We start from the raw sequence: 144,179 nt of genomic DNA on the forward strand, positions 1-144,179 counted from the left end.
TGATAACGATAAGAGGATACCTGTCGAAACGTCGTGTTTTTAGAATAAAACTAGTGATTGTATCCCATAAAAATTGTGTTCTGTTATTGATAATATTAAGTTAGTATGTGGTTGTATTTTGTAGTATTGAGTTAGAATTGGGATATATTTGATCATATTTGGTAAGACTTTGTGCGGCCCGGTTGTGTGTCCCGTTTGCCAGGTTGTGCGGCCCGGTTGTGTAGCAAAAGGTTAAGGGGACTTACGGAGCTCCACCAGAAAATTTTGAAAAATAGATGGCGGAAATGCTGTCTGACAGTATTCAGTCGAGATAAATAGAGCTGACTAGATACCCTCCGTCGCCTGATCACTGGTTTATCCGACCAGAGAAGAAAGTATCAAACGAATGGACTTGCGAACCTCAACGAAGCCCCTTCATGAGCGCAAAGTATCGAGTCCTTACGGAGGGTATTGAGGACCTCCCCAAGAAAATTTTGAAAAATAGACTGCCAGCAATGCTGTCTGGCAGTACTCAGGCAGCAATTGTCGAGATAAATAGAGCTGATCAGATACCGTCTGTCGCCTGATTACTAGTTTATCCGACCCCAGAGAGGAAAGTGTCAAACGAACGGACTTGCGGACATCAACGAAGCCCCCGAGAATTTGAAAAATAGACTGCCGGAAATGCAGTCAGACAGTATTTCAGACATTGATCGTCGAGATAAATAGAGCTGACCAGATACTCTTCGTCGCCAGAGGTGGGGGGGGGGGGGCTGGTGTCAAACGAACGGAGTGAGTGAGTGTATCAAAGGGAATGAATATTCTCGCCGCGTTGAACATATATCCCAAAACTTCGAGGATCATAAAAAGCTCTTCTCAAGTGATTCACGTGTTATTGTTTATAGTATAGGCCACTGAGTGGGAATGTGGAATTTAATCATCGTAGAAGGTATTGATTACCGAAACATATCACAAATACTTTTTTTTTATTTGTCTTAAAATGAAATACGTATGTGATTAGCTATAATGACGCGGTTAATAATATTTTCCCTAATTGTTGGGCTATATATAGCCAAGAGTTTACTGGCGTTTAGAGAGAGAAGAGTGGCAGACGGCGAAACGGGAGGAAGGGAGACCGGGAGATCGGCGTATGGACTCACCCGCGTTCAGCCGCTGCCGTGACAGAGGGACGGAATGGTTATCTTAAATTATTCATTTACTGTTATTTTTTTGAATGGCATTTAGTAATTGGAACATAATCAAAAATACACTTTTATGGATAACAATTACTATGGTTTATTTCACTGCGACGTTTCAACAAGGTTTCACAAGTCGTTATCAAGCATATACTTATCAAGTCTATATGCTTGATAACGACTATTAACTTTTTTCCACCAACAAATTAAATTCTAAAACGTTTTTTTGATGTATTAGAAAAATAAATAAAGACGTTTGACGTATTTGTAGGTAAAAATTATTTCCTAGTTAGTGTAAATGGGTATTAAAATGACTAAAAGTCAGCATTCTGCCCGAAGCAGTAACGTCTTACGTAAACAGTGCACGCGCCATTCAGCCAATGATTGACGCCGCGTGCTGTGACGGCACGTGCTGAAGGCAGTCATCTTTTACAGGGATAGAAGACTTTCGTAATTCTCTGTGAAACAGATTGATACGGTCTATGGGTTAAATCTATTTGTTACGGCCAACTCAATTTTCATCAAGGTCGCTGAGATGTAAATAAGGTTAGGGCACGTGATTGTTTGTGAGATTGTAGGTTAGGATTAGGGTAAGCATTAGGGCTAGGATTAGGGTTGGGATTAGTGCTAGCCCTGTAATTAACATCTGGTTACCTTTGATCAATCTTGAAGTTGGCCTTGTCAATTACATCTAACCCTAGCTGGCTCAAATTACTCGGAGGATCGACTTACCCCCACCCCCTTCCCTATGCGCGTGCATGGTGCACTAAAAGCTGTAGCAGTGTCAGACGTTTTGTGTATAGTTTTGGAACCTGGCTTGATAAATACCGAGATTCTTCTCCACATCGAGATTCTAGTCAAGCATTCAGTGCCCTATCTCTAGACTACCACGGCCCACTAAATCTTCAAACGTGAAATTTAACGTCCTACTGTTCTGCTCCTACTCAGGCTTAATGAAGACAGGCATATACCATGCAGTGTGCTATGAGAGAAATTTTGCCTGGACAGCGGCGCTATGGCCTACTCTTATTTCGAATTCCAACTGTCAAGCTAACACTATACTCCAGTTTTTTCGTCCTCATCCCAACGACTATACTTTGTCCCTTGTCAGGACCTACATCACTGACAAGGGGACAACCACATCGGAAAATCCAGATGTACTTTCTCGTCAAATGTAGGGATTGAACACGAGTCCTCTAGGTTAGCGAGACGTTTTACCCACTGAGCCATCCATAAATCAAGACATAGGGACAACATGAAGTTCCTGTACAAGTTAACTCAGTGACAGACAGACCTTATGATGCAAAAGTCATGCGCTAACCATTCGGCCATCCCCCCACCCGAGACAGAACAAAAACAAACATATCTAAATTCAGTATTATTTTATATATTACATATATAAATTTACAATATTTACAATATAATGACTATCTCACACATGAATACAACTTGTTTAATTTAGCACTTCATCACAGTCTAAAACTAACATCTAAAATCACATACGATAGCATTATATGGGCCAGGAACAGATCCGTTACGTCATTAACGTCATCTTGAAATTATGACGTCATATTAAAAAACGAAGTCCGCCAATCCATACTCAAGTGTTCAAGGAACAAATATGTTAAGTTTCCTGTCGATTGAACTTGAATTGGTGTCAACCCCAAGTCGAATAACAAGATGATTGTTGCTTTGGGTCCAGTCCCTTGTCCATAAACCCTGAATACTAATAAGGCCTGTTATAACCTTGAGAAGCAAAACAAAACATTTTCTATTTTATTTTATTTTGGCAGGTGATAATGCGTAAGGTAACGGGGCATATGCCCACAGCAGCCAAGTCGTTGACAAGATTTCTTTTCGAAGTAATCGAGTGCAATAATGGTCAAAGTAATGATCTGAAATCATTGAATTAGGCTTCTCTTGTCGACTGAGGGTATAAATTGGAGGTCAATCGTGTGTTAAAGAAACATTATGGGAGATTAGATAAAGAGCTGACAGTTCTCACTATAATTATTAAAAAATAGATAATGTAACGGGAATATGAACCAAGATATTAGCATTTGAATTTTAGGCCTAGCCTCGATCATCATTACTAAAGTCGGTACGATTAGAAACATAGTCTTGATTATCCATTTTATGATTTAATCATCAATAAGCGTTGAGCAGCAAATCGGATTCAAATCCAGTGACAATCTGACACATAAGATGGTATCAAGAGTTGATTACGGTCTGTTCATGTTAATAAATATCTAATTAATAATTTAGATAACATTTCATGGCTTAAGAAAGACCTGCAATAGGCGGATTTAGGTCTTACATAATGCATCTTTAACATGAGCAATAGAGTGTGGACAGTGGATGGACAGTCAGAGTTGATGACAATATGCGACCACATTAAAATGTGAGAGTATAATAAATAGTATATACTACTTCCAGTATTCTCGTCACTGTAATCCGGGTATTATTTAATCTTGTGTATTAAGCACTAATTTCTTTCACATTCATGCCTAAAAAATGGTTTAAAATCACCCCAAATCATCTAATTTGTACTTGTGTCCAGATTAAAGCTGACTGATAATTGCTATAGGTTTGTTACTTTTCACAAACTGAAAACATTTTATCATAATTAATTATTCATACCAACCCTACCTAAGTGGTAAATGTAACCCTTTTATCCAATATACAACATTTCATGTAATAAATAAATAAAAATAACTAAAATTGCGTTTGAACAGATGGCAAATAAATGTTAAAATATACCGTGAAGAAAATAATATACAAATAATCACAACCAACTACTATAATATCTCGGCTGTATCAATTCAAACACACATATATGCTACTATGAAGCAGGAAATCTTACTGGTTGTACATGGAATATGTTCTTGCATAATGGTAATTCCTTAAATATCAATTTCCTGATGATAAACTGAATATGTTCTAGCATGTTGGATTTGTCCTCCAAATCCATTTGCTAATCTATCATTATGGAATTAGTGATTAAAAATGGACCATGGCCTAGCACGGTGGTTATTCAATGCATCATCATGCTGTATACCATAAATAATTTAACAACACATCGAGAAAATATTCATGATCTCACCTCAAACACTTGTTTTATAGTTTTATATTCTCTCTTTCTTGACAAGCATTTCACAGATTAGGTAACATCCATTTCCACTTTACAATCTGATTAAAATACAGATCTATATTTCGTTTCGTTTTTTATACTTTCGATGGCCTACACTACATGAAGATCTGACCGGTTGTAGGAAAAAGTCATGTCAGAGGTCGCATGAACGACTTTTGACCCTATGACGTCAGACACTGATAAATCAATCAGCGTTGACATTTCTAGTGGTTCGCCCACAGTTCCATGCATTGTCTGGCAAAAACATGCCGTAACAGACCGTTTCATTGGCTAAACCCTCATTAACCAGAATGCGGGTTATATAACAACTCTTCCAGATTCTAGTGTTGTGAAGACAAGTAAAAAAAAAATTGAACTATAAAAAACGAAACGAAATAGGATCTTTGTTTTAATCTGATGGGTCAACTTTAGTCCTTCAGGAACACATATTCAAATTTTGTGTCTTTGATTCTTATTTTATTGCGAGGAAAATAGTAATTCAAGAACAAAATGAACTTGATTGCTTACAAGCTCTTCGCTCAAAATGTTAAAATTTTGAAAATTTTAAACAAAACATTGTTTATTAGAGAACCAAAGAGCTGTTTATCAAGACTCCTCAGAACTAAAGATTAAATTTGTTTTGCCGTGGCTACATTATATATATAATATAAATATTTATTTATTTTGTTTCACCATACATCACAGAATTATTTATGCATTGTATCTCTGTATTTATAATATACAGAATTTGTTCAAATTGATCTAAAATATACATAAACTAACAAACAATAATTTAAAACAATATGTAACATTAATCCACTAATAAATCCTATATTCTATTTCAGATGTCATGGAAAGCAATAAGTACTAAAATGATTTTACATTCTTCTCAGCAATGACTTGACTAGTGTCTCACGCATAATGCAAAAGAAAAGATATGCACACTGTATCTACAACTAGCATATAGGGGGGCATATTCTTCTTAATTAGAATATTGGGCTGGGGGGATATGCACACTGTATCTACAACTAGTATATAGGGGAGCATATTCTTAATTAGAATATTGGGCTGGGAGGATATGCACACTCTATCTACAACTAGTATATAGGAGACCATTTTCTTAATTGATACATTGGGTATACAAGGGAGAGAATTCTCAATAATCTGCTAAAAACAATTAAATCGACCGTTTATTTTTTTAAAGCTGCTAATCAACATTTGTATTTTTCAGAAATTATCTCATTTTTTACTACACAATCAATGCTATAATGTACTCAGATGGATTATTTAATATTTAATTAAGAAAATTAAATCACAATATTAGCAGTAAATAATCTGCCGAATTGGATTTAACTGGATTGAATAGAGAAATGTAATGGGGTTTAACATCCTACTGTTCTGCTCTGACTGGGTAATGAAGACGGGCATACGCCATACAGTGTGGGAAATTTTGGCTGGGCAGTGGCACTATGGCCTACTCTTATATCAAGGGATTATTTACGTGCATGCCTATGTGTACATGGGACATTGTTGGGTTTTTTTTGTCCAATAAGAATGACTAGACAGCTATCCATGTCAGGCCCTCCGTCCTGCAACACTAATAAGGGGAAAACACCTTGGAAATACTGAAAAGAGACTCAACAAATGATTTTAGTGAAGATAAATGGTAATAATTGTTTTTACAGTCAATGCTAAATGTTGATTAATTTTCAATTTTATCTTTGTAATTACTAAATCAATATGATTAAAATACAGATCTATATTTCGTTTCATTTTTTATACTTTCGATGGCCTACACTATACAAGCGTCTTTTGACCCTATGATGTCAGACATTTAATTAACTAATCAGCTTTGATGTTTCTAGTAGGATACTAACAGTTCCGTACATTGCACACCAAGAACTTGCTGCAACAGACTGTTTCATTGGCTAATCGCTCACATCAACTAGAATGCGGGTAATATAACAACTCTTCCAGATCATAGTATAGTAAAGACCGGTAAAACGAAATTTGAACTATAAAACACGAAACGAAATAGGATCTGTGTTTTAATCAGATTGCAACTAAATGGAATTGCATCATTGTTCGATTATTATTCCTTTTACAGATTCCATTTTCTACAATACTTGTTTTTATGCCATTTTCCCACTGTCATGTGATGCGATAGGATTGTCCCAGATACGTTCGGATACGGTCAACACGATTGCTACAACTGACCTCAATATATGATAAGACCTGATATAATCACACAATTACTCCACGATGTCAGTCGTAGCACGAATCGTGATAGTGGGAACCTAGCATTGCATGGGATTCAAAATCCCTCAAATATTGAAAGACCCTTATTTAATCTGTTTAATAAATTCTAATATATTTAAATCCATTCCTTTACTATAATTATAATGAATTAATGACAATTAATGTTAATTAATGAAATATTTACAAATGTGAACAGGAATATATAATAATCTTTCTAAATTTCTATACATTGCAATCAGCACTGGTGCCAGATTATATTGTGCCCAGGGCATGGCCAACTACCCTGTTTGTAGCAAAATAGTTTTACAATAACAAGAAAATTAATTCAATTCAATGCATGTACAAAACTATATATGACAATTAATTTAATTGCTATTATTTCATTCTCCTAAAACAACAAATACATGTATAATGAAATAACACACACAGTCCAAACGTATATAATAGATTTAGATGAACTTTACCCTTCTGTTACTGGTCACTGTGGTCATCAGTTTACTGATCACTATTGTCTCCAGATTACTGATCACTATTGTTACCAGTTTACTGATCACTATGATCACCAGCTAACTGGTCACTATGGTCACCAGCTTACTGATCACTATGATCACCAGCTTATTGGTCACTATGGTCACCAGCTTACTGGTCACTATGGTCACCAGTTTACTGATCACTATGGATACCAGCTATTCTAATAATAGAATTAGATATGTGTCCAGTCCTTAATAATAAAAGGGTTAATTTTCAACAAAACATTAATTACAAGTTTTGACTTTGTTCCCACTGTAATATACTTTACATATAAAACTACTACTGCATGTAGATGAAATCTTCACTTATTATACATAATTTACAAGCATAGAAGGTCAGCATAATGATAATTAAAGGGTCATTATGGAAGATTAAATAAAGAGTTGACAGTTCTCGCTATAATAGTTAAAAAATAGATAACGTAAATAGAATATGCTGAAAATATATTAGCTTTTGAATTTTTGGCTAGCCTTGATTATCCGTTTTTACGTTTAATTATTTTTCATAGAATGTATTCGAATCCACTAAATATCGCTGACTAGTGATGCCATCAAGAGTTTATTATGGTCTGGATAAGCTAATTAATAATTTAGATAACATTTCTGGTCTAAAGAAAGACCTGTAATAGGCAGATTTAGCTCTTGCATAATGTAATAGAATGTTTAATAAAACCATTTCAATTTTCCTGCACTAATATTTTAATTTTGCTTGACCTATACGATGGCGACTGTATATATATATATATATATATATATATATATATATATATATATATATATATATATATTTATCAGCCTGAAATGATATCTGCACATATAGATAAACAAGACACCTACGTTTTACAGGGAGCCTGACTTCGTGCTACCTCAAGAAGGATGTATCTTTAACAATTTTTCACTATAACACCCTTTACCCTGTATCTTATACAACCATGTGTTCTATACATCAGATTATAATTTCCCTGTTTGATCTCTGCTACATGTAATAATACAGTTCCAAATAACATGATTGGTTCGTAATTCCCACAGGTTACAAAGAACATGCTGACCTAGTGAATAATGTATTACAATTCTTCCCCTACATTACAATGCAGATGAACCTCTAGAGTTCCGTGAACATTATAAGTGATCCCTAATGCACATAAAATCAATATGTATTCACAATAACCAACTGTGCTCATAATAACCAATTGTATTCACAATAACTAATTGTATTCACAATAAACAATTGCACTCACAATAACCAACTGTGCCCACAATAACCAATTGTATTCACAATAACTAATTGCACTCACAATAACCAATTGTGCCCACAATAACCAATTGCACTCACAATAACCAATTGTGCCCACAATAACCAATTGTATTCACAATAACTAATTGCACTCACAATAACCAATTGTGCCCACAATAACCAATTGTATTCACAATAACTAATTGCACTCACAATAACCAACTGTGCCCACAATAACCAATTGTATGCACAATAACCAATTGTATGCACAATAACCAATTGTATGCACAATAACAAATTTTGGTTAAAATGAAAAATGTAATAATTATGATAAAAGTATTTTGTTATAATTTCCTTGATAAGGCACCAGGTCGTGTTCAACAACTGTTATCCTTTAATTCTGTCTGTATCAACAACTGTTATCCTTTAATTCTGTTTGTATCAGAGTGTGTGTCTCATCATCGAACAGATTTCTTGCATAATTTATTTGTTGGCACACCTGAAAAATATCAATTTATATAACATTCATTAGTAGTAAAAGCTATTGTATTCTCTTCCAGCTACAGAAAATCCAGAATGAAGCAGCTTGAATTGTATCTCGCACCAAACCATCTGACCATATTGGCTAATCCCTCACATCATGCAGAAAGCGGGTTATATAACAACTCTTCCAGATCATAGTGTGGTAAAGACAAGTAAAACCAAATTTTGAACAGATTGCATGCATGGCGTATGTATGACCTCCTTCATTAGCTCTGTTGCTGGTGTTGAAAAGTACGATATTAAGACATTTCATTTTTAAAATTCCTTGAATAAGAATCCGTATGTCGATTGAGTGGTTCAATATATCCTAAAATCAATACATCGGTCATTTGGAGACAAACATTTAGTAAATTTTATTGGTATGGCTTGGTGTGCAATATGCGGTACGGGAAGTTGGCTTTTACAAATCTTCTTAGATTTACAACTGTCAAGGGTTCTCTTATGCACACATCAATGTCATTGTATTTGTTTATTACCAAATACATATATAGTATTTAAAAAATGAAATGAGGTTTAACGTCCTACTGTTCTGCTCCTAAACTGGGCTAATGAAAACTTTTAACTGCCAAAGGATCTTTTACGTGCACTCCAATGTGTACACGAGGCCTCGGTTTTTCATCCCATCCGAACGACTAGACAGCTGTCCTTGTCAGGCCCTCTGTCCTGCATCACTGACAAGGGGAAACCACGCCGGAAAATCGGGATGAACTTTCTCGGCCAATGCCGGGATCGAACACCCGACCTCCAGGCCAGCGAGCCAGCGTCTTACCCACTTAGCCATTGTGACCCCTATATAGTATATAGATTTGTACGAAACAATAGTTGACAATAAAGTAGTGATGGTGGAGATGTACAATTCTAAAGGATATCTCTATATGAGAGATTTCAGTGAAAATTTTTTAAACTTATTTAAAGATACATTATGTAAGATTTAGATAAAGAGCTAGCCATTCTTGCTATAACAGTTCAAAAATAGATAAAGTAAAATGAATAATTTGAAAATTTCATTCAAATTACTTTATTGCGAGCAAAGATATTAGCCTTTGAAGGTTTGACAAGACATGTGCAATAATTTCAACCACCGTACTGGTTGTTTGAAGCTAAGTCTCACTCCTCCATTTTTAGCTCAAATCAAAGTATGGCTGAACTGCTCTAATCTATTTAATATCAGAGAAAACCTGCAATAGGCAGATTTTGCTCTTGCATAATGTCTGTTTAACAAAATACAAGTGTACAGTAGTTCAATAAATTTAATCAATGATGTTTATCTCCCAATAATATGTATCTATATATTTTTCTCTTCAAGTTGTTTAGTTGTGGGCAGTGGCGGCGTATTTGTGATACGTTTCGGTAATCAATACCTTCTACGGTGAATAAATCCCACATCCCCACTCAGTCATAAACTTGCATGTTGTAGAGCATTTCCGACAGTCTATGTTTCAAAATTTTCTTGGCGAGGTCCCCAATGGACTCACTACTTTGGCGCTCACAAGGGGAATTCGTTGAGGGTCGCAAGTCCGTTCGTTTGACATTTTGTTCTCTAGTCGGATAAACTAGTGATCAGGCGACGAACGGTATCTGGGCAGATCAATTTATTTCGGCGATCGGTGCCTGACAGAATACTGTAAGACAGCATTTCCGGCAGTCTATTTTTCAAAATTTTCGGAGGGAGGACTCCCTACTTTGACGCTTGGGAGTGATTTGCAAGTCCATTCGTTTGACACTTTAATTCATCGATCAGTGCCTAAAATACTGCCAGACTGCATTTCCGGCAACCTGTTTTTCAACCCCCTACCCCTAGTTGAAGCTCGTGCCTTTGCCCCTTTAACTTTGGACTTTGCCCCTCCAATCACCGACGGCTGGCGCAGCCCCTGGTTGTGGGGGTGTGTGTGTGTCATTGATTTCAATTCCCCGCTTGTACATGACAAGGAGTATGGTTGCCTGTCAAGTGTATTTGTCGAGTGTCCCTCTCTCCCTTTTAAAGTGGTGTGGGATTTGCAGATGGACCTTAGATTTTGTGTCAGCCTCACAATAACCACCATGACAACTGATAGTACTTCTCAAAGCAAGAATAATGTAGTTGAGTACCACGGACACTCGATTAAATAAATATATGCATGCAAGAGTGCATGTCCTGCAACCCTTATTAAAGATACATTGTGGGAGATTAGATAAAGAGTTGGTAGTTCTCAATAATATAGTCAACAACTAGATAATGTAAAGGCAATTTGCTGAAAATTTCTGTCAAATTTATCCACTCCTAATCAAGTGTTTAGCGATTAAATTTTGGAGAGAGAGAGAGAGAGATGGGTTTTAACCTCCACTCGACACAAACTAGGTCATTTCGGGACTAACATATGGTTTAATTTTTATTTCAATAATTTGCTTGCGTGTAGGGGTCTTTAGCAGTGGAAGGAAACCGGAGGACCCGGAGAAAACCCACGAGGCTGGACAGGCTACCCTACTGTTTGTCACGTACAACCGGGGATTCAAAACCACGCCAGTTGACTCAATGACAGGCCTTATGATACAGCACGCAAGTGCTAACCATTCGGCCATCCAACCCCCCCGATTAAATTTTGGGCCTAGCCTCGGTCATCATTACTAAAGTCGGTACGATAAAAAACATAGTCTCGATTATCCATTTTTTGATTTAATCAGAAGCAGCAGACCGGGTTCTAATCCAGTCAATATCGCTGGCCAGCGATGCCATCGAAAGTTGATTATGGTCTGGATAATTTAATTAATGTCTAATTAATAATTTAGATAACATTTCATCCCTAAAGAAAGACCTAGTCCCGAGCTCACCAAGCATTCTCAGACTTAAGTTAAGAATTTACTCAAAACTGTTTGCCTTATTTTAACTAGAATATAACTCTTTATCAAACTTTTGTTGTTTTAATGTATCAAATACATCAATAAGAAACTATATGTAAAGTTTTGTGTTTCTGAATCAAAGAAATTTCTCATAAACTGATTGAAAGTAGAGTAAATTCTTAACTTAAGTCTGGGAATGCTTTGTGAACTCAGGGTCTGCAATTGGCAGATTTAGCTCTTGTATAATGTATGTTTAAAACTCTCATAAATCGCATTCACAATTTATCTAGTACCACAATCGGCCTCATCCACATAGTTATTTCATACCCCATCAGTGATAAAAATTATTCCAGAATCACTTTCTAGTGCTACAGATCAGAAACAAGATACCATGCTAAAAAACTGAATTGCATGAAAACAACTCTTCGCAATCAATTGAGAGATATTCATCAATACATAAAATACACAGAAATATCATTTTCCTAATTCACTTCTATTTACATTGTGCCCTAGAAAAACAAATCGTAATACAGCTAATATCATCTCGAGAGACAGTGACATTATACACATGATAAATAATTAATAGCGAGAGAAACCACACCAGTTGACGCAATGACAGACCTTATGATACAACACACACCGCAAACCATTCAGCCATCCAACACCCCAATTAATATAACACTATTACAGATTGTTATGTAAGATGAGAGAGGGAGAGAGAGAGAGAGAGAGAGAGAGAGAGAGAGAGAGAGAAATGGGGTTTAACGTCCACTCGACACAAACTAGGTCATTTCGGGACTAACATATGGTTTAATTGTATTTACATAATTCGCTTGCGCGTAGGGGTCTTTAGCAGTGGGAGGAAACCAGAGGACCCGGAGAAAACCCACGAGGTTGGACAGGCGACCCTATTCCTTGCCACGTACAACCGGGGATTCGAAACCACGGCAGTCAACTCAATGACAGACTTTATGATACAACGCCGCACGCTAACCATTCGGCCATCCAACCCCCCAGAAAGAGAGAGATGAGCTTTAATGTCCACTTGCCACAAACTAGGTCATTTTGGGACTAACACATGGTTTAATTCTATTTCAATAATTCCCTTGCACATAGGGATCCAGAGAAAACACACGAGGTTGGACAGGAGACCCTACTCCTTGTCACCTACAACCCGGAAATCGAAACCACACCAGTTTACTCAACGACAGACCTTATGACACAACGCGTACGCGTTAACCATTCGACCATCCAATTCCCCAATTAATATAAAACTATTAAAGATATATTATGTAACATTCGATACAGTTTTCGCTATAATAGTTAAAAAATAGATAATGTAGTGGGAGTATGCTGAAATTTTGAGTCAATTGCTCCACTATGAACCGAGATATTAGCCTTTGAATTTTATAGTTTAAAGATACATTATGTAAGATTAGATAAAGAGCTGACAGTTCTCGGTATAATAGTTATAAAATAGATAATGAAAAGGGAACATGTTGAAACTGTCAGTCAAATTACTTCACTCTAAGCCTAGATATTAGCAGGTTTATATTGTCATTACTACCATTGTTATGGTAGTGGATTAAAATATGTTTTGTGGTGGATATTGTATTGTGGATATTGTATTGTTATCCACCACAAAACATATTTTAATCCACTAAATATCACAGGCATCTGATAGCATTGCGAGTTGATTATGGTCTGGATAAGTTAATTAATGTCTAATTAATAATTTTGATAACATTTCAGGCCTAAAGAAAGACCTGCAAAAGGTAGATTTAGCTCTTGCATAATGTATATTTAATATAAATAATATATGTTAAATCTGAGATATAATTAACCATTCTTGACAAGCTAGTTTTTATCAGGAAACACAAACATATAAAAAGAGTTGGCCGTGGTGACTAATTCAGGGGGAAATAAATACAGGTCTTATGCCAGTTTATTCTGGTTATCCCGAAGCATATAGTGCTGCTGTAGCTAACTAGCATGACGGCGGGGGCATGGGGTGGCCGCCGAATGGTTAGCGTGTGCGCACTGTATCCTAAGGTTTGTCATTGAGTTAACTAGCGTGATTTTGATTCCCCGATTGTACAGGACAAAGAGTAGGGTAGCCTGTCAAACCTTGTGGGTTTTCTCCAGGTCCTCTGGTTTTCTCCCACTACTAAAGACCCCTACACGCAAACAAATTATTAAAATAAAATTGAACCATATGGTAGTCCCGAAATGACCCAGTTTGTGTCCAGTGGACATTAAACTCTCTCTCTCTCTCTCTCTCTCTCTCTCTCTCTCTTTTTCTCTCTTCTTTCTATGACCCTAGGGTACTCCTGTGATGAGACATTTCAGCAAAAAGGTATAAATAATTAATTCTACTTTTAACGAAAGGGATATAAATGTGTAACAGAATAGCTGTTAACCACTCGATTATAAAAAAAACTGGATCAAAGGTTCTAGTGATGACAGTTCGGAGTACATAATGAATATGTTTTATTTAAAGGGTGAACAGCTAGCTCTATTCTTTGGAACCTAACAAAGACGGAAATGGGTCTTGAAATGAAATGAATTGGGGTTTAACGTCCTACTGTTCTGCTCCGACTGGGCTAATGAAGACGTTTATACGCCATACCGTGTGCTATGTGATAAATTTTGCCAGGGCAGCGGCACTATGGCCTACTCTGATATCGAATTTCAACTATGAAGAGATATTTTATATGCACGTCAACGTATACACGGAACCTCGGTTTTTCATCCCATCCGAACGGCTAGACAACTGTCCTTGTCAGGTCCCCCGTCCTTCACCTCCAACCTCGTGGGTTTTCTCTGGGTCCTCAGGTTTCCTCCCACTGCTAAAGACCCCTACGTGTAAGCAAATTATTGAAATAAAATTAAAAGCATGTTAGTCCCGAAATGACCTTGTTTGTGTTGAGTGGATGTTAACCCCCATTTCTCTCTCTATCTCTCTCTGTGACAAGGAGTAGGGTCACCTGTCCGGTTTCCTCCCACTGCTAAAGACCCCTATGCCTAAGCGAATTATTGAAATAAAATTAAAACCATGTTAGTCCCAAAATGATCTAGTTTGTGTCAAGTGGATGTTAAACACCATTTCTCTTTCTCTCTCCATCCTGCACTACTGACAAGGGGAAACCACATCAGAAAATAAGAGGTTGAGATCCTTTAATGATAGTCAGTTAAACTTAAACCACATTTAGTTAATTCTCTTGGACTTATAACAATGTGATAGGTGGAGTTTAAATCCCACCCCTATGAAATCAACCAATCAATATCCTTGACTGCAGTATGCCCTGTGTGGAAGTAGAATTAAACCCTGGCACTAATAATAATATCTCCTTTCCCAGCTAGAGTTACAGAAACTGATATTGTCTGTTTCTTGATTCAACCAGCCAATCAAAATAAAAGGATTTGTCTTGATAATAAACGATGATTACAACTGGATGGCATTCACCTCTACCATGGTACAATAAACTCCACCCATCTGAAGTTCTATTAAATAAATGGGTGACTGTGGCACATATTGTGAAATTTTCTATATTTTGACATTTTGCTGTGAAAATATGAAGATTGTTCTTATCCTATTTCTGTCATCTCTACTTTCATTAGGTAAGAATATTTTGTTAGATAAATATCTTTTTTGTTCATAAATGAAATGAAATGGCATTTTAACATATACAGTAAACTGTGCATAAGTCGGATTCGTATAAGTCGAATCTTCGCTCAACTTGGATAGAAACGTTTGGAACCTTTGATCCTGGACGTTTTTCTTACTAAATTTCTGCGCCTAAGTCGAATTTCCTAAGTCAGATCTTTGCTCAACTCGGATCAAAATGTTTGTCTATTTGATCTAATTCCGTCTTTTTTCATTCGCCTAAGTCAGATCCAATCTGATTAAAACACAGATCCTATTTCGTTTCGTTTCGTTTTTTATAGTTCAAAATTTTGTTTTACTTGTCTTTACTACACTAGGATCTGGAAGAGTTGTTATCATTGACATGTTCTGAATAGTGTGAGGTATTAGCCAATGAAACAGTCTGTTACGGCAAGCTTTAGGCATGTTTTGCACGGAACTGTGGGTAATCCATTAGTAACATCAATGCTGATTGGTTAATCAAATTCTGACGTCATAGTCTCATTTGCCGCTCGTATGACCTCTGACGCGACCTATTGCTACAACCGGCCAGATCTTCATGTAGTGTAGGCCATCGAAAGTATAAAAAAACAAAACAAAATATAAATACTTTCTTCTAACATTTTGACGCGACACAATAATAGAATTTTCCAGGAAAATTCGAAACTCACTGTCTGCTGTACAAGACACCTTCTGGGAAAATTTGGGACATTTTTCAAAGATGGCAACAAAGCGCAAGTTATCTACTTGCACCAAAACGGAAGTTATCTACTCGCACATACGAACAAATGCTTGAAATGTGCCTTTGAATCAATTATTAACCGGCTCTTGCAGTTTATTTCTAATTGAGCTAAGATTGAATTTCGGTCTTCGGCTAACTCGGATCTTCAGTTAAATCGGATAAAATTGGTCAGTCCAGTCTGATTCGACTTATGCATAGTTTACTGTATAATGCTTAGCATTAACTAATGGAAAGGGGTTTTTAACACCCTTCTGTGGATTAAGACCAACTGCCCTAAGATTTTGTTGCCCCCAAATATTGTAAAGTTTCTTGGAAAATGAAATGAAATGAAATGGGGTTTAATGTCCTACTGTTTTGCTCCGAACTGGGCTAATGAAGACAGGTATACGCCATGCAGTGTGCTATGAGGGAAATTTTGCCTGGACAGGGGCACTACGACCCACCCTTATATCGAATTCCAATTGTCAAGGGATCTTTTACGTGCAAGCCAATGAGAACACAGGACCTCGGTTTTTCGTATCATCCGAATTACTAGACAGCTGTCCTTGTCAGGCCAAGTTTCTCGCAAACAGATGAATCTAATATATATGAGTATTGAGAATTATGTATTTAAAATTGATGCTCTGTTGTTATCTCTATGGCCATAAAATAATAACTTTTGTGACCCATGCTGGAAAAATGAGTCAGAATGCGTAAGTCTAATAATGAGCTGCAGACAAAACAAGCGAAAATATTGATATTTTCAAAAAAATGAGTCTGCAATATACTATCTATTTGCCCCAAAAGATCAAAATAGCAATAAAACATCTTAAAATACATTTATTTAAGAGTACCGTACTCTTAAATCTTTCATTTTTCATAAAACTCTCAGTGAAATTTGTTGTTTTTCAACGCATGCAGCTGGACAACCGGCCAATCTCCTTAATAATACATGGCATCGTGCTGAAGCTGTGAATCTCTGGTTTATAAATATTGCCACAGTATTACCGAAAATCTCATTTTCAATGAATGTAAATAAGTTTTAAAACCCATACAATACGTAAATATACTTGGCCCTGCGTTCAGGGCTCACACTGTCAGGTCATAATTTGCGATAAAAATATGAAAATTGCAAAAAATGTTTTGGGGTACTTCTGATTCTTTGTGAGAAGTGGAGGAAAAAAAATCTTAAAATTCTATTCTAAATTATAACACCGAAAGAAATATTTAACATAAAAATAACAAATATTATGGTGTGCGTGGTTGCTATGTGATTTTGTCTAAGAACATACATCTTCCAACATCTTTAACTTGATTTTTCTCAAAACTATCTTTTCTGAATTGGGCAATGGGCAACTTCAATTTTTGCCCAAACTGATTACAACACAGATCTATATTTCGCTTCATTTTTTTTATACTTTCGATAGCCTACACTACATGAAGATCTGACCGGTTGTAGTGATAGATTGCGTCAGAGGTCATATGAGCGGCTTTTGACCCTATGACATCAGAATTTGATTAACCAATCAGCATTGATGTTACTAGTGGATTACCCCCAGTTCCGTGCAAAATACGCCTAAAGCTCGCCGTAACAGACCCTTTCATTGGCTAATCCCTCACACCATTCAGAACATGTCAATGATAACAACTCTTCCAGATCCTAGTGTAGTAAAGACAAGTAAAATGAAATTTTGAACTATAAAAAACAAGATAGGTTGCCAGGCAACGAAACATACGCCCACAGCAGCTAAATCGTCCGGGCAGTCAACAAGAGTTGTCGCATATTTTTACTTTTTTCGGTAATGAAACATTTATAATACACTAAAATCTGATTAAGAGCAACAACTCAGAAAACCATTAGAATTTGTTTGGTTTTTATAAAGTTCTGCCCCATGCTAACGTTTTGTATACAAAACTTTTAATACTGTATCATGAATTTAGCTGTTCCAAGTCATAAAAATTCATTGAAAATCAATATACTTGTTCGTCTCAAGATCTTAAACTCTGTGTATCAATCTGCAGTCAATCGGATATTAACTTTGGCCTATAGAGCATCCACAAGATTTTTCAAAGGGATCAAGGGCCATAACTTTGGCAGTAATTATCAGAAATCTTTGAAAATCAATAGGATTCTTCGCCTCGTGACCTCAAACACTGTGTATAAATTTAAAGTCAATCAGATATTAACTTTAGCCTTTAGAGCATCCACAAGGTTTTTTGAAGTGATCAAGGGCCATAACTCTGGCAGTAATTATCGAAAATCACTGAAAATGAATAGACTTCTTCGTCTCATGACCTTAAACACTGTGTATAAATTTAAAGTCAATCGGATATTAATTTTCGCCTCTAGAGCGTCCACAAGATTTTTTGAAGTGGTCAAGGGCCATAACTCTGGCAGTAATTATCGGAAATTGCTGAAAATCAATAGGCTTCTTCGTCTCATGGCCTTAAACACTGTATATAAATTTAAAGTCAATCGGATATTAACTTTAGCCTCTAGAGCGTCCACAAGCAATTGTGGACGCCGGACGGACCGACGGACGGACGAACGGGGGCGACAACAATATACGACCACATTTCAATGTGGGCGTATAAAAACGAAATAGGATCTGTGTTTTAATCAGATTGATTTTTGCCAAATCCATGCCAACCATACATCATTTTGAAGGTATTGAGGTGTAGAATGTGAGAAGAGAGAGAGAGAGAGAGAGAGAGAGAGAGAGAGAGAGAGAGAGAGAGAGAGTTTAATGTCTGCTAAAAAAAAAACTAGGTCATTTCGGGACTAACATGGTTTAATTTTATCTCAATACTTCACTTACGAGTAGGGGTCTTTATAGCTGTGGGAGAAAACCGGAGGACTCAGAGAAAACCCACATGGTTGACTGACGACCCTACTCCTTGTCACATACAACCGGAGAATTGAAACCATGCTAGTTGACTCAATGACAGACCTTATAATTTAACAAGAACGCGTTAACCATTTGGCCATCCACCTCCAACCCCCAAAAATGAAATGGAGTTTAACGTCCTACTGTTCTGCTCCATCCTACTCTTATATCGGATTCTAACTGTCAAGGGATCTGTTACCTACACGCCAATGTGTACATGGGACTTCGGTTTTCATCCCATCCGAACAACTAGACAGCTGCCAAGGGATCTTTTACGTTACGTGCAAGCCAATGTCTATACTAGACAGCTGTCCTTGTCATGCCCTCCATTCTGCATCACTGACAAGGGAAAAACCAATGCAGGGATCAAACACCGACATCCAGGCTAGCGAGCCATCGTCTTACCCACTTAGCCACCGTGACCCCCCAGAACTGGGCCCTTATTCACGAAAACTTAAACTAAGATACAATCGAAATTTTAAGAAATACTGCAATTCGATTGGCTGACCAATATGCAAATTGGATATATGCAAATTGATTTTACTGGTCAGACAATCGAATTGCAGTATTTCTTAAAATTTCAATTGTATCTTAGTTTAAGTTTTCGTGAATAAGGGCCCAGCCCAAAAAAGCCCTACAATGATTGATGTATAAATGTGTAATTATATTGGCAGGATGTGAGGCAATATTTCATTATCACAGCCCTAATTTTTTTGAAGAATACTTTTCATACAACCCAGATAAAGGCTTCATCTTTCAACTCCGTGCATGTAAAGATGCATTTTATGGACTGTTTCGCAAAGACGACAAAGATGAAGAGCCTAATTTAATAATGATGGGAGCTATTGGACTGTTAACCAACAACAATAGTTACTACGTCTTCAGAAATAAAGCAAAGCGTACATTTAACGATTATAAGATGGTAAAAGAGTCCCCAATATCTTGCACAGACTTCCGGCCATTCTGGATTCAGACCACCAATACATCAATTTCCATTGGAAACGGACAAGTAATTGGTCAATCGGCAGTTCTAACATACAATTACACTATTGGAAGACCAAACAAGATTTCATTTTCAAACCCAATCTCCCAAATAAATTACCAAAGAGCAGAATGGGCGTTTGGTAAGTTTTTATTCACCTTAAAACAAGAAGAGAGAGTCCATTCGACACAAACTAGGTCATTTCAGGACTAACATATGGTTCAATTTTATTTCAATAATTTGCTTGCGCGTAGGGGTCTTTAGCAGTGGGAGGAAACCGGAGGACCCAGAGAAAACCCACGAAGTTGGACAGGCGACCCTACTCCTTGTCAAACAAGATGAGACACCAATCTGATTAAAATACAGATCTATATTTCGTTTCGTTTTTTATACTTTCGATGGCCTACACTACATGAAGATCTGACATGTTGTAGCGATAGGTCACGTCAGAGGTCATACGAGCGGCTTTTGACCCTATGACGTCAGACATTTGATTAACCAATTAGTATTATGTTACTAGTGGATTACCCACAGTTCTGCGCAAAACACGCCTAAAGCTCGCTGTAACAGACTGTTTCATTGGCTAATCCCTCACACCATTCAGAACACATCAATGATAACAACTCTTCTAGATCCTAGTGTTGTTAAGACAAGTAAAAAGAAATTTTGAACTATAAAAAATGAAACGAAATAAGATCTGTGTTTTAATTTGATTGGATGAGACACAGGACTTTAACTTCCAATGGACTGTTTTTGACATCACCATTATCATTACATGAGAGAGAGAGAGAGAGAGAGAGAGAGAGAGAGAGAGAGAGATGGGGTTTAACAACCACAAGACAAAAACTAGGTCATTTCAGGACTAACATATGGTTCAATTTTATTTCAATAATTTCAGTATTTTTAGTGGCAGACTCTCCTTCCCCACCAACTGCCTTCAAACGGACAAGTGTTAGTACTACCAGGTTCTGCTTCCCGCCCACTGACAAGGAACTTTCTTGGTCAATGCTAGGATTGAAAACACAGGACCTACTGAATACTGAACCTGGCATCTTGGCTCTAAAGAAAAGATTCTTAAAAAAAACAATTGAATCTTGTCGGCACAAGTGTGTCAAATATGAGCGTGACTTAGCAATTCCAAATGTCAGCGCCGTCCTGTTCATCCACTGTGGCCCCACATGTCGGTCTCAAAATGATCACACTGGCATCAAGACTAGATGCACTTTGGTCAAGAGGTAGGCACCCTCTGGCTCATCCACTGTGGCCCCACATGTCAGTCTCAAAATTACAACACCAACACTGACATCGAGACTAGGTACACTCTTGTCAAGAGGTCAGTGCCCTCCCACTCATCCACTGTGGCCCCATTGTTAATCTTAGTGAAAATATTAATACTACATCTAGTTCTATTATTTTTAGTTAATTTAGGAACAGTCACAACTACAAAATGGACAAAACAAATGGAGCCAACCGTTAGCAGCCAGAATGAAACCGTTAGCAGCCGGAATGAAACCGTGTCAGCTCGCTCCAAGATCAGATGTGCTGCTCTATGTACCGAAACAGTCTGGTGCCAGTATTTCAAGTACTCACGTGAAAACAAAACTTGTTTCAAGGCTTCGGTGCAGAATCACGAAAAAAATATTTATCTCATGCAAAAAGATGGATACACTAAAAAAAATGGAGGCTAATGCACATGCAGTTGATAGCATATGCAAAATTAGAAAGTTATAGGGTTGGGGTGAAAATAAAATGGATTGAATTGGAAGACCTTATGATGTGGAAAGTGGAAGGAGGTTGGGAGGTATCTAAAGGAAATATATGTATTTAATCAAATCAAGAGTATTTATGGTAATAAATAAACTTTTAATCAAGAGTATTTATGGTAATAAATTAACTTTTAATCAAGAGTATTTATGGTAATAAATAAACTTTTAATCAAGAGTAATGATGGTAATAAATGGTAATAAATTAACTTTTAATCGAGAGTATTTATGGTAATAAATAAACTTTTAATCAAGAGTAATCATGGTAATAAATGGTAATAAATTAACTTTTGATCAAGAGTATTTATGGTAATTAATGATCTTTCAATCAAGTGTATTGATGGTAATAAATTAATTTTTGATCAAGAGTATTTATGGTAATAAATTAACTTTTAATCAAGAGTATTTATATACTATTCAAAAAAAGTAGGGGATATTTGATTTTGGGGGCATAATACTAAAATATGCAAATGACTACGAAAAAAGTCACTATAGAACCTAACAGAAGAAACATTTCCAGTTACATGTGACGCCCAAACGCACCAATAGCTACCGCATGGAATGCAGGTGATGCTTGGGATCATCATGGGGGTCCAACCCAAGATTTGCACGACTCTGACTCTGAATGTTACAGTCATTGTGGCATTGAATTCAAGGGTGGAAACATCAGTTTAATTGTTTTAGTGACCAGAAAACAAATTTTGATATGCGTCGGCTTACCCAAAATGAAAGGTTACGTGCCCTTGGCATGCTACAGATCGGCACAACACAGGCGGTTGTGGCGCGGACGATGAATGTTTCTCAGTCTGTCATAAGCAGGCTATGGTCTAGATACCGTGATACACAATCTGTACAGGACAGACCACGCTCAGGTCGACCCAGGGCGACAACTCAAGCCCAGGATCGATTTATCCGTACCTTGGCCTTGAGAAATCGTGTCATCACAGCAAATCAGATCAGCGCTCGTCTTCAAACAGACACTGGTGTGAGAGTGAGTGGCCAGACGATTCGGAATCGACTACATAGGGGTCACCTTCGCGCCCGACGTCCTCGCGTGATCTCTTGTTTGAGAGATCATCACATTCAGGCAAGACGTCGTTGGTGTAGGGATCGTCAACACTGGGATAATCGACGCTGGAGCAATGTGATGTTTTCAGATGAGTCAAGGTTCACTGTTGATTTTTTGGACAGACGTAGGAGGGTGTGGCGTCGTCGAAACGAGCGCTTCCAAGACGTTAACGTCATCAGACATGATCGATTTGGGGGTGGTTCTGTTAAGGTGTGGGGAGGCATCACTGTTGCTGGAAGAACGGCTTTACATGTTGTTGCAGGGCGTGTTACAGGCCAGTACTACCGGGACAACATCTTGGCAGTCCATGTTGTGCCGTTCGCACGACGTCATGGCCGCCGTTTCATCTTCCAGGATGACAACGCAAGATGTCACAGGGCCAGGATCGTTACAGGTTACCTCCAACAACAGAACATCACCACATTACCTTGGCCAGCACTGAGTCCCGACCGCTCCCCCATCGAGCATGTCTGGGACATGCTTGGACAGAGGTTACGTCAACGTCAACAACGTCCTGCCAATGTCCAAGAACTTGCTGCTGCGTTGCAACAGGAATGGGACAATCTGGACCAAAATGACCTTAGACGTCTCATTAGGAGTATGCCACGTCGGATCAATGCTTGTTTGGCAAACAGAGGAGGATTTACCCGTTACTGACTTGGTTGTGATGCTGTGGTAACTTTGCTGTTTGACCCCGGGTATCATTTTACCCTTATAATGGTCAGTCTGTGCCTTACTTAGTCTAACGATCATTTGGAATAAATCGATGAATGTGAACTTCATTTCATTTTGTCATTTGTTTCTTCGTCAGTTTCATTAGGTGACTTTAATAACACTTAAAAATCAAATATCCCCTACTTTTTTTGAATAGTATATTTAAAAATTAACTTTTAATCAAAAGTATTTATGGTAATAAATAAAATTTTAATCAAGAGTATTTAACCCTTAACCGGTTGAGGTCATTTTGACGCCATGACTTCAAGTGGTCAGACTAAATAAAGGCTGACGTGAAATATTTTGTAAGCCTATTTCAGTTGACTACAGTCGTATAATTATAAGTCATAGAAACTTGACACAAATAAAAAAGTTGAAGGGGATAAGTTGATCTATAATTTGCAAGTCCTTTTCATCAGACATATCATCTTCAGAATCGGTGTCATCAATATAATCTGAGTCTGAATCATCCATAAATATTTCAACCACTTCTGGCGTCTTTAACCTTCCAGATATCGTTTTTCGTCAAAAAATGTTGAACAGAGACATGTTTTTCTCAACGCCCTTGACAAGACAAGTTCTTGTCTGACACGCATGCGTTGCCATATCAATTAAATACGAAATTAAACACTGAAATGCGGCTTATCAAAAAGGTTCTTGCTGTGGTCGACTTAGCTGTATAACGTTGTGGTGATTATAGTCGACAATGACTGGTTAAGGGTTAAGGTAATAAATCAAGTACATGTATCTCATACAACGCAAGGAAAGAACACGGGATCTCCTGGGAAGTGGGCTAGGGCAATACTCATCGAGCCCATGTGGCTCCCCCTGCTGCTTTGAAATTAAAATGATTGTAAATAGAGAAATGGGGTTTAACGACTTCTCAGCATAAGTTAGGTGATTTGGGACTGATATATGGTTCAATTTTATTTCAATAATTTGTTTGCGTGGACAGTCTTTAGCAGTGGAAGAAAACTGGAGGACCAGGAGAAAACCCACAAGGTCGGACAGGTGACCCTAAGTAGTAATATTGATGGTGAGATTTGTACAAAACAAAATATATGTATAATAATATTCTGGCCTTGACAAATAATTTTTAACAGATTCTTAGACAAGCATAACAGCATGTGAAACAACGGAAATCTGTGATATTATGATACATGAATAGAACTGTAGGTTAAAGATACATTATGGGAGATTCGGTAACAAGTAAGCAGTTCTCACTATTAATAGTTAAAAACTAGATAATGTAAAGGCAATTTGCTGAAAAGTTCATTCAAATTGATCCACTATGAACCGAGAACTAAGCGATTGAAATTTACGCCTAGCCTCGATCATCATTACTAAAGTCAGTTCGATAAACAGTATAGTCTCGATTATCCATTTAATCGTTAAATCGTGAAGGAAAGTTATAATCCCTGTTGGTATGCAAGGTATGAGGCATGTCCATTCCATATTTGGTTAATTCGTGACGTCAGTGGGCAATCACATAATTCATTTCAGAAGACTAGGCATAGAAAATGCCAGATCTATGTGGCATCATTTCAGGTACCCGGCAGATTCTTTAGGGGGAAGATGGATGGGAGTTGGATAGAGAGAATGACTCTATTGTAATCTATGCTTGTAACCTATGTATCCAGTGCTTGACATAAAAATGTAGAAACGAACTGTGGTATTGTTATTCCTGCAACCGTAAACTGAGAATAAATTCACAATGTTTAAAGTCCTAAGTAAAAAATTACAAATATAACCAGAGACAATACTAGACGATCGCAAGGATAATAAAATCTGTAGCCGAGAAGATAGCATACGTCAGGTGTTGGATGTGGGCAGTTTTTTGAGAGTGTATGCTTTCCACATCCAACCAGCGACACACATAGTACTACACGTACAAGTGGGAAATTGAAACCACGCCCCTTGACTCAAAGACAGACCTTGTGATTTCACACGCACAAGTTAAACTACTAGAACATCCACCAACCAGCTCCCCCAACCTAATTGTAAATATATTATTTACCTTTTTAGCAATGTTGATGCGTTCACATCTAATTTGGGGTCGTTTAACACTTGTATCACGACTCCGGCTGACATCAGCTTTCATCGTTAAAGTCAGGTAAATTTTCTCACTTAACCTCCTCGTCTGCGTCTCATTTCCTGTTGACTGTCCACTATCTGAAACAGGAAGACAAACAATGAAATTCTTAATTATAAGATAGGTTGCCAGGCAACGCAACATATGCCCACAGCAGGTAAGTCGTCCAAGCAATCTACATGGGATGATGCTTGGTTATTGTTTTGTAGATAATGGAAGAGAGAGAGAAATGAGGTTTAACGTCCACTAACATATGGTTGTTTTATTTCAATAATTCGCTTGCACATATAAGGGGTCTTTAGCATTGGGATGAAACTGAAGGACTCGGAGAAAACCCACGAGGTTGGACAAGCGACACTACTCCTTGTCATGTACAACCGGGGAATTGAAAGCACGCTAGATGACTCAATGACAGACCTTATGATACAGCGTGAACGCGATAACCATTCGGCCATCCACCCCCCCCCCCCCATTGTAGATAGAGGGAGCATTTACAGGACACAAAAACTGATCAAGCGAAACAACATATTAGATAATTGAGTAATTAGAATCTCCGTCTCATGCCCAAGTGTGACAGACAGACTGACAAACCCAAGGTGGAGGACAAGAAATATAACAAATGAAATGAAATGGGGTTTAATGTCCTACTGTTCTGCTCTAACTGGGCTAATGAAGACAAGCATAAGCCATATATCAAATTCCAACTCTCAAGGGATCTTTTATGTGCACACCAATGTATACATGGGACCTTGATTTTTTATCCCATTCGAATGTCTAAACATCTGTCCTTGTCGGGGCCTCCATCCTGCACCACTGACAAGGGGAAACCACGTCGGAAAATCGTGATGAACTTTCTCGGCCAATGCAGGGATCGAATATCAACCCTTCAGACTAGCGAGCGAGAAACTTACGCACTAAGCCACCGTGGCTCCCAAACCCAAGATGGAGAACAAGAAATATAACAATTATCTTATCTCACCATCAAACACAACTTTAAATTCAGCTTTTACAATATCCTTTAATTTAACAAACAACATTTCTTCTGACACTTTCGACTTCTGTTTTAATATTCTGAAGGAATGACTGGAAACCATGGCCATCAAATTATTCTCACCATATCCAAGATATTCTAGCGATATTATACTGAAACAAGACAAATATAAAAGGATGGAATGGTGAAACAAGTATTATTTACAAATTAAAATATTCCGATTATACATATGCCAATGATTATCATGCAGCACCAGTTATCCTGGTGTGTGTGAGAGAGAGGGAGAGAGGGTGAGAGAGAGAGAGAGAGAGAGAGAGACGAACTGCACTGGACACAAACTAGGTCATTACGAGACTAGAATATGGTTCAATTTTATTTCGGTAACTAGAATGACCAGGAGAAAGCTGCTTGTCACGTACAAACAGGGATTTGAAAATCAGAGTTGGACATTCCGCCACCCCAACTACACCCTAAAATTTTTAATAAGTGATAAATTTTAGAATGGTTGAGTAAGACAGAGAGAGAAAGAAATGGGGTTTAACGTCCACTCGACACAAACTACCGGAGAGGAGAACCTGAAGAAAACCTTTAAGGTTGGACAGGCGATCCTACTCCTTGTCAAGTACAACTGACTCAATGACAGACCTTATCCAACCCCTCGTATGGTTGAGTAAGCTACCTGTGTATGTAGATTACGAAATGACTCAAGTTCAATCTAAGTAGAAGTTGTAACATGTTTTATACTCACTATTCACTGTAATCGTTGTTATTCAACGAATAAAGCAGCCACTGAGCACGGGCCAAGGCACCACTGTACGACGATATCAGGCCCTGAGCTCCTGGATTAACTCTGGGGTCACGAACTCTGGGTGGATGAACACGAGATGAAACACGACTTGTATCACGAACAGCATTTGCCATTCCTGATGTAAAGTCTAGAACTCCTGCTACAGGCTTGGTTACCGTGCCAACCAGACCTTTTCCTGCTCCCTTGAAAAATCCCTGAAATAAATAAAGCAAACAATAAGTGTCAGAGATTCATGGAAATTTATTGTAAAACATATAAACAACCAAAAGACGCCTATGCATTTTCTATATATAACAAAATGCATTTTTCAAACACTCTTTCTTCTCCCGTCTGGAACCGAATACAGATATACCTAGAACCCTGGATCCTCAAGAATTTGAACATCATCAGCATTTGATTTAAAAATGGATAATCCAGACTTTGTTTATCATTGTTACAATGGCACATGATAATCAAGACTATACTGTGAACACTTCAAAGCCAGATAACTTCTCTCACAATAAAGTAATTTGAATGAAATTTTCAATACATTAATTTTTCATTATCTATTTGTGAACTATTATAGCAAGAACGTACAGTTATTTATCTAAATCTTACATAAGGTATCTTTAAGGAAACGGTAAAATATTGATATTTGTCAATTTAAATCAGTGGTTCTCAACCTTTTGATAGCAATGGCACACCTTGGAACATGACAAAATAGCGGTACACCTGGCTAAATATATATGAAAAATATTTGAATTATGCAAAACAAAAACATGGCAAGTCATAGACGGTATACAACTGTAGACACAGATCAATCATAGAAACATAGAATGACTGAAACTAAATAAAGAAAAACACAGCTATGAACTTATCAGTGGACACCAGTGAATACTCAATTGGGATCAAGTGGCTTTTTCGCATTTTCTTTGTGTGCCGTTTAAAATTTCGCGGCACACGTGGAAAGATCTCGTGGCACAGCTGGTTGAGAATCACTGTTTTAAATGGTCACATGATTTTAAAGGAGATGAATAAACATGGCTAACATACCCCTATTCCTTTTTCTTTAGCACCACTATAAGACTGGGTAACAATTCCTGTCAGACCTCCATAGATACCATAACCCAGTCCTTTAATACCAGCTAAAACATGGGAGCTGCCTTGTCCAGACTCCACTTGACGTAAATCTTCACGTGTTTTATTGTGTTTGTCATCCATCGATATGGTAGTTAAACCATCGGACAACGCTCCGGTCATCTGTAAAGTATAATATAAATACAGGTCTGAACGAAGGGGGAGAGAGAGAGAGAGAGAGAGAAATGGGGTTTAACGTCCACTCGACACAAGCTAGGTGATTTCGGGACTAACATATGGTTCAATTTTATTTCAATAATTTGCTTGCGCGTAGGGGTCTTTAACAGTGGGAGGAAACTGGAGGACCAAGAGAAAACCTACGAGGTTGGACAGGCGACCCTACTCCTTGTCACATACAACCAGGGAATCAAAACCAAACCCGTTGATGCAATGACAGACATTATGATACAACGCGCACTCGCTAACCATTCGGCCATCCAATTTTATTTCAATAATTCCCTGATACGTAATGGGAAGAAACCGGAGGACATGGAGAAAAGCCATGAGGTTGGACATGCGGGTCACATACAACAGGGCAAAAATGAAACCACGCCAGTTACTCAATGACAGACCTAATCATACAACTCCCACACGCTAACCATTCAGCCATCCCCCCTCCCCACTCTTTGCTGCGGTGTTTGAAACTCAGATGTTAGATATTACCAATCTGATTAAAATACAGATCTATGTTTCATTTCGTTTTTTTATAGTTGCAATGACCTCTACTACATGTAGATATGACCGGTTGCAGTAAAAGGTCGCGTCAGGGGTTGTACAAGCGGCTCTTGACCCTATGATGTCAGACATTTATTAATCAATCTGCATTGACGTTTCTAGTGGTTTACCCACAGTTCTGTGTACCACAGGCCAAGAATTCGCTGTAACAAACCTTTTCATTGGTTAATCTCTCAAATCATCGAGAACGCGGGTTATATAACAACTCTTCCAGATCCTAGTGTAGTAAAGACAAGTAAAACAAAATTTTTAAACTATAAAAAAACAAAACGAAATATTATCTGTGTTTTAATCAGATTGAGATATTATGTCACCTTTGCTGCAGTGTTGGAAACGCCATGTGTCACATTTTTAAAAAGTCCACCAACATTACCATCTTTAATCAACCCTGATAAACCTTCTGTAACATCATTTACAAAACCCAGGGGATTACCCAGGAAATCAACAGATCCTAAAATCTTGGCTGCTTGACTCTTTAATTCCTGAAATATCCAATCAGAAAATACCAGTAAATTAAACAGTTTGTCTCTATGGCTGTGCGTTAAGGGGGAGGGTATATATATATATATATATTTCATCTTCATCAGCCCAGATGGTTCAGAAAAGTAGGACATAAAACCAAATTTCATTTCATTTTGTACACTACAGCTTTGCATCTATTGCATGATATGCAATGACCTTTTGAATCAACAATTGCTACAACCTAGGGTTAGATCTTTTTTCCATTAAATGCAAGGAAAGGAAGGAAAATGAAATGAAATGAAATGGAGTTTAACGTCCTACTGTTCTGCTCCTAACCTAGGCTAATGAAGACGGGGGAAAGGAAGGAAATGCTATGGTTGAAAGGGAAGGCTGGGGAAGTAATGGAATACAATGCTAGGAAAGGAAAGAAATGCTAGGGAAGGAATGAAATGCTAGGGAAGGAATGAAATGGGTTTGAGCATTCTACTTTTCTTTAGAGGAGAAACGAAATGGGATTTAACTCCTACTGTTCTGCTTCGATTTGGATAATGATGACTGGCATACGCCATACAGTGTGCTATGGTAGAAATTTTGCCCAGACAGGGCACTATGGCCTACTCTTATATCGAATTCCAACTGCCAAGGAATCTTTTACGTGCACTCCTATGTATACACTAGAAAGCTGTCCTTGTCATGCCCTCCCTCCTGTACCACTGACAAAGGGAAACCATGCCGGAAAATCTTGATGAACTTTCGCGACCAATGCAAGGTTCAAACACGCGACCTCCAGGCTAGCAAGCCAGGGTTTACCAAAAATTAGCCAACTTGGCTACCCTTTAGAGGAGAACTTTGCGTCAACACGGTTTTCATTCAAGGTTACGCTTATGTTCACACCCACATATGTTCACACTCACATATTTATGAGTGGATCCGTCTTTTTTGCTCCATCTAAATTGTGCTTGAAATGTTTAGATTCATTTAGCCTAAAACACAATTCCGATACAGGACATTATTGTCAAGATTCCACTGAGCCCACCGCTTTGTACAGAACAAACAGCATACTGCCTTACCTCGGTATAATGGGTCATAATTTCATTCAGTAGAAAGCTGCTCGTCTCAAATGGGTGATTCATTAGAAACTGATCTGTAAGAAATTTTGTACATACATTAGATTAACATTGTACGGACGCAGGACTTCTTCTAGTCAGGTTAAAATAATATTCATGTCAATTATCTGTGTCAACTTTATGCCACTTAATTGTGTCAAATTTAGGCTGTATATCAAAGTCAATTCAATGGCACTTACCTAAGTAAACTTTATGTTGTTTACCTATTTTAACTATATGCTACATATCAAAGCCATTTTTATGGCATGTACATTAACTTTTGCCACATATAAAAACAACTTTATGGCATATATACTATTCAAAAAAAGTAGGGGATATTTGATTTTTAAGTGTTATTAAAGTCACCTAATGAAACTGACGAAGAAACAAATGACAAAATGAAATGAAGTTCACATTCATCGATTTATTCCAAATGATCGTTAGACTAAGTAAGGCACAGACTGACCATTATAAGGGTAAAATGATACCCGGGGTCAAACAGCAAAGTTACCACAGCATCACAACCAAGTCAGTAACGGGTAAATCCTCCTCTGTTTGCCAAACAAGCATTGATCCGACGTGGCATACTCCTAATGAGACGTCTAAGGTCATTTTGGTCCAGATTGTCCCATTCCTGTTGCAACGCAGCAGCAAGTTCTTGGACATTGGCAGGACGTTGTTGACGTTGACGTAACCTCTGTCCAAGCATGTCCCAGACATGCTCGATGGGGGAGAGGTCGGGACTCAGTGCTGGCCAAGGTAATGTGGTGATGTTCTGTTGTTGGAGGTAACCTGTAACGATCCTGGCCCTGTGACATCTTGCGTTGTCATCCTGGAAGATGAAACGGCGGCCATGACGTCGTGCGAACGGCACAACATGGACTGCCAAGATGTTGTCCCAGTAGTACTGGCCTGTAACACGCCCTGCAACAACATGTAAAGCCGTTCTTCCAGCAACAGTGATGCCTCCCCACACCATAACAGAACCACCCCCAAATCGATCATGTCTGATGACGTTAACGTCTTGGAAGCGCTCGTTTCGACGACGCCACACCCTCCTACGTCTGTCCAAAAAATCAACAGTGAACCTTGACTCATCTGAAAACATCACATTGCTCCAGCGTCGATTATCCCAGTGTTGACGATCCCTACACCAACGACGTCTTGCCTGAATGTGATGATCTCTCAAACAAGGGATCACGCGAGGACGTCGGGCGTGAAGGTGACCCCTATGCAGTCGATTCCGAATCGTCTGGCCACTCACTCTCACACCAGTGTCTGTTTGAAGACGAGCGCTGATCTGATTTGCTGTGATGACACGATTTCTCAAGGCCAAGGTACGGATAAATCGATCCTGGGCTTGAGTTGTCGCCCTTGGTCGACCTGAGCGTGGTCTGTCCTGTACAGATTGTGTATCACGGTATCTGGACCATAGCCTGTTTATGACAGACTGAGAAACATTCATCGTCCGCGCCACAACCGCCTGTGTTGTGCCGATCTGTAGCATGCCAAGGGCACGTAACCTTTCATTTTGGGTAAGCCGACGCATATCAAAATTTGTTTTCTGGTCACTAAAACAATACAACTGATGTTTCCACCCTGGAATTCAATGCCACAATGACTGTAACATTCAAAGTCAGAGTCGTGCAAATCTTGGGTTGGACCCCCATGATGATCCCAAGCATCACCTGCATTCCATGCGGTAGCTATTGGTGCGTTTGGGCGTCACATGTAACTGGAAATGTTTCTTCTGTTAGGTTCTATAGTGACTTTTTTCGTAGTCATTTGCATATTTTAGTATTATGCCCCCAAAATCAAATATCCCCTACTTTTTTTGAATAGTATATATCAACTTATGCTACATATCAAGTCAACTTTATGACACATACAAAGTCAACTTTGTGGCATATATGTCAACTTATAAATTTCAAAGTCAATGTAATGCTTTATACCAAATTCAATTATAAGCCAATATACCGCCTATGTCAACTACAGTGGACTCTGTCAATGCCAACACTGTTCGGATCGATACAATATGCTGGATTACACACCGTGGTGGAATACTCAATTGCCTCAATACCGAAGTGTTATTGTTGTACCGACGAACACTGCACCCTTGAATACACAGAACTTAAAATATGATAACCCTTTCTGTACATTCTGTACGATCACACATTATGAACACAATATTATAGTGATAGTGATTCTTCATCTCGCCAATTTATAATAATGTTGCTATATTTGACGGGAGAAACTCAAATCAAATACCAAGCGCTCTCTTACAAGAGATTATAAAATTATCAAGGTTATCAACAAAGACCGACACGTTTCATGCTCCCAGATAATTGACTGGTGATTGCTTGTAGTAACACTCACTGATTGAAGGCCGTATTATCCATTGTTAATTAAATGCAAATCGTGTTACGAATATTCAGTATCTGGACTACTCAAAACTTTTTTGGGTTGAAATAATAAGGAAATAAATTGGGACATGAAAATGATGACGGAGTTGACAGAAAGCCGTACTATTCACATGTAGGAAGTGACAGACTCCACTATATATACCACACCAAAAGACATCTTTTTCAAAAATTTTTGCCTTTTATCAATGTCACCTACCTAAATTAACCTTAGCCTCTTCAAAGGCTATTAAATGCAATGTCACTTACCTAAATCAACCTTAGCCTCTTCAAAGGCTATTAAATGCATAGAAAGACTGTTTTTAACGGCTAATAGATCCGGTGATAGTTTACTGGCTGTAACCATACTGAGGGTTACCCGCCCTGTCTTCAGTTTTAACATTCCAAAATAATATCTCTTAGCTTGAACTGTTGAACCCGCTGATATAACCCTGTAATAATAATAATAATAATAATATTTCATAGCTTGAACTGTTGAAACAGTTGATATAACCCCGTAATAGTAATTATAATACCTCATAGCTTTAACTATTGAGATAATCAGGCACTGAGCCACCCAAGGCACTGACAACATATGCTTATTTTATTTGGATTCCTTAGATAATAATCAAACAAGTTTCCATTTTAATATAAGATTAATGATTAAACGATAAACTTGTTGTTGTGTATAAGATAAACAATAAACTTGTTGTCTTTTATAAAATAAACAATAAACTTGTTATTGTGCATAAAATAAACGATAAACTTGTTGCTGTGTATAATTAAGATAAACAATAAATTTGTTGTTGTGTATGACAAGATAAATAATAAACTTGTTGTCTTTTATAAGATAAATGATAAACTTGTTGCTGTCTTTTATAAACTTGTTGTTGTGCATTATAAACGATAATTTTCATGTGTATTATAAGATAAACTTGTTGTGCATTATAAATGATAAACTTGTTATGGTGAATTATAAGATAAACTTGTTGTGCATTATAGACGATAATCTTGTTATTGTGTATTATAAAATAAATGATAAAAAGATAAACTTACTGTTGTGTATCGTCATCTACTTTGGCCATATCGTGATTCGTGTCAGATTTATAACCAAAAAATGGCATCAGTTTCCATAGTAACCTCTCTTCTACTTGAATGGTTAACCTCTTCGTTGTTATAATCAGGTGCTTTTATCAAAACAAAAAAAAATAGACATCACAACCACAGTAAATTAAAGATAGGTTGCTAGGCAACAACACATACACCCATAGCAGCTAAGCCGTCCAAACTGTTCACAATACAAAATCTTATAGACAGTATAATATCATTTCAAGTGGTCTAGCGCTTTAATGCATGTGCATGGTTTCGATTCCCTGCTTGAACGTGCCAAGGAGTAGGATTGCCTGTCCAACCTCATGGATTTTCTGTGGTTTTCTTCCACTATTAAAGATTTCTATGCGCAACCGAATTATTGAAATTTTATTAGAACAGATTTAAATAATGGTTATCAACTATGCTTTTATCGAACAGTCTAATTTTTCATGGAAAATTAATTATTTAACGAAGATTCCACCCAACATGTAAAGGTGGCACTTTTTTTTTTTTATGTCACCAGAGGATGATGTCGAATGTTGCCAAATATTCCAGATATATATCTTTAAAATGTTTTTCCATATTGAGCAGTTCTAGTCTGTAGTTGTATTATCAGAGAAAGAGAGATAGGGTTTTACTTCCTTTCAATACAAACTAGGTCATTTCCAGGGCTGCCGACAACCAGTATCGCAGCGCAATTTGCGATACATATTTTGTCCGTTGCTAATCAAAAATTAAAATCTAACGTTTTTGATTCGCAGTAACTGCGAATCAATAATATGACTGTCATTTTGGATATTGACACAAAGATTTATTCACATTTCTCAACACTTTCAACGCGTATAAAATATCAAATAAATTTTATAAACAAAACGGAATTCTCCGTGTGACATTTTCTTCTCGAACTACCCAGACTCAATTCATGATACTATATAATACAGGGACATAACTCTATGAATCGGGACTATTAAACCGGAAATAGGGAATCAAGTAGTACCACTCACGTTGCGAGACATGTCAATTTCGAGTAATTATATCAGTATTGAATTTGAAAAAAAATAAATTCAGTGTATCCCCCACGTATTGTAAATAAAATATAAAAAATAAATATGTGTAAACGTATTGTAAAGTGAGAAATCAAAGTAAGAATTCCCGTAAACTATAATTGTTTATATCGCGTGCGTCTAGTTAATCGAGATTATTCGTAAAATACCGCGTGCTTCCGATTGAACAAAAATAATAACACACGATAAAAAGCAGACGAAATTGTTTTCTAACGAAGAAATAAGAAGCCACTGCCAAGAATTGGCTTCAGACATAAGGCCTAACAAAAGTCTACATTCATTCAGAAATGTTCACAGCTAGCTGTAGAAGTGCTAACATTCTAAAAAAATCTTAAGAATGAAATCTAATCATTTGCTATCAATTAAAATTAAAATAATCTTGTTATTTAGGTGTTTTATGTTGATTTGAAACTGAAAAACTGCTAATCAATTTTTAAATTTGCTAATCAAATTTGGCAAAATTGGACTTTTTGATTAGCAGTGCTGCTAATCATCTGTGAAAAATTACCGACAGCCCTGGTCATTTCAGGTACAATTCTAATTAAATAACCAGAGATAGCCAGATATATTTAAATAACTTACCTTGTATATTTCAGCATTCCATTTACCACTGGGTAATTTATGAGCAGAGATATACAGGGCTGGAGTATTATCAGGCCCTTCTCGTTGCTGCGTCTGGGTAACAAATAAAACAACCGGCCTCTGTGCTCCAAACATCTGATTATCAACCTTATGAAGGAGAAACAACAAACAAGCAATAAATGGTTAGAGTTAAATGATAAGCCAGCTAAATTTTTCATCATAGGTCATGATATGTGAACAGGGCTAGCGCTAATCCCAACCCTAACCTTAACCCTGGACCTAGTCCTAATGCTTACTCTAACACTAACCTACAATCTTGCCAACAATCGTGTACCTGGGATGAATTGTGGTACAATACAGTCACATTTTTTTGGCCCATCTGCTAGACCAGACACTTCTGTTTGTCTGATCTCTGTCATGCACATTCTGACAAAGAGAAACCAAATTAAATTAAATAAAAAAAAATCAACTTGTTTCAAAGAAATATGTAAAGATAATATAAATATTTACCTGTACCCCGGCTACGTTTATTTCAAGAGTGGTTAATGCAGGTGTTTTTAAAACTTCTAGAAAGATATTATTTAACTTGATATATACCAGTTCTTCAGGTACGTCATTAATCAATGAAATACCTAATCCTCCCTTTAATGACATGGTTACCTGTAACAAATAAACATTGTTGATATATCAATATATGGAAAAATGAAATGACATGAAATGAAGTTTAACATTCTACTGTTCTGCTCCCACAGGGCTAGTGAAGATGGGCATATTATGCCATACAATGTGTTATGAGGGACATTTTGCCTGAACAGCTGCGTTAAAGCCTACTCTTATACGATAATGTGTACACATGACCTTTGTTTTCCGTACCATCCATACGACTATACATTGTCCCTTGCCAGGTTTTTCTTCCATGCGAAACAAACTAGGTCATTTCGGGACTAACACATGGTTCAATTTTATTTCACTAATTCGCTTGTGCGTAGGGGTCTTTTTCAATGGAGGGAAACTGGAGGACTCGGAGAAAACAACATACAACCGAGGAATCTGATTCATCGAAAAAGGAACCTCCCAGTTAGTTAGCCAGTACCTTAGTGGCTCCCCAAGGACACTCTACACTTTCAATCCACAAGCAGGAGAGAGAGAGAGGTTTAAGTTCACTTGATACAAACCTGGGCCCTTATTCACGAAAACTTAAACTAAGATACAATCGAAATTTTAAGAAATACTGCAATTCGATTGGCTGACCAGTAAAATCAATTTGCATATATCCAATGAAGTTGCAGTATTTCTTAAAATTTCGGTTGTAACTTAGTTTAAGTTTTCGTGAATAAGGGCCCTGGTTATTTGGATATTTTGAGACTAACATATAGTTCAATTTTATTTCAATCAATTGCTTGCGCGTAGGGGTATTTAGCAGTGGAAGAAAACCAAAGGACGAAGAGAAAACCCACAAGGTTGGACAGGTGACCCTACTTCTTGTCAATAACAGGCCTTATGATACAATGTGCTCCCACTAATCATTCGACAATCCCTATCCCCCCACCCCCTCCAACAGGTAGGATGTTGACAGGAATTCTATTTTTTTTATATATATATATTACCTCTAGATGTGATGCTGTATATTTTGTCTCTTCATCGTTAGGGTTTGAAGGTCGATCAGCCATGTCGTAAACTTCCCAATCATTCATGTCACAACTCACACTCTTTACAACAACTTCCTATAAAATATTTAAATATTCATCAATCAGACATCTTTATTTATACATGTAGCTCATAAAAACACACGCTGTTATAATTTCTAGATGAATTGAGAATTAAGCACAACTGATCCTAAAATAAGTCAAAATACACAAACTGATCAATTTCCACTCAATTTTGTTACTATCTCTTTATTTACAATACAATTCCTACAAATATTCTCCTTAAAGATACATTATGGGAGATTAGATAAAGAGTTCACAGTTCTCACTATAATAGTTAAAAACTAGATAATGTAAATTGCTCCATTCTGAACCGAGATATTAGCTTTTGAATTTCAGACTAGCCTCGATCATCATTACTAAAGTCGGTATGATAAAAAACAGTCTTGATTATCCATGTTTACATTTAATTATTCCAATCCACTAAATATCACAGGCCACTGTAAGCCTTGTCGATACTTACCGTATGCCGTCTGTCAGCTATTTGTAAAACTCTGATTGGTCCATCCATAATAACTTGAACAGATAAACAACCAGAACCTGGGCGTAATTTCTGACGTGAAACCAACATATGGGCTGGAACGGGACAAGGATAGGATGGGGAATCAGGTAATTTAGGTACAAAGTTTGGACTAGGACCCAACACTGCTATAGCACCTACAAAATGAAAATTTACAAATAAATAATTACAATACACAGTTAGGGCTGATCAATATAAATTAAGGGACTTGATGAATATTCGGAAATTGAGGAATAGAATAAAATGAAATGAAATGGGGTTTAAAGTCCTACTGTTCTGCTCCGAACTGGGCTAATGAAGATGGGCATACACCATACAGTGTGCTATGAGGGAAATGTTTTACGACATCAGCGCTATGTCCACTTATTTCATCTTTTAACAGTCAAGGGATCTTGTTTTTGTCCCATCCAAACAACTAGACACTTTTTATAGCCACACAAATTAAGCAAAATAACAATAATTAAAATTACCAAACAAACAATCTTTAATTTAATTTTTCAGAAAAATAAATCTAATCTGATATTGTTTGTTCCAAAACACACCAAATCAATACAGAATATGATAGAAAGTAAATTAATTGATAGGTAAATTTTCTCTGGATGCCAGATATTCTGAAACAAAAGATTTTATTGGCTGAACTAATCAGGACAACTTATCAAGTGACAAACTTACCATCTTTTAACAAGTTGACTCCACCAAGAACTTGTACACACATTGGACCAGCTTGTGACATTAATCGACCATCCTACAATTTAAATGATGAACGAATTAAGTTAATTTTGGGACTAACATATTATACATGTAGGTTAACTGTATTTCAATAATTGGCTTGCATGTAAGGGTCTTTAGCAGTGGGAGGAAACCGAAGCACTCGGAGAAAACCCTACTCCTTGTCAATTACAAGCGGGGGTTCGAAACCACTCGGTCATCCAACCCCCTCCTACAATAAAAAAAAAATACTGTTATAAACTTATCTATAGTTACAAAAGGCCATGTCAGGCCTTGTAGTTGCCCCCAGTGGAAAAAAATTGGCGCCCCTAATAGATGCCCATTTGTGAAAAAAATGGCACCCATTCCATTGGATGCAATACAAAACCAATCAGCAACATGCGTCAAATTCACCAGGTGTGATAATTTTCACATTGCAAACAAGTCACACTCTAACCGATCCCGAACTTTTTGTTTTTTTCTAATAAATTATTATAGGTAGGTTGAAGTCGGATTCCTTCCTTCAAATTTTTATAATGTTCATATCCAAATATCATAATATGCCAATATCGAAAATACAGCCTCAAAATTGAAAATTTCCATCATCATAGTTCCGCTTCTCAGGAGCAAACCCTATTTTCCAAACTTTTTCTGGAGGAGAGCACCCTAGACGCATCTCTGAAGGGATGCACGTCCACGGTGCTGTTCGCAGAGTACCATCAAGTGTAGGTACATCTACCTACATTGCCCGGCCCATCCCCCCCCCACTATTTTTGGGCTAGCTACGGGCCTGCATGTTACATTAAATACTTCATCTTACAAATTTGTTTATATCAATTGTCAGAGTCATCTATTTCATCATTCAGAGAATTCGATTTACTTCAAAACTGAGCATATACATTCCTAAAACCCTTGGCACTAAAAACCTGGTGTTATAACTGCTTAAAAATAATTTTAAAATAATTAAAATTCTCTCTCAAATATCATAAATCCATCCTAGACATAGTGATCATGCTATAGACTATGGGTGTGAAAAATTGATTCAGCGAAATGGAATCCCCATTTTTTTGTAAGGGAGGGATTGCAGATGGTGGGTAGGGAGTGGGAGGCTCTGTATAGATCACAAATGGACAGATCCGCAGACAAACCGAATACGCTGAATGAAACTGACGATCAGATATTAATAAAAACCAGTATATATCAAAGATAATTAAAACAATTCAAATTACATCTGTAAATTTCCATGTCTGTGTTGATTTTCTTCGTTCATCAGCTTTACGTAAAATGAGTGGAACGATCTCCGTGGGTTGAGGTGCAATATCTAATATATCTAACACAAGGCCACGTGGACGTGATTTAGCTGGTTCTGATGGTGGCATGGAACCATAATGTTCTAGCATCCCATCACTTGTCATACGCCACATCTGGGATCTTTTATCCTTCTCCTGTAAAGAAACAAACAATTCTTTTAGTCCTTTCTCTATTTAAAGATAGGTTGCCAGGTAACGATACATACGCCTACAGCCACTAAATCGTCCGAGTGGTCGACAAAGGAGGTCGCATATTTATTCTTTGTTGTAGGTGATGGGCGGTGGGTGGGGGCATTTAAATGACCATTTCATCCAATTCAGGTTATAATATTCATTGTTTGAGTCTGTAGAGTGTTCACAAGAAATTGTGGACGATGGGTGACCGCAATATATGACCATATTTCCATGCGGGCGTATAAAAATTGGAGGGTTTTTGAATGGTCTAACGTAAATGCTGAAGATTGTAAGGTCTTTCACTATGTTAAACCCCTTTACTGATAGTTATATTGATGCAATACATGTGGAATACGCCAATAAACTTTTTTTATAAGGGATGAATACAAAAGGTTGACACTGCAAATACATAAAAATAGAATAAATTGTTTAAAGGAGCTAAATCGGTAATATTTGGACCTAGAAATTGGCACAAATGGATCGCAACGCATATAACAATGTAATATGAATGTATATAAACTGATTTAAATTCAATCATTTCTGTTTTTACTGCAATTTCTAATCAGTTATGTTCGGCGAAATACACCAGAAATCTCAATTGAATGGCAAGCTCTAGCGTCTGGTTATTCCAGTCTACACCGATTGTATTTAATTGTGCATGCTCTCCAGATAAGAATATATCGTCACCGTTAGACATGACTTGTGGAATATGTCTAGCCCCGTTCTTTGAGTGCCTTGTTACAAATGGCGCTGAAATGCATTATCGTACACGATTCGTGTACCAATGGTAAAATGTTTATTTTGTCTTAAATATTGGATATCTGAAGACCATATTTTTCCGGTAAGATCACAACATCAGTGTTGATTTAAATTGACAAATAATTATCCTAAACTAAAGAAGAGTTGACTGACCTTGAGTTTAAATATAATATGATTTAACTCACCTTGCGTTTAAATATGATATGATTTTCAGTTGTACTGTCTAACACCAGTTCTCTATCACTTGAAACAGGTCTGTATTTATATAAATCAAATTATCCAGTTAGATAATATTCCATTACACATGGAATCATAAAAATGGCTATAGAGAAGAGCTTTCATTTCCAAATTTGGAAAGTTGGTTAATTTGTGACACCAAGTTTGTTAACTTTGGATTAGCAATGTATTTTTAAAAAAAAAAAAATAGTTAGTGATCATCCCACTTTTAAACCGATTTTACACATAAAATCTATGATTGATTTTTTTTTAAAATTTGAGAGAGAGATGAGGTTTAACGTCCACTCGAAACAAACTAGGTCATTTTAGGACTAACACACGGTGCAATTTTATTTCCATAATTCGCTCGCATGTAGGAGTCTTTCAGAGGTGGAAGGAAACCGGAGGACCCAGAGAAACCCATGATGTTGGACAAGCATCCTGCTCCTTGAAACCACACCAGTTGACTCAATGACAGACCTTATGATACAGTGCGCACAAGCTAACCATTCGGCCATCCCCCCCTCCCCCTTTACAATTTGAACTAGCAAAATATTCTTCTAAAGAAATGAAATGAAATGGGGTTTAACGTCCTACTGTTCTGTTCTGAAATGGGCTAATGAAGACGGGCATACACCATACAGTGTGCTATGAGGGAAATTTTGCCTGGACAGCGGCACTAAGACCTACTTTTATAACAAATTCCAACTGGCAAGGGATGTGTTACGTGCACGCCAATGTGTAACCCCAATGTGTACACTGGACCTTGGTTTTTTGTCCCATCCGATCTACTAATTCTTCTAAAGAAAATAACAGTTTTTAGCATTTTTGAAATATACATTTAACTGATTTCTATGTATAAAAATGCAATGCATCATACCTGTTAAATGTATGTGTAGCTGCCAGATAAATATAATTTTCATAGTTTAACTGGGTTCCCTCCCCTAGTTTATTTAAATTATAGGTGGCAGTCATACCACCTGGTATCTGTAGACTTAAAGATGGTTCTAGGATAGGTTCATCCCATGCATATAAAACTGAAATAAAATAATACATAAGTTATATTCAGGGATGTAACTAGCTCAGAGCAACAAGGGGGGTGGGAAGTGTTTTCAGGGGGTGCTGTAAAATTGACGGACAATGTATATCTATTGTTTTTATGGTCGACAATTTTTTCATGGGGGGGGGGGGGGAAACTTTTTGCAGGGCTTTGCCCCCCCTGTGTCCCCCCCCCCCCCCGAGTTACGGGCCTGGTTATATTATTGTTATTCTGTTTTCATTCATAGTGAAGCCTATATCACTGCAAGTTCGGGTCTGTATAGCACAGTGGTACAGGCTGCACTAAAATTCACCAAAAATAATGTCTATGTATCTGTGGGATTGGTCATACAGTACAGTGGATGTTTACATATCACCAGCCCCTTAAGTGTGGTTTAATGGTCTTGAGCTTAAGACATTGCGTTATATATTGAATCAACACGAGTGACCTTAATCCTGAGCTGTTGTTTCAATATATTACGCTATGTCTTAGGCACGAAACCATAAAACAACTTAAAATACAGATACTCGCACGTGCTTTGCAATGAAATACGCCACACGGATTCAAAATTTCAACTAGTATAAATAATGAACATTGCCCATACCACTATTTGAAATAATGTTACGTGAACATCAAAGGATAACGTCACATCTGTATTTTAATTGGAATTATTCATTACATTGGATATACGTTTGCATATGTACTATATATGCCTGTATAAATCTTGTCACCTGAGTTATATGTATGTAATATATACCTGTATAAATCTAGCTTGTTACCTGAGGTATATGTACTATATATACCTGTATAAATCTTGTTACCTGAGTTATATATATGTACTATATACCTGTGTAAATCTTGTCACCTGAGCTATATGTACTATACATGTATAAATCTAGCTAGTTACCTGAGGTATTTGGTCGTAGAAGTGTTTGTAGTCGATCATCTGTTATTTCTGTCTGATAAAATTTTACTGGGATCTAGACGAGATAAAAAACGAAATGAAATCTGGTTTAACGTCCTACTTTTCGACTCCTACTAGGCTAAGGAAGACGGTAACCAAGAAGAAAAACACTCGTTTTAGTAACATATTTAATATTTTGTAACAGTAGAACTAATTGCCTATTAAATCTATGTAGAAATCAGACACTGCCAATATTCAGTGCCTAGTTTAAGTGGCAAGTAGGCAGTGGGTAGATCGTGTCTATCCAGTCTTAAAGGTTACTAGAAAAGCTTCAAATTTTTTGAATAATTCAAGTAATTATGTCAAGATATCCTTTCTATAAGTATAACACGAACCCGAATGTCAATATTACCTACAGCGTTAGTAATTTCTGCCGTTCTCCGTGAGTAGTCGTAACTTTCCATCAATAAACAATCTATGACATCATTTTAGTCCTTCTGCTCATATTCTAGTCTATATGCAGGTAATATTGACATTCAGGTTCATGTCATACTTATGGATACAATATGTTGACACAATTACTTGCATTATTTAAAAAAAATTTGAAGCTTTCAGGTGACCTTTAAATGAGAATGAATAACCAGTCGTTTCTTACACAGGATGGAATACCTGTAATCATAACACACCAAAGAAAGATTATCCAGTCATCATAAAATACAATAAAAAGGATTGTCCAGTTGTTACTTCCAAAATAAAGATTGTCCAGTTGTTATTTCCAAGAGAAAAATTACTGAGCAAGATGATCCAGTCATTACTTACAGGAGAAAGATTATCCAGTCTAAAAGGAGGAGGCATAGTTTCAGCATCAGCGAGAACAATAAAGAAAGTTGGTCCTTGTAGAATTATCTCCACCTTCAATAATAAACATCGTCCTTCACTGTCCCTACAAAAACAGAAATAAAACCTCGACTTTATATAACATTGGCTTTATCGAAGAATGTTAAACTTTGATCGAATTGAAAGGAAGATTATTTTTTTACACAAATAATTTGATTATAGACAGACGGATAAATGTGTGGCGGTGGAAAAAATAAATAGTCAGTCTCAAAATAAGTACCTGTAAAATAAGTGCAGTCACTACATACAGTTGGTCTCAGAGACAGAAATGGGGTTTAACGTCCACTCGACACAAACTAGGTCATTTCGGGACTAACATATGGTTTAATTTTATTTCAATAATTCGCTTGTGCGTAGGGGTCTTTAGCAGTGGGAGGAAACCGGAGACCCGGAGAAAACCCACGAGATTGGACAGGCGACCCTACTCCTTGTCACGTACAACCAGGGATTCGAAACCACGCCAGTTGACTCAATGACAGGCCTTATGATACAGCACGCACGTGCTGACCATTAGGCCATCCACCCCCCCTCAGTCGGTCTCAAACTTACGCATCAATCAAACCTGAAAATAAGGCACCTGTCAGTGTTAAAGATAATGTCAGACACAGATTCAGGCTTTGTCGGGCACAAAACCACTGGTGCCTCTCATTTTGTCCGACACTGATTTATCTTTTTTTTTTTATATTTTTAATACATGGGACATCGATTTTATGTGTCATCCGAACGACTAGACAGCTGTCCTTGTCAAGCCCTACGTCCTGCACCACTGACAGGGAGAAACCACGCCAGAAAATCCTGATAACTTTCTCAGCCATTGCAGGGATCGACCACGTGATATCCAGGCTGGCGATCCAACATCTTACCCACCATTGCTCCATCAAAATCAGGAAACTTTGGATGATTTTAAATTATTTTTTACAAATTTTTAAACAAAGATTTGATATTAAAAGAATGTAAGAGAAATTGGTGGTAAATACACAAGGTTGAATGGTACCCAGGTTACAGTGCTATATGTACCTCATATTAACATGGAATGATTTACTCTTGTCTACACAGAATCCACCGGACCACTGACAGGTTGGTATATCCATGATCCGGATACATAATAACTGATCCAGATCCATCCTCGGCCAATGATACGGTAGTTTAGATTTAGGTAAGGTTGTCAAGAACGTATTTTCACTGTTCTGAAAAATACAAACAACAAAAGCATATTTATTGAGTGTTGAGTAAGGCTGGGAATCGATATGAAATTTCAATATCGATTATCGGCAAGAATTTGTCAGCGATTATCGATAATAATCGATTATCATTCTTCCGGAAAAACGGAACTTTACCGACCTGTTATTTGTGTTGATCGAGTTACAGTAGTGTTATTATCCTAGTCTATTACTGTGCCGATGTACGTAAAAAAATCAATTAATGTAAAATAATTAGTTGCTAAATGTAGGATTAACTTAAGTATTATTCTAAGTTTTGTTCTTGATTCATTTGAACCTTTTTTTATTCCAATATCTCCGATAAATACAAAGACAATACATGGTTTCTCTTTGCAAGTTACTGGCGATCACACAGTGTTACTAATAATAGAATAAAATATAATAGAAGGCGTCTATTGATTGGACAATAAAAAAATAAATACCGGCTTTCAAAGTATAATTTTTATGATTGGTTAATTTTGACGAAAACCAAAGTAGAATTCTTCCAAGAAATTACGAGAGATATAGATATTTTCCCGGGAAGTCAAAAACATGTTTTGTATGGGCTGTATCTGACATGAGTTAGTAATAAAAGCTGAGTTGATCATTAATAATACAATTAGTTTTATCGTGAAAGCAGACAATTTCACTACAAACCAATCAAGAGCAAAGAAGGGAGATAATTCTAATTTTACTATATCACGTGCGATCGTCATTGTTCACAAAGTGCGTGACCTATTTTAGTTTCAACTAGTAATAACAACAAAAACAACGAAAATATTAAAATAATGTATTTTATCTTAAAGTTTAGTTTTTTTACAATAATATATATTTAAAATGTGCCAGTTTGTAAGCAGAGGGGGAAAATAGTTGTTGTGTTGACGTTGTGTATTCGTTCATTCGTCTGCATGCCAGACTACGGCAAGTTCAGTCATGTGAAAGTGACCGTAACTTGCCGTCAGAAGGTAAATATACCGATAATCGATATTTGAATTTCAATATCGATTATCGTATCGCTAAATAACATCTACCGATTATCGATTATATCGATATTTTTGCACAGCCTTAGTGTTGAGTGTTTGTTAGTGTTGGATCAATCTGAATAAAACACAGATCCTATTTAGTTTCGTGTTTTATAGTTCAAAATTTTGTTTTATTACACTGGGATCTGGAAGAGTTGTTTATCACCTGCGTTCTAGATGATGTAAGGGATTAGGTAAAAGAAACAGTCTGTTAAGGCAACTTCTTGGCGTGCTGTACAGTGTACACAGAACTGTGGTTAAACCACTAGAAGTGTCAACGTTAATTGATTAATCATATGACCCCTGACACGACCTCCCACTACAACTTGTCACATCTTCATGTAGTAGAGGCCGTCAACGAAATTATATATAGATCTGTATTTTAATCAGATTGGTACTGGATCAATGTTTTGATGAGCCTGTAATTTAATCTGAATGAATCCAAGCCCGGAGGATTATCTAACTTTGATATTTGGGGTTTACTTTCTTAATCAGAAGTTAAATAATCAACTTGAGTAGAATTAAATCTTGAAAAATTCGATATAGCCCGAAATATCAGAATTAGTAAATTTTTAGTAAAGACCCAAGTCGACTTTTGTCGACAACTATAACGTTACCGTTAAGTACCCACAGTGACTTTTATCGATGAAACCGGTTAGCCAAATACAACGTTCCTAGCGTGATTTTTTGTAAAAACACCTATATTGACACCCATAATGTTACCGTTAAGTACCAACAGCGACTTTTATCGACAAAACCATTTAGCTGAATGCAATGTTCCTAGCGTAATAAAAGTTACATCCCTTATAAACCGATAACTTTCACTCGTTTGTTTACTTCCTGTTTGACATTTTGATAGTTAAAAGTCGTACTGATAATAAAAACAATGATATTGACTAGGCCTACACAAAAATATTCTCCTAATCACGGATTACCATTATGACATGTTTTTTATGATGTTATGACGGGAAACCACTGGGTCACTTAAACATACATTATGCAAGAGCTAAATCTGCCTTTTGTGAAGGATGATCAAACATAAAAATGGATAATCAAGACTTTAGTAATGATGATCGAGGTAAGGCCTAGAATTCAAAAGCTAATATCTCGGTTCAGAAAGGAGCAATCTAACTGAAATTTTCAGCATATTCTATTTACGATATCTATTGTTTAACTATTATAGGAAGAACTGTCAACGTTTTATCTAATCTCTCATAATTCCCCTTTAAAAGTTAAACCTTAAAAAGTTAGATATCTTCTGTGAAATGTAAGACTAGTCACTGTAATGATTTTGATGAAAACAGTATGAACGGAATTATAACACAACTTACTCCATTATTGATGAGATATTTCTGTGCGATAGCTAACTTGTGATGTGATTGGTTATCTATCTCATAACGTGGAGCTATCGTTATTATTTTCGTATCTGCAAATTTACCAATTCCCTTCGTAATCTGGTAACCAATGTTATAAACCCTAAAAAAAAAAAATTAATAATTTTCATATTAATGATCAAAAGATAAAATAATGTTCTGTCTCTGCCACAAGTTTTAACTTCCAACCGGACGACAAATCATTCATTTATTATTTCATATTCACTTCTTAAATCTTAAATACGATTTTAAAAACAAATAAGGTGGTCAAACAACTTTAGGTCTGTAATTTCTTTTAGATTTATGTATAAAGATGCTTCCTTAGTTATATTCCAGTAATTATTGGTTACGTTTTTGTAAAAACCATCTTCTCATATCCTAATTAGCAAATTTTCAGTGATATTTTTTTTAACATAGTAGGCCTAATACTGTGAGATATTAAATATTAAAACAAATATTCAAAAAATATAAAATATACTGTACAAAAAATAAAATATACAAAAATAATATATAAAAATTAAAATATACAAAAAATAAAATAAAACAGAAACAATAAATAAACAGGAAATAAACAAAATATGTACAAAACAAAAAAAAACTATTTATATGATTCAGAATTTTATAGTTTTTTCGGTTTTTGAATTTTATGAAAATCAGGACAACAGTGTGAATATATCGTACAATTGGTTTGATTTCTACCTGTTCAGATTACATGAGAATCGTGGTGGGACATATTTTTATCTGAATATCCGTCCATAATTTGGTTGAAGTATTTTCATTATTCACAAAAATTTGATAAACCGAAAAATCTGGCATCTCCTTTAGTCCATGCCAGGAATCAAACTTGGCATAGTCTAGTCAAGTCGCTGCGCTAGTGTCTTTACGAGTTGACTACCAGTATCATTGCAGGGACCTATCCTTAATTATGAATATTCAGGACAGGTTTCTTATGACTTGACTACGATGGTGCCATTAGTCCTCAAGAGTCTAGTGCCCCCATGACTTGACTACTGTGGCATTATCATTAATTATGTATATTCTAGCTAGTCAAATAGGACAGTGCCTCTAACTAACATGACCCTATCATCAATTATGTATACACTAGTTATGAAGAGGTCAGTGTCCTTCCGACTTGACTACCATATGATCCTATCAAAAATTATGGATATTCAACAAGACTACCACTGTGCCATCATTAATTATGAATATCCCACTTGACTATCATGGTGACATCATTAAATATTGATATTCCCAGATTTAAGTTTAACATAAGAAAAAGCATCCAGAATAGGAGATGAAACAAAAAATAAATTTAGAAGCGAAACAAAAAATGAGTGACAAGAATGTGCGAAAAAAATTCAATAACATAAATTCGTAAAAATTGAATTGAAATTTAACCATTTGTTGTTGATAGTACAGTAAAGCACATACTATAATCCCCAACTAAAATATTAGGCTGATTAAAACTATAATATTATATTATATTATATTCCCGAACTACAAATAATTTATTTTGTAAAAATAAAAGTTTCTAAGTTAGAGCTAGCATTACTTTTATTGTGAAGTACTTAAAGGAGCTAAATCTCTATTCTTTGGCACCTAGAAATGGACAGACACAAATGGGTCGCAACGCATGTATTAATGTAATATGAATGTATATAAACTGATTTACATTCAATCGTTTTTGATTTTACTGTAATTTCTAATCAGTTATGCGGGGTATGTTTAGCCTCGCTCATTACAAATGGCACTCAAAAGCATTCTGGGACGCTATTCATGTGCTTATTTTAAAATTTTCATTTTGTATTAAATATTGGATATCAGAAGCCCATCTTTTGACGGTAAGATAACAACATCAATGTTGATTTGAATTGACCAATAAGTTGTGTTTGCAATGTCGAAAACTGTGGATAATATTGAGTTAAAATTTGCCTCTTTTAAACAGATTCAACAAGAAACTCTGGTTGGTAGCTATAGTTTGATTGGTAGCTATTAGATTCAGAGAGAACTAAAAGAGAACTACACTATTTTTACAAGCAGTCTAGTAGCCCTATCAAGTAAACTATATAGAGGGAAACAGATTTTATTTCGCAGGTATTTTCTAGATATTATGATATTTTGAATGGTATTTTCTAGACTTTATGATATTTTGAATGGTATTTTCTAGACTTTATGATATTTTGAATGGTATTTTCTAGATTTTATTATATTTTTTAAGTTATTTTCTAGACTTTAAGATATTTTGAAGGTATTTTCTAGACTTTATGATATTCTGAATGGTATTTTCTAGACTTTATGATATTTTGAAGGTATTTTTTAGACTTTATGATATTTTGAATGGTATTTTCTAGACTTTATGATATTTTGAAGGTATCTTTTAGACTTTGTGATATTTTGAAGGTATTTTTTAGACTTTATGATATTTTTAATGGTAATTATATGGAGAAGTTGAATGACCCTTACAAGCAGTCAAGCAACCCTAGAGATTATACTAGAGGCAAACATGTTTATCTTCTCTTGGATAATAAGAGAAGACAAATTTTATTTTGATGGACTTTCCTAATCTTATATTTTGAACGATGTTATGTATATAAATTAAAAAAGATATATATATATTTACAAATGTCGACCAGTATTTCGAAGACTGTAAGAATTCTAAGACGATGGTAAAAGACTGAACAATTTGCTTTCACTTAACCCTGTGCATGTTATTCAAAAGAAGATTTCCAACAAAGCATAGCGACAATTTCTGAGAATGCATTCTTGTCTGGACATCACTTTATCTCCCCCCCCCCTCCACCTACAATCCCCATTGGATTACGATAAATTGTATTAGTGAAACTAGTTAAATGATAATTTGAATGTAATAGTTATTTATGTACAGAACCCATGAGAAGCCCATTTAATTACATTTTAGTTGCATGATGTCATGTTATATACTCCCATTATTGTTTTTACTTTTGAAAAGCGGGACCCAATCTGATTAAAATACAGACCTATATTTCGTTCTGTTTTTTACTTTCGATAGCCTACACTACATGAAAATCTGACAAGTTATAGCGATAGGTCACGTCAGAGGTCATACGAGCTCTTTTTGACCCTATGATGTCAGACATTTGATTAGCCAATCATTGTTAAGGTTTTAGTAGGTTACCCACAGTTCCGTACATCTCACGCCAAAAACTCGCCGTAACAGAACGTTTCATTGACTAATCCCTCACATCATCCAGAACGTGGGTTATATAACAACTCTTCCAGATCTTAGTGTAGTAAAGACAAGTAAAACGAAATTTTGAACTATAAAAAACAAAACGAAATAGTATCTGTGTTTTAATCAGATTGAGCTGGACCTATATTTTTATGTATAACCATGTTAAATACGCTTTTTATATAAGAATTATAATTAATTGATATTAATGGGGGACCTCGATCTGTTCATCCCAATCTACCAGTGCTGAACATTTTACTACAAGTTAGAAAGACTACGATAAATATACATTACCCATAATGCACAAATCCAAATACCCGACACCGAGAGATAATGCCAGAATGTCAATCAAAGGAACGACCCGCCCCCCGACCGCAACTTACTGTATCTCATTGGGTAATTGTAATAATAACTTTAGTCGCGCCTGTGTCTGTAGATCTACTAACCAATCAGGACGATTCGTGTGTCTCTGTACAACATGAAGCTGGCGTGTTCCGGATCCATTTTCTAACGATATTTTATTACACCTGAAGCAAAAAAAACCAATCCCAATTTAACATCTCGTAGATATTTTAGACATTTTGAGACTAACAAATATTATTTTATGTTCTATAAAATCCATGTGCAAATCAAGCAGATGAGTTCATATCTTTGACCACCTGAAAGTTTCACAGTCTGTCTATACACTGCGATCCTCTGACTGTTGTTGTCAAGGTATCTGAACGTAAATAAGTGAAGGAATTGGCTGTGCGTATTGTCTGCACTACAACATTGCTTTCTTCGTTTATCTCAAAGGATTCACACGACAACATGGATCTCGAAACCATGCCAGCTGACTCAATGACAGACTTTATTCTGCAACGCGCAGGCGCTAACTATTATTTAGCCACAAATTATGCAAGAACTAATTCTGCCTATTGCATGTGTTTCTTTCGGCCTTAAATGCTATCTAAATTATTAATTATAAATTAATCAACTTATCAAGCCCATAGTCAATTGGATTGGATCAGCCATATTTTGATTTAATTTAAAAAATGGAGAAGTGGGGCTTAGCTTCAAACAACAAGTACAGTGGTTACAATTAATGCACACATCTCGTCAAACCTTCAAAGGCTAATAACTTCATTCACAACAGAGTAATTTGAATGAAATATTCAATATTTTCAGTATCTATTTTGGAACTATTATGGCAAGAATGGCTAGCTCTTTTTCTAGCTATTATAGCATGAATGGCTAGCTCTTTATCTAAATCTTACATTTATTATTTAACCTTTATAAACATGTAAAGACAAGATCTTACCATTGAGGAAGGGCTTCCGCTCCATGATGTCTCTTCCCCAGTCGAATACAAACTCTTAGAGAATAAAAATATATATAAATGTTACATTAGAACATTGGAGATGAAGACAAAAACAGATGTGGAAAAAATGGAGAAAAATTTCACAAGATTTTGTTATCATTGGCAGTAAATAAAATAAATAAAAGGAAACATATTTCTGAATAAACGACTGGAACCAAAATGTTTGATTTCTATGACGATTTTCAATTGAACCTTCAGGAAAACAGAATTCTCTATATTCTATATATGAAATGAAATGAAATGAAATGAAATGGGGTTTAACGTCCTACTGTTCTGCTCCGAACTGGGCTAATAAAGACGGGCATACGCCATACAGTGTGCTATGAAGGGGAAATTTTGCCAGGACAGCGGCACTATGGCCTACTCTTATATCGAATTCCAACTGTCAAGGGATCGTTTACGTGCATGCCAACGTGTACACAGGACCTCGGTTTTTTTGTCTCATCTGAACGACTAGACGGCTGTCCTTCTCAGGCCCTCCAATCTCCACCACTGACAAGGCGAACCATATCGGAAAATCCCGATGAACTTTCTTGGCCAGTGCTGGGATCTAATACGCAACCTCCAGGCTAGCGAGCCAGCAACCTACTCACTTAGCCACTGTGGCTCCCAGTCTTAGTAAGAATGATTAAGATCTTAAAACCACCGACAACTTACAGATTGGGTTCATCCTTTTCATAGTAACTAAAGAGTAGCGGTGTTACACTTCTGGCTATCTCATGTTCTTCAAATTGTCCGGCAGCATCAGTTTTTGATCCTTCTTGTTTAAAGATGAGAGGTAGACCCGATTTATTCAATAACCAATACGGAGCAGATATTGATAACTACAAAAACAATCAATTTATTTATTGGTTATTGATTCTAAGAAACAGACACATTTATGACAATCAAATATTCATAAATATTGAATAAAGTACAAAATGTAGAATTATAATATGATATCATGAACAATCATCTTTTTAAGGATAACCCTCTATATGGCTATAGATCCGAGTGAGGGCGTTCAAGTCAGAGGTCATATGTCACCCGCTCCCACCAAACCAGGCGCTTGGCGCACAACTTCATTTTGAACTGTATGCCTTCTTGTTGCTATGAATGAGCCGAACTCAACTCCAGATGATATGACAAATTTAAAAAAAATCATATTTTTGGAAAGCTTAGGCTGTGGACTATTCAAATATGCTGCCAGCTCTATTTTTATAAAAATGACCAAGAGCCTGGTTTTGTGGGAGGGGGTCACATATAGGTTAACTTTGATTGGAATAGAGAATCAACAAATTCTGAATAAAGCCGGAATAAAGGACACTGGGATATGAATTCTTGCAAAATCTAACTTTAATTGCTTGGGTGTTTATTTTAGCTCTACCTTTTCATCCTAAGCTAAATGTATTTTTTTGTGATCTTTGTTCCTCTACCTTATATCTGAAAGGATTGCTGTCAAACTAACAAATCTTATGAAATATATAAAATATTATAACAACAATACCTTTAATTGTAATTAGATTTTTTTTTGTGAACGTAGAGGGGTGGTATAAGCCTAGCCATACTCCTAGCAGTGTTTCGTTTCATTATACCTAATCCCACTAATCACTGCTTTAACGAAAGCAAATTTCTGTTCTAAATTATGACTGGTCAATGGTCCGATTAACAACCAATAGCTAACTGTGTTACAAAAGCGTTACGCTTAAAACAGAGCTCCAAATTGGACCAAATATGTTTACATAACGTTACATCATGACTCACGCTTTTAATAATCCCAATTAACCAGTGCATAGCAGAATATTGCAGAAAAACTCATTGCATGACAAACGCGGTCATCAAATCGAAAACAATGTAAACAATACTGTTTGGAGACGAACATACTTTCACCGTTTTTAATACCTTAAATCACTGTCCAAAGTTTTAGGGAAGACCCAGATTAAACTAAGGGCTGTCATGTTGCTGTACTTGGGATAGATTTGATTGAACGGGAAGAATAGACACACTCCCTATCAAGTATCAGAAGCCAATCCAGCAATGGCCAGAGAGGGATTTCTTGGGCCATTGCTTCTGGAATATGAAGCCTAGCCTGTTCCCCAATCCTTTTCTTATTGAATAAAAATATAGCTTAAAAAAACAAACGACATTACCTTTACATTTCCACTTTTACCAGTAATAATTCGAACACCTAAATCTAGTCGTCGATTCTTCTTATCATAAATACGCAGACGCACAAAATAATTATATGTCTTCGGTGGGATCGTTAATTCTTGACATTTCTCAAAATTCTCTAAGTTGATCCCAATTTCAAAATCTTTCGTTACATCTGCCTGAAAATTCAAGAGTATAAGAAATAAATCTGACCGCTAAAACAATTCTCAAATTCCTTCCCATCACCTTCTAGAAATATTAGCTTTACAGAAAAAAAAAGCATTCATCTGTAAGCTCATTATTTCTTTCATGTTTTCATTGCTATGGTTACGTATACAATTTCAAGTGACAGAAGTTTCCAGTAATGGAAAGATTTAACCCTGAAGATCTGAGACTGTGAAAACTTGACTAACGTTAGTTTCAAATCCTAGTTGATAAAGACCCATTTATTTTGGATGGATTTGGTGCTCTACAAGTGTAGGCCTAAATTATAATTATTTATAGACTCATTGTCACTTTAACCCAACTCCTGGATATGCTAAAATATATCTATATTTTTTGTGACTGTCGTTTGTCTGTTTGTTCCTCACGGTTGGTGTTTGTGGTATAATGGTATCTGAGCCTGGCAGTGATACAAGCCTGGTTCTGGGCAACCCTAAATAACCATGATTTAAAACACGGCAACACTCCCTTAAAAGACTAGTAGAGGCTGGACATGCCAGAGATGGGGTTTAACGTCCATTTGACACAAGCAAGGTCATTTCGGGACTAAAGTACATATTTCAATAATTCGCTTGTAGAGGTCTTTAGCAGTGGGAGGAAACCGGTGGATCTGGAGAAAACCCACAAGATTGGACAGGCAACCCTACTTCTTGTCATGTAAAACCACAGAATCCAAACCACGCCAGTTGACTCAATGAAAGACCTTAACTTCCACTCGACACAAACTAGATCATTTTGGGACTAACCTATGGTTCAATCTTATTTCAATAATTCACATGCGCGTATGGGTCTTTAGAAGTGGGAGAAAATCGGTGGACCTGGAGAAAACCCAAGAGGTTGGACAGACGACCCTACTTCTTGTCATGTACCATCGGGGAGGGGATCACGTGGCTAAGTGGGTAAGACGCTGGCTCGCTAGCCTGGAGGTCGGGTGTTCGATCCCTGCATTGGCCGAGAAAGTTCATCCAGATATTCCGGCGTGGTTCCCCCTTGTCAGTGATGCAGGACGGAGGGCCTGACAAGGACAGCTGTCTAGTCCTTTGGATGAGACGAAAAACCGAGGACGCGTGTATACATTGGAATGCACGTAAAAGATCCCTTGGAATTCGATAGTGTCGCTGCCCGGGCAAAATTTCCCTCATAGCACACTGTATGGCGTATGCCCGTCTTCATTAGCCCAGCATAGGAGCAGAAAAGTAGGACGGTAAACCCCATTTCATTTCATTTCACCATCGGGGAATCGAAACCAGCTAGTTGACTCAATGAAAGACCTTAACTTCCACTTCCACTAGATTAATTTGGGACTAACATATGGTTTAAATATATTTCAATAATTCGCTTGCGTGTAGATGTCTTTCGCAGTGGGAGGAAACCGGAGGACCCGGAGAAAAGCCACGAGGTTGGACAAGCCAACACTGGCGGAGAGCGTAGTTCTTTATATAACTATAATGATTTATTTGTACTTACTGCATGTATATTTGCTTCTTTCCCTGCCTTTAAACTACCTGAGATATCTGTGTTTTTAACGTAATACATTAACTCGATAGGAATTAAACTTTTAATAATCAAGGGAGGTAATATATAGATGGCGTGTCCAGGTAACGTAGCAAATGTATCAATGTCCAGATCAAGTTCTGCTGCTACTTCTTCTTTTGTGGGATAATTCTCGCGTTGTACACAGACACAAAATCTGAAAACAAGATACAATAAACAAAAAAATTGAAAGTTATCATTTCATATCTGTAAGTCATGACTGGGTTTGCAGGAGAACTGGAACCCCCCATGACAACCAAACTAGACCATTTCAGAACTAACATATGGTTCAATTATTAGAGGTCTTTAGCATTGGGAGGAAACTGGAGGACCAGGAGAAAACCAGCAAACGAGCATGCGTTAAACCATTCCACCACCCAATCCCACCAGACAATCAAAGAGAAACTCAGACAATAATGACATACGAGACCCGAGACTCGGTAAAAGCTGTCTCAACCAGTCAAAAAACAAGTGCGACTTACTGCAAATAACTGTGGGGATTTAATATAATTTTGGCTTAACTCCTAATAAAGACTTGACTCACCTGTAAATACCTGATAAAGACTTGACTCACCTGTAAATACCTGCGCCTTGTATTGGATCACATTGTTTGATACCATTCGATACTTCACCCTTACATAATACATGCTCCCATTGGATTGGCTGATCACAGAAATTCAACGAAAGTTCTAATGGTCGGGCCCACAGCCGATCATAAACACGAGAGAGAGGTAAAGCTGTAGGAACGTTCGGTAAAATGTTTAAACATTCATATTGACCTGAAGAGAAAGAAAAATTAAATGAAATGAAATAGGGTTTAACGTATGCTATGAGGGAAATTTTGCCCGTGTGGCGGCACTATGGCCTATTCTTATATAGAATTCCAACTGCCAAGGGATCTTTTACGTGCACGCCAATGTATACACAAGACCTCAGCTTTTCGTCCCATCCGAACAACTAGACAGCTGTCCTTGTCAGGCCCTCCGTCTGGTATCACTGACATGGAGAAATCACGTCGGCAAATCCCGATGAAACTTTCTCTGCCAATGCAGGGATGAAACAAGTGACCTGTAGGCTAGCAAGCCATCGTCTTATCCACTTAGTCACTATGATATCAAAGAAAAGGAAAAACAATGAATAAATACAGTGAAATCAAAACTTCCTTGATTTTGAGACCCAGTGGATTAATTTTTGTCACCAATGTCATATACTCCATTACTAAACCAACTTATTCAAGAATAGAGAGAATAGAGAGAAAGTGAAAGTGAGAGAGTTTAACATTAACTCCGTTTGACACAAACTATGTCATTTCGGGAATTTACATAATATGTTGACGAGGTTAAGCAGGCGACCCTACTCCTTGTCGCATACAACCGGGGAATCAAAACCACGGCAGTTGAGACCTTATGATACAATGCGCAGACGCTAACCATTCGGCCATCCAACCCCCGTAGATCGCAAAGAAGATAAAGGCATACGTTTATTAACGACCTACCTGATTTGTCAATAAAAAACCTACCTGATTCGTCAGTGTTTTCTAGTTTAAGTTCAACAGGTGTATCAAGTTTATTGATGACCATCAGGGCTGAACTAATCGTGATTATTTTACCCGCTGATCGTTCCTGTTTAACACTAAACTTAATACGAGTAGGGAAACCATTCTTCTATAACAATAAAAAAAACCCAATACACTACATCATCTACATATCTAATTCTGTCATCAGAATCATGTAAGTTAGATAGTCTCAACAATCTGATTAAAACACAGATTCTATTGCGTTTTGTTTTTATAGTTCAAAATTTCGTTTTACTTGTCTTTACTACACTAGGATATCGAAGACTTGTTATCATTGATGTGTTCTGGATGATGTGAGGGATTAGCCAATGAAACGGTCTGTTATGGTGATTTTTTGGCGTGAGGTGCACGGAACTGTGGGTAGAAACATCAACACTGATTGATTAATTAAATGTCTGATGTCACAAGGTCAAAAGCCACTTATATGACCTCTGATGTCAGATATCCTCTCACAGTTTCATATAACAACTTTTGGTCTTCAAAGGAATTATTAGTGAGGAGAAATTTGCCTGTGTATCTGTTATCACTTCAGTCAGTTATATTGAACGATAACTCGTGTTCTCCTTTTGCTTTTGTCATTCCGTTTCTTGAAAGCTTCATTACTCATCTATCGTAGCAATGATCTCTGTATTAAAATTGTATTTGGAACGTATTTAACAAGTTCTATCACATATGTGATAATGACTGGCACCAATATTGTCCTTTAAAATTATATAAGGAACGTATTTAACAAGTTCTATCACATATGTGATAATGACTGGCACCAATATTGTCCTTTAAAATTATATAAGGAATGTGTTTAACCAGTTCTATCACATATGTGATAATGACTGACACCAATATTGTCCTTTAATAATTGTTATGTTTGTGATAGTATGATAAAAACTGACCTGTTGTGCTGTGAAGTTATCTGAGTCGACATGTCGAAAATATATACCAACTTTATCAACACAGACTGCAGAAGGTTTCTGCCAGCCGTCAACTTTCACCAACAACTGATTGTGGTACATCTCATGCGTTTTCTACAAGTAAAATATGAAACAACGTTTGAAGCGCAAATCATTCATTTTAAATAGACCTATTATAGGTTACTCATGGGTTTTCTACAAGTAAAATATGAAACAACACAAATTATCACTTTCAAGATAGCCGAGAAAGCATGGTTTTTCTTTGTTAATGGTGTCTGACGGAGGACCTGCCAAAGGTTCATGTAAATGATAGTTGCACATTTGGCTGAAATTTTCATGGTTGCACACCATGCAGAAAAGTTGGACATTAAACCTCATTTCATTTCACTTATACGTCCACTGAAGGCTCGCACACAAAGGATTTTTTTCAGCGATATCTGGTCTCTGTGAAGTAAATAATACAGCTCAAAAACTGTTCCTGTTCACTACAGACAAACAATCAACGTATACATTATTCTATATACTGACCTTATGTCGAACTTTCTCACGTCTGCTAAATTTAAATGGTACTTCATCATCAGGTTTAACTAGCGTCCATCTTGTAGTTGTTATAAAATGATCGTCTTTCGCTAGCTGTATATCTTCTTTCTGTCCACTAGAAATAAAATATACAGAGAAAACTTGGTTATTTAGTCACTATCATTTACAATCTATTAAATTTATTAATCATACATTATGCAAGTTCTAAATCTGCTTCCTTCGGGTCTTTCTTTAGGCTTGAAATGTTATCTCAATTATTAATTAGACATCTATTAACATGACAAGACCATAATCGACTCTTGTAGGTCATAGGATGCTCTTGATTTTAAATAGATGTAAAAACAATTGGCAGTTATTGATTTAATTAAATAATGGGTAAGCAAGGCTTAGTTTACTACTTTAAAAACAGTAGCAATGACAGCAGAGACTCGGCTATTCTCCATACAGCCCTAACTTAGCTCAGAATGAAGTAATTTGACTGAAATTTTCAACATATTCTCTTTTCATTATCTATTTTATAACTAATATAGTGAGAAATGTCAGCTCTTAATCTAATCTTACATAATGAAATTTTCAAAATATTCTTCTTTCATTATCTATTTTTTAATTATTACAGCGAGAACAGTCAGCTTTATGGAGAGGGGGTCTATAGGCGTCTGCCTGTTCTCCAATCCAGTTTCTGTGAATAAATATTGTTTAGAAAAAAAAAAACCTTTTTATGTATTTAAATCTTACATAATGCGCCTTTAATGATCTGCATTTGTTTTGTACTCACCTGGTGGGTGTGGTGGTGGCCGTGGTAAAATGTAGATTACATCCGGTCTTGTTGATTAATTTATACGGTATGAACGGAGATCTTCGTCGTTGTTGAGGCAGACACTGACCTTGACCTTCAGGGTCATTACTTGTACCTCCTTCACTTAAACTAGAAATAATAATAATAATAATAATAATAATAATAATAATTATAATAATAATTATAATAATAATAATAATAATAATTATAATAATAATTATAATAATAATAATAATAATTATAATAATAATAATAATAATAATAATTATAATAATAATAATAATAATTATAATAATAATAATAATAATTATAATAATAATAATAATAATAATAATTATAATAATAATTATAATAATAATAATAATAATAATGCGCTAGACTCCATCCATAAAATGCATGCTCAAAGCTCAACACAAATGAGTCTCACAAAAAAAAAAGTTATTACGCTTGATAAGATAGTTTGAATAAATAAGTATTTACTTGTGATTTAAAAACAGCGAAAGTTTCAGATGTGGTATATTGAGTATAATACCCTGATATAGATCTATACTGGGTATAATACCCTGAAATAAACATGTGTCATATAGAGTATAATACCCTGATATAAACATGTGGTATATTGAGTATAACCCGGATAAAAACATGTGTTATATAGAGTATAATACCCTGATATAGATCTATATTGAGTATAATACCCTGATATAAACACGTGTTATATATAGTATAATACCCTGATATAGACATGTGATATATAGAGTATAATACCCTGATATAGACATAAACATGTGTTATATTGAGTATAATACCCAGATATAAATATATACACGTATTATATTGAGTTTAATTACCTGATATTGTGTCTGGAGTAATCTTCTGTCCATGTGCCTTTTGTATCGTTGTACTGGTTGATTAACATGCTGGTTACATTAATATTCAATACATCCGGGGCTATAAACATTATATATAATATTCAATACATTCAGGGATATAAACATTACATACAATTCAATACATCTAGGGCTATATATATAATTGATATTCAAAAAATTCGGAGCTATTAACATTCATAACATCCAATGCTATAACTGATATTCATAGATTATAACCATTATATACAGTACAGTCAGGGCTAAAAACATTACATACATATATATTGCCAGGGCTATAAAAATTGTAAATTATATATATATAATAAATATGTGTAACCTGTATACCAGTATCTCCAGCTACTGACAGTGGGAAATCATGCTAACAAATCCTGATGAACATTCTAGAGTTACCAGAAATCTCCTGGTTAGTGAGTCAGTACCCTTATTAGTCACAGGACCGTTATGGATCCCCACATCAACCTTGATCTCTGTTTGATGCCTTGACTGTATGACTCAAATACTACAGGAATTATCAAAAACATTTATACTTTTTTAAAAGAAAATTAGTATAAATATTTAACTTACAAGAAACTTGAATAGCTAGTTTTTCCTGTGGTTCTTTAAAAGCTCTCCATTCTATAAGACATCTGGAATATAATATGTGAGAATATGTCACACTTTTCATGATTAACATAGCGAGATAAAGGGAGAGAAACATTGTTCACAATTCACATCTTAGTTTGTGATGAGTGGACATTAACCCGCTGAAGTCGAGCATTCAGGTCACTGATTTCTTTGTCTATAATGTCCTAGGGGTGGTAAGAGAAGAACCATCACAATTTTTTAAGCTCAGTACCCACTAGTCCATGGAAGCATCTGTGGGGCTGACAGATAGCTAGTGTATCTCGTTCTTGCAAGGGATGAAAAACCAAGGTACAAAGTTTCACATTGGGAAATGCGTAAATTAATCTGTGGAAAAGCCAATCACTGGATAAAATTCTTCTACATCACAAGACACACATAAAAAAAATTCTATGTTTGTCCCAAAATTGACCAAGCACAGTCTATGAAAAAAAGACTTTAATCTTTCTTCCTATAATAAAACAATTAGATGTTATAGAGTCCACTTATGTCCATGATTCTAATAATAAAACAATTAAATGTTATATAGTCGACTTACGTCCAAGATTCTAAGAACGGTTCCCAACCAGACAGATTACGATTATAATATGATCCAATAATATTTAGTTTAGCTTTACCATCGATAGTAGGCTTCATAGTCTGGCTAATATCAATACCTAGAATTACAAAAAATAAACGACCGATATCTTAGTATAAACCCAGTAACTTGCTATATCGGTATAAACAGAGTGAAATCATGCTATAAAGACCAGATATGGAGTAAAACTCAGTCAAATCTGCTATCAAGTCAAGATTCAGTGCAAAACCCAGTCAAATCAAATATGGGATAAAAACCCAGTGAATTCCTGCTATAAAGACCAGATATGGAGTAAAAACACAGTGAAATTTTGCTATAAAGACCACATAGCAGTGAAAACCCAGTGAATTCCTGCTATAAAGACCAGATATGGGATAAAACCTCACTGAAATCTTGCCATAAAGGCCAGATATGAGATAAAAACGTAGTGAAAATCTGCTATAAAGACCAGATATGGGATAAAAATCCAGTGAAATATTGCAATAAAGACCAGATATGGGATAAAAACCAAGTGAAATCTTGCTATAAAGACCAGTTACAGGGTAAAAACTCCTATAAAGACCAGATAGCAGTAAAAACCCAATGAAATATTGTTATAAAGTCCACATAGTAGTAAAAACCCAGAGAAATCTACTATAAGTATAAGAACCAGTTAGGCGATAAACATAGGTGTTAATACTGAGTTAAAATCCAAGGATACAATATTCTTTTAAAAATATGCCTTGGAATAGAGTAGCCTATAATATTGAAGTGTACAATTGCAGTAAAATAATAAAATCACAAACTTCAATCTATTTACATCTATGTTCATTACAGGGCTGTCACTTCCAAATCTTTGGTGTTTTGTCTTTACCTTAGATTAGCAAGATATCTTATACCCAAAAATATGGCAATTTGACAGTGATATCTAAATCAAGAGTCAAAAATGGAGGTCTTGCATTTTAGGGATATGGTGTAGCTGAGTTGAATTAACTTTGCACAAGATCACAGGTAAAAAATCTAAAAATCAAGCATTTGACAAGCGCTTTTTGAGCAGTTTCCTAGAAAGACTGCACATTACATTTTCATAATCTATTACATTAGCAATGGCTATTTAATATACTGTGTTGTTTAGCCCAGTCGGAGCACAAAAGTAGGACACTTAACCACATTTCAATGGTTATGTAATATAGACTGTGAATGACTTAAATATGAATCAATATACACGAACCATTTAAAGATATTTCTGCTAATGGCACGTCAGCTCCACAATCATCAATCAGACAGAAATATAAACTGTTAGCTTTTAACTGTAAAAAAATAATATTTCAAATTTTATTCGTCAAAGTAAGATATAAAAAAGGTGCTGAGGCGGTTTAGGGAAATACCCCCCTCCCACCAAACACACACATACAATACAATCCAGATCCCTCAAATTCTGCCCCTTTGACAGAAATGAAAATGGTCTTTTTTTGTCCTGGGCCTTTATTCACGAAAACTTAAACTAAGATACAATCGAAATTTTAAGAAATACTGCAATTCGATTGGCTGACCAGTAAAATCAATTTGCATATATCCAATTTGCATATTGGTCAGCCAATCGAATTGCAGTATTTCTTAAAATTTCGATTGTATCTTAGTTTAAGTTTTCGTGAATAAGGGGCCAGTTTTAAGGTCTAGGGTTCGATTCCTTTGTTGAAAGAGTTTCCCCCATGTCAGTGGTACAGAGCAGAGTGATGTCCCCTTGTCTGTGGTACAGGACAGAGTTCCTGATGAAGATAAGTGTGACAGAGTTCCTGATGAAGATAAGTGTCTAATTGTTCGGATGGGTCAAGATCTTGTAAAAAGATCCTCTGAAAGTTGGACATCAAAAAAGTGTAGACCATAGACACAGATAGTACCACCGTCTGAGCAAAATCTTCATGATAACACTAAGCATGGATGCCCATCTAAATGAGCCTAGTCAATGCAGAAAAATAAAAGGTTGACATTTAAAATTCTACGTACTTCAATTGCCGTCAGTTCAAAATCACTATTCTTCTCTTCCTTCTTGGTTAACATGGCATGCTTTGTCAGCCATATTGCTGCCTCCTCAATGTTACCATGACAATGATGGAGTGCATAGCAACAATCATCTTTATTAAAACCCATTGACATCAACTGAAACATTGGTCCTGTAAGAAGAGTAAAAAGAAATTTCAAATCTGTACAATAGAAAGTATTGGGTTGAAATAGAGAGGTAGAAAAGCAGTATTCCCGTCTACACTTCTTCAAACGGGGCCACGGTGGCTCAGTGACTAAGATGTTGGCTCATCAGGTCCTGTGTTCGATCCATGTTTTGACCAAGAAAGGTCATCGTTTTTTTCTGGCATATTTCCCCATTGTCAGTGGTGCATGACAGAGGGCCTGACAAAGACAGTTGTCTAGTGGTTCAGATGGGACAAAGATAGCGTGCATGTAAAAGAACCCCTGGCAGTTGGAATTTGATATAAGAGTAGGCCATAGTGCCGCTGACCAGGCAATATTGCCCTAAAGGCACACTGCTGTATGGTGTATGCCTGTTTTCATTTGTTCAGTAGGAGCAGAACAGCAGGCTTATCTCTACAAAGAGTAAGATCACTTGTCATGCAAGGCCATGTGACCACTACCCAATGAGTAGTTTTAACATACATTGTATCACTTCACAACCTTGTGGGTTTTCTCCAGGTACTCCGGTTTCCTCTCACTGCTAAAAGACCCCTACGTGCAAACAAATTATTGAAATTAAATTGAACAATGTGTTAGTCCCAAAATGAACTAGTTTGCGTCGAGTGGACGTTAAACCCTCTCGCTGTCTCTGTCTCTGTGACATGTCTCATTAATCTCAGATTAGCAAAATAATATTTCAACAGTAGATGATAACTTTCAGTATTATTTCTATATTTTATGCATAAAAGCTATGAATCTAACTGTGTATTGGATACTTATTATCAAAATTAATCAGTCAGCTTAAACTGGACATAAGTACAAATTAGTTGATTTGGGGTGATTTTAAATGATTTTTACGAATTTTTTTAACAAAGATTTGATATTGAATGAATGTGAAAAAAATTAGTGATAGATATACAAGATTAAATAATACCTAGGTGAAAGAAATTGGTGCTAGATACACAAGATTAAATGGTACGCAGGTTACAGTGTTACATGCTTTCATCTATGAATCTAACTGACAGTCATTCGGCAAGAATCCTTGTTTAAAACCATACTTGATGTTTATTCTTGAGTGTTTCAGCTGTAAAAGCTTATTTTCAATAAATAGACAGAAATAAAGAGTAATTTTTACCTGATATTGTTGATTCAGTTCGTGTCACACCAGAACTTTGTTTAGCTCGTAAAGCTTGTTGAGGTAGAGAATTCATAATCGCCATAAATAAAACCATATCTTGGTACGAAACACGAATATTTAAAGTGGAAAAATGAACCTATAAATACACAATTGTTATATATATCACATATACTCATTGGTAGAGGTGGGGGATATTTCGGTATAAAACTGACACAGAAATACATAACGTCCAAAATAGTGTCTTCAGAAAAATATTGAAAAACTGAACTTATCGCAATATTTGTTTCCATGAATATCGTTCAGCTTTAATCCATGTGATGGACATAAAAGATTTTGAACGATATTGGATTTGAAAACGAACAAATAATTGACAGGCTTACTACCAACAAATCAAGGCAGATGTATTTAATAGTCTGACTATACTTAAGGGCAGACCAAGCTCTAAAAAGGGAATTATGGAACACGTCTTCAAAGGACTGTAACTCTGAAGATTGTTATTTTAATGTGATGAAAGATTCTAATAATATTTCTGATGAATGAAAATACTTATAATGTGCCATTTCCAGAAAACTGCTCAACCGTGCACGGGGAAAATTCATCAATGACACAAAGGTGAAACACTAGTCAAACAGTGATGGACGTTTCACAGTTGGATAGAACCGAGATAATTCATATTAAACAACAAATATTTGCGAAAGAGTTCGTGCCAGATGGTTTAGAGAGGGGGTTGGATGGCTAAATAGTTAGCATGTGCGCGCGGTATAATAAGATCTGTCATTGAGTCAACTTGCATGGTTTCGATTTCCCGGTTGTATACATGACAAGGAGTAGGGTCGCCTGTCCAACCTCGTGGGTTTTCTCTGGGTCCTTCGGTTTCCTCCCACTGCTAAAGACACCTACGACCAAGTGAATTATTGAAATAAAATTAAACTATATGTTAGTCCCGAAATGACCTAGTTCGCGTTGAGTGGACGTTAATCTCTCTCTCTCGCTCTCTCTCGGGACAAACGTTATTAATAAACTAAAATAAAGTTACCTGTAATAAACGTTGATGTTCTAGCGCTTTGGCTACTTCTAATAACCCTTCTGATTTCACTGGTCGAGATGAAACAGGAGGGTTAGCATTGAGATCTATGGATATGGTTAGTGGGTCGATGATTGATTGAGCCGTTTCTTCCTGGGCCATCAAACAACAGGAAAATACTTCAACAGACTGTAAATCACACACAATGATCTTATCAGCTGCCTGTGGTTTATACATAATCACTGCAGTACTCTAAAAATATAAAACATAATCACTGCAATAGTCTAAAAATATAAAACATAATCACTGAAATAGTCTAAATATATAAAACATAATCACTGCAACAGGGCTGCCGACAACCAGTAGCGCAGCGCAATTTGCGATACATATTTTGGCCGTTGCTAATCAAAAATTAAAATCTAAAGTTTTTGATTCGCAGTAACTGCGAATCATTAATATGCCTGTCATTTTGACACAAGGATAATCCACATTTGAAGACTAAAAGGCTTTCTGAACACTTTCAACGTGTATAAAATGTTGAATAAAATTTTATAAACAAAACTGAATTCTCCGTGTGACATTTTTTTCTCGAACTACCCAGACACAATTCATTATACGGTACTATATAATACAGGGACATAACTCTATGAATAGGGACTATTAAACCGGAAATAGGGAATCAAGTAGTACCACTCACGTTGCGAGACATCAAGTAATTATATTATATTCATTTTGAAAGAAATAAATCTAGTGTATCCCCCACGTATTGTAAATAAAATATAAAAAAATAAATATATGTTAACGTATTGTAAAATGATAAATCAAAGTAAAAATTCCCGTAAAATATCGCGTGTGTCTAGTTAATCGAGGTGCGCCCGATTGAACAAAAATAGCAATACACGATAAAAAGCAGACGAAATTGTTTTCTAACGAAGATTTCTAACGTAACAAAAAATAACAATTAAAATGATTGGGGCCTTGGAAGTCACTGTTAAGAATTGGCTTCAGACATAAGACCTAACTAAATGTCTACATCACATTCACAAACTGTTACAAGTACTTGTGGCAGTGTTAAAAAAATCTAAGAATAGTAAGAATGGAATCTAATCATATTTGTTATGAAGTAAAGTAATATCTTGTTATTTAGGTTTTAAATTTGCTAATCAAATTTGGCAAAATTGGACTTTTGGATTAGCAGTGCTGCTAATCAACTGTGAAAAATTACCGACAGCCCTGCACTGCAATAGTCTAAAAATATAAAACACAATCACTACAATAGTCTACAATATAAAACATAATCACTGCAGTAGTCTAAAAATATAAAACACAATCACTGCAGTAGTCATGAAACATAATCGCTGCAGTAGTTTGAAAATATAAAACACCATCACTGCAGTAGTCTAAAAATCATAAAACACAATCACTGCAGTAGTCTGAAAAAAATGAAACATCCACTGCCATAGTCTAAACTACAAAGCATAATCACTGCAGTAGTCTAAAATATAAAACACAAAACTCTGCAGTACTGTAAACATATAGAACACAATCACTGCAGTAGTCTGAAATATATGAAACAATCGGGGCAGTAATCTAAAATATGAAATCTCTGCAGTACTTGCTGCAGTGATTTAATTAAACACAATCACTGTAGTGATCTTAAACATATAAGATATATAGGAAGAGTTGTAAATTCAGTTCTCTGACAAGTGAAAATTTTGCCTAATATATGGTTAATATTTCTTCAACACAACTGGTAAGTTTGACATCTATGTTACCTGTAATAAAACAGGAATGTTTGATATCTATTTTACCTGGGCCCAGTTTCAGGAAATTTTAACTGAAGATAAAATCCAAATTTTAGTAGATACTTCAATTTTGATTGACTAAGCACTAAAATCAATCTAATATTATACAATCAAATTACTAAAATTTGGATTTTACCTTAGTTAATATTTTGTGAAACAGGCCCCTGTAATATAACAGGTATGTTTGGGATCTACTCACCTGTAATATAACAGCACTGGTATCTAACGAAGTTGTATCACCTACAACTATAAACTGAGTATCCTGTAAATTCAATTTACCTTGGAACGGAATCTTAACCTAAAATATATCAAAGAGTACTTAAACATACATTATACATTGCAGGTCTTTTGGCCTGAAATGTTATATAAATTATTTAGACATTTAAATTATCCAGACCATAATAAATTCTCGATGCCATGGCTAGCCTGCAATATTTAGTGGATTGGAATACAGTTTGTGAAGGATGATTAAACGTAAAAATGGAGAAAACCCACAAGGTTAGACAGGCAACCCAACTCAAAACCACGCCACTTAACTATATGACAGACCTAGTGATTTCACACGCACACATTGAACAACTAGACCACCCAACCCCACTTTTAAAATAGGGTCCAAATATCTCAATGACCATTTTTAGACAAACATATGGATATCTGATTTAAAGCGAGAATTTCATATTTTCTAAGAAAGTCAAAACATAATTATTTCTATGTCTTTTGCTCAATAGGTTGTCAACTCACTACTATACGGTCATAGGTATCATTCTCACACTTAAAATTCCTGGACACCGAAATAATAACACAATTACTTCCCTTGTTTTCCTATTCCCCCCAATGGAATAGCTATCTTCAAACGTTTGAATTTGAAGTTGAAAATGATATTTTTGCCAATTTCTCAACTGGCAATGGTGAATTATAGGATTAATAGGATTTTCTTTAACAAGGTAGGACTGTTTATAGATACCATCTATTTTAATGCTTTATTTTAATAAATTTTAAAAATATAACTTAAAAATATGAAATTGCAACTTTAAATGGTTATTCAATGCTAGGTATGGGCTGTAGGTTCTTTTATGTGTACACAAGTGGGCCTTTCCCATTCAAACTCAGGAAATTCTATTTGAGAGTCCATTGTACATCTTCATGGCCCCGACTTCACAAAGCATTCTCAGACTTAAGATAAGGATGTACTCAAAATTGTTTCCCTTATTTTAACTGAAATATAGCCCTTTAAAAAGAGAGAGAGAGAGAGAGAGAGAGAGAGAGAGAGAGAAATGGGGTTTAACGTCCACTTGACACAAAGATGCTTCCACTTGACACAAAGATGCTTCGGGACTAACATATGGTTCAAAAAAATTTTGTTTTAATAATTCGCTTGCGTGTTGGGATCTTTTGCAATTAAGGAAACCGGAGGACCCAGAGAAAACCCACGTGATTGGACAGACGACCCTACTCCTTGTCACATACAACCAGGGATTCGAAACCATGCTAGCTGACTCAATGACAGAGCTTATGATACAGCGCGCACACACTAACCATCCGGCCATCCCCCCACACCTTTAGCAGTGGTGGAAACCAGAGTACCCAGTTGGTCCAATGAAATCTGAAGGAAAGTTAATGCTAGAAAAAATGCATTTTGCCACGCATCTTTCTGCATGAAAAAAAAGCAATAAAATGTCAAAAAACATAAATCTAAAGGCACTTAATTACCTCCTCTGGAAATGGTCCACGTTTTGTAGCTAAACTCTGTGATACATTTAAGGGGCTGGCACCTCTCAATCTGACTGGACCTGGATTAGGGGATAGTAAAGCTGAAGATGAAGCTTCGTTGTCTGAAAATAAGACAAAAACATTTGATTTCTGGACGATGTTTTGCAAGGAATATTACAATCAAACTGATTAAAACACAGTTCCTATTTCATTTCGTTTTTTTATAGTTCAAAATTTCGTTTTACTTGTCTTTACTACACTAAGATCTGGAATAATTGTTATATTACTGGCATTCTGGTTGAAGTGAGGGTTAGTCAATAAAACGGTCTGTTATGGCGAGTTCTTGGCGTACGATGCACAGAACTCTGGGTAAATCACTAGAAATGTCAACATTGATTGATTAATCAATGTCTGACGTCTTAGGGTCAAAGACGCTCATACGACCCCTGACATGACCTTCCCGTACAACCGGCCTGATCTTCATGTAGTGTAAGCAATCGAAAGTATAACAAACGAAACGAAATATAGATCTGTATTTTAATCAGATTGTATTACAATACCAATTGGTTTAAAGATACATTATGGGAAATAAGATAAAGAGCTGTCGGTTCTCACTATAATAGTTAAAAGCTAGATAATGTAATGGGAATCCACTCAACACAAACTAGGTCATTTCGGGGCCGGAGAAAACCCACAATCCTACTCCTTGTCACATACAACCGGGGAATAGAAACTCTGCCAGTTGACTCAATGACAGATCATTTTAGAGAACCTGGCTGGTTCAGAGAGTAAGGGAGATAGAGAGAGAAAAATGGGGTTTTACGTCCACTCGACACGCACTAGGTCATTTCGGGACTAACATACGGTTTATTTTTTTTTTAATTTCAATAATTCGCTTGCGGGTAGTGGTGTTTAGCAATGGGAGGAAACCGGACCAGGATAAAACCCACGAGGTTGGATAGGCGACCCTACTCCTTGTCAAGTACAACCAGGGAATCGAAACCACGCCAGTTGACTAAATGACAGACCTTATGATACAGCGCGCACCATACCAGTACAACTACAATATTCAGGAGAATGATAAAGAAACCAACGAACCTGTGTTGAAAGGATTATCAGGATTGGTCAGAAGAAAATCACCAACACTAACCAACCAATCAAATATACACATTACTTTCATTTTATTGAGTAAAACTGTGAACTGTGTTGATTCCTTCGTAGATCGGTAATGAAGCTCCAACTGAAGCTCTTTGTTTGTCGATTCTGTCTTTGGTTGTAAAATATTTACAAAAACATTTGGTCTGTCGTTCATCGGTTCACCTAATAAAATTGGAAACATTTATTATAAAGGTACATTATGTAAGATTTAGATAAAGAGCTGACAGTTCTTGGTATAATAGTTCAAAAATAGATAATGAAAAAGGAAAATATTGAAAATTTCATTCAAATGACTTTATTCTGAACGAAATTATGAATGTTAGAAGTTTGGATAAGAATATTGTAGTCTTGATTGTTATGATAATAAACAAAGTCTTGATTATCCACTTTTAAATTAAATCATTTCAGTGAAATACTGCTTCAAAATGTGAATTGTATGTATTCCTGACATATAAACTAGGGAAAGGGATTCACTAGTCCGCGGGTTCACTAGTCCGCGGCTACAAGAAAAACTATAAATATGGGTATCAATAAACCTAACCCTAACGCTAACCCAACCCTAATAATATATATACATGTAGGTGGACTAATGAACCCTAGCCATAACCCTAACCCAACCCCATAATATATATCGGTGGACTAATAAACCAATGGACTAGTGAGCATTCCCTAAAACAGGCATAGATTAAAAAGAAGGCTAAAATTAAAACGTACATTTATATCTTGTGTCAGACACGACAATAGCATGAGACGAAAGACTGACATCTTTTGATTGGTTAGAGAAGCTGTCATAGATTAACTTTGATTGGATGAAGTCAAGTTTCGCCAGGGAAACCTCGGAGGATTTTGGACCATCATGTGATACCAGTAATTCAACTGTGACGTTCCGTAAATCTAAATCTATGTTGATACAATTATATACATCACCAGATATCACAGTCTGTAAAAAAAACACAAAAACATAATGTATACATTGGCGTGGATGTAAAAAGATCCCCTGGCAGTATTCACCTTTAACTGCTTCAATTTCATAGATCTGATACAGTAGAGGCTCAAAAATAATTTCAATAATACGTATTTAACCATAAAACAATACTGGCTATTATATTTCGTTTGATTGTAATGCTTTGGTTAGACACAAAGTTGATTTTTTCAAGAAAATATGACATTTTCGCTCTTAATAATTTTTTTTTTTTTTGGAACACCCAATATACAACATTTTGAAACAATATCTATAAAACCTCTTTTTATTGGCTTAGAAATACAACAACTAGATGAAAAGATGCACAAGAAAATTCTCATTCTGAAGAACCAAATAAGTGAATTTCGCAAAATATGCCAAATACGACCTTTAGACTCCCCACCAACGATATATAAATCTTAAAAGCTTTCACAAGATTCTACAAAATGATCAAAGGCAATCGCTGTAATTCAATAAAATTGGACTAAAAAATAAAAATTCTTACAAAATTCTTTGGTTCCTGTAAATGTGACATCATTGGTCTCTGAAATTCTTCAACATTTTCTCCCAGATTGTGAGCTAGAATTCCACGAATCAGTTTGTACTGTTCTAAATCAAGATGGCAGAAGACAGATGACAGTTTTCCCGCCATCCTCCAGTCTGGTGCTGCATGGCTGACGTCACCCTCTAGGTTTCTCTCGAGGCTCAACTCCAGAACACATTTATCTTGGAGCAGACGACCTTTCTGTAGACAAATAAATTAACGATATAAATGCATAATATAGGCTAGTTTAAGGATCATCAATTAGAGATAGAGAGAGAGATGGGGTCATTTCGAGACTAACATATGGTTCAATTTTATTTCAACAATGAGGGGTCTAAAGCAGTGGAAGGAAACCGGAAGACCGGCGACCCTACTCCTTGTCACGTACAACTGGGGAATCAAAACCACGCCAGATGACTCAACGACAGGCCTTATGATACAGCGTGCATGTGCGGATCATCGATGAGTATGGACAACTCAATGGCTCTAAACTCTTTTGATTTGGGTTAAATCAGATTGTCTGCATAATCTGAGACACTGGAATTAACTCCGGGAGCTTCTGGCTACTGAACGAGAACAATACTTTCTTCTACTTCTATTAGTGTTTGACATCCACTTCCACTGATGGTGCATCACAGACAAGTTGTCACTAATTACTTCATTAATCAAAAGGATAAAAGATTAATAACCCATTGTTGATGAAAAGTATTTTATTCTAATCTGTTGTTGTTTAACATCCGCTTCCACAGAGAGTGATATCGCAGGCAAGATGTTTTATTTCATTATGCTTAATGCAAGCGCAGGTGTCTTTTCAGTGGGAGTACCTGGAGTAAACCCACAAGGTTTGAGAAGGTACCCCTATCTCCAAGCCACATACACTCACTCCAGGGATTTAAACTATGGCTGCACTCAAGCTAGAGGTGACCAGTCAGCAAGAGCTCGACATGCTAGACCACTAGGCCATCTCAATTTCCCACGATAATCACAAAGCCACCGGCTATTTTAAATACAATTCAAAATTAATTATTACATTTCATGGCAAAAGTTGTAAGACCACTTTAAATGTCCGTAAAACATGGTAAACACCAGGGATCGAAATCACGACCACAAGTCAGAGGTGACCAGTCAACTAGAGCTCGAAGCATGACACTCTAGAACAATAGGCCATCCGACTTCCCACAATACTCGCTAAGCCACAGGCTATTTCAATAAGTGGCGAAAGTTGTAAAACTACTTGAAATGTCCGTAAAACATTGTAAAATATCAACAACAACAAAAATAAAAAAAGATCTTCTCTGATCAAATTAAAATTATAGCTGAATAGACCAACCTCGCGTTGTATTATAGACGTAGGAAATTCCATATCTGCCGTCGTCACGCTGCCATTCTTACTATCTTTTTTACAGACGCGCTTAGCTGTGTATAGATCTATATCTGTCAATCGCACCCGCCACACATCCAGTAAACATTGAAACTCAGGAGTAGAGTCGTAGACAATCGGTAATCCACTAGAAAGATTCTGAGCGCCAGCAACTCTCACAGTCTGCTGCATGGAGCTTGATGAACTCAGCGTTGGAGGATCGACGCTCGAACTCATCACATCTGGTGATGGAATATCAGCAGTTGTAAAAAAGTCCTGAAAAACAAAATAATAGGACATTAATTTCAAGTAAATCAAACTTTAAAATGCAGGATGAGGTTAAATATAGGAGAGAAATAAAATGAAATGAAATGGGGTTTAACGCCCTACTGTTCTGCTCCGAACTAGGCTAATGAAGACGGGAATACACCATACAGTGTGCTATGAGGGAAATTTTGCGCGGACTACGACCTACTCTTATATCAAATTCCAAATGAAATTAAATGGGGTTTAACGTCCTACTGTTCTGCTCCGAACTAGGCTAATGAGGACGGGAATACACTGTACAGTGTGCTATGAGGGAAATTTTGCGCGGACTACGGCCTACTCTTATATCAAATTCCAAATGAAATGAAATGAAATGAAATGGGGTTTAACGTCCTACTGTTCTGCTCCGAACTAGGCGAATGAGGACGGGAATACACCATACAGTGTGCAATGAGGGAAATTTTGCCCAGACAGCAGCACTATGGCCTACTCTAATATCGAACTCCAAATGTCAAGGAATCTTTTACGTGCATGCCAATGTGTACACAGGACCTCAGTTTTTCGTCCCATTCAAACGACTAGAGGTTTTATTGAGGAAAAACAGTTAAATCTTTACGTTTTATTGAGGAAATACAGTTAAATCTTTACGTTTTATTGAGGAAATACAGTTAAATCTATAAGTTTTATTGAGGAAATACAGTTAAATCTATAAGTTTTATGGAAGAAATACAGTTAAATCTATAAGTTTTATGGAAGAAATACAGTTAAATCTATAGGTTTTATGGAAGAATTACAGTTAAATCTATAAGTTTTATGGAAGAAATACAGTTAAATCTATAAGTTTTATGGAAGAAATACAGTTAAATCTATAGGTTTTATGGAAGAAATACAGTTAAATCTATAAGTTTTATGGAAGAAATACAGTTAAATCTATAGGTTTTATGGAAGAAATACAGTTAAATCTATAAGTTTTATGGAAGAAATACAGTTAAATCTATAAGTTTTATTGAGGAAATACAGTTAAATCTATAGGTTTATTGAGGAAAATCGAATTAGATTTAACTGCAGTTCCTAAAAAAAAAAAAATAGATTCAACTGTATTTATTTTGGCATGATTTGAATTAATATTTCTAAGTGTTTTTGGACAGAAAACTATAAATATAACTATATTTATGGTTTAAATTGGCTGACGAGTAAATTCTCCAGCCGGAAACAAAGAGTCTTGGTTTGAAATACACGTACCTGATTATTAAACATGTCCTCATCTCGAACATCTCTATCTAAACTACCAATAATACTCTGATTCATTGGATCAACCGATGGTTTCGGTAAATATTCCGAATACATACTCTCCGTCATAGATTGGGTTCCATCTTTCTTAGGAGTAGAAGCAGACATCTTGTAAGTATCCGAGGTTGGTGTGCTGTCAGACTGATTCTGTGGATCTATAAACGTTATTGTACCTTCGGTTCCATCGACTTTAAAACAATTTGTGATTCTTAATTTTCCGAGATCGGCTACGAGTAAATCATCCGATTTAGAACTCTGAGGAATCAGTAGAATAGGAGAACCTGCGTCGATGTCGAGTTTTATTCTTGCTCCTCTCATGGCTTGATCTGGTACCTGGAATAAATATAAAACATAATGATTCAATGAGGATCACACGTATCCCTGTTAGTGCATGAGGATCGCGCACCACACATAAACAAACCCAGGAACAAGACGCACAAAATACACAGACATTTCAGGGTGTCAGTTGTAAGCGTACAATACTCTGTAAGTCCAGGGCGTACAATACTTTGTAAGTCCAGGATGTACAATACTCTGTAAGTCTAAGATGTAAAATGATCTGTAAGTCCAGGGCATACAATGCTTTGTAAGTCCAGGATGTACAATGCTTTGTAAGATCAGGGCGCACAATACCCTGTAAGTCCAGGACGTACAATACTTTGTAAGTCCAGGATGTACAATACTCTGTAAGTCTAAGATGTAAAATGCTCTGTAAGTCCAGGGCATACAATGTAAGTCTAAGATGTAAAATGCTCTGTAAGTCCAGGGCATACAATGCTTTGTAAGTCCAGGATGTACAATGCTTTGTAAGATCAGGGCGCACAATGCTCTGTAGGTCCAGGATGCACAATGCTCTGTAAGTCCAGGGCATACAATGCTCTGAAAGTCCAGGGCCTGTAATAACAAAACAATGAATTACAAGAAAGACGTCTGCCAGCAATCATCTTCTAATGATCAATTTGGGTACATAGTACTCGGTGGATGTTCTAAAGGACATTGTTTTGTTCAACTGTATAACTTGTGAGATGCACAGAGACCAAGCATATTATGTTTTTTTAATATCCGTGTTTTGCGTGCTGCATCTGAACGTATAAAAAGTTAGTTTACATGTCTTCCAGCCGAGGCAGCTCTCATTCTTCCTAGTACTTCCTGTAATTGTAGAAAATGCTGACAGAAGGCGAGAACCTCCGTCTGGAAACGGTTGGTATGAACATAACGAACGGAAGCCATCTTTAATTTAAGATAAATATCATATTCTCTCTCGAGATTATAATCTAGTGTTCCATGTCTGAAATAAAAAAAATAAATATTAATTGTTATACTAGAATTTCATGTGATGTTTATAGTCACTGACTTGATCACTTTCATCATGATGAGAGAGAGAGAGAGAGAGAGAGGTTTAACATCCACTTGACACAAACTAGGTCATTTCGAGACTAACATATGGTTTAATTTCATTTCAATAATTCACTTGTGCGTAGGGGTCTTTAGCAGAGGGAGGAAACCGGAGGACCCGGAGAAAACCCATGAGATTGACTCAATGACAGGCCTTATGATACAGCGTGCACGTGCTAACCATTCAGCCATACATAATGTGCTTCAACAGGCATCACCGTCAAGGGGAATAACTGTGCCAGAAAAGAAACCACAGCAATCATTCACTTCAATATTATATATTGAACTTACTTAAAAAAATCAAATTCGAGAGCCTGTCTTCCAACACTTAGAAATCTCTCATGATACAGCTCTCCACTCGGTGAATTGTCCAATAACGAGATGTTCCCAAGTTGACCTTTGACATCTAAGTTTCCGTCTCTCTGGTCAATATGTGTTTCAAGATGTGCTATATTCGCTTTAGCTAATTCGTAAGTCTCTTTATTTAAGACGAGGGTAAAACTCTCTACACTAAAGTTGATATCAGAATTAACAGGCTCCTCCATTTCAACTGAAAAAGAAAAAAATGAAATGAAATGGGGTTTAACGCCCCACTGTTCTGCTCCGAACTGGGCTAATGAAGATAGGCTTTGAGGGAAATTTTACCTGGGCAGGGGCACTATGGCCTGCTCTTATATCGAATTCCAACTGCCAAGGGATCTTTTACACAGGGCTTTGGTTTTTCATCCCATCTGAACGACTAGACACTGACAAGGGGAAACCACGCCAGAAAATCCCGATGAAATGCAGGGATCGAACATGCGACCGCCAGACTAGCGAGCCAGTGTCTTAATCCGAAAAAAAAGAAAACACAATATAAAACTATAAATAAAATTGGATTCAAACTTTAATCCGTTCACCAAATCTTGTGACAGTCGTCTTTTTTTAATCTAACAGAATCCAAATCATGACATTATTATCTACTGTTGACATTTTGTTTTGGTTTCTTTAAATAATAATGAATTTGGGTAGATTTGTGACACTCTGAGGACACGTACCCTGTGTCCGGACGGCCAAATCTTCTGTGTCACACTGTCGTGTGTCTAAGTAGGACTTGACGTTGTGATAAATAAGACTTCAAACTCTTTTCTGTTCTCTGGAGATATCTTTATAGGTTACAATAATATATTCTACAACATCGACACGGCTATTGTTCTTTAGGTATTTAAACGTTAACCACGATTAAAACCTATATGTACCCTGGCTATTTCCCCCAACCGTCTCCCGGGAAAACGCGCTAGTCTAATTTAAATGAAAAGGTGAGGGGTGTCAACTAACAGGGCGGATCCTTGACCATATTTGTTCAAGCGCTGCATTAGAGCACGCCGTTACGTCAACCCTAATTTTATGAAATTGGGCTAATTTGTACTGTACGAGTGGTGCGGAGACCTCTGACCTGATGTCTGATCGTTAACATAATAGAATATCATTTTTAACTAACAGTGACACAACAGTAGCCCTCTTCCAGAAATAACTGGTAGCAGGAACCGTGAGTCAAGTCTAAGAAAGGTGAAGGAATCCTACAGGCGTAGCCTGCATAGTGTCACAGATTAAGTTGTAAAATATGAGATGTTAATTCAACAAACCTGTTTTTTTCTGGATGGAATCGTTACAGACATCAGAAGCTGACATATCAGATATCTTAGCTCCCATTCCCAGAAAATCCATCAACATGACCCACGTTTGAAGGTTGATTGTGGTCTCTAAACATCGGAAATTTATATCAATAAAACGATTGGTCTGAAACAAACAATACAATGAAATGGGGTTAAACGCCATAAAGTGTGCTATGAGGGAAATTTTGCACAGGCAGCGGCACTATGGCCTACTCTTATATCAAATTCCAATCGTCAAGGGTTCTTTTATTACGTGCAAGACAATGTTTACATGGGACCTCGGTTTGTCATTTTTTTCGGACAGCTTCATAGCTGTCTTTGTCAGGCCCTAAGTCCTACACCACTGACAAGTGGAAAACCATATCAGAAAATCACGATAAACTGTTGAGTAAATTCTTAACTTAAGTCTGAGAATGCTTTGTGAACTTGGGGCCTGGCCTCAATTTCATCAGTGTAATTCCTACCTTATTGTACTTATCAATATATTCCTGAGATTTTCTATCTATTAATTTAACGTCGATATGAACCAAGTCGTCTGCTTCTTCTGTAGTATGTGTTGGTGACTGTGATCGTAGCGGTGATGGCGGGGGTGTACAAGGGTACATCACTCTGTAATACAAGAGTAAAAAATGGTTTTACTCCATCGATCGACATAAGAACAGATTTAAAAAATATGTGAATAGATTTGCCCCTTTAAGGAGCCCAATCCAGTGTCTGTGGATCTGACCAACTTCATAAAATAACAAACAGAATAATTGTAACCCAACCAAATTTAGTTTAAATGTTTCAGGCAGTACAGAAAAATGAAATCAAGTAAGTAGAATGTCAAAAGAACAAAGAATGTATGATAGAGAGAGAAATGGGGTTTAACGTCCATAGGTCATTTTGGGACTAACATATGGTTCAATTTTATTTTGCGTAGGGCTCTTTAGCAGTGGGAGGAAACTGGTGGACCCAGAGAAAACTCACGAGGTTGGACAGGCTGACCCTACTCCTTGTCACGTACAACCAGGGAATCGAAACCATGCCACTTGACTCGATATCAGACCGTATGATACAACGCATGCACACTAACCATGTCTGATGTCATAGGGTCAAAAGACGCTCACATGAGCCTTGACGCGACATAACCTCTACATCCGGTCAGATCTTCTTGTAGTGTAGGCCATTGAAAGTATAAAAAAACAAAACGAAATATAGATCTGTATTTTAATCAGATTGTAACAGTCCCACGGTAGCTCCCACGTTCATACAGAAAATGTAAAATACTTACGCGTTTTTGGTATGTGAAGAGCCAGTTTTTGATAGCCGTGATTTTGATGTGGTTTTACCGGGTTGAAAATTGCTGAAACCAGACTCTTCTTGAAAACTTGACGGCAAGGAAGAGGGCATTGTGGGAATAGGGAGTACGATGGTGCTGTCAGGGCAAGAAGTTGAGAGATAGGTACGCTGAGCTTCGCGCACAGTCGTTGAGCTCTGTGAAACCATAATATGTCGATGCAACGAATTTTCTTTTTCCAGTAAATCGGCCATGGTTAAAGACCGTAAACGGAACTGTACATTTGTTAAGTAATTATTATCTTTTTGAAAGTTAAGTGAGAAATCGTGTAGTTTTAAATTGACCAATCCCTGCTCTCCTTCCCCGAAATCTCCTCGTAATTCGGCCTCAAATAATGGCACTTCAAATCTGAAATGTTTGGCCATGAATGATTCTGATTGGTCAGTCTCTGATGATTGCTGGGAGAGTATGTCCACACTTGAAGGTGCTCCCATTGGTTCACGTTCTTCAACAGACTCGCCACTTGGTTTCATCTCATAGTTTGAACTAGAGGAAACTACATCTTCTGTGTATGTAAGATTATCTAATGTTTCTAAAAACTGTTCGTAAACTTCCTTAGAAAGAACTACTTTCATGGGCGTCTTGATACGTGCAGTAACTTCCACAATGCTGTTAGGATTTGAAACTTCCAAACTGTCATGGGCGGATGTATCCCATCTGTGTAAATCACTGTAATCGTCGGTCGTTGTATTAGGATTAATGTAATTAAATTCCATGTTGTCTTTCGTTATCACGAGATCCACAGCCGTGTTATAAATAATTTTATTTCCTCTTTCCTGTGATAACAAATAATAAAATGACTTCTTTCCGACCACAGATTGTGATCCTGTCGGCTGTAAAATACCTAATTTTTCTAAATCGGCTGAAAATAAATTCATGTTGATCAAAGAAATGTGAATTTTATCCGTCTGCTCGGTGAGATCTTCACAACTCGTCATGAATTCCATTGGTTTAGGTGAGTTCGTTATCGTCATCTGACCTAGATGCGCCAATAGAACATGGGCGCTATTTGGTCTCCGTGGAATGACTAGAATAGGCGTCTCCATCCGCGCCATTATTTTTATCACAGACGAACTTTGTTCCTCATTTTGATAACTATCCTCATCTTCTAACAGGATTCCCGCCATGTCCGATAACGAAAATTCACGTTTACTGAAACTGAATCCCACATTATCAGGGTTATCCCCCCAACCTCCAACTAAGCCATACGCTACCTCTGTCGCAGCAGTTTTAATAGATCGCGCCACCATAGACATGTAGTCGTGGAAAGCCGACAAACATTCCGTCAATTCCTCGAGAAATTTTGGACAGTGAGTATAACATACAGAAGCCATTTCAATATGGGCGTAAATCACTTCGTTCGTTTTAAATCCATCATGTAGCGATTTATGTTTTTTGATTGTTTTCGTGATATTGAACAAGCAGGCATTTTTTCTAGAAGATGGATGCTGTGAGGAGAAGATATGTTCGTCTCGTGCTGTTTCAAACATGTCGGTTCCGATGTGATTCAGGTCCTGATCGCCGATACTGAAAACCTGACGATACGTGGAAGCCTCAGGTGTAACATCAGAAAGATGTAATCCTCCTAACGACCCTTTCACCTGCCAATCATCACCTGAATAATTATAAATAGAGAGAAATATTGATAAATCACAAAAATACAAGAAAATGACTGATTCCTTAACCTTTAAGCGGTTAACGTCATTTTGGCGACATGACGTCAAGTGGTCAGGCTAAATAAAGGCTAAAGTGAAATATTTTGTGTGCCTATTTCAAAAGACTACAGCCGGATAATTATAAGTGATAGACTCTTGACACCAATAAAAAAGTTGAAGGGGATAAGTTGATCTATAATTTGCACCTTGTCTCTTGTTTTCTAAATCATTTTCATCAGAAAAATCGTCTTCAGAATCGGTTTCATCGATATATAATCCGAGTCGGAATCATTCATAAGCATTTCAACCACTTTTCCAGTCTTTAACCTTGTAGTTAAAGATGCATTATGTAAGATTTATATAAAGAGCTGACAGGTCTTGTTATAATAGTTCACAAATAGATAATGAAAAGGGAATAGGCCGAAAATTTCAGTCAAATTACTTCACTCTGAGCCGATAAATTCCCATTTCAATAACACTATAATCTCGATTATCATTGTTTCCGTTGTTACAATAATAAACAAAGTCTTGATAATCCATTCTTACGGTTAATCGCAGATCGGATTCAAATGGACCCATCAGATGGCATCAAGAGTTGAGTATACATGGTCTTGTCATGTTAATAAATGTCTTATCAAACATACATTAATCATGAGCTAAATCTGCCAATTGCAGGTCTTCCTTTAGGCCTTAAATGCTATATAAACTATTAATTAAACATTTATTAACATGGCAAGACAATAATCAACTCTCTATACCATCTGATTGGTATGATTTTAAACAGATTTTAATATGATCTGCAGATCATCGGCTGTTGATGATTGATCATAAAAAGGGATAAGCGATACTTTGTTTATTACTATAAAAACTGTAACAATGACAAGAACGTCTTACTGTTCTGCTTCATCTTGGCAAAATAAGACGGCCACCCCTAAAAATAACATAATCAGGTGTTTAGCGTCTGAATGTTCTGCTCTGAATGGGCAAATGAAGATAGGAAACCCCTAAAAACAACATAACGTCCTACTGTTCTGCTCCGACTGGGCTACTGAAGACGGGCATACACCATACAGTGTGCTATGAGGGAAAGTTTGCAAAGGGAGTGTATATCTGCACGCCATTGTGTACACAGGACTTCAGTTATTCGTCTCAGCTGAATGGCCATTAGAACTTTGAAATAAAATATTACCAAATATGGCTTCAATTTTAGCACACGACATAGTAGCTGTAGAAATCTTTCGACCAATTTTCTTTCCATTGTGTTCCGTGAAACGGGGCAGTAAAATATTGAGTCGTGAGAAATCTGCGTTGATGTGAAAATTATCCTCCTGGAAGAAAATTAAATAAATATGGTAAGATACGCTGCCAGACAATGAAACACATACGCCCACAGCAGCTAAATCGTCAGAGTAGTCGACAACACGGTTGTCGCATATTTATTATTTTGTAGATAATGGGGGCACTTAAAAGACACTGATATTAATAATAATAATAGTATCATCAATTATAAAGCGTGTTAATACTATAAAAAAAAGTTCCTAAGGCACTGTTGGTTTTTATATTCACTGATTATTTAAAGATCAGGGTTTTGAAATAAGAATGTTTTAAGTTGAGATTTACTGACTGTCGTAGTCTATTCCATAGAAAAGCATGTTTTCCAAGTTGTAAGTTAATAGTTGAAGATTTTAGAAGATGTTTTTTCTGAGAATGGAGATTTCTGCTGGTAGTATAGGGTTCTACAAGACTTTTTATATAAGATGGAGCTTGTCCGTTTAATGCTTTGAAGACGAAGAGGAGTGACTTGAACCTTAATTCTTTGTTGAATTGGGAGCCAATGTAAAGATTGCAATCAATACAGGGGAGATGTATGTGTTGATGTTTTCTAGTTTTAGTGAATTTTGAACATGTTGTAGTTTGTTAATTAACGGACCAGCAGATGGACGGGGGTGACAGCAACATACAACCACGATTTCATGTATTGTTGGCAGCCAAGTGCCTACTCTAATATCAAATTCCAACTGTCAAGGATCCTTTTACATGCACTCCAACACTGTAACCTGGGTAACATTTAATCTTGTGTATCTAGCACTCATTTCTTTCACATTCGTTTAATATCAAATCTTTGTTTAAAAATTCATAAAAATCATTTAAAATCACCAAAAATAATCTAATTTGTACTTGTGTCCAGTTTTTGGGATTAACATATGGTTCAATCTTAGTTCATTAATTCGCTTGAGTATAGTACAGACTGAATTTTCAGCAAATTTCCTTTACATTATCTAGTTTTTAACTATTATAGCGAGAACTGCCAGCTCTTTATCTAATCTCCCAAAATGTATCTTTAATCAATTAATTCACTGTAACCCAGGTATCATTTAATCTTGTGTATCTAGCACTAATTTCTTTCACATTCGTTTAATATCCAATCTGTTTAAAAATTCCTAAAAAATGTTTAAAACACCATAAATCGTTTAATTTGTACTTGTAGTCTCGTTTAAAGCTGCCCATTCAATTTTGATAATGAGTGTACAATTTACAAGCGTTTAATTTCTCAAACACTACTAAAAAATAAACAACCCAATTGATTAATGATGTATAATGGTCATGAAACTAAATACTTGTAAATTGGACACTCATTATCAAAATTAATCAGTCAGCTTTAAACTGGACACAAGTACAAATTAGATGATTTTTGGTGATCTTAAACAATTTTAACAAATTTTTAAACAGAGATTTGATATTAAACGAATGTGAAAGAAATTAGTGCTAGATACACAAGATTAAATGATACCTGGGTTACAGTGTAAATAAAGTCTAATTGTGAAGTACTCACTGTTTTATTGTCAACTATTTTACTCTCTTTCTTCTGTACAATATGTGGATTAGTTGTGGGTTTTCTGCCCTTGGCTGTGGGTTGTCTGCCCTTGGCTGCTGTGGTTCTGTTGAAGAAACTGATCAATTCCACCAACGTTTCCTGATTGGCTGAAAAATAAACCATCCCTTGTTCAAGTCAAAATAATAACTATGACAAGAATTGTGTGTGGGAGAGGAGTTCTATTTTTGCAACAAGAAACAAAAATAAAGATATTACAAAATAGGGAAATGAAATGAAATGAAATGAAATGGGGTTTAACGCCCTACTGTTCTGCTCTGACAGGGCTAATGCCATACAGTGTGCTATGAGGGAAATTTTGCCCGGGCAGTGCAATATGGCCTACTCTTATATCAAATTCCAACTGCCAAGGGAACTTTTATGTGCATGCCAATGTATACAAATTAGGGAGACACAGAGGCTAAGTGAGTAAGACGCTGGCTCGCTAGCCTGGAGGTCGTGGGTTCGATCCTGGTGCTGGAAGAGAAAGTTCATCTGGATTTTCTGGTGTGTTTTCCCCTTGTCAGTGGTGTAGGACCAAGGGCCTACAAGGACAGCTGTCTAGTCATTCGGATAGAACAAAAATAATGAGGTTCTGTGTACACATTGGCGATCATCATTACTAAAGTCTTTACAATAACGATTATCCATTTCATGATTAAATTATGAATGTAAGTCGAACAGGAAATTGGAACCTAATCCAATAAACATGGCAGGCTAGCGATGCCATCGAGAGTTGGTTATGGTCTGGATAAGTTAATTATTAATTTAGATAACATTTCAGGCCTAAAGAAAGACCTGCAATAGGCAGATTTAGCTCTTGCATAATGCTTTGTGAACTTGAAGCCAGGGGAGACAAATGCCAAGTTATCTTACCTATTAGATCTAGACTATTACACTGTAAGTTTAATATCTGCATGTCAGTCTGGACAGTCGAGTCCGCTTTCTCTGATTTTATTATCTCAAACTCCAGGGATATCAGCGCCTCCGCTATGTTCTCACCACTTCCTGTATCCATGGTAGCTATACTATGATCAGACAGGTCCTTGCCAACTGCACAACCTAACGCTGTAAAAATACAAGAGAATAGGCCTATGTATGGAAACGGTTTTATGTAGTTTTATTTCAAATTGTGAAAATTCATCTTACATCAATAGCTTGACATGGAAAAATAGTCTAGTTATTTGGATAGGACAAAAAACATATCTATACGACAACTTGGATATCGTTTAGTTGTGTTATTTTAGCAGGACTTTTTGTATTTAATGTTCAGTTTCAAACAATTGTTGGCAAACTGTTCAAATCTGTTGAGAATCACAGAAAACCATTCTACTGTTGTGTACTTTAAAATGGCCTGTCTAAATTAGATAATGAGTGTTGTTGAGTAATTGATACAAAAACTCCTGCTAAAACAGCACCTGAGTTGTAGTGTAAGGAACAAGACGTTGTTCTTTGTCAGGCCGTCTACTCTGCATCACGGACAATGGGGAAACAATACTGAAAAACCCCAAATGACTTTCTTGGTCAACCAGGGATCTCCTGGTTAGTGGGCTAGCACCTTACTCATTGAGCCGCAGTGGCATCATTTTTTATACAATGGACTGATAAACTGTCATTGACTGATAAACTGTCATGGACTGACAAACTGTCATGGACTGATAAACTGTCATGGACAGATAAACTGTCATGGACTGGTAAACTGTCATGGACTGATAAACTGTCATGGACAGATAAACTGTCATGGACTGGTAAACTGTCATGGACTGATAAACTGTCATGGACTAGTAAACTGTCATGCACACTGATAAACTGTCATGGACTGGTAAACTGTCATGGACAGATAAACTCTTATGGACTGGTAAACTGTCATGGACAGATAAACTATCATGGACTGATAAAGTGTTGTGGTCTGGTAAACTGTCATGCAGACTGATAAACTGTCATGGACTGGTAAACTGTCATGGACTGGCAAACTGTCATGCAGACTGGTAAACTGTCATGGACTGATAACCTCTTATGGACTGGTAAACTGTCATGGACTGGCAAACTGTCATGCCGACTGGTAAACTGTCATGCCGACTGGTAAACTGTCATGGACTGATAAACTGTCATGGACTGATAAACTGTCATGGACTGATAATATCACGAATGGGCGGAGTCACGTTTTAACGTTTTTTCTATCCAAGTGATAGAGTGATATAGGCCTGATATATATATATATAGGCCTAGCAATAACTTACGTCCTGCTGCTGTTACTTTATTAAAGGCCTGAGCAAATATGTCTTGCATAGCGTGTAAACTTCCCGACGGAAGACATGACATCTTTTCATCAACAGGAGAGTTTGGTGATCTAGGAGAGGAGGGTGAAGCAGTGTTTGATCCTCGTATACTTCCACTCGTACTATCCAACCTGAAATACATCAAATTAAAAATGTTTATTAATTTTTAGCGTTTGGATTCAATCAGATTTAGAATAAGCTTATCAGTTCTCAATCTGATTAAAATACAGATCTATATTTCATTTCATTTTTTATACTTTTGATGCCCTACACTACATGAAGATCTGACCGGTTATAGTGGGAGGTCACGTCCGAGGTCATGCAAGCGGCTATTTACCCTATGTCGTCAGACAATTTACCCTATGTCGTCAGACATTTCATTGACCAATCAGCTTTGTTTCTAGTGGATTACCATGCTGAAAGATCCTGAGGTACACCCTGATTGATCCCAGGACACTCTTCAGCTGCAGCTCCTAATTATATATGAAATATCAACTGTTTAGCCCTATTGAAACAATAAAATATAGCCACTTACACAAGGTTTTTATGTGAAGCTACTAGAAGTTCAAAATCATGTCCGTACGTCTGTAAAGCGTCGACTATAAGTAAACTATGTACTGTTAGAGAAAGGGAAGAGTTGAGTTTCTTCTGTGAAATATTCGCTTCAACACCCGTTACCTGCAACTCGACTAACGCTCGACCTGAAACAAAAACAAAATCATGATTGAACAGAACTGAAATAAAGTAGGGTTTAATGTCATACTTTAGAAGATACAAAATGCTGGGAGGGTAATATTGCGTTACTACTCTTTTTTCGAACTCCAACTGTCATAATGATAATGTATGATCATGACTAATCCTGATATTAGGTCTTAAGCAAATGAAATGAAATGAAATTCCATCCTCAAGTAATCTTGTATGTTAACGTCAACATGTAAACACATCAGTTCACTCAATGACAAACCTTGATACAGCGCGCACATGCTAACCATTCAGTCATCTCCCCTTCCCCCTCACCTAATGAAATGAAATGGGGTTTAAAGTCCTATACTGTTCTGCCCCTATACTGGGTTAATGAAGACAGGCATACGCCATACAGTGTGCTATGAGGGGAATTTTGCCCAGGGCAACGGCACTATGGCCTACAATTATCTCTTATATTGAATTCCAAATGTATACAACTAGATAGCTGTCCTTGTCCGGTCTCCTGTCCTGCACCACTGACAAGGGGGAACCGTGCTGAAAAATCCTGATGAACTTTCTCGGCCAATGCAGGGATCGAACATGCGACCTCCAGGCTAGTGAGCTAGCGTCTTAACCACTTAACCACCAATGCTCCCGCAAACAAATGAGTAGTCTTGTAAACCTAACTATATGTGATCCGTAATAAAACCCTTGCTATCCATTTAAATTCAAGACAATAATTCTTACATACAATCAGATTCATTTTCCGCCCCTTTGATATTATCTTATTTATGTTTAAATCCATTTTAAAATTAAACAAAACATAAAATAACAAGACATACCTCGACTCTGAACTTCAAGAGATAATTTATTGATGAAAAACTGGAAGACAATCAATTGTCCATCTACTCCACCATCTTCATTTTTACTGTTTCTGTCTTCACGACTAAAAAAAGTTTAAATAATATCCATTATACAGAGCAATAATATCTGTTATACAGAGTAATAATATATGTTATATGGGAGCAATAATATCTGTTATACAGAGTAATAACATCTGTTCTACAGAGTAATAATATCCATTATACAGAACAATAATATCTGTTATACAGAACAACAATATCCATTATACAGAGCAATAATATATGTTATACAGAACAATAATATCTGTTATACTGAGCAATAATATCTGTTATACAGAACAATAATATCTGTTATATAGAACAATAATATCTTATACAGAACAATAATATCTGTTATATAGAACAATAATATTCGTTATACAGAGCAATAATGTCTGCTATACAGAGAAATAGTGTCCATTATACAGAGAAGTTAAATTTGTAAATGGCCGACAACAGCAAAGAGTTGTAATCGTTTGGCAGCTATGTAATTGTGAGATTCCTTTTCTTCATACAGTGGACTCTTGTCACATCCGATCTGAATAATCGGGCACTCTGTGAAATCCGTCATCATTTTCGTGTACCGATTTATTTCCTTATTATTTCCGTACTCTGAATTTTCCGAATTACGACATCAATCAGCCGTCCTGTCACACAATTTCCACTGAATCAACACTGTATAATCCGGCCTTCAATCGGTGGGTGTGAAGCCACAAAAGATTAACAAGCAATCACCAATCAATTATCGATGAGATTAAAACTCGCTGGCGTAGGTCTTTGTTGATTACTTTGATAATTTTATAATCTCTTGTAAGACAGTTGTGACAAATACTCAAGAATACCCAAGAATTTTCCCACAAATTATTCACACTCGTAAAAATATTCCTAGCACCTGTTGGAAACATTCGTTGTGCATGCCGATTGAACCTGAATACCTAAGTTTGTTCACCCTACAGATCTATCCGAACCGTGTGGCAACGACCTGGACATAGAACGACAGATTATCGATGAACATGTGACACCAAAGACACATGTGCGACCAACTGAAGACGATGAAGAAGATAAATTAACGACAGACTTGACTTATTCTAAATGCCTACGCTGTTAAATGCAATAAATATTAATGTAATAAAGTTTTGAATGCACAGAAAGGTTTATCATTTTTAAAGGGAATAACTTTCTGAGTATTCGAAACTAAATTATAATAATACTTTCGGTTTTCGAAGTTACCGTAATACTGCCGATTTTGAGAAAACTGAGTATTCTGACACTCTGCGTAATCCGACATATTGTAACGATCCCGTACGATGTCGGATTTGCCAGAGTCCATTGTACATATTTTTAGAAAATTTTCCAAAAAGTTCATGTGAAGAGAGAGAGAGAGATTAACGTCCACTCGACACAAACTAGGTCATATCGGGACTAAAGTATGGTTTAATTTTATTTCAATAATTCACCATTTGGCCATCCCCCCCCCACACACACACCCCCCAATTCATGGTGAAAGTATGGTAGTATTTATATCAAATGATAAAATATGCAAAACATTCAAAATGCAACACTGTATGGTATAAAATACATGCATTAATCATTTGGCCACCCAACGGTTGCTAATGCTGTATCAGATTTCTATATGAACAAATAGAATACATACGATGAATCTGGTGGTCTGTCTGTTAATGAATCTAATGATGTACTGGACGATACTTGAGGGATCGATGACGCATCACTACTAGCAGACGTTACAGTCTCCCAACAATGGCGTAGAGCAGAAATCTGAAAATACATTTTTCGGATAAATATATATTCCAAATATGTGATCATACATAAAAATATTCAATTTTTGTTGCGCATTTAATGTGTTTGTTCATTAGACGACAACCTAGAAGATTCCATACCTAGGGGCTACCCTGAAGCTACTATCTAAAATAGGCTACTGTATACACATTGGAGCTAGCTACTCTTATTTTAATTTTCAAGTCATAAAGTACATACCCGACCCCAGTTTTGGGAGCCTTCCATATGGTTCAATTTTATTTCCATAATTCGCTTGAACATAGGGGTCTTTAGCAGTGGGCGGAAACCTGGGGACCCAGAGAAAACCACGAGGTTGGACAGACGACCCCACACCTTGTCAAGTACAACCGGGGAATTGAAACTGTGCCAGTTGACTCAATGACAGACTTTATGCTACAGCGTGCATGTGCTAACCATTCAGCCATCCAACCCCCCCCAATAACATCTAGAGTTTCAATATGTAGTGAACTAATTGTAGCAACTAACAAAAGGTCATCTTCATCTAAAATACTAATAAAGGATAAAATCAATACAAACCTTTTCTTCGTTCAGATGAAATGTCAGAAACGGAAGATTACCGGAGATTTTCATATTAGGAAAACGTGGATCAAACATTGCTACCAAACGCCTGTTATAAATATATAATATAAATTCAAAAATAAATTTTGTATTTTACGACACCCTAAAAGTTTTAAATTATACAATTCTTATTTCAATGGGCCTATGATATATGTAAAATTGTGCTCATTGATGGATGATCTAATCAAAATAAGGTTTTCCTTCAGGACATGTATTTCAAAATATATTCCAATACACCAGGACAGTAGTCACGAAACCTTAATTCTAAGGGTGTGGTCTTTTCATTGGTGAAGGGATAAAAAATACACCAGGACCGTATTCATGAAATGTTTTAATATCTTAAGGATATGGTACAACCTTTATAAAAAAAGACTGCTTTCTTAAATTGTCTTAGTTTAAGTTTTAGGAAATATGACTCTCGATTTTGGTCTGCAATACACTCTTAACATCTCATTTATCAGTAAATATTACCATAAAAAAAACCAAAACAAATAAATCTTGTATACCTCTCTAGTTGTAGGGAAATGGTGAATTTATCAATAACATGCATTTTACTTGTTCCTTTTGAATAGGCTTGTTTCCAGTTGTCATGACTACGACCTTGTAACACCTGAAGGTCAGTCAAATCTATGATGTATCTGAAATAAGTTAGTCAAATCCAATTTAAATCACATTTTGGCTGAATTATGACTCACAAGCACTGCAAGTCAAATCAGTCGTGCGTTTTTTATGTTTAAGTATTTTTGAAAAATCTTGATAAATACAGATTTTGACATGCCATTATTGTACAAAATTATCGCTTTACTCTTGTTGGCTCTCCTGAACATTTTACTAAATTCTGAGTATAACCTTTTGACTCCCAGCAATGTTATATATTACATTGAATATATACATATCTTTTCAACAAATCAGAAGTAAACATTTGTCGTGTGATCCCGTAAGTTTTCAACCAACAACTAAGATTGTCAAAAAATACAAGAAATAATAATAATTTATAATAACAAAGTTTGTATAGCGCTCTTCTACACAGATTGTATGGTCATAACACTATTTACAAAACAATACTAAACATAGTCTTCAGTGAGGATTTGAAAGTTGATAGGGATGGAAACTGGAAGTAGGAAGGTTATTCCAATGAGAAGCTGCTAGAAAGTGTGTAATGAAGCCTACATACCTTTCATAGAGATGATCCTGTAGAGTTTGTGATGATAAATCTGAAGGACTTGGTATATTATTAACATCAATCAAATCATTAGGTTCATTCGGTGGTGTTGATAACGGTGTATGAAAATCATCTGTTTTAAAATAAAATAAACATAAGTTGATAAATACAGGTAACAGCTTTACAATAATATCATCTACAGATAGAATGGTGCTCCACAAGGATCTGTTTTGGGGCCTTTATTGTTCAGAAGCTGGTTGGCTAATCATAAAGTCTGTCATTGAATCAAATAGAGTGTTACGATCATAAGCTTGTATAGAATGGTGTTCCACAAGGATCGGTTTTGGGGCCTTTATTGTTTAGAAGAGGGTGGAGCAAAAGAGTAGGATGTTAAACCCCATTTCATGCCAGGATTAAACAGCATCCTATAATAAACGATTGATCTATTCAATTACCTTCATTCACATCCTCATCCAATTTATGTGCACTAGACGATGCATGCTTCGTAGACTGTGACGTGAAGGTCTGTAGTTTAAAGTTGCCCAAATCTAATACGACACGCAGACAGTTTGGATCTGCTAAGTTTTCAGGAATAATAAATTTGGGTGCTGATATGTCCAGGTTGATATCCCAGCGGGCTTTACTTCTCTACAAAATGTCATAAAATATTTACAAAATTTAATGTACCTTACAATTTATCTATAAATAAAAATACACAAAAAATATTAAATCAAAAGTGAGAAATATCAAGCTAAATTCCTCCCGCTCTTAACATGCATCATGTAAGAGGTAAATCTGCCTATTGCAGGCCTTTTTTTAGGCCTTAAATGTTATATAAATTATCAATTAGACATTTATTAACATGCCAAGACCATAATCAACTCTTGATGCGATCGCTAGCCTGTGATATTTACTGGAATTGAATCTGATCTGCTGTTCAAGTTGATGATTAAATGCAAAAATTGATAATCAAGACTTTGTTAATTATCGTGACAGCGGAAACAATGGAGAGAGAGAGAGAAATGGTGTTGAACGTCCACTCAACACAAACTAGGTCATTTCGGGACTAACATATGGTTTAATTTTATTTCAATAATTCGCTTGCGCGTAGGGGTCTTTAGCAGTAGGAGGAATCGGAGAAACGGAAACAATGGTAATTGAGGCTACAATGATTTTAAAATAAGGTTTTCTCGGATTAGAGTGAAGTAATTTGACGGAAATTTTCTGCATATTTCCCTTACATAGTGTATCTTTAGCTAATGAATCATTCTGTTGTATTTCATTTTTGTCCAGCGGATGATCGAGTACAATATATAAGGAATTCTCCAAAATGAAAATGAAATGAAATTATGTTTAACATCCTACCGTTCTGCTCCGACTGGGCTAATGAAGATGGGCATACACCATACAATGTGCTATGAGGGAAATTTTGCCCGGACAATGGCGCTACTACTCTTATACGGCCTACACTTATAGTGAATTCCAACTGCCAAGGGCTCTTTTACATGCATGCCAATGTGTACACGAGACCTCGGTTTATCGTCGACGTTAACTCCATTTCTCTCTCGTTATCATAATAATTTTGTATCTTTGTTTTTCACCATTTTATCAACTGAGATGAAAGAAGATGATTAATCAACGTACCCCTTGATTTGATTCTAGAAACTGTTTCAATGTTTTCTGTAATTCTTCTTGTGTCTGTTTACGAAATGTTCTGAATTTATCATTTGATGCTAAAAATAGATTATAATATTACTAAAAATAGATTAATGATTTTTTAGAGGCATTTAGTAACTGGATAGAGCAATAAACTGTTAACTAAAGACTTACTATAATTATATATTCTTTATTAGCTATCAGACGTACGTCTGCCTTTCATGGTTACATACATAAAAGTTATGATCTACAGATACACAAGGACCGAGACGTCCTCTCACTGAACGTGCGCTATACAAATCTAATTAAACATACATTATGCAAGAGCTAAATCTGTCTATTGCAGGTCTTTCTTTAGGCCTGAAATGTTATCTAAATTATTAATTAGACATTAATTAACCTAGCCTGTGATCTGTAGTGGATTATGAGCCGATTTACTGCATAACTTTCCTTCAGGATTTAACGATTAAATGGATAATCGTACTGACTTTAGTAATGAAGAACGAGGCTAGGTGGAAATTTCATTTGCTTAGTTCTGGGTTCATAGTGGATCAATTTGAATGAAATTTTCAGCAAATTGCCTTTATGTTATCTAGTTTTAACTATTATAATGAGAACTGCCAATTCGTTATCAAATCTCCCATAATGTACATGTATCTTGAATGTTCATGAGTCTGACATAAACTTATAAGTATGTGTTATAGTTTATTAAAAAATAGATTATATCGTTAGTACTTGTTACAAACATTTTAATCATCATATAAACCTCCTTGCCTAACACCGTAACCTGGGTATCACTTAATTTTGTGTATCTAGCACAAATTTTTTTCACATTCATTTAATACCAAATCTTTGTTTAAAAATTCCTAAAAATCGTTCAAAATCACCCATAGTCATCTAATTTGTACTTGTGTCCAGTTTAAATCCGATTGATTAATTTGATAATGAGAGTTCAATATACAATTTCAAAAATTAATAATTATACATCAATAATCAATTTGGTTGTAAATTGGACACTCATTATCAAAATTCAGTCGTCATCTTTAAAGTACAAATTAGATGATTTTCAGTGGTTTTAAATGATATTTACTAATTTTGAAACAAAGAGGGAGAGAGAGAGAGAGAGAAATGGAGATTAACGTCCACTCGACACAAACTAGGTCATTTCGGGACTAACATATGGTTTAATTTTATTTACATAATTCGCTTGCGCGTAGGAGTCTTTAGCAGTGGGAGGAAACCGGAGGACCCGGAGAAAACCCAGGAGGTTGGACAGGCGACCCTACTCCTTGCCACGTACAACCGGGGATTCGAAACCACGCCGGTCGACTCAATGAGAGACTTTATGATACAGCGCGCGCACGATAACCATTCAACCATCCAACCCCCCAATTTTGAAACAAAGACTTGATATTAAACAAATGTGGAAAAAATTAGTGCTAAATACACAAGATTAAATGATACCCAGGTTACAGTGTATTTTACTTTCTGATGCTAAAAATAGATTATATCTTTAGTACTCATTAAAAATATTTTAACCTTCATATAAACCTCCTTGCATAATATACATCCTGGTGCTAACAACAGATTGTATTATTGGCATTATTAAATCGTAGAATCTATCTGTAAAACACTGTGATAAATACGGTAATTGTATTTACAGACAAACTTGTTGGTAAGCCCCAGTGATTATAATGGCATTAACAAATAATCTTGTAGGATCTCTGTAAGCCACAGAGAAAAATATTACTAATTATAACTTACCTATAGAATCTAGTCTATGGGAACCAGATGATGGCAGAGCAAAAAATTCTTTTATCTTCTTAAGAAATATTGGATTGTAAACAATATCTATTGGTCTTGTTTTTATTGAAGCTCTGTAAAAGAACAAAATTATAGTTAAAGATACATTATGTATGTAAGATTTAGATAAAGAACTGACCAATCCTGTTATAATAGCTCAAAAATAGATAATGTAAAATGAAAATATTGAAAATTTCATTTAAATTACTTCATTCTGAGCCAACTGTAGTTTTGACAATATGTGTGCATAGTGGTAACCTAGGCACTGGTATATTCGAGACTTAGCCTCGCTTTTCCATTTTTAAATTAAATTTTTAAATGGCAAACCATTCTAATGTAGTTAAAATCTTGAGTATTCAATGCCATCGAGAGCTGATTATGGTCTTGTTTTGTTAATAAATGTCTAATTAATAATTTACATAACATTTCGGGCCTAAATAAAGACCTGCAATAGGCAGATTTAGCTCTTGCATAATTTATGTTTAATAAATATATCAAGGGAAAATGCATAAACTATTTAGTTGCTCTTAATTGTGCACAATCAAGCTGTAGTGATCAAGCTGCAAGCACAGGGTAATTCTGTAAATGGGGATCAAGCCAAGATGCTGCACTACTGATAAATGGAAACCGTGCCAGAAAATTTAAGGAATTTTCTCAGCGAACTGTGGGAATAAACACAAGACACCCCAGTTAGCAAGTCGGCGCCTAACGTACCAAGTCAACACAGTTCTCTGAATCCAAGACATTCTAATCAAGGGTCTTTTGTTTTATGCTTGACTACCATAGACCCTTGACTACCATACACCCTTGACTACCACACACCCTTGACTAACATATACCATTAACTACCATAGACGCTTGACTACCACAGATCCTTGACTACCACGGACCCATGACTACCACAGACCCATGACTCATGACTACCACAGACCCATGACTACCCCAGACCCTTGACTACCATAGACCATTGACTACCACAGAACCTTGACTACCCCAGACCCTTGACTACCGCAGACCCTTGACTACCGCAGGCCCTTGACTACCACAGACCCTTGACTACCACAGACCCTGTACTACTATAGACCCTGGACTACCAAATCCTTGACTACCACAAACCCTGGATAATTTTATATTGATGTACGAACCTATATCTGTGGAAATGTGTCACAGGATTTTTTTCAAAAATAATTTGACAGAATGGTGAATCAGTTTCACTGGAGTCTAATTTTATTTTACTTTCTGGTTTTTCCTGAAAAAAGTAAAAAATCAAATAACAGTTTCTACATATATTTTAATAATTATTTGGGCTTCTAAAGAACCTATTGATAGCCCTCTTCTTATACAAAAATAAATTGCAATATCCATGATTCGACATACTGCAACAAAGATCTTCTACAATACAAACTTCAGTGTATCAGAATTTTCACTCTATTATCATTCTGTTTACAAATAGAAATGAAATGAAATGGGGTTTAAAAAATTTAACGTCCAACTGTTCTGCATATGCTATACAGTTTGCTACATGTATGAGGGACCAACTGGGCTAATGAAGACGGTTATACACCATGCAGTGTGCTAGGTGGGAAATTTTTCCCAGAAAGTGCCTCTACGGCTTACTCTGATATCGAATTACAACTTACAGGATCTTTTAAGTGCATACCAATGTGTACACAGGACATTGATTTTTATTTTTCCTTTCCAAAACGACTATAGCTTGTTTTACTCATAGAGCCACCATGGGTCCAGTTTGTGATGATTAAGGGGGGTTGGATGGCCGAATGGTTAGTATGTGCGCGTTGTATCATAAGGCCTGTCATTGAGTCAACTGGCGTGATTTTGAATCCCCGGTTGTATGTGACAAGGAGTAGGGTTGTCTGTCCAACCTTGTGGGTTTTCTCCAGGTCCTCCGGTTTCCTCCCACTGCTAAAGACCCCTATGCGCAAGCGAATTATTGAAATAAAATTAAAACCATATGTTAGTCCCGAAGTGCCCTAGTTTGTGTCGAGTGGACGTTAAACCCCATTTCTCTCTCTCTTATGATGATTACTTTTCTTTTCATTCATATCATTTATTCTTTAAAATTCAATTGAACAAGTTTGTGTAAATCATTTGACATTTCAGATTATTATTTGCTGTACTGAAATTTTAGTTTGGTGTCATAGAGAGAGAGAGAGAGAGAGAGAAATGGGGTTTAACGTCCACTCGACACAAACTAGGTCATTTTGGGACTAACACATGGATCAATTTTATTTCAAATAATTGTTTGCATGCAGGGGTCTTTAGCAGTGGGAGAAAACCGGAAAAAAAATATGAGGTTGGACAGGCGACCCTACTCCTTGTCATTTACAAATGGGGAATCAAAACCAATGACTACATTCACACTACCAATTCAGCCTTACCTGAATGCTATACTTTAAAGACATGTCTAAGGCACCTGTCATAGACATTGTCCAGTACAAATTATCACACAATGTATATACACGAGTCTGGACATATACAGGCACTGGCCATAGACTTTGTCAGACACAAACCATAATATATACATTGTGTGATCCGTCTTCATTAGCTCAGTGAAAGCAGAACAGTAGGACGTTAAACTCCATTTCATTTCATTTCATTTATTAAAGAAAACATGTGAAAATTATTATATTAATAACTCACCTGAGATTGTGGCCAGATCAAGTAGGCAAAGGCAGGGAAATTGTTTGATGTATCTTTCAGTTGCAGACCTTGTACTGCCAGTGAAAACTTCATGGCGCTAGTTCTTGGTCGTGATTCAAACTCCATAGTTATCGTTGAACACTGTAGATCAGCAAGAGAAACACGTGAACTTCTCTCTATAAATAATAACACTGGTGTAATTATAGACAATAACAATGATCTAATTACAGGCAATAACAATGGTGTAATTAAAGATAATACAATGGTCTAATTAAAGATAATAGCAATGGTCTAATTAAAGATAATAGCAATGGTCTAATTAAAGATAATAACAATGGTCTAATTCAAGATAATAACAATTGTCTAATTAAAGATAATAACAATGGTCTAATTAAAGATAATAACAATGGTCTAATTAAAGATAATAACAATGGTCTAATGAGAGAGAGAGAGAGAGAGAGAGAGAGAGAGGCGTTAACATCCACCCGACACAAACCAGGTCATTTCAAGACTGACATATGTTTCAATTTTATTTCAAAAATTTGATTGCGCATACAGGTCTTTAGCAGTGGGAGGAAAACGGAGAACCCGGAAAAAACACATGAGGTTGGACAGGTGACACTACTCCAGAACTCTTTATTACATCGTTATTACACCCAAATATAATCTTTACCTGATTCTGACTTGGCACTTTCCAATAACTGAAATGATCCTTTACTTAACGTGAACTTCATCTTGGCAAATACTGTATCCTTACGCAGGAATGAACTATTTTCTGTTGAATCCTGAATAACATCCATTATTTCTCTTTCTATCTCCGTGGAAACAGCAGATTGTACTTTAAAAAGCTCTGATTCTGATTGGTCAATTGATTTGAGGCTAACTTCTGATTGGCTAGGACTGATGTTTTCTGTTGCTATGGATGTCTGTGACCATCCTCCCCACCCAGGGAACCATCTCTGGAATAATCCCGGTTGATTTGCAGGAAGCTTCTCATGTTTTATGGCCTCGTTGGAAGAATCAGATTTTGGTAATGAATGGGAAGATGTTGACTGGAATATAAGAATTTAATGAAATGAGATGAAATGGGTTTTAACATCCTACTGTTCTGCTCAGACTAGACTAATGAAGACGGGCATACACCATACAGTGTGCTATGAGAGAAATTTTGCCTGGGCAGTGGCACTATTGCCGACTCTTATATCAAATTGTAACTGCCAAGGGATCTTTTATGTGCATGCCAATGTGTACACAGGACCTTGGTTTTCTGTCCCATCCGAACAACAAGACAGCTGTCCTTGTCAGGACAATCCCTGGCATCTTGAAAGCTGTCAGTAAAAATAGTTTAAACCGAAAGTTTACCTGAAATGTTGATAATTTATTCTCTGTTTGTAACCTGGATAAAACCAACTCTCGTATTATCTTTAATTCTTCAAAATCTAATTCTTTCTCTATTTCCAACTTGCGATTCTAAATTCAGAAATAATAATAATAATCATAACCATAATAAACAATAGGGGTTTTATATATATATTGGGGCTATATAAGGCTTTTCTCTAATTCCATTCAGATATCCAATAAACAATAGTGGTTTTATAGGGGCTAAAGCTTTTCTCTAATTCTCAATATAAATTCTATCTGAAAAAAAGAAATAATTATGATATATAATCATGAAACTGTAACACATACTTTTGGAAAAACACACTAGGGATTTGGTATCGTTTAGAACGGGTTTTTTAGCGCTGGAAAGTATGCATAGCGTTTACTTTCAAAACATCGTTGGTTTATTGATAAAAATTTATGTAATTCTTAAACGATTTTTATCAATTATCGAACGATTTTTTGAAAGTAAACTCTATGCATACTTTCCAGGGCTAAAAACCCCGTTCTAAACGATACCAAATCCCTAGTGACAGCTACTAATTGATTTTTTCGGAACAGGGGGCTGTTTCACGAAATTTTAACTAAGATAAAATCCAAATTTTAGTAATTTGATTGGATAATATTAGACTGATTTTAGTGCTTAGCCAATCAAAATTGAAGTATCTACTAAAATTTGGATTTTATCTTTAGTTAAAATTTTATGAAACAGGGCCCTGGACAAACCCTTGCCGAAGATTCAGCGACTGACATATCACAACCTTCCAACATACCTCATTATGCTGATTGGTTATTCCTTCTGTCAGGTGAGACAAGTAGCTATCATAATAATCTACTAGAATCCGTGATCTTTCTAAAATAAAATCCCATGTATTATGTCGACGTTCTTCATGGATCCGACTCAGATGACAATGGATGGCAAACTTCCACCATTTACGTGGACTGCAAAAAATTAGTTACAAATAATGAAATGGGTTTAAACACTATAACCAGGGTATAATTTAATCTTTGGTATTTAGTCTTAATTTCTTTGACATTCATTAGATATTGGCCCTGCTTGATTTGTCAATACCGGCGCCTACCGGCTGACCACAGTTCGACAGTTTTTGCGCGAGGTCACTTGATTTCACTGGAGGTCGACAAAAGTTCCGCTGCGGCGTACGCCGAATGCGACGCTTTGGCGGCAGCGGCGAACACCGGCGCAAGATGGTGAACATGTCAACGAGATAAAATTCACATTATTTAGGAATGCCATAAAACACTAATTTTAAAGCGTTAGAATTAAACCAAATGTTTTGAAGTTGAATTTGAGCTTCATAAAACCAGAAGTTCATATGTCATTTATTTTTTCTCAGTAATATTACTAATAATAATTTTCTGCTTATTTTGCGGGCACTTTCAAGTCATACTTTCAAGATTACTGTTTTTGATTAAAACATGTCATGTAACCGGTTTAACATCTGGACTAACATATAGTTAAATTATATTTCAATAATTCGCTTATGCATAGGGGACTTAAACTGAGGGAGGAAACCGGTGGACTTGCAGAAAACCCACGAGGTTGGGCATGCAACCCTACTCCGTAAATCAACAACAGACCTTATGATCTTATGTGCATGTGTTAAATCAATCGTCCTGCCCCTTGACCCCTATTAGAAAAGAGAGAGAAAAGGGGTTTAACGTCCACTCGACACAAACTAGGTCATTTCGGGACTAACACATGCTTCAATTTCATTTCAATAATTCGCTTGAGTGTAGGGGTCTTTAGCAGTGGGAGGAAACCGGAGGACCCGGAGACAACCCATGAGGTTGGACAGGCAATCCTACTCCTTGTCACATACACCCGGGGATTCAAAACTACGCCAGTTGACTCAATGACAGACTGTTTGATAACCATTCGGCCATCCACCACCCCCTACCCCTATTAGAAGAGAGACCTACCTTTGTTTAACTTTATTATTTGGTCTGTTTTTCCGATATTTCCGCCTGCGATTATGTCTATCGAATTCTCGGTTCCACAAACCAAAATATTTAAACTGATCTTGACCCAGTTTGAAATCGATGGCCTCCATCGTGAAATTAACAGATATACGGGGCGTGGAAGAGGAACGTAGAGGTAGGGCTGAAGTAAAGCGTTTAACCTGAGCTTTGGCACTGATTGGCTGTAGAATGTAGTCATGGCGATCCTGGTAAAATAGTTTGAAGAATGTAAACTAAATACAACAAGCCAACAGTGAGGCTGATGTCCCCCGCCGAAATAGGAAAATAATTAGAGGACACATATAAATTTATCACAAATAAGCGGAACGGACAGACAGACAAACAGACAGACAGACGGACGAACCCATTTTAATAGTTCCCTGCTTTCTTCGAAAGGCGGGGGACAATCAAAGTAGGAGAGTTATTGTTTTCCAAAGTCTCGACCAATCAAATTGCGTATCGCTCTGCTTACCCTGAGCAGAAAATGCTCATTATCAAACTTAGTCAAGGTATTACTGTAATGAAACTATACACCAAGTTTCATCAATCTCACTTAATTAGAACTAAAGTTATCGTGTCCCAAAGCATCAACCAATCAAATTGCTTATCTCTGCTTACCCTAAGCGGAAAATGCTCATCTTCGAACTCCATCAAGGCATTGACCTAATCAACACATACACCAAGTTTGAACATTCTAGCTCAATTAGGAAGAGAGTTATCGTGCCCCAAAGTATCAACCAATCAAATTGCTTATCTCTGCTTACCCTAAGCGGAAAATGCTCATCTTCGAACTCCATCAAGGCATTGACCTAATAAACACATACACCAAGTTTGAACATTCTAGCTCAATTAAAAGTTATCGTGTCCCAAAGCATCAACCAATCAAATTGCTTATCTCTGCTTACCCTAAGCGGAAAATGCTCATCTTCGAACTCCATCAAGGCATTGACCTAATCAACACATACACCAAGTTTGAACATTCTAGCCCAATTAGGAAGAGAGTTATCGTGTCCCAAAGCATCAATCAATCAAATTGCTTATCTCTGCTTACCCTAAGCGGAAAATGCTCATCTTCGAACTCCATCAAGGCATTGACCTAATAAACACATACACCAAGTTTGAACATTCTAGCTCAATTAGGAAGAGAGTTATTGTGTCCCAAAAAGTGTGACGGACAGACAGACGGACAGACAGACGGACGAACCCATTTTAATAGTCCCCTGCTTTCTTCGAAAGGCGGGGGACAAAAATTAATTTATGAGAGAAAGATATGAGGACCCTTTTTTTTTTGTCCCATTCAAGCGACTAGACACTGTTCCTTGCCAGGCCCTTTGTCCTGCTCCACTGGCAAGGTGAGATCATGCAGGAAAATCTCACAGAACTTTCTCTGCACCACTGGCAAAGTGAGATCATGACAGAAAATCTCACGGAACTTTCTCTGCACCACTGGCAAGGTGATATCATGCCGGAAAATCTCACAGAACTTTCTCTGCACCACTGGCAAGGTGATATCAAGCCGGAAAATCTCACAGAACTTTCTCTGCCAATACCGGGATCGAAATTGCGATCTCCAGATTATTGACCCAGAAACTTACTCGACAAGTCATTTCAGCTCCCAAATCCAATAACAAAACCCAGACTTATGTAGTAGAGGAAATTAAATGAAATGAAATTGGTTTAACCCGTTAAGCATGACGTTTTTAAAACGTTAACTACCCCTTATTGTGTAATTAATTTGACGAAGTGACGAAGAACTATGTACTAAGTTCTAAGAATAGGTTGGGGAAAATACCTCCAAGGCGTTATATTACGCGCTACACACAGTGAGTGGCAGTTGTCCAGGATGTTATATAACGACCTACGCTCTTAACGGGTTAACGTTCTACTGTTTTGCTTGAACCGGTGTGCTAGGAGAGGATTTTTGTCGGATAGCAGTGCTAGGACCTACTCTTATATCGTATTCCATCTGCCAACGGATCTTTTACGTGCACACCAATGTGTACATGGGGACCTCAATTTTTCGTCTAAACGACTAAACCTCTGTCCTTGTCAGGCCCTCGTCCTGCAACACTTACAAGGGCAAAACATGCCGGGAAATCAGTACAAACTTTCTTGCCCACCACAAGAGTAGAGTAAACCTATCCAACTTACTTTCTCTTTAGTGTAATTCAACATGTCTGCCTGCATAGCAACCTGAAACATGTCAACAATGCTTAAAAATACATTATGCAAGAGCTAAATCTGCTTATTGCAGGTTTTTCTTTAGGCCTGAAATGTTATCTAAATTATTAATTAGACATTAATTAACTTAACCAGACCATAATCAAGTCTCGATGTTTATTGGATTAGGATACCATATGCTGCTCCACTTTCATTCTTGATTTAATCATGAAATGGATAATTGAGACTATGTTTTTTATCGTACCGACTTAAGTAATAATGATTGAGGCTAGGCCGAAAATTCAATTGCTAAAATCTCAGTTAAAAGTGGATCAATTTGACTGAAATTTGCTATTATAGTGAGGACTGACAGCTCTTTATCTAATATCCCAGGTGTATCTTTAATTCTTATATCTATGTATTAAAGCTGGGCCTATAAAACCGGCAAAGTTTTCAATAAATGATATGAAATGGAGGTAAACGTCCTACTACTGTTGTGCTCCGACTGGACAAATAAAGACGGGCATATGCCAAATTTTTCCCGGGCAGCTGCGCTACAGCTTACGCTTGATTCAAATTTCAACTGTCAACGTGTTCTTTTATGTCTGAATGACTATATGCTGTTCCTTGCCAGGACATCCCTGTCCTACACCACTGAGATCAATGCACATAGAAGTCATAAGATAATCACGCAACCATCAGAAATATGTCACGACAGCAGCTTATCTGATAAAGAAAAAGTGGATGTTGACAAAATTTGAGAAGGCGCATCTTCAAGAAATCTGACATCTATCGTGTTTACAAGCTTCAAAAATTTGGTTATTTGCACAGTGTTGCATCTATGCTGAATAGATCCCAATGCTTCCAACCAAATCTGAAAAGATTCTGTTAACAACTACAGACATAAGGTTTTAGAGAAAAGGGGGCATAACTCTGGTATGAACAGTAGGATTTGACCACTCCTCACACTGTAGCTAGGGTATCATTTAATCTTGAGTATTTATCCCTAATTTCTTTCTCATTCATTCAATATCAAATCTTTGTTTGAAAAATCGTAAAAATCATCTTATATCAAAGAAATTATCTAATTTGTACTTGTGTCCAGTTTAAAGCTGACCGTTCTATTCTGATAATGAGCATCCAATTTACAACCGTTTAATTTCCAGATCACTGTTAAAAAATGAACAAGATTAAATGATACAAGGGTTACAGTGTTATGACCACAAAATTTGAAATTTATTAATCCAAAACTGTTGTGTCTATCCAATTCATAAGCCAATGGACAAACTGACGGACAGGATGACAACTGAAATGTAGGTCTATAAAAATGATATCTTACAATAAATTTTGATTGTGACAGTGATCCTATAAGTTTTGTATCAACATCGCAATAGACGGAACAATTATTCAAATCGACTAATTTATACATCACATCACCATGATCTTGTACATATACAGGTTTCTGGAAGAAAACAAACAATTCATTTTAAACAGAGAAATGAAATGAAATAAAATGAAATGAAATGGGGTTTAACGTCCTACTGTTCTGCTCCTATACTGAGCTAATGAAGACGGACATACGCCATACAGTGTGCTATGAGGGAAATATTGCCAGGGCAGCGGCACTATCGCCTACTCTTATATCAAATTCCAACTGCCAAGGGATCTTTTACGTGCATTCCAATGTATACAAAGGACCTCGGTTTTTCATTTCATCCGAAGGACTACACAGCTGTCCTTGTCAGGCACTCCGTTCTGCATCACTGACAAGGGGGAACCACGCCGGAAAATCAGGATGAACTTTCTCGGCCAATGTAAGGATTGATTTTAAAGAGAGAAAGAGAGGGACACACACTAAGTAATTTCGAGACTAACATGTGGTTCAATTTTATTTCAATAATTTGCTTGCACGTGGGAGGAAACAGGAGGATCCGGAGAAAATCCAAGAGGTTGGACAGACGACCCTACTTCTTGTCCCGTACAACCGGAGAATCAGAACCACACCAGTTGACTTAATGACAGCACATATGCTAACTATTCGGCCATAAACCCCACAATTTTAAAGATGCAGTATGTAACATTTAGATACAGAGTTGGCTAGAATAGTTCAAAAACAATCTGATTAAAACACAGATCCTATTCCGTTTCTTTTTTTTATAGTTCAAAATTTTGTTTTATTTGTCTTTACTACACTAGGATCTGGAAGAGTTGTTATATAACCGGTGTTCTGGATGATGTGAGGGGTTAGCTAATGAAACGGTCTGTTACCCAAACGAATATGACCGCTAGCCAAATCACCGCGAAATAGGGTGTTTCGCGGTGTATTACAGTGTTTCGCGGTGGAACACGGTGAATTGTTTGAGTGCCGATATTATCCCGATTTAAGCATGTTGAAAAAAAAAGTAATTTATTTCAGTTAAATACAAGGTATGTTAACCGTTGGCAAGGAAGCTAGGGTCGGATTCTTTTTCTAACGCACTGTATACATGCATTACGTGGGGCCAAAATGTATGCAAACTATGAACAACTTAGAGAAAAAGCGCCGCAGAATCTAAGAGAATTCAAAGTGGTTTTTTTCGCCACATCGCCGCGATTTCGGTCCCAAATATTTGGGAGGAACTGTAGTTCCTGTATTGTAGTTCTTGGACATTATTAATTTCAAGAAAGATTTCTTCGACTTACCCCATCTTTATTGGTTGACTGGGCACTAAGATGGCTGATAATTACACCACAAGCAAAGGGGGACTCGGGATTCATTTTATCATCTTCGTAGCGAAAATGGACATTTTTTACATTTAGCTGAAATATAACATAAAAATATTTTGTTACTAGAAATAATGACCTTATAGTCCGGGCAAGAAGATAAAATGAAATGAAATGGGTTTTAACGTCCTACTGTTCTGCTTCGACGGTCATACATCATACACTGTACTATGTGAGAAATTTTGCCTGGACAGCGGCACTACAGTCTACTCTTGTATCAAATTCCAACTGTCAAGCGATCTGCCCCTGAATGATTCATATTCATTAAAGATACAGTCTGCCAATATTGAAAGGAACCACGCAAAATCAGATATAAATTGTGATCTGCAGTGTCCACAAACAATTGTGAACAGACATCCAGACAGATAGGGGCAACAACAATATATATCCACATAAAAATATTAACGTATCAAAATATGTGGATTAATCATACATTATGCAAGAGCTAAATCTGCCTACGGCAGGTCTTTATTTAGGCCTGAAATGTTATCTAAATTATTAATAAGATATGAATTAACCTATCCAGACCATAATCAACTCTCGATGTTTATTGGATTAGCAGTGACCGCCCTAGACTCTTAAAACCTTTAGCCAAATTTTTAGCCAATTCAAAATTTTATTAGCCAATTCAGAAAGTTTTAGCCAAGTATTTTATATCATTTTTATTCATATGTTTGTTAATTAAAAATGAAAATAAATGTGTGTGTGTGTGTTTGTTGTATTTTACGTCCGCTTCCACCGAGGTGATATCGCGGACAAAATAAATGTTTAATATGTACTTTTATTTTATGATCAGTAGTGGAATATCGCGTTTTATCAGTGAAATAAAAGTGTTATTCCACTGGCTAGTTGTTTTTACCTAAAATGATTGTAAAATCATAAAATAAATAGAACATTTGTCGTTTTGTCGTGAATAACATATTTTATTTCATCTCTAAGCAAGAAAACGTTTATGTTTTCACTCATGCTACGCATTCGTGAAAATATAAGTTTTCTTGCTTCTCGATGAAATAAAATATGTTATTCACTCTAAAACGACAAATATCCTCTATATATAGTACACAAGAATATTATTTTATCTCCTTGTTCATGCAAAAGTTCACATTATTGAGAGAATGAATGCAGATAACAAAAAAATGTTTATAGGACGTACTTCACACTAATCACAGTCACATGATTTAATTTACTTCATCGTCATAACAGAAAAGACACGACGATTCTTTTTAAGACACCGCTGATTTGAAATTTATGTCCGGTCCATCCATTTTTATAAGCATGAGGTCATTGAGGGTTAGCTCGACGGTCTCGGTTAAAGGTCTAATTTTTGTCCACATGTTGATGAAGCCAACGAAGGACTTGCGTCCGAGATGACACGCTCACTCACGGAAGTAGATTCTGGACTAACAGTAGTCGTAGGAAGGAAAAAGGAATCTATCCTTATTTTGGGTTTACTAGTATTAGTTGTCATTAATGTGCGTTTTATTTATTTGCTGCGTAAGTAAAGAAAACTTGTAGTGAAGCGAATGTAAACAACGCAGTGCCACACAAAAGGGGCGTAACTGTGTTTTATAGTCTCCAGACTCGATCTTTCGGTCGTTTTAATGCGTAATATTGTAACATTGACTGATTTGCGACTTGTAAGATTGAGACTAGAGTAATTAATGTACTAAAAATAGACACTCCATTGAGTCGATCGAAAGAAGCGTTTAACGAGACGATTTCAAGTTTAATATTAGCAGATTTACGAAATAACACTCTCTAAAATTCATTCGCCAAATTTTTCGCCAGTATCATCACTTTATTCGCCAATAAAAATAATTGTCGCCATTGGCGAATTGGCGAATGTCTAGGGCGGTCACTGGGATTAGGATACCATTTGCTGCTCCACTTTCATTCTTGAGACAGAAAGAGAGAGAAATGGAGTTTAACGTCCACTCGACACAAACTAGGTCATTTCGGGACTACTTTCATTCTTGATTTAATCATGAAATGGATAATCAACTCTATCTCAATGCCAGCGTTAGCCTGCGATATTTAGTGGATTAGAATACGTTTTGTGATTCAGACTCTACATATTATTGTACCAAAGGTAGTAACGCCGATCAAGGCTTGTCTAAAATTGGACCACTAGTATCTCAATTCAGGGTGTAGCAATTTGACTACTGGATTTCTAGATCTAAATCCAATCTGCTGATCAACATTCATTGATGATTAAATCCAAAAATGGATAATCGAGACTATGTTTTTTTATCATACCGACTTTAGTAATCATGATCAAGGCTAGGCCTAAAATTCAATCGCTAATATCTTTGTTCAGAGTGGAGTAATTTCACTGAAATTTTCAGTATATTCTATTTACGTTATCTATTTTTTGTCTATTATAGTGAGAACTGTCAACTCTTTATCTAATCTTACATAATTCCCCTTTAATAAAGCTACATTTGTTAGAGAAAAAAAATATTAATAGGTGTGGTCATCAGTAGTAATTATCTATTTCATGGGTGAATTCCGGTTTATTATAAATAATTATTAACTTTTATAGTCTATTAAAAATATGTGGATTCATCATAAAAATTCAAATCAATAATAATAAAGTATATCAAATGATTATTAAAAACATTATTCTAGATATTTTAATACTATAGCAAAAAAATCAATATATACGCAAATTATCTATGTAATGTGTTTTGTGTGACCCAAATTAAAATTAATATTTTATGTTGATCTTTTGAATGTTAGACTTATTATATTGTAATCTAACCTTTTTTTGAGACAACAGCTTGTATTTCAAATGGTTATTTTTGCTACATAATTCACAATAAACCCAACTAATAGTTCTGATGCACCATTTTAAGGCAATAGTAACTTCCACTCAACACAAACTAGGTCATTTTGGGACTAACATATGGTTCAATAACTAACTTTAGTCGAGAGAGGAAACTGGAGGTCCCAGTGAAAACCCACTACAAGTGTGTGATCGAAACCACGTCAATGACTCAGGGACAGACCGTAAACCAACAAACCTGTATATTTTCTAGTATATTGGTTGCCATGGAAGTACCATATGAAAACCATGACGATGTCGCCCATTCCTGTTTATCCTGCCGTAATATCTGAAAAACAATCAATCATATTAAACAACAAAATGTACATCAATTTCCATGAGGCGCAAGAAATCAAACCAATAATATTTTATAGAAAGAGCGAGAGAAATGGGGTTAAACGTCCACCCGACACAAACTAGGTCATTTCGGGACTAACATATGGTTCAATTTAATTTTAATAATTCGCTTGATAATAGGGGTCTTTAGCAGTGGGTGGAAACAGGATGACCCGGAGAAAACCCACGAGGTTGGTCAGGCGACGCTACTCATTGTCACATACCACCGGGGATTTGAAACCACGCCAGTTGACTCAATGACAGACCTTATGATACAGCGCGCACGTGCTAACCATTCGGCCATCCAATCATCCTCAAGTTACAACAGGCGCAAAAAAAACTTCAAAGGTTTTAAAATGAAATGAAATGGGGTTTAACGTCCTACTGTTCTGCTCCGAACTGGGCTAATGAAGACCGGCATACGCCATATAGTGTGCTTTGAGGGAAATTTTGCACGAACAGCGGCACTACAGCCTACTCTTATATCGAATTCCAACTGCTAAGGGACAAAGGTTTTAAAAAGAAAAATAGTGTACCATCTTTTCTTTAAACCCACTGATCACCATTTAGGGGGTTCCGAGTCCCGTGCTAACTACAATAACGTAAAAGTTGAATCTCTAAATAAGAGAGAGATAAATTCGACAAAAACTAGGTTATTCGGGACTAAGATATGGTTCAATTTTAATTCAATAATTCACTTGTGCGTAGGGGTCTTTAGCAGTGGGAGGAAACCGGAGGACCCGGAGAAAACCCACGAGGTTGGACAGGCGACCCTATACTCCTTGACACGTACAACCGGGGAATCGAAACCCCGCCAGTTGACTCAATGACAGACCGTATGATACAGCGCGCGTGCTAACCATTCGGCCATCCAACCCCCATAAAGTAATAGGATGAACATAGTTTCTTTTAATTTACTTAGAATTCCATATACGAGTAGACTATAGCGCCGCTTTCCGGGTACACTTTCCCGTCTTCATTAGCCCAGTAGGACGCCAGAAGGTCGCATTTCTTCTGATTTACTTTCATTAGTATTGAGAGGAAAATGGAGAATCCAGAAATAACCCTTGAGGTTGGACAGGCGACCCTACTCCTTGTCACATACAACCGGGGAATCGAAACCACGTCAGTTGACTCAATGACAGATCTTATGATATAACCTGCACATGCTAACCATTCGGCCATCCAACCCCACCAAACTACATGTATACAAACCTTCCACTTGGCTTCTAAGGCATCCAGCATAACTTGTTTGGCTATTTCTTGATTTTCTTTCTCAGTTTTTTCGTCATACTAAAAGACAAAATAATATCAATCAAACTACAAGATAATATCAATCAAACTACAAGATGATATCAATCAAACTACAAGATGATATCAATCAAACTACAAGATGATATCAATCAAAATACAAGATAATATCAAAATACAAGATAACATCAATCAAAATACAATATTAATCAAACTATTTACAAGATGATATCAAAATAATGGAATTTAACGGCATATTTTCTGCACCAGCTGGGGTGATGAAGAAGGCCTACACCATAATAAGGCCTACTATTATTTCAAATTCCACTGTCAGGTGTTCTTTTACGAGCAAGCCAATGTGTATGAGCAACCAATGACTAGACATTGTTTCTGACGATGGGAAAACACACCTGAAATCCTAGGAAACTTTCTCGGCCAACATCAAGAGCGAACCTAAGACGAGAGAGAGAGAGAGATATGGATTTTAACCTCCACTCGACACAAACTTGGTCATTTTGGGACTAATATATGGTTTAATTTTTTTATTTCAATAATTTGCTTGCGTGGAAACATGGAGGACCCAGAGAAAACCCACAAGGTTGGACAGGTGACCCAACACCTTGTCACGTACAACAGGGGATTCGAAACCACACCAGTTGACTCAATGACAGGCTTTATGATACAGCACGCACGGCATTCCCTCTGTTATTTGCTATAAATGTCTACTAACCTGTAAGTTTGTTAAAGGTCCTGCTACTAAATATAGATTTTCTATAGAAATAGACCATGGTTCACTTCGTAAACCACGGATTGGTATATGCAGAACAATTTTACCAATAACACCTATAAAGATTAAACATATATCGAATTTCAAAACAATAAGACGATAAATGTAGTCTGTTCAGTGTCCACAAGAAATTGTGGACAACGGACTGACGGACGGGGGCAACAACAATATACGACAACATTTTCATGACTGACCGCTTAACAGGAGTGGCCTCTTAATACAAGCTCCTGTTTTTGTTAGTGCTGATATCAAGTAAAATTTTACCCTTGGATGCTTCGGAAGCAAACATCAAAATACAGATCTATATTTCGCTTCGTATTTTTATACTTTCGATTGCCTACACTACGTGAAGATCTGACAAGTTGTACTGGAAGGTCACACGAGCTGCTTTTAATTCTATGACGTCAGACATTTGATTAATCAATCAGCGTTGATGTTTCTAGTGGTTTACCCACAGTTCTCTGCACCTCACGCGAAAATGAAATGGGGTTTAACATCCTACCGTTCTGCTCCTATTTTGGGCTAATCAAGACAGAACTCACTCGCTGTAACATTCAGTTTCATTGTAAAACAAAAATAAATATGGTTGGGGTGCCCAAGTTTAGATTTGTCGTTGATTCCATAAAGTAGTTAGGTTTTAAAACGTTAAATACTGTGTAATTCAACACAGCGCCCGAGGAGTTTAATATTATGTAGGTACGAATTAGTACCAGATACTTTATTTATAGGAGAGTCCAGGTTTGGAATCTGCCTTGGAAATCGAAAGTAGCAGGCGACTAGTATGTGTCTCTCTTTTGTGGACCGAGGTGAGATTGTCCATTGTTTCAACTGGACGGGTAGGCCTGTTCACCTTTGGTTATGTATCAATGTTGAATGAGCGGCTTCTTATCAACCTGGTCGGCTCTGGACCGGTTTGTTTCTATGTATCTCTCGTAGCTTAGAGAATAAAGATTTTTTAGCCGAGAGAATATCTTCCATTTCTGAATAAATATTGTTTAAATAAAAAAATTGTTAAATGATCAATTTAAGTAGGCCTACCAAGACATTAAGAGTTGACTTAACCATGTAAAATGTAATATTGTTCGAAATGGTTGGGAATCAGCAATCTTAATAATTTTAGTAGAATTAATATAGTACCGTACCTGATCTGACCTCAAGTGGTATGTCCAAACTTTTTAATGCACTTTTCTTTAAAGGTAAATTTTCTAATTCCACATCACCTATGTAACAAATAAGAATTAATACAAATTAATACAAATATTCCTAAAGCCAAAATTAATCAACCATCTGATCTGAGCCTCATTACCAGCTTTGCTCAGCATCGGTTAAGATGGTTACATACACAGATCAAAATGGATCAAAAGGCATTTAATAACTAGATATACATAGCAATAAGTTAATAAACTCTATAATCTCTTAATAAGTAAATGAACATGGAAGAATAATTACTAAGTAATTTGGACAACGTTTCAAGGAAGTAAAGTCGGACAAGCAATAACAACAGCTGATCAAAGAACCTGGCAGTACCACAAGGTCAAAGTTACATGTACATTAGAGAATTAGCGCAGTTACTATTAATCAGCATTAACTAATATACAAAGGGATTAATATTTGATGAGCCGTTTTTAATACTGTACATATTATAACAGTCGAAGGAGGGAGAGAGAGAGAGAGAGAGAGAGTTTAACCTCCACTCGACACAAACTAGGTCATTTTGGGACCAACATATGGTTTAATTTTATTTCAATAGTTTGCTTGCGCGTAGGGGTATTTAGCAGTGGGAGGAAACTGGAGGACCCAGAGAAAACCCACGAGGTTGGACAGACGTCCCTACTCCTTGTTACGTACAACTGGGGAATGGAAACCACGCCAGTTGACTCAATGACAGGCCTTATGATACAGCGCACACGTGCTAACCATTCAGCCATCCAACCCCACAAGATCAAAGCAATAACAACAGCTGACGAACAAGACAGTACCACAAGATCAAAGTTACATTAGAGCATTAGCACAGTTACTATAACAGCATTAACTAATATGTGATGGATTAATATTTGATGAGCCATTTTTAATATTGTACATATGGTAACAGTCGAGGCAAACTGCGACACTTTTACTGGTACTAAAATAATGCCATCAACGGGGATTAATATTTGATTTCCTGTACATAATTTGTAATACTTAACAGACGAGGCAAACCTTGACACTGGTACCAAAAAAAACTAACCTTGTAATAATGCTATAGACAGTTGGTCCGTGTTCAGATTCTCCACGTATTCACCAACATACGTATTTAATATCCACGCTGCTAAACCTTCCAACATTCTGATTATTTAATAACAAATCATCTGCAAAATACATGTATATATCATTCACAACCTGATTCACTCTTTAAATGCTAGACATAAACTAATTGCCAAACAGTACTGATATATACCAAATCGACCACTTCGCTCACAAAATAAGCCCTTATTGGTTGTACTGCAAACTAAACTGAAATCCTATGGGGATAAAGCCTTCAGTGTCTGTGGACCGCATGTTTGTGGAATAACTTACCATTGGAGATACCGAGTTCTCAAACATTAGCTTTGTTCAAATCCAAACTCAAAACTCATTTAATTGTTTGTTACATATTATCAGGATTAGCTATTATCTTCCATGTGCTTAGAGCATGCAATATGGATGGAGATAGTGCAATTACAAATGTACATTTTTATTATTATTATTATTATTATAAAAGCTTTTTTGGAAATTCTTTTTGTGTGTTTGGATAGACATGAGGTTGGGCTAAGAGGAAAAAATAGAATTTTGGAAATTTGCATAATCATGAAGTCATGTGACACCATGGTGGCCATTTATAACTTGATTATATCACATTTAATAACAAATTATCATATTTAAACATACATTATGCAAGTGCTAAATCTGTCTATTACAGGTCTTTCTTTTAGGCCTGAAATGTTATCTAAATTATTAATTAGCAATTAATTAAATTATCCAGACTATTGTCACCACGGTCTGTCAAGACCCTACAATTCCCTCTCTATGGTTTAGTTAATTATGGGTTACCTTAACATTGATATGACATCTTAGAGCATAGTCCTCTTAACGAGTATGTATTCTAATAAGAATGAGACTGAATGGAATAATGTGTCCTACTGGTAATATTTTAATACATGTATATAATTAATATTATAAGCCTATCTTCTATGTCTATAATCTTCTTTGTATTCTTTTAATATTTTAATCTGTGTCTAAATTGTTGTGTTTATGTTAATTGTAATATAGGTATCTAGGGGCTACATCTTCATAGATATAAATATGGAGATGGCCCCATGAAGGAATCAAGTTAGGTAGGAGACACAGGTAACAGGCTACATTTAACTTAGGCCAACTCTTGAAATTATACCTCTTAGTTGTGCATAATTCTATATAGTTATAATTTAGTTCTGTGTAATGTCTGTTATAATTGTTATAATTGTTATTACTGTATCTACATAAAGTTCTACAACTAACTGAATCAAGTGTTATGACCTATGATGAATAGCCAACAGTACTAAGAACCAAGCTGGTTACACTATAATCAACTCTCGATGGCATCACTAGGCTGCGATGTTTATTGGATTAGGTTCCGATTTGTTGTTCGACTCCATTCATAATTAAATCATGAAATGGATAATCAAGTATCTAGTTTTTAACTATTATAGTGAGAACTGCCAGCACCTAATCTAATCTCCCATATTGTATCTTTAAGAGCTAAATCTGCCTATTGCAGGTCAGGTCTATTTTTTGGCTTCAAAAGTTATATAAATTATTATTTAGACATTTATTTGTCTTTCTTGTTGAGTACTGTTGCTGAATACTAAACAATACCCATAACTTCCTCAGAATAAAGTAAGTTGAATGAAATTTTCAATATATTCATTTTGCATTATCTACACAGCTCTTTATCTAAATCTTTCATAATAAATTATATTATTTATGAATTACAGTAGTTGTTTACGCAGCGTTGCACAGGTACAGCCCACATCTAAAAGATAAGTTGTCAGACAACAAAACATACACCCAAATCAGCTAAATCGTCCGAGCAGTCAACAAGGGTTGTCTATATTTAATTTTTCATTTGACTCAGGCCTTCAAGGGACAATAACACTCTTGCTGGGTTGACAGCTCCAGAAAATAAAAAATAGCCTTATTCTAAGTACTAGATGTGTTAGTGTCCTATCTGTTGTGTAAATTATCCATTAAATCCTATTTTACTTGTCCAGAGGGTTCAAAAATATTTTTAAATCCAAGTAACATTTGAAAAGCTTTACGTCAGGCTTTTCAAATCATTTAGTTGAATTTTCCAATTTTTTAAATTAGGTGTGTTAAGATGAAATTTGTATCATCAATCAATTGGAATATTGTAAAATAGTACAATTTGTTGACCAGAATAAAGATTGGGACATTTTATTCAGTTACAACAAGAGTGGTATTGAGCCTTTAACTCTGGAAGTAATTTACAAAAATAGTTGAAATTCAATAGATGTTTTCATTTTACTAATTTAATTACCTTGATTAGTATTTTTAACCTAGTAGGTGAGGTAATTGAAGATTTGATAAGTAAGCCCTTGGGTATTATACCGACATTGCTTTAAGAAAGTAAGACGTGTGATGCCTGCATTGACCAAGAAAGATTATCAGGATTTTTCAACGTCAGTGGTGCAGGACAGAGGGCCTGACAAGGACAGCTGTCTAGTCATTCAGATGAGACAAAAAAACAAGGTCCTGTGTATACACTGGCATGCACATAAAAGATCCCTTGCCGCTGCCCGGGCAAAATTTCTCTTATAGCACACTGTATGAGGTATGCCTGTCTTCATTAGCCTAGTCAGAGTAGAACAGTAGGACGTTAAACCCCATGTACCTATTTAACCTCTGTCTCGTATCGGAACGATGAGTTAAACTAGACACATCTCTATGTCTGATTAATTATCTTAATGGCATTTAGTAATTGAACATGAATATACATGTACAGGCCACAACTCTATGGAATACAATTACTGCTAATTACTGACTGTCGTTTTCAATAGGTTATCCAGCAGAGATGAAATACAACAAGACAATATATACATATGTACACTACAATACTTGGTTAATGCTGAATAACCACAGGCATCCTTCTCATTACCTTGAAGGAAACCTAACTTAATTAGTATTTTTAACGCAGAAGGTGGTGAGGTAATTGAAGATTTGATAAGTAGGCCCTTGGTTACTATACCAACATCTCTGCATCGCATTAAGATTGTTATATACCGGTATATATGAACAGGGCCAGGTCTTGTCCTTTCAAAGTGTAGAGGACATCCATGGATGTGACGATCTTTCGCTTGAGATGCTCGGTGTATGTGCAGTATCTCGGATCATGTACCTATTTACCCTCTGTCTTTCGTATTTGATCTATGAGTTAAGCTGCCACATCTCCATAGGAGATTTAACCATAGAAATATATTTAACAAGGTTTCCATTTTCGGCCATGCGCAGTGCTCGATCTTTTTTTACTCAAAGAAACTTATAGGCTGTTACATGTTTCTGAGTGAATGTACCCGTGTGAGAAAGAGAGAGAGGGAGAGAGGGAGAGAGAGATGGGGTTTAATGTCCACTCGACACAAACTAGGTCATTTCGGGACTAACATATGGTTCAATTTTATTTCAATAATTCACTTGCACGTAGGGGTCTTTAGCAGTGGAAGGAAACCGGAGGACCCAGGGAAACCCACGACTTCAGGTTGGACAGGCGACCCTACTCCTTGTCACGTACAACCGAGGAATTGAAACCACGCCAGTTGACTCAATGACAGACCTTATGACACAACACGCACGCTCTAATCATTCAGTCACCCACCCACCCAGTGGCAATTAGTAATTGAACAGTATTACAGTAAAAATTATTAATGGAATAACAATTACTGGTTTATTAACATGGGGTTTAATGTCCACTCAACCAGGTCATTTTGGGACTAACATATGGTTGAGTTTTATTTCAATAACTCTTTTGCGTGTAGGGGCCTTTAGCAGTGGGAGGAAATCGGAGGGTCCGGGGAAAACCCAAGAGGTTGGACAGACGACCCTACTCCTTGTCACGTATAACCGGGGATTCGAAACCACGCCAGTCGACTCAATGACAGGCCTTATGATAGAGCGCGCACGTGACATGAAGATAAAGGCCAGTCTTCCGGAGGTAAAAATAGACATCGGAAATATGTCACAAGTAAAAGCTCCTTTATGGTGTGTTGTGTCCACAGGGTTGTCTTGTGTAATTGTTTATGTGTGGTGTGGTCAACCTGCAGTTAATATCTGATTGTTTGTGTGTGGTGCGGTCAACCTGCAGTTAATATCTGATAATACCATTTTCAATTAGTACTGATGAACTCAAAACATATGTTTTTATTTATTTCTTACTGTGATTGGTTTCATTTTGTTTAAAAGTAAAGTTGATCTTGACTCTGATAGCTATAATGGTATATTTTGTATGTCAAATGAAATGGTATATGAAAGAAATTTTGCCCGGGCAGCGGCACTATGGCCTATTCTTATATCGAAATCCAAATGCCAAGAGATCTTTTATGTGCACGCCAATGTATCACAAGACTATGGTTTTTCGTCCAATCCGAACTGCTGGTTCATCCCATCCGAACGACTAGAGAGCTGTCCTTGTCAGGCCCTCCGTTCTGCACCACTGACAAGGGGAAATCACCCCGTAAAACATTTTGTATACATCTAACATATTAATTATATTGTATGATGTTACTTAGATATAACTGAATAAAGATTATTATCATTATTACTTTGCTTAATGATAATTATTTATTGTGACAGCCCCTTCAGGCTGAAAATATGATGTCTTTATTTCAATAATTTGCTTGCGGACATGGATCTTTAGCAGTGTAAGAAAACCAGTTAGTATCAGATAATTGAGATAAACTGCCCGGAGAAAATACTGCTCCTTCTTAATATTATTTATCTAACGTACAACTACAAACAACAAGCCTCTGATTGAAAGCACACTGCAACACTCCACTCAGTGATATACCGTGATAAAAATGTGTGGGTTATTTTGAATATGATATTGCTCAAAATTAATTACGTATCTTCGTGCAATAATTCATTATCAAACTGAAAACAAAACGTCCGTGTTAATACATTACATAATCAGGCCCTGTCTCATCAGTAGGCTGTTATAGTTGATAGATGAACTCACCTAAAGTATTTGGCTATTCACTTATGCAGATTACAATATTCTGTATCAAATCCAATGAATGTCAGTCATATTCTACGTATTAAACTTATGTTTAATTCATATTTTAACATCGATTTCAAGTTTTCGTCATTTTTTGTTTAGATTATACAATAACTTCCGGTGTGGTAACGTGCAAATTTCATCGACCAAATCAAGTAAATACGAAACGAAATACAGAATGCGCATTTAAGGGCAGTGAACTGAATATTCGCTATGCAGATACAATGCAATCAAGGCTAGGAATTACATCGGTGCTGGTTCAGGCCCGGCGGAGTATGGGGGCTACGGGGGGGGGGGGGGGGTATTTAGCCTCCCCAATATTTTGGCCGCAAGTACCCTTTCTCCAGCTTGTTGCACACAAGTAACTATTCTATTAAAAACAAAATGGCTTGAATTTAACATAGAAGTGAGACTTCTAGAACGAAGACTTTCAGAAGAAGAAAACCCTGCTATACTCTATACTGTACCCAGGGTTAAGAGGGTCGCGATTAAATAACTGAACGGTTGATCTTTATTTCAAGTCCATCTCATATATATATATATGTCTGTTGTATCTATGACATAGGTAATTAGAAAAAACGACGGGATAGAGTTTTATTTATACTCTTTCCTTGTGCCCCTTATCCATCAAATAATTCACTGCTATGGCCAGTTGAAACAAGCGGTTGCCATGCAAGATATGCCCACATTTTTTAAGAAATGGGCGGAAGAGGCAAAATCCGAAGGGCTATCCTATCATTTGATCCTTAGCATATTTAAGGTTCGTCAGAATGGGACAACAATGGTAGCACCCCCCACCCCCCACCTGGAGTGCCTACAAAATTCGTAAATATTTCAGATTGAATGTAAGGTCTGGTGCTACCAAAGTCGAACTGATCCAAGAACTTTTGATCCTTAACACACAGTTGAAGTTCATAGTGAAAGGTACACAAACTTCATTCATATTTAACATTTTGTGTAAAAGGCAGGGGCAGATGCGCAAGCAAATGAACCCACCCATGAACTAGTGATACTATTTTTAAGTTTCATCTAAATTGGATAAAATTGTGACCTCTAGATGGCCCACAACCTGGGTATTACATGATTTTATTATACTATTTTCGAAAAGGGGAGTGGCTATTTGACGGGGAAGTTTCGGTCCGATTTTGCGGAAATAATTATTGTGTAAAATAAACGGTGATATATTTTAACAGTTTTGAAAATAAGATACCCAGGGCCCGTAACCTAAAAACGTTATATTTTCTACAATCAGGGGATCTGAATCCAGAAAGTTACGGTCCAATACGAGCCAATATCGAAGAAACCCAGATCTTTGGGATATAAATATATATTTTAAATTTCATCAAAATTGGATAAAAAAAATTCGAACCGCTGGATGGTCTACAACCTGGGTATTACGATCAGATCCTAATGTTAAAGCTACTGGCAGATTTTGTCAAGGTCACGACATGTAAACAGGGTTAGGGCAATTGATTGTTGCAGAGGATTGTGAGTTAGGGTGAGGGCTAGATCTTTGGTTAGGGTTTGCGCTAGCCCTGTTTACATCTCGTGACATTGGCGAAATCTGCAGGTGGCCTTAATATTTAGATCTAAATTGACTATTATATGCTTTTAGGGGAGCGGCCATTTTGTCGGGCAGCTCGGTCTCATTTTCAGGAAATGTGAACGCAACCGTAAGTATTAACGGTGATATATTCGAATGGCTTTTAAAGTTGCAATTTCATATTTTTAAGTTATATTTTTAAAATTTATTAAAATAAAGCCTAAAAATATATGGTATCTATAAACAGTCCTACCTTGTTAAAGAATAATCCTATTGATCCTATAATTCACAATTGCCAGTTGAGAAATTGGCAAAAATATCATTTTCATCGACAAATTCAAACGTTTGAAGTTAGCTACTCCATGGTGGAGAATAGAAAACAAGGGAGGTAATTGGGAGGTAATTGTGTTATTATTTCCGGTATAAATGAGTTTTAAGTGTGAGAATGACATCTATGATCGTATAATAGTGAGTTGACAACCTATTAAGCAAAAGACAGAAGTAATTATGTTTTGACTTTCTTAGAAAATATGAAATTGTAACTTTAAATCGGATAAAAATTGTAACCTACTTTTCGAGTTGCATTTTGGTATGTGTGTTGGCGCCTTCTTACTGACATCAATAAATACAAAAATAAGACTACGTCGAAAGTCGACAAGACGGTTTACAAGCCAAAATGCAAGTCGAAAATAAGAAATTAGGAAAAAACGAGGGGCGCTATTTTCGCGGTGTGTTATTTTTTAATTTCCTTTTTTCGAGTTGATGTTGGCTTGTATAGCGTGTTGTCGCCTCACATTTTGTCGTAACTTCTACTATTCTACTTTTCGACTTTCGAGTTCTGAAGAGGCGAAAAGTAGAAATTATGAATGTTAGTTATAGGCTTCCATATTATTCTGCCACGGCCAGTTCACGTTATGTAAACCCGTACGTAACTAACGTACGAAAATTAATTGGTGGCTGGGCTTTTTTTCGCACGTATACAGTGAATGGCCATTTTGCTGAGTTATCCCAGCCAGAATTTGGCTATTTTCTAAATTTGCGTTAAAGTTTAAAATATTTGTTTTAGAACTGAAACATATTAACTATTAGTCAATCCTAACGCTAAAAACATCAACAGAATTGATTGTGTATACCTGAAATAGATCCGACCGACGCACAAAATAGTGCAATATGGCGGCCTTTATGAACAACCCTCGCAGACGCTGTCATTGAAGACAACGTCAATTCTATGAGTTGTAGATGTTATTTTTGTGAAAAATCAAAGGAAGAAGAGAGAACATGTTGGGACTGTACGAATTATATAGTCTTTATGAGTGCAACGGACACAATGCTGAAGATAAACCTATTGTTTACAATGTTGACCTCTTGACCGATTGACGCCAATGTCATGATCTGTGATGTGTAGATCACGTGATATGGATATCATGGCTACTGACTGTGTCTGAGATACTTCTCCGCAGGTAGCGTGTCTCAGATGTTCAGAATGATGTAAACCATGCACGCGTCATCGGGTCAATAATCAACGCCGCGTGATGTGGCATCACATGTAAAAGGCATTAATCATAATGGTCAGTATCTTATAATTGCGAATTGCGATTACAAAACCAGTGGCGGATCAACAAATTCCCTTTACATTATCTACTTTTTAACTATTATAGTGAGAACTGTCAGCTATTTATCGAATCTCCCAAAATGTATCTTTAATGCTTTGCATCAATGAAATTGATTCACAATGTCACCGTAGTAATCCATAATAAAAATTGACGTCGTACGGGTTGTTGGATTTCTCTCTTTAAAAAAGCTCAGTGCGTGTGAATATACGCCAAAATGACCACAGAGACATGATTGTATTTCTCAAATATTTTCTTGCCCCAGGTACCGGGCAAACCCCTAGGCCATATCGGGACTAACATATGGTTCAATTTTATTTTAATAATTCGCTTTCGCGTAGGATTCTTTATAGCAGTGGGGGGAACAGGAGGATCCGGAGAAAACCCAGAAGGTTAGACAGGCGACCGATTGTTGTATTCTCTTCTGTTATTTTCCGTAGTATATTAGAGGTTCCAACTAACATAACTCCAGTTTTTTCATCATTCAATTTAGACGATTGTATGTCATCCGGGACTTAACGAACTGTGAACATGCCGCTGTACGATTTAAGGATTCTTTAATTTGAGTGTGTATCATCGGCGTACGAATAATATCGGATACAATGTTGGTCAGTAATTATACCAACTACTTCTGGGATTTCTATTGTTTGTGTTTCCATGGAAACAAATTTGACTTAGTTTACGGTGTACAATTTTGTTTCCGGACCATCTTCATGAGTCGGGGGGTTGGATGGCTGAATGGTTAGCGTGCGCGCGCTGTATCATAAAGTCTGTCATTGAGTCGACTGGCGTGGTTTCGAATCCCCGGTTGTACGTGACAAGGAGTAGGATCGCCTGTCCAACCTCGTGGGTTTTCTCCGGGTCCTCCGGTTTCCTCCCACTGCTAAAGACCCCTATGCGCAAGCGAATTATTGAAATAAAATTAAAACCATATGTTAGTCCCGAAATGACCTAGTTTGTGTCGAGTGGACGTTAAACCCCATTTCTCTCTCTCTCTCTCTCTCTCTCTCTCTCTATCTTCATGAAACTTTGTACAAACATTAACCTATTGTAGTAGTGATGCCTTTTGTTAATTTGGTATGTCTGGGATTTAATAATTTGTGTTTCCATGGAAACATTAAACTTGACTTACTTTTTGGTGTTCAATTTTGTTTCAGAAGCATATTTCATAAACCATTCAAGATATCTTAACGAAACTTTGTACAAACATCTACCTATTATAGTAGTTGTGTCTTTTGCGAATTTGGAATTTGTCGGATTTAATTATTTTTGTGTTTCCATGGAAACAAATTTGGCTTAATTTTTATGTACAATTTTGTTTCCGGAGCATTTCTCATAAACCGTTCAAAATATATTTTTGAAACTTTGCACACGCATCATCCTATTGTTGTGCCTTTTGCTGATTTGTCGGATTTAATAATTTTCGTGTTTCTCTGTTGTATGATTTTTGAATTCTTACTACACATTTGAATTAGTTTTTGGTATATAATTATTATTCTAGAGTATATCCCAGAAACTGTTCAAGATATATTTATAACACCTATATACATTCATCAATCCGTCCCGATTTCATTTCCGGAGCATATTTCATTATCAGTCCAAGAAATCTTTTTGAAACTTTGTACAAACATCAAACTGTTATAGTATTTTATTTTCTGCTTAAAGTGGCCATGCCTCTTATCATCAAAAATCGTCGACATTGAAAACACGAATTAATTTCAATTCAAATCAACATTGGTCTTCTGATCTTACAGGGAAAAGTTGGGTATCTGATATCCAATATTCAAGACAAAATAAACATTTTACCATTGGTACACGAATCGTGTACTGGGAAAAGATGGGTTTCTGATATCCAATATTTAAGATAAAATAAACATTTTACCATTGGTACACGAATTTGTAACAAGGGACTCGAAGAACGCGGCTAGACATATTCCGCAAGTCATGTCTAATGGTGACGCTGTATTCTTATCTGGAGAGCATGCGCAATAAATAATTATGCCCAAGTAGTGGCGGCGCCAGCCTTCGGTGGTTGGAGGGGCAAAGTCCAAGGTTAAGGGGGCACAGGCACGAGCTTTTCCCCCCAGAAAATTTTGAAAAACAGGTTGTCGGAAATGCAGCCTGTATTTCAGGCACTGATCGTTGAGTTAAAGTGTCAAACGAACGAACTTGAGAACCTCGACGAAGCCCACTCACGAGCGTCAAAGTATGGAGTCCTTACAGAGGGTATGGGGGACCTCCCCCAGAGAATATTGAAAAATAGACTGCCGGAAATGCTGTCTGACAGTATTCAGTCAGGCACCGATCGTCGAGATAAATAGATCTGACCAGATACCGTCCGTCGCCTGATCACTAGTTTATCCGACCAGAGAACAAAATGTCAAACGAACGGACATGCGAACCTTAACGAATTCCCCTTATGAGCGCCAAAGTAGCGAGTCCTTGTGGAGGGTATTGGGGACCTCCCCAGGTCCCAAGAAAATTTTGAAAAATTGACTGTCGGAAATGCTCTACAACATGCAAGTCTATGACTGAGTGGGGATGTGGGATTTATTCACCGTAGAAGGTATTGATTACCGAAACGTACCACGAATACTTTTTAAAATTATTGGGGGGGGGGGAGGCAAACAGAGGGCAGACCAGATTTGCCCACCCCCCCTCCCTTGGCGCCGCCACTGTGCCCATGCCAGTTGATTGTTTGTAAATATGGCCTGCCCATTTACATATTTCCTACTACAGAAGTATACTTATTTATACAGATATTTTGAAATTTAAAGAAGCTAAATCGCTAATATGTGGGACCTACAAATTGACACAAATGGATGGCAACGCATATAATAATGTAATATGAATGTATATAAACTGATTTACATTCAATTGTTTCCGTTTGTACTCTAATTTCAAATCAGTTATGTTTTACGAAATACACCAGAAGTGTTAATCGAATGGCAATCTCTAGCGTCCGGTTATTCCAGTCTACACCAATAGTATGTATTGGGCGTGCTCTCCAGATAAGAATATGGCCTCACCGTTGGACATGACTTGTAGAATATGTCTAGCCTTGTTCTTTGAGTCCCTTATTACAAATGGCACTGAAACGCATTACGATACACGATTCATGTACCAATGGTAAAATGTTTATTTTGTCTTAAATATTGGATATCAGAAGCCCACCTTTCCCGGTAAGATCACAACATCAATGTTGATTTAAATTGACAAATAATTCGTGTTGTCAATGTCGAAGACTTTGGATGATATTGAGTTAAAGGCTTAGCTATTTTAATAGCATAAACACACTTTTTATAAATTTATCATCAGACTTGCTTATAGTATTAAGTCAACTGGCGGTGTTTCGATTCTCCGGTTGTACGTGACAAGGTGTAGGGTCGCCTGTCCAACCTCGTGGGTTTTCTCCGGGACCTCCGGTTTCCTCCCACTGCTAAAGACCCTATGTAAATAAAATTAAACCATATGTTAGTCCCGAAATGACCTAGTTTGTGTCGAGTGGACGTTAAAACCCATCTCTCTCTCTCTCCCTCTCTCTCTCTATTTCGTGAGCCATCTCTCTCTCTCTCTCTCTATTTCGTGAGCCATCTCTCTCTCTCTCTCTCTCTCTCTCTCTCTCTCTCTCTATTTCGTGAGCCATCTTTCTCTCTTTCTGCTTTTAGTATTATATGTTAAATATATGAGAATTGTATATAAACATCCAATTGTCAACAATTAATAATTTTGTAATGTATCGCACCTTTTAAAATATAATTGTGCATATCATTTTCTAGTTGATTCAAACTTGTAATGTTTGGTCTTTGACCTATATTACTGCAACAAACTTATTCCATTCTATTCTATATATACATACATTATCTATTACCGGAAGTTTCACAGTATCCGTCGCCCAGGGGCCTACAAAATCTCATTCCAGCTCTGCATGTTAATGTTAAAAAATGTGTCGCATGGGTCGAGCACCACTTAACCAACATATATTTTAGTGGAAGATTACTGGAAATTAACTTAAAGGTACTATGTAAGATTTAGATAAAGAGCTGGCCATTCTTGCTATAATAGCTCAAAAGTAGATAATGTAAAATGAAAATATTGAAAATTCCATGCACATTACTTCATTCTGAGCCACGTTATCACTGTTTGTAGTTTTGACAAGATGTGTGCATTGCGGTAACCAGGGCACTGGTATATTCGAGATTTTGTTTATAAATGCCTAATTAATAATTTACATAACATTTAAGGCCCAAAGAAAGACCCACAATAGACAGATTTAGCTCTTACATAATGTATGTTTAAAGATACATTTACACGGAGAGAGAGAGAGAAGAGAGAGAGAGAGAGAGGGGGAGAGAGAGATGGGGTTTAACGTCCACTCGACACAAACTAGGTCGTTTTGGCACTAACATATTATGGTTTAATTTTATTTCAATAATTCGCTTGCACGTAGGGGTCTTTAGCAGTAGGAGGAAACCGGAGGACCCGGAGAAAACCCACGAGTTTGGACAGGCAACTCTACTCCTTGTCACGTATTTCCACGGAAATATTTACAGCATTGTTATTTCCAGTAAAAAGTATGGCAAATTAGGTACATGGAAAGTAACACAATCCTATCTTGCTAGAAAAATACTGGATCCCCCGAAAAACATCCATGGGGCACATGGTTGTTATTTCCAGTAAAAAGTATGGCAAATTAGGTATACGGTATCTGGAAAGTAAAACAACCATATCTTGCTAGACAAATACTGGATACCCGGAAAAACATCCATGGGACACCCACGGGACAAAATTGTAAGGGTTTGGCTAACTGACAACCTGTGTGATTCGTATTATGATAATCTAACGAGAAGAGCACGTGCGCGCTGTCATTCAGCCAACTGGCGGGGTTTCGATTCCCCGGTTGTATGTGATAAGGAGTAGGGTCGCCTGTCCAACCTCGTGGGTTTGTCTTCGGATCCCCCAGTTTCCCCCCACTGCTAAAGACCCCCTACGCGCAAGCGAAATATTGAAATAAAATTGAATCATTGGTTAGTCGGGGTCCCGAAATGACCTAGTTTGTGTTGAGTGGACGTTAAACCCCATCTCTCTCTATCTCTCTCTGTCTCCCCCCCCTCTCTCTCTTTAATGAGACGAAGACATCCAGTAGAAACTGTGAGGAAACGACCGAAACAGATGTTGACAGGAAATAATTTTAAAATAGATTCATTCGGCATGGGGTAATTTTCTTGTAATTAAATTGTTTTGTGGATGGTTGGAAGAAAACTTTTGATAGATAAATCAGTTTGAATAAAATTTTAGTCCAAATATCATCAAATCACCACTAAAAAAGGCGTAAACCAACAGAAATCGGTCTAATTATTGCACGGTGAAGCTCCATCCAATCTACTGGAGGGAAAACAATCTGCTTATTCAACGCAGATTCTCCGTCCATATTACACTTTAGAATATATGATGAATCCACCTATGATAAATCACCATTCCACTGCGGAAGTCCTAATTGAAAAGATGTCTGAAAGGTGTGGCAGTGTCTAAGATATCGATCATCGAAGCTTTCTCAGAACAATTATTAACAGAAAGAACATTCGAGTCAAGAATCGACAATGAATTTAACACAAGAACATAGAAGTTATCCTGAAGCAATGGTGTATTTGGTGATAATTACAATACAATTTGTGTTAAGCGTAGTCGGGAACGCATTTGTGTGCTACGTCATCGTAAATGATACGTCACTAAGGACGCGTTCTATGATTACAATATTTAACTTGGCGGTTACCGATATATGTTATCCAATGGTTTCTATCATACCGTCTATTTCTGTAATGGTGACAGATAGATGGGCTTTGGGTGACTTTGCTTGCCAACTGTCTGGATATTTGTTACAAGTCTTTGCTCTAGCATCAATAGAGAATATGACGGTGATAGCAGTGACACGGTATATAGTTGTCTGTCATCCGGAGTTTGCCAACACCTACCTGAACAAACACTATTATATATGTAAGTTTCTTGTGTTGTATATATGTATGTTACGTCATACACCAGTTGGCTTTCATACTCCTCGCAGTCGGGGGATCACGTGGCTAAGTGGGTAAGACGCTAGCTCGCTAGCCTGGAGGTCGGGTGTTCGATCCCTGCATTGGCCGAGAAAGTTCATCCAGATTTTCCGGCGTGGTTCTCCCTTGTCAGTGATGCAGGACGGAGGGGCTGACAAGGAAAGCTGTCTAGTCGTTCGGATGGGACAAAAAACCGAGGTCCTGTGTACACATTGGCGTGCACGTAAAAGATCCCTTGGCAGTTGGAATTCGATATAAGAGTAGGCCGTAGTGCCGCTGTCCGGGCAAAATTTCCCTCATAGCACACTGTATGGCGTATGCCCGTCTTCATTAGCCCAGTTTAGGAGCAGAACAGTAGCACGTTAAACTCCATTTCATTTCATTTTCCTCGCAGTCTTCGTTTGATTATACCTAATCCCACTAAAACACTGATTTAAAGGGACTATCCCGATTTGAACAGTCTCAAAAATAAAAGTACGAGTACGTATGAAATTTAAGCGGCCAAATATAGAGAAATGGCGAATTTACTTTGTCTCAAAATTTTAGCTCAAAATATTGAGTCGTTTAGACATGAAAGTCAAAAATGCTTATCCGGACACGTAACCCTTTTAAGATTTCGGGTCAATTTTTTCGTTGGGCGACCTGATAATCGATTCCCGTTTCTTTAGCGGTCTATACAGTGAATGACCCGTGTGCTGTACTTCATAACGAAGTGTAAATTTCACCTACACATTATTTTTATAAAATAAAAGTCTGGTTTTATCCAGACACCGTATAATACAGTTTGGACACCGGTCTCCATTTCCAGATGAAGACTGGCGGGTTTAAGTTGTTTGAAAACGGATGACAAATATTAAGTTAGTTGCTTGGTAAAGGTAGAGGATTTTAAGGGATTTTAACACAAAATTAAGCAGTTTTATTCTCCAAAATATTATCGGGATTGGCCCGTTAAAGATATTTACCGGGTGGTTATTTCCAATAAAAGTATTACCAATTTTGGTATATATGCAAAGTAGAGATATCCAATCTTACTAGAAAAATAGTGGATTCCCTGAAAAACACACATGGAGCGTATACAGGACAAAAATGTAAGGATTCCCCTCATCGACAGCCCGACGATTAGGAGTATCTGCACGCGTGACGTCGAAGGTCGTACGCGAACATTGAGCGCTTTGTGTACATGTTGATAAACTTTATGAAGAGTTAGGCGTACAACACTTTCTGAGATCAAAATCGCGGAAAAAGACGCGGACAGTGGATAATCTAAGCATTACGCTTAAAACAGAGCTTCAAATTGGACCAAATATGTTTACATAATGTTACGTCATGACCCACGATTTTATTATGCTCAATTAACCAGTGTAGTGGAGAATATTGCAGAAAAACTAATTGCGTGACAAACGAGGCTTGTAAACAATGTAAACAATACTGTTTTGAGATGAACATACTTTCACCAGTTTTTAATACCTTAAATCACTGCCCATAGTTTTAGGGAATACCCCAGATTAAACGAAGGGCTATCATGTTGCTGTACTTGGGATAGATTTGAGTGAACGGGAAAAATAGACACACTCCCCCTTAAAAGCTCAAGTATCAGAAGCCAATCCAGCAATGGTCAGAGAGGGATTTCTCGGGCCATTGCTTCAGGAATATAATTGTTTTTTATGATAAGATTGTATGTCTATCCACCTAACCAGACTAGCGTTGGGTGGTACGGGTAAGCTTAATGGTACAAGATGCAATAAACAGAAATAGAGAAATAACGTTGAAACGTCCACCCGACAGAAAATAGTCCATTTCATGACTAACACGTGATTCAATTTTATTTCAGTAATTCGCTTGCGCGTAGGGGTCTTTAGTATTGAGAAATGAAATGAAATGGGGTTTAACGTCCTACTGTTCTGCTCCTATACTGGGCTAATGAAGACGGGCATACGCCATACAGTGTGCTATGAGGGCAATTTTGCCCGGGCAACGGCACTATCGCCTACTCTTATATCGAATTCCAACTGCCAGGAGATCATTTACGTGCATTCCAATATATACATGGGACCTCGGTTTTTACGTCTCATCCGAAGGACTAGACAGCATGACTGACAAGGGGGAACCACGCCGGAAAATCTGGATGAACTTTCTCTGCCAATGCAGGGATCGAACACCCGACCTCCAGGCTAGCGAGCCAGCGCCTTACCCACGTAGCCACGTGACCCCCCTTTAGCATTTAGAGGACACGTCCGCTAGGTCATTTCACGCGTACAATCAAGGAATCAAAACCAAACCACTCAACTCAGTGACGGACCTTATGATCTAAAAAAGTACAAGCGTTAAACCATTCAGTCGACTAAACTGATTAATGAACATGTTTGGAATAATGGGGGGGGGGGGGTCGATGGCCGTGCGCGTTGTATCATAAGGCCTGTCATTGACTCAACTGGCGGTTGTATGTGACAAGGAGTAGGGTCGCCTGTCCAACCTCGTGGGTTTTTTCCGGGTCCTCTGGTTTCCTCGCACTGCTAAAGATCCCTACGCGCAAGTGAATTATTGAAATAAAATTAAACCATAATATGTTAGTCCCGAAATCACCTAGTTTGTGTCGAGTGGACGTTAAACCCCATTTTTGTTTGTAATAAAATAGTTTGAAATTGTCGATAGTAAATTACTGTCTTTGTTTTAGAGATCTGGGGAAGCCTTTGTTTTCATGCAGGAAGTCAAATCAATACGATGATAATAATCAGTCGCAAATGTAGACTTTTCCTAAAACTAACTTTGCCAATTATCGAAATCATCAGTTCTTCCTAAACGTCAGTGACCAAATTCTTTAACAGCTTGTGCACACCAGTTACACAGCTGGATGTGTATTCGTTAATTAATCCTTAATCCCATCGCAGCTACGTAAAGAGCACATTAAGTGACAAAACAATATTATATGTACGTGAAATGAAATGAAAATGTAATAAAATGGGGTTTAACGTCCTACTGTTCAGCTCCCAAATGGGCTAATGAAGACGGCCATACGCTATACAGTGTGCTATGAGGGAAATTTTGCCTGGACAGTGGCACTACGGCCTACTCTTATATCGAATTCCAACTGTCAAGGAATATTTTACGTGCACGCCAATGTGTACACGGGACCTCGGTCTTTCGTCCCATCCGAGCGACTAGACAGCTGTCCTTGTCAGGCCCTCCGTCCTGCATCACTGAATTTCAGGCCTAAAGAAAGACCTGCGATAGGCAGATTTAGCTCTTGTATAATGCATGTTTAAGTGTAAATCATATATTATGTATTGGACGTTAAATCGGTAATAAACATCATCAACAACGTACATATAATATTGTTTTCCCACTTGATGTGCTTTTAAACCGATTCCTTGCTCCTTTAACGTAATAAAATTCATTACGGAAAAGATTGTTTTATAAGAAATCCGTAACTTATTAAAAGAGAGCTTTTACTTTAACCCACTTAGAATGTGTCTTATGACAGCTATAACCAAGAAAGTCGCTGTGACCATATTAACCCGTCCATTTCACCAGAATAAATTTGAGTACGTCAGCAATGCACCATCATTAATAGGTTTCCGATTGAAACAACAAAATGGGTGTGAAATGGTTATCGAAAGGGGGATCACGGTGGCTAAGTGGGTAAGACGCTGGCTGGCTCGCTAGCCTGGAGGTTGGGTGTTCGATCCCTGCATTGGCCGAGAAAGTTCATCCAGATTTTCCGGCGTGGTTCTCCCTTGTCAGTGATGCAGGACAGAGGGCCTGACAAGGACAGCTGCCTCATCGTTCGGATGACACGAAAAATCGAGGCCCCGTGTACACATTGGCGTGCACGTAAAAGATCCCTTGACAGTTGGAATTCGTTATAAGAGTAGGCCGTAGTGCCGCTGTCCGGGCAAAATTTCCCTCATAGCACACTGTATGGTGTATGCCCGTCTTCCGAGCAAAACAGTAGGACGTTAAACCCCATTTCATTTCATTTCATTTCTTTAACCCTGTGTAAAATGTGTGTTATATTTCAAGGATCAATGTACTTTGATTTCTGAAATAGTTTCTACATCCCTCCAATAACGATAAATACTATGGATGGGGTCCGTCGTCGGGGTCGGGTCCACGGCGAGATCACAACATCAATGTTGATTTCAATTGACAAATAATTTGTGTTTTCAATGTCAAAGACTTTAGATGTTATTGTGTTAGAGACTTGGCTACTTTAATCCGGCCCTTTAACTCGATAAGATGTATGCATGTCAAACCCCGGATACAAGAGTCGTGAATATAATCACAATCCTCACCCACTATCTTGAACTACAGAGATCTTGTCCTCGGGTCTGTTGAATTACATACATATTAAAAGATAGGTTGCCACCCAACGAAACATACGCCCAGAGCAAGTAAAGCGCCCGAGCGGTCGGCAAGGGGTGTTGCCTATTTATTGGGGACATTTATAAGATAATTTCCTATTTACAGATCAGATTATAATTCATTTTACTAATTTAAATGATGCATATAAATTTCATACAGATCGGACAACTTTTGTCATTCGAAGTTCACAAGGTTCAACAAAGTAAAACAAGGGTCATAACTATAGGAGTAATTGATGGATATTGCTGAAATTCGATAGGCTTCTTCGTTTTACGTTTTTTAAATGATAAATATAAATTTTATATAGATCGAATGATAACTTTTGTCGTTCGAGAATTCACAAGGTCAATTTCAAAACAATCAGATGATAAATGTAGTCGGTAGAGTGTTCACAAGAAATTGTGAACGACCGCAGACGTACGTGCTGACGGGGAGCGACGGCAATATACGACCAAATTTCCATGTGGACGTATGAGAGTGCGCCCAATTCAAACCGTTTTTCGTATTACAACCATTCCTTTACACGCCATTATGCACACGGATTGACGTCGTACCATCCCAATGACTACGCACAATCATGGGCGCAGATCCCGGTGGGGACACCGGGACGCGTCCCCATCAATATTTTTAGTGGTGGGGACGTGATATACTGCGTCCCCACCACTTATTTCCGGTGTTTTGCTTACTGTTTATTTTTTGAAATTGAAATCATTCCAGAGCTTTTATTGACATTTCAGAAAGTGTAGAGTTGGTCCCAGGCACTTGAGGCCAGGGTCCTTGAAGTTGTAAGGCTGCACCCGGTGACCGATTCACTTGATTTGATATTTGTTTATTTGGTGCAATGTATATTTTCTGTCTTGTCCGCAGAGTTATCTTGTAGATTTTTGTTTTGCGTGTAGTGCGGTCCTCCTGCACTTACTATTAAAATATTCCATAGGAATTATAATAATATGTATATCATGTAGGTGTGCATATCTGATACGCTGGTTAAGGAATAACTGAGATTTTGTTTTTATCGGGTATACTGGATGATAAATCACCTAACTAAAGGATTTAGTTTATATATCATGGGGAACCCTTCATTGCTAGATTTGCTGCCATACTAAATAAACGTATTTTTAAAGACTGGTTTCTATCTCTCTCTGTGGAATATAGGCAATTAAATCTAAAATTAAGACTCGAACGCTCTATTTTTTGGAGTACAGTAAGCTGAGCCAAGAATCGTGTACTTATTATTACAAGTTAATAAAACATTTTTGAAGATGGTTTAGAAATTTAGGAAATTTATCGGAAAAGACATTTTTTAAAACCTGTCCTGGGCCGTCCAGAAAGAAGGGAAAAGAAACGGGTAGAGTGGATATACATGTACTTTTCTTTAGTTTTAAATATATTAAACACTTTATAGAATGTTTTTTTCGATTAAAAAATTGCTCTCTGAACTATTTTGTTATTGGTAAAAACTCCTCAGAATCGCTGAGAATGCATATTTAGACACCATTTTGTAACAAAAATTAAAAAAATTCTCACCCCCACCCTTAGCACCTCACGCCAGCGGCGTTCGGTTATATAGTCGGTCCTTTTCTTTCACAAACGAACCCGCCCACCTTGCTTCTAGCCTACGGGCCCGACTCTGTATGAACACTTTTAAATTTCTAAAGAAAAATGATGCTGAAAATACCTACAGAGTCCGTTTTAGAGTCCGTCTAGTTTTCAAAAAATTTCGGGGGAAGACCCCCACCCCCTCTTTACCAATAGTCGCCCGCGCATGGACTGTCCCCACCACTAATTTTTGGCGATCTGCGCCCCTGCGCACAATGCCCTTTGTACCTTCACCCCCGGGGCTCTATCACACCCCCCCCCCCCTGACACGGTTCATCTAGTACCAAATTCAGTGCCATGATCGCTCATAAGGTGTTTTATTTTTCAGGGACTACTGTGATGACATGGGTCTTGCCGAATGCTATTTGTTTGCCAACTCTTCTGGGTTGGGGTACCATTGAATTCAACTACAAAATGGCGATATGCATCCATAATTGGCACTTGAGTGTGGTTTATGCGGCGGTTCTGGTCCTACTGGCGTTCTTCATACCTCTTGGGATAGTAGTAGTATTTTACACCAAGTTATTTGTCACCGTCAGGAAAATTGGAAGAATTGCGAGAAGCTCATCTACTGATGCCAATCGGTTGAGGGAAATGGAGATCAAGCTAGCCAAAATGACGTGTTGTATATTTTTATCATTTGTAATATGCTGGATGCCCGTGTCTACATTAATATACGTCGATTTAGCTGGAGTGCCCTTATCCAGACTGTTTATGTGTTCAATGATATGTGCCTTTAGTAATGGCGTTTCTAATCCAATTATTTACTCCTTGATGAGTACGAACTTCCGGTCGGCTTTTAGAAAGCTGTTTACAAGAAGTCCCATATCAGCAGTTTGAAAATTGATATAAACGTTGATAAGACCGGGCGGGGGGGGGGGGGGGGTGGCATTTGTTTTCGTGCCCATGTTTTTACTCGTCTGAGAGAGAGAAAGAGAGAGATGGAATGAAATGAAATATGATTTAACGTCCTACTGTGTTGCTCCAAACTGGGCTAATGAAGACGGGCATACGCCATACAGTGTGCTATAAGGGAAATTTTGCCCGGACGGCTCTACGGCCTACTCTTACATCGAATTCCAGCTGTCAAGAGATCTTTTTCGTGTACGTTAATGTGTACACGGGACCTCGGTTTTTCGTCTCACCCCAATGACTAGACAGCTGTCCTTGTCAGGCCCTCCGTCCTGCATCACTGACAAGGGGGAACCACGCCGGAAAATCTGGATGAACTTTCTCGGCCAATGCAGGTATCAAACACCGGTCCTCCAGGCTAGCAGCCAGCGACTTAGCCACCGTGAGGTTTGATGTATTATATAAGTGTCTGATGTAATATAAAAAACTATCAATACTAGATACTATCAATACTATACTAGATATATGTAATTAATGTATTATTGTGTGATGTAATATAATATTGTCACTTTGTCAAGTCTTGTTATAAATAGTTAGACATTGCGGATGATAAAATGTTATATTTTTTACAGATCTGAGCAAGCGTGCCCCAAGGATCGGTTTCCGGTCCAATACTGTTTTGCTACACTATCGTAATTTAGCTGATATTATCGATAAACATGATATTGATCACTATTCCTGTGTTGACGATACCCAGCTTGTCTCACTTTACCAAGGCTTCGATTTGTGTGACTAGTTGTTCCCTGGTGCCTGTTTCACGAAATTTTAACTAATATAAAATCCAAATTTTAGTACTTTGATTGGATAATATTAGATTGATTTTAGCGCTTAGCCAATGAAAATTGGAGTATTTACTAAAATTTGGATTTTATCTTTAGGGGGGGGGGGTATTTATCTATATCCATGTGGGGGTTGGATGGCTGAATGGTTAGCGTGCGCGCGCTGTATCATAAAGTCTGTCATTGAGTCGACTGGCGTGGTTTCGAATCCCCGGTTGTACGTGGCAAGGGGTAGGGTCGCCTGTCCAACCTACGCGCGAGCGAATTATTGAAATAAAATTAAACCATATGTTAGTCCCGAAATGACCTAGTTTGTGTCGAGTGGACGTTAAACCCCATCTCTCTCTCTATATATATATATATATATATTCATGTTTTTCATTTGAAACACAGATTGATCAGCTGCGTGAGTCCTGATGCCGCCAAATCTCTAGTACAGTCACTAGTTCTGTATGGAATTGACTCATGTAACAGGCTGCTGACTGGGATGAAGCAAAGCAGGCAGTCTCTACAAGCTACAGAAAATAAAGAATACAGCAGCCAGAATCATATCACGAACCAAATCATCATCTCACATAACACCTATTCTAAAATCTTTACATTGGCTCCCGATTCCCGCTTGCATCAACTTTAAGGCCATGTGCCTAACACACCAGTCTCTACGAAATCTTGCACCCAGCTATTTATCTAAACTACTAATACCAAATCAACCAAATCGGAGTAAAAGAAATATAGTATTCACATAAATTATAAGGAGTTAAATAAAAATAGTATTCACATAAATTATAAAGAGGAAAATACAAATAGTATACGCATAAATTGTAAGGAGTAAAATAAAAATAGTATTCATATACATTATAAGGAGTAAAATAAAAATACTATAACATAAATTATAAGGAGTAAAATAGAAATAGTATACATATAAATTATTAGGAGTAAAATAAATATACTATAACATAAATTATAAGGAGTAAAATAAAAATAGTATACATATAAATTATTAGGAGTAAAATAAATATACTATAACATAAATTATAAGGAGTAAAATAAAAATAGTATACATATAAATTATTAGGAGTAAAATAAATATACTATAACATAAATTATAAGGAGTAAAATAAAAATAGTATACACATACATTATTAGGAGTAAAATAAATATACTATAACATAAATTATAAGGAGTAAAATAGAAATAGTATACATATAAATTATAAGGAGTAAAATAAATATACTATAACATAAATTATAAGGAGTAAAATAGAAATAGTATACATATAAATTATAAGGAGTAAAATAAATATACTATAACATAAATTATAAGGAGTAAAATAAAAATAGTATTCACATAAATTATAAGGAGTAAAATAGAAATAGTATACATATTAATTATAAGGAGTAAAATAAAAATAGTATACACATACATTATAAAGAGTAAAATAAATATACTATAACATAAATTATAAGGAGTAAAATAGAAATAGTATACACATAAAATATAAGAAGTAAAATAAAAACAGTATACGCATAAATTATAATGAAATGAAATGAAATGAAATTGAGTTTAACGTCCTACTGTTCTGCTCCTAACCTGGGCTAATGAAGACGGAATAAAATAGAAATAGTATACGCATAAATTATAAGGAGTAAAATAAAAATAGTATACACATAAATTATAAGGAGTAAAATAAAAAATAGTATTCACATAAATTATAAGGAGTAAAATAAAAAATAGTATACACATAAATTATAAGGAGTAAAATAAAAATAGTATACATAAATTATAAGGAATAGAATAGAAATAGTATACACATAAATAATAAGGAATAAAATAGAAATAGTATACACATAAATTATAAGGAGTAAAATAGAAATAGCATACACATAAAATATAAAGAATAAAATAAAAATAGTATACACATAAAATATAAGGAATAAAATAAAAATAGTATACACATAAATTTAAGGAGTAGACCAAAAATTGTATACATGAATTAAAGGGAATAAAATAAAAATATGCACATAAATGTAAGGAGTAGACCAAAAATAGTATTCCTGAATTAAAAGGGATAGGTAGAGAGTATAAACATAAACTGCATCGCGCACTATACCGGCAATATAATATTTTATTTAGCTATAGGTTTCTGTTTTTAATCCGTGTCGGTTTTGGTTTTCAGAGCCATATTATGTAACGTTGGTAGAACAAGTACATAAACTCCTAAAATCAACATAGGGATCTAAATAAGAAATTCGTGATATCTGGAAAGTATGTGTATTACTAGCTACAAAATGTATAAAATTATTTTCTGGCACATTTACATTTACTTACCTTGAAAAAAGATCAAATATAATATGATTGTAATAAATGTTGTGGGGGGGGGGGGGGTATTTAACGTCAAAATACGGACCATAACACGAAATACAAGATATAAAATAGGACATAAGGACGCTAGTGGCGGGCTATACATGTATACGGTTCTTTGATAATACACACTCTTCCTTGTAATTCAAACTTATATAATAATTATTAAAACTCTTTATGTAATTATAATTTCAAACAATGTACTTATAATTTGGTAAATTATTTTGAAGGGGAGATGATACTGAAACTGTTTCTGAACGATATATCCATGTGGTTTTAAAGGCTCAATACCACTCTTGTTGTAACTGAATAATATGTCCCAATCTTTATTCTAGTCAACAAATTGTACTATTTTAGAATATTTCAATTAAATGATGATACAAATTTCATCTTAACACACCTTATCTAAAAATTTTGAAAAATTCAACATAATGGTTTGAAACGTCTAACTTAAACATCTAGTACTTAGATAGATATATTATTTATTTTCTGGAGCTTTCAAGCCAGCAAGAGTGTTATTGTCCCTTTAATAAACGTTGAACTGGTTATTTTAATAACCGTGCATGCCGTGTAAATATTTTCTTTTGTGTTTTGAGTAGGTAATTTTCAAATAAATTCTCCAGCCTGTGATGGTTTTATTGTCCGGTATGGTGGTTGATTTCGTCTTTAGTTTGTTATTCGTTCTTTTTGTTTATTGGTTCTCTGAATTACGTAGGGGAGATGTATTTATGTAAGACCCGGCTTGTTTTTAGTCCTATGATAAGATACAGTTCGTTCACCCTGTAATTAAAGTTTTATATAATTAATAATCATAAAAATTATCAGACAATGTATATACGTATAATATTTTTCTTTGTAATAGATTAACTCTATATATATTTATAATTCTAAACTATGTACTGATAATTTTGTAAATACATTGTCATTTCTGAAAGGCGAAGAATGTATAAAAGCAACGACTTATTTTCAGATTCGGTAATTGAATGTTATTGATATTGATATTGATATGTTAGTATTTTAATGAACAAAAAGAAGTAAACACGTGTAAGCAGGTGGATTTTATCCAGTGTAATATTGATTAAAATAAAGTCGATATACGTCTTGCTATCCATCTGTAATATTTTAGTATAATATGCTGATGAATTTATTTGAAAATAACAAACTAAAAACGCAACAATAAAAAAAAAATGTCGATCTACGTCTATCTATCTATCTGGGGAGTTGGATGGCTGAATGGTTAGCACGTGCGCGCTGTATCATAAAGTCTGTCATTGAGTCAACTGGCGTGGTTTCGATTCCCCGATTGTACGTGACAAGGAGTAGGGTCGTCTGTCCAACCTCGTGGATTTTCTCCGGGTCCTCCGGTTTCCTCCTACTGCTAAAGACCCCTACGAGCAAGCGAATTGTTGAAATAAAAATTGAACCATATGTTAGTCCCGAAATGACCTATTTTGTGACGTGTGGACGTTAAACTCTCTCTCTCTCTCTCTCTCTCTCTCTCTCTCTCCCCCCTCTCTCTCTCTCTATCAATCTGAAAAGATTTTAGTATAATTCATCACCTCAACGAAATTATTTACCAAATTATAAGTACATTATTATTATATAAAGAGTTTAATAATTAAAGAGACTTGTTCGTAAGTCTCGCTCCTCCATTTTTAGCTTAAATCAAAATATGACTGAACTGTTCTAATCTATTTAATATCGGAGAAATCCGATGCCATCGAGAGTTGATTATGGCCTGGATAAGTTAATTAATGTCTTATTAATAATTTAGATAACATTTCAGGCCTAAAGAAAGACCTACAATAGGCAGATTTACCTCTTGCATAATGTATGTTTAAAGCGAGAATTTCATATTTTCTAAGAAAGTCAAAACATAAGTATTTCTATGTCTTTTGCTCAATAGGTTATCAACTCACTATTATACGATCATAGGCATTATTTCCCACATGTACAAATCATTGACACAGGAAATAATAACACAATTACCTCCCTTGTTTTCCTATTCCCCCCATGGAATAGCTATCTTCAAACGTTTGAATTTGAAGTTGAAAATGATATTTTTGCCAATTTCTCAACTGGCAACAGTGAATTATAGGATTAATAGGATTATTCTTTAACAAGGTAGGACTGTTTATAGATACCATCTATTTTAAGGCTTTATTTTAATAAATTTTAAAAATATAACTTAAAAATATGAAATTGAAACTTTAATATATAAGCTTTAAATTACAAGAAAGAATGTGTATTACCAAAGGAAAGTATAGTACAGTTACTGTTTTATCGGTTGGTCTAGTCGTTCCACAGCCCACCACTAGCGCCCGTTGTCGTCATATTGTTTCATAAAATTTGGAGAAATGTTTTTTTGACATTATTGGTTTTGCTAGCTCATGGTATCTGGAGATATGTATTTGGAAATTTGCTGTTCGAGATTTATTTTTGTTGGTATGTTTTTGGTGAAATACAGTTTGCCGTAAGATCTTCCTAAATGTGCCGCGAAATTTTGAACGACACACTAACAATTGCGAAAAACCACGTGATTCCAATTGAGTATTCACTGGTAAGTTCATAGCTGTGTTTTTCTTTATTTACTTTAAAACACTCTACGTATCTATGACCAGTCCGTGTCTACGGTTGTATTCACTCTGACTTACCATGTTTTTATTTTGCAAAATTCAAATATTTTTCATATATATTTAGCCAGGTGTGCCGCTATTTTTTCATGTGTTCCAAGGTGTGCCGTTGGCAAAAGAAATGTTCAGAACCACTGATAAACATAGTTAAAATGGCAAACACATACATATTATATAAATATAATAGAATGGATGAAAATGTACAATATATGTAATAAGTCATAGTTATACATACACAAGCATAATAGATATTTTTAATAAACATCGGGAAAAAGTCAAATTATACATTTAATAAATGATAAAATACTATTTTATCGACATTAAAATCTTTTTGTCATATCAATAAACTTATGAACTTGATTAAAAGTGTTAGTGTTAACATCTAGACTGTAGGTAGTGGACCCAAATAGAAGACAGTTTATGTTTTTAAAATCATGTAGTAGTTTGTCTATGGTTTCTGTTCCCGATGATACTCAATTATATATTTCATTTACACCTAATTGTCCATCTTCTTTCAATTTATCACAATTGCAACTTGAGAACTGTATTAGTGAAATTAGAAAATGGATGTCAAAGAACTTTTTAAAATTGAATGATGATAAAACCGAATATTTGTTATTAGGCTCAAGGCATCAATTAAGTAAATTTGCACATGATAACCCCCCTGTTGTAATTGGTAATTGTGATATATTTTCATCTTATTCTGCTCGTAGTATTGGCGCAATCTTTGATAGTTTTATGCTTATGGGAGCTCAAGTAAATAATATTTGTAAATTGTGCTATTTTAATATCAGAAATATAGGTAAAATACGTAAATGTGTACCTTTTTTTCAGAGTAGGTCTATGGGGCACCGTTTATAAATTAATTATTTAGCTTTTTATATATCAAAAACACTAGATTTAATTTAAATTTATATATATAGTTAAATCTCGACTTTTGTGCAAATTTTTCACTTTTAATATTTAAACTAAAAATACAACAAAAACTCAATATTTAACATAATATATATAAATATTTCTTGATTTGTCTCTATTTTCATATTTAACATTTAGCATTGAATATTAAGACCAAAACAAGAGATTTGATGATATATAAATATTTAGCTAAATATTTACTGTCTGATTCATCGTAAATTTTAAACGGATTTCTTCGATTATGAACAAACTACTTAACTTTGGTTATTATAAACTTACCTGTGTGTTTGTAATGAACTCCCGTTCGATAAAATCCATTGCACAACTAATTATCACAACGATGAGAACAATTTCTCTCTTGAAAAATTTGAAAATTTACTTGTAATTTCGACAGAGTCGATGTCAACCATGTCTTCGTGACGTATTGGTCGAATCCAATATACCTGTTGCGGGGGTTGGTTAACATTGAAAGATAGTTTGACAGCGCGATCATTTTGATCGTATATGGGTTTGGGCGACGAAAAATATCAATTGAAGGCAATTACAAAGGAGATTTATATGGAAACCATTGATCGCCAGTCTATCAAATTTTCTTCACAATTAAAATATCACTGATTGCACGGATACTCGTAAAAATAAAGTCATGAATAAACTATAAATATCCTATCTTCTTTATGTTATAAATAATTTAACAAGGATCATGAAGCTTACCTCCGAATTCTCTGAGTGTATTTTTAATTTTATACGCATTCTTTCGATCGAATAATAACCGCTTCAGTAACATCTTTAAGCGTGTTGCTGCAGCCCTCAGCGTGTCTATTGCCGTATTGGGTGCCCGGGTGGGTATATAATGCTACTAAGCCCGTATGACCCCGTAAGAAGCGGAACATTAATTCTCGATTCGACAGTTTTGACCGAAGTGTGATAAAGCCCGTAAAACGAATGTATAGTTGTGTTTGTGCGGCATGCGTGTTCAAAAGTAAATAATCTCATCCGAGTCGCTAATCAAATAATTAGAACAAAATATTTCAAAAAGTAAAGCTATAAAATTTGCAGAGATTTTACTAGAATGTAAAAGACGGTAACTAAATACAGGAATGCGGGTAGTTATGTGTGCGAACGCTCAAACTCAATGCCAATTGTCGTAGGTATCCAGACCACTCGGACCAAAGACTACTCGGACTAAGACCAGTCGGACCAAAACAAGACCAGTCGGACCAATTAAATTATATTATAAGGCTAGACAATATGCTATTTATTTATTATTAAATCACAATACAAAGAAGCAAATAATTCTTATACGGAATTCTTATATTTAGAGTTGTTTGGTTCAATTTTGTGTACGTAAATAAATCAACGATTAGTTTTAAAATTAATTAATAATGGTGCCAAAAAAAAATATCAATCTAATTTTTCTTTACTCTTGCAATGAGACTCGGTATGTCCAGACTTTTGACAGTTTCTACATATACGGGTATACTGTTCTTGTCTGATAGCCTAATTTTACTTTTTCCACATTCGCGGTATCCCCAGTGGTTTCATTCCGTCCTACCCCACTAACCCCTGGGTTACTATATATGAGGGGGGGGGGGGTGGAGACACGTTTTCAAGTTATCCGCCCTTGATGCGTTAATATAAACAGCACATAATAATACGAAGACCGGACGTTTATATGCCCCTTTTTAAACGTGACTACAAGTGTGGTTCTCGATATTTTGCGATTTGGAATACAATTATCAATTTATTCAAACAACACGTTATTATTAGTTCGAGTAGTCATATTAAAACACACACAATTATCAATTTATTCAAATAACACTTTATTATTGGTTCGAGTAGTCATATTAAAATAAACACAATTATCAATTTATTAAAATAACACTTTATTATTGGTTCGAGTAATTATATTAAAACAAACGCAATTATCAATTTATTAAAACAATATTTTATTATTGGTCCGAGTCGTCTTTCTGTTGGGTCCGAATAGTCTTTTTGTATGGTCCGAGTAGTCTATTTGTTTGGGCTGAGTGGTCTATCACTTGGTCCGACTGGTCTTGAACCGAGTGATCTTTGGTCCGAGTGGTCATGGATTCTTGTCGTAATTGTACTTGAATTTCCTATGCTGTCACCCCTAATACGAAATGATATCTTCCGCAGAGTGACGTAACCATCTTCCATATTGGTATTTTTGTCTGGGAAAAGTTTGTGATATTTCAATTTTTCAAGAGAGAACTTGTTTTCATCGTTGTGATAATTAGTTGTGCAATGGATTTTATCGAACGGGAGTTCATTACAAACACACAGGTATGTTTATAATAACCAACGTTAAGTAGTTTGTTCATAATCGAAGAAATCCGTTTAAAATTTACGATGAATCAGACAGTAGTTAAATGTTTAAACATTTAGCTAAATATATATGTTATATTTTATATATTTTGTTAAACATTTATATATTTAGCTAAATAATATATATTTAGCTAAATATTTATATATTTAGCTAAATAATTATATATTTAGCTAAATAATTATATATTTAGCTAAATAATTATATATTTAGCTAAATAATTATATATTTAGCTAAATAATTATATATTTAGCTAAACATATAGTTAAATTTACAAAGCGCAACTGTACCACGCCGTTTGTAAAGTAATTATTGTTGTAAGCGACTTCACACTAAACGA

At 36.4% G+C, this 144,179-nt stretch overlaps 2 protein-coding genes across 2 annotated transcripts; both read right to left on the reverse strand.

Moving 5' to 3' along the window:
- Positions 1-7,888: 7,888 nt before the first annotated feature.
- On the reverse strand, positions 7,889-57,854 carry LOC130010797 (intermembrane lipid transfer protein VPS13D-like). Its single transcript, XM_056098887.1, has 28 exons — positions 57,718-57,854; positions 56,773-56,977; positions 56,133-56,355; positions 54,443-54,622; positions 52,971-53,137; positions 52,254-52,307; positions 51,400-51,480; positions 47,704-47,848; positions 45,169-45,338; positions 44,074-44,197; positions 43,258-43,330; positions 42,192-42,348; positions 41,281-41,350; positions 40,082-40,297; positions 38,817-38,889; positions 38,088-38,281; positions 37,526-37,642; positions 36,429-36,578; positions 35,919-36,065; positions 34,237-34,367; positions 33,451-33,632; positions 30,746-30,819; positions 29,528-29,695; positions 28,395-28,601; positions 27,303-27,556; positions 26,543-26,706; positions 25,489-25,643; positions 7,889-8,827 (listed from the first exon to the last, which is right to left on the reverse strand). The coding sequence occupies exons 1-28, from the start codon at positions 57,776-57,778 to the stop codon at positions 8,738-8,740; spliced, it is 4,032 nt and encodes a 1,343-aa protein (XP_055954862.1). The 5' UTR covers positions 57,779-57,854; the 3' UTR covers positions 7,889-8,737.
- Positions 57,855-60,138: 2,284 nt separating this feature from the next.
- LOC126810222 (intermembrane lipid transfer protein VPS13D) lies at positions 60,139-104,945 on the reverse strand. The gene is made up of 28 exons (XM_056098854.1): positions 104,828-104,945; positions 103,480-103,521; positions 101,290-101,534; positions 100,122-100,290; positions 99,331-99,438; positions 98,642-99,020; positions 97,969-98,144; positions 96,544-96,556; positions 93,493-93,581; positions 92,304-92,496; positions 91,861-91,981; positions 91,193-91,324; positions 90,645-90,735; positions 89,965-90,086; positions 88,251-88,354; positions 87,260-87,425; positions 86,686-86,855; positions 85,322-85,513; positions 84,407-84,555; positions 82,763-82,901; positions 79,853-81,533; positions 79,044-79,188; positions 78,550-78,703; positions 77,216-77,474; positions 76,637-76,817; positions 75,482-75,862; positions 74,060-74,248; positions 60,139-60,147 (listed from the first exon to the last, which is right to left on the reverse strand). The coding sequence occupies exons 1-28, from the start codon at positions 104,915-104,917 to the stop codon at positions 60,139-60,141; spliced, it is 5,889 nt and encodes a 1,962-aa protein (XP_055954829.1). The 5' UTR covers positions 104,918-104,945.
- Positions 104,946-144,179: the final 39,234 nt, after the last annotated feature.

This window comes from Patella vulgata, chromosome 2, assembly GCF_932274485.2.
Source record: "Patella vulgata chromosome 2, xgPatVulg1.2, whole genome shotgun sequence".
In the NCBI taxonomy this organism is placed as follows: Eukaryota; Metazoa; Mollusca; class Gastropoda; family Patellidae; genus Patella; species Patella vulgata.

Bases quoted from the DNA above. Each gene is read 5' to 3' on its own strand.
- LOC126810222 (XM_056098854.1), bottom strand. From the start codon at position 104,917: ATGTATAAATTAGTCGATTTGAATAATTGTTCCGTCTATTGCGATGTT. The intron at 99,021-99,330 runs GTAAACTTTCGG...CTTATATTCCAG, and splicing joins ATAAATTATCAACATTTCAG to TCAACATCTTCCCATTCATT. The intron at 91,982-92,303 runs GTAATTGAATAG...ATTTTAAAACAG, and splicing joins GGATGAGGATGTGAATGAAG to ATGATTTTCATACACCGTTA.
- LOC130010797 (XM_056098887.1), bottom strand. From the start codon at position 57,778: ATGGTCATCAATAAACTTGATACACCTGTTGAACTTAAACTAGAAAAC. The intron at 56,356-56,772 runs GTGAGTCAAGTC...TCTTGTTTTCAG, and splicing joins CAAGGCGCAGGTATTTACAG to ATTTTGTGTCTGTGTACAAC. The intron at 37,643-38,087 runs GTAAGTATCGAC...AATATTTTATAG, and splicing joins TAGCTGACAGACGGCATACG to GAAGTTGTTGTAAAGAGTGT.